At 35.1% G+C, this 125,515-nt stretch overlaps 8 protein-coding genes and 6 pseudogenes across 8 annotated transcripts; 7 read left to right on the top strand and 7 right to left on the bottom strand.

Annotated features, from left to right (window-relative positions):
• Positions 1-31,046: 31,046 nt before the first annotated feature.
• On the bottom strand, positions 31,047-31,438 carry LOC120219398 (small acidic protein 1-like). Its single transcript, XM_039216217.1, has 2 exons — positions 31,172-31,438; positions 31,047-31,140 (listed from the first exon to the last, which is right to left on the bottom strand). Exon 1 carries the CDS (start codon positions 31,400-31,402, stop codon positions 31,220-31,222), a length of 183 nt encoding a protein of 60 aa, XP_039072148.1. The 5' UTR covers positions 31,403-31,438; the 3' UTR covers positions 31,047-31,140; positions 31,172-31,219.
• Positions 31,439-37,236: 5,798 nt separating this feature from the next.
• Positions 37,237-42,042, bottom strand: LOC120114652 (ammonium transporter 1 member 1-like). The gene is made up of 2 exons (XM_039135486.1): positions 40,523-42,042; positions 37,237-37,257 (listed from the first exon to the last, which is right to left on the bottom strand). Exons 1-2 carry the CDS (start codon positions 41,971-41,973, stop codon positions 37,254-37,256), a joined length of 1,455 nt encoding a protein of 484 aa, XP_038991417.1. The 5' UTR covers positions 41,974-42,042; the 3' UTR covers positions 37,237-37,253.
• A 3,658-nt stretch (positions 42,043-45,700) lies between these two features.
• LOC120218959 lies at positions 45,701-46,318 on the top strand (annotated as a pseudogene).
• Positions 46,319-48,200: 1,882 nt separating this feature from the next.
• Positions 48,201-55,045, bottom strand: LOC120218949 (annotated as a pseudogene).
• A 254-nt stretch (positions 55,046-55,299) lies between these two features.
• Positions 55,300-57,625, top strand: LOC120114645 (annotated as a pseudogene).
• A 2,251-nt stretch (positions 57,626-59,876) lies between these two features.
• On the bottom strand, positions 59,877-63,021 carry LOC120218938 (annotated as a pseudogene).
• Positions 63,022-66,030: 3,009 nt separating this feature from the next.
• LOC120218928 (putative pentatricopeptide repeat-containing protein At5g52630) lies at positions 66,031-75,536 on the bottom strand. The gene is made up of 4 exons (XM_039215814.1): positions 73,878-75,536; positions 72,515-72,643; positions 66,312-66,406; positions 66,031-66,136 (listed from the first exon to the last, which is right to left on the bottom strand). Exons 1-2 carry the CDS (start codon positions 75,534-75,536, stop codon positions 72,629-72,631), a joined length of 1,674 nt encoding a protein of 557 aa, XP_039071745.1. The 3' UTR covers positions 66,031-66,136; positions 66,312-66,406; positions 72,515-72,628.
• Positions 75,537-77,657: 2,121 nt separating this feature from the next.
• LOC120114636 (oxidation resistance protein 1-like) lies at positions 77,658-81,528 on the top strand. Its single transcript, XM_039135478.1, is given in 9 exon segments — positions 77,658-78,064; positions 78,851-79,497; positions 79,579-79,651; positions 79,780-79,828; positions 79,831-79,859; positions 80,033-80,096; positions 80,905-80,992; positions 81,103-81,187; positions 81,342-81,528. Coding segments are annotated over 9 exon segments (1,176 nt in total). The 5' UTR covers positions 77,658-77,956; the 3' UTR covers positions 81,375-81,528.
• A 3,238-nt stretch (positions 81,529-84,766) lies between these two features.
• Positions 84,767-86,981, top strand: LOC120114624 (annotated as a pseudogene).
• Positions 86,982-89,460: 2,479 nt separating this feature from the next.
• On the top strand, positions 89,461-92,891 carry LOC120218919 (annotated as a pseudogene).
• A 63-nt stretch (positions 92,892-92,954) lies between these two features.
• LOC120114616 (protein NRT1/ PTR FAMILY 5.2-like) lies at positions 92,955-97,737 on the bottom strand. Its single transcript, XM_039135466.1, has 4 exons — positions 97,527-97,737; positions 96,904-97,121; positions 94,120-94,685; positions 92,955-94,034 (listed from the first exon to the last, which is right to left on the bottom strand). Exons 1-4 carry the CDS (start codon positions 97,639-97,641, stop codon positions 93,155-93,157), a joined length of 1,779 nt encoding a protein of 592 aa, XP_038991397.1. The 5' UTR covers positions 97,642-97,737; the 3' UTR covers positions 92,955-93,154.
• A 7,653-nt stretch (positions 97,738-105,390) lies between these two features.
• LOC120218908 lies at positions 105,391-106,608 on the top strand. The gene is made up of 4 exons (XM_039215799.1): positions 105,391-105,744; positions 105,839-106,319; positions 106,434-106,493; positions 106,574-106,608. Exons 1-4 carry the CDS (start codon positions 105,391-105,393, stop codon positions 106,606-106,608), a joined length of 930 nt encoding a protein of 309 aa, XP_039071730.1.
• A 6,997-nt stretch (positions 106,609-113,605) lies between these two features.
• On the top strand, positions 113,606-115,352 carry LOC120219387 (60S ribosomal protein L14-2-like). Its single transcript, XM_039216207.1, has 5 exons — positions 113,606-113,737; positions 113,837-113,938; positions 114,726-114,855; positions 114,944-115,056; positions 115,153-115,352. The coding sequence occupies exons 1-5, from the start codon at positions 113,735-113,737 to the stop codon at positions 115,207-115,209; spliced, it is 405 nt and encodes a 134-aa protein (XP_039072138.1). The 5' UTR covers positions 113,606-113,734; the 3' UTR covers positions 115,210-115,352.
• Positions 115,353-115,696: 344 nt separating this feature from the next.
• Positions 115,697-123,130, bottom strand: LOC120114607 (COP1-interacting protein 7-like). The gene is made up of 13 exons (XM_039135462.1): positions 122,763-123,130; positions 122,321-122,500; positions 121,985-122,108; positions 121,868-121,907; positions 121,498-121,550; positions 121,362-121,417; positions 120,425-120,577; positions 120,146-120,327; positions 118,027-119,561; positions 116,978-117,913; positions 116,402-116,819; positions 116,132-116,200; positions 115,697-115,930 (listed from the first exon to the last, which is right to left on the bottom strand). Exons 1-13 carry the CDS (start codon positions 122,819-122,821, stop codon positions 115,866-115,868), a joined length of 3,870 nt encoding a protein of 1,289 aa, XP_038991393.1. The 5' UTR covers positions 122,822-123,130; the 3' UTR covers positions 115,697-115,865.
• Between the last annotated feature and the right edge of the window lie 2,385 nt (positions 123,131-125,515).

Genomic DNA, 125,515 nt, shown 5'->3' with positions numbered 1-125,515 from the left:
ATAATTAAACAAATATCTTATCATAATGTCGTTAAGTATTTAACGGTAGAATGATCAAAATATGAGTAAATCAAAAGTTTAATGAGTAAATTAAATATTTAAATTTTATTAACCGAAATAAGAATGGAAAGAAAATTGAGTGACAAATTTAAATTTGTCCCTATATTTTTTAAGTTTAATATTTTAATCCCTTTTAATATTCAATTATGACTCCATCTTATTAGGGATGGCAACGGGCCGAGTTTGGGCCGGGTATTGGTCCCCCGTCCTTGTTTAAAAAATTCGTACCCGTCTCGCTTAAAAAACTGTGGGGATTTAATCAAGGATCCCTATCAGGTAATCGGGGAAAACCGCGGGGAAGTAGGTATCCCCGTTTAGCATAAAAGGTTATTTAAACGGATATCGGGTCGGGTATATATATATTTAAATTAAATATATAAATATTATATATATATATATATATATATTAAATTAAATTAAATTTATTAATATTATATATATATATAATAATTATTATTATTTTTAATATTTATCGGATCCGGGTAATCGGGGTGGGGATTACCAAACTCGTCCCCATCCCCGTCTCCATTTAGCATAAACGATTTTTCCCCCGTCCCCGTCCCCGTTTAACATAAACGGTTTTTCTCCGTCCTCTTTTAATTCGATTTTCGATTTTTCCCGTCGAATTCGAATTTTTTTTTTGCCATCCTGATCATGTTACAGATAATTTTTAGCATAAAATCAGTGATATTGTTGTAAAATTAGCATAAAAATAATGTAATCTCTTTTATCATTGTCTCACATTCTCAGTGAGTGAAAAGTAGTAAGGCAGATGCCTCGAGCCCTGCACTGCTGCAGGCTAAATCTTATTATGCAACCCGACAAGGATTAAGGATTGATGATACTTGGATTCCATTTAGATTTATTAAATTGTGATAGAGATGTGATTTAATGAATAATTTTATTTTTAAATTATTTGTAATTTTTTTAATATGTGGAAGTAATTATAATGTATTATTTGTTTAATTTTTTTTAATTTATTGATAACGCATACACATTATAAATACATTTTACGGGTCTACAGACATAACTACTTAAACTCAAAATCTCTAGAGAAAATAATATTTATTTTTACCATTGAAATTATTTAATAACTTTGAATTATTTATAAAATTAATCAATTAATGGATAACTAAAGGATTATACCATAACTTTTTTTTGTATAGATCAAAACAAAGTTCATGTCATAAATACTAATAAATTAAGTGACATAAACATGTTGTGATTCCTTATGTTATGTGTGTCCCCAAAGGGTGGAAAACAGAACAAAATAGTGAATTGAGAAGTGAGTGCAAAGAAGTGCAATCTTTGCCATTAATTATCATCACTCATGCATGGGAAAGATTGTCGAGAGATTTCATCAAAAACTTGGTTTTTGATGGCACTAATGAGTGCAAATTGATGGGACCGAAGGCATGAGATATGTTCCCTCACCTCTTAACTCTTTGCCCTATTTAAAAAGATGCTTACTATTTAATTTAGGGTAAAGAATATAAATAGTCCCAAAACTTTTAGGGCATTTGCATTTGGGTCACCCAACTTTTGAAACTTGCAATGCAGTTATCGAACTTTTAGTTCGTTTTAAGCAAGATCTCTATCGTTACCTCATATTAGTTTTTACTGATATGACACTTAACTCCCGTTAAACCCCCATTCTTCTTATTCTTATTCTTTTTTTTCTTTTATTTTTTTTCTTATTCTTCTTCCCGTTTTCGTTCACCCCACTTTCAATCAGCGGTGTCACACCCTGAAGTTGGGGTAAATAATTTTTAGAGACCAAATTGTATGATTCTCAAAATTTTAAGGTAATTTTTGAAATTCCTGAAAGTTCAAAGATATAAGCATGATATTGTCCCTCTTTTAGTGATAATAATGAAAAAAATATAATAAACAAGTACTTAGTGGGATTGAAACATGTTATGCAATAATGGAGCATGCCTTTGTTAACTTGATTTGTCGAACAAATATCCAATTCTTAGTACTGAATATGATCTAGAGTTGAGTTGAGCTGAATACTTCCAAATTTATCATCGAGCCAAACTTGAAAAGACAAACACGCATTCCAGTAATATCTATGTCGTTCAGGTATTGATATAGCTTTAGGGTTGATCTACTCACTTAAGTTTAGTTCCATAACTTTTAAAGGTAGCCCAATACCTATGCTTATTTGGATTCCTTAATTAATCCAAGACATTTACTTAATATAGGCTATAAGGGTATTTTGGTAATTTTGGTGTTCAATTTTATTCTTTTCATTTCAGACCTCGAGGATATCCAATCATTCTTGAGCTTGGTGGTATTCTTGGGTCATTTCTATTACAGGAGTATTTTGGTCATTGTACAGATTCAGTGTACTTTAATCATTTCCTTCCGTCTGATCTTACTATAAAATTCAATCTTATCATTTATTTCAGTCCTTTCGAATAATTTTGATAACAGAACAACCCCGACAAATTGTTCTTCAGGTATTTACTCATGACTCGGATATTTCCGGGTCAAGTGCCTTCTCAGATTTTACAAAAGGAATATCAGGAATTTTCCTGCACTAAGTCAGGATCTTAACAATTAAATCCGTACTTAATCGAGTTAAGTACGAATCCCCTAAGTATTTTCTCATTCAGAGTCAACTCAGACTATTCTACCTCTTAAGGGCATTTCCATAATTTCTTAACCATATAATTTCGATATTAGCTCTTAACGAAAATAATATAATTTAGAGATCCTATAATTAATTGCTTTCTTGAACACTCTCTGATCTTGAAACGGTTCTCTTAACAAACTTCTAGTATCCTTCACAAACTCTCATAGGATTAAAACCGATTATCCATAATTTCCAAATAAAACTAACATTTCTTATACACATCAATATTTTTATCAGATCAATATGTCTGTAAAATCCTCTTATCTAACTTCCATATTCAAATCTTATCTTTTTATAACATAAGGGTATTTTCGTAATTTTACCCTACCGGAGTATTCTCATAATTTCCCATCCAAGTACCTTTAACATTTAACCTTTGATGAAATAAATTATAAGTTGCAGATACATGGCTGATTTCTTTATCACTAATCACAAACTTGTAATTTAATCTAACAATTCCTCAATATCTTATATTAGTCATTTGATCCGTAATTAGTTACAGAATTTCTACCACATTATATCGAGTATATAAATTATTCAACTCCACCAAAGTGACCAACATTATCTTGCTCATGCATTTATCAATATAAACATGTTCCATAAAGCATAAAGAGGTAGTAAAGTATTACCTCGATTTTTGTGCCATACTGATTGACCATATTTCCATTCAAGTGTCCTCGATCTTGAAATCAACTTTCAATATTTTCCTCACGATCCAGGCCATCAAAATTACTAACTCGTATCCAAATAATTTCCCTTGCCATAAAGATAGCTTATTAAAATTTAAATTAATAATCGAGGGACCTAATTGACAAAATTAGAATTTATGGGGTCAATTTAATACTTAGCTACCAAAGTTAGTGACCAAAATAATCTTATTAAAATCATTAAACAATATTCATAACCATATGGAAACTAGGAGGCAAAGTTAAGTACTCACCAACTTTGGAGGACTTATGCTACGATTTACCCTTAATCCTTTATCACCATTACCTAAACTCACGTGCTCTCTAACATTCCTATCTTTCTCACTTTCTTTTCTTCTTTCATGCATTTTTTTATCCTTAACATAATGCTCTGAAGTAAAGCAAGAAAGCTTCACCGGTCCAGTAGAAATCAAACGCCGATGATTACCGTGTTGGCCACCACTCCGATCGTCGTTCAGAACACAAATACACTTCCTGAATCACCTTATCTTCCTCATCAAGAATATAACCTTCGTTTAGTTTGAAACTTTATAGATGGTTGTAGATCTACCAAAAACCCTTCAATTTTCTCTAAACAAAAGGCTTTTGTTCGCTGCTAGCAACCATTTGATGGTGCCAAGACCGAGAAATGTTGTTCCTCGCTTCTTTTAAATGCTTCTCACCATTGGAATCTCCAAGACAAAGCCTTTAATGCCAAGAACAAAACTCCCGTCCTGTCTCCGGCGTTTATCTTCCTATTTATAATATTTTACGCTGTTATGAGTCGATCGGTTTCTTGTTTACGATTTTATCGTACTGTTCACTGAGATCGATCTTCACTCGTCGTCCTCTTCAGTGACTGATTAAAACTAAATGAACCACTTTGGCTATGGGGCATGCTAGACAAGGGATGGCTCAGTGTTTTGATGGTTAACAAAAGTTGTCCCTATGGTGGCCGAAAACAAAGCTTGGTAAAGGTTTGCTGCACCCATTGTTGGTGCTTTTGAGTACTGGTTTCGTCCCCCCCCCCAATGGAGAATATGATTTCTTCCATCTATAGTTATAAAATAATTTTAATAGTTTAGTATAGCATAGTACCCTCCACTAGTTAACAAAGGCATGCTCCATTATTGTATAACACGTTTCAATCCCACTAAGCACTTGTTTATTATATTTTTTTTCATTATTATCACTAAAAGAGGGACAATATCATGCTTATATCTTTGAACTTTCAGGAATTTCAAAAATTACCTTAAAATTTTGAGAATCATACAATTTGGTCTTTAAAAATTATTTACCCCAACTTCAGGGTGTGACAATTCTCCCCTCCTTAAAAGAATTTCGTCCTCGAAATTCAGTCATGTCACAAAATTGCATAAATGAAACTTCCATTAGTCCTTTCATATCTTCAAATAGTTTTAACAGTAGTACGTATCCTCAACTAATCCTTTACCATTTAAATGTACATTCTTATCAGAACTCTTTCTCATTCCAATAAAAGAATCCGAACGAAAATTTCCTTGAGTAATCAATTCAATCTTTGTCATGAGAATAGACTCATAAAGCAATAACATATCTCAATTCCATTTCCGGAGTCGAGCTAGAATTTCTCAGATAAATAAATCTCACATGGCTCGTGAGGTACTTTACTGAATTCAAATAAATGTTACTGGTATTCCCTTATGCAAATATAGAGTCTTAACAGATAAAGCTTATGTTTGCTCGTTATAGATAGACTCAACCTTGGAGTTCTGGCTCAGAGAGGTACGACTGCAGTCTAGGGGCATGTACTGATCAGACATATTTTGTCATTCGACCGGCCGGTCTATCATGAATTTTTTTGACTCAAACCAAAGCTCTGATACCACTAAATGTAACCCCCACAGACCGATAAGGGTAACCATATCCGATCCGGGGTGTCACATTTGGGCCACCGGAGCGACCCACTTTAAAAATAGCGAAAAATTTAAAACTTTTTATCAGCACATGTAAACTAATAAAATCAGTTGTCGCTATTTAAAAATAAAACAGATTTCCAGACTCGTTTATAAATCAAAATACAATTAAATTCCCCCTAATCACATGTATCATACTCTGCAACAACGCTGGAAGAACTTCCTTACTGAAGTCGATAGATGCATTGGTACAATTCTTTTAACCTGAAAAGAAGAGTAATAGAGTGAGCTTCGAAAAGCTCAGTAATACAGAACTACCAGATGATGCTGAAGAACGTGCAAATACAGATAAACATACATATCCTTATTATTTTCGAACATTTAGAGATTTTTATGTTGAGCAGAGATCCTACTGATATTTCAGATGGTAACGGACAATGAGCTTTCAGTTCAGACAAATATTTCGGATGACTGAGTTCAGGAGATCAGAATAGGTTATCTAGTGTGTTCACGTAAAACCTGTGAAAAGATGCATATCTTTTCTTTTAAAACAGTGGCAATTTAAAACATATTTTTATTCAAAAACCATTAATCCATCCAACCAAACACACCATAATGTGTAGGTTCCCTAGAACTATACACCACCAACACACTAAGTAAGGCCCTGAGCACAAAGCAGAGGAGCCTGCAGTAACGGTAACGATAACTTCCTCCAACAACACCCTCCCATAAAACATTTATCAAAAACCATAGTAATTCCTCCAACCGAACACACCATAATGTGTAGGCTTCCCATAACCATACACCCACCAACACACCATAATGTGTAGGTTCCCCAGAACCATACATCCACCAACACACCAAGTAAAGCCCCGAGCATAAAGCCGAGGAACCTTCATATATAGTAACCTCTAACAATACCCCCAAATAAAACATGTTCCGTCCGTAAACGGATATATCATAAATCAAAACATAATTCATGTCAAGTATCATATCAAAATCCAGGTCAAGTATCATATCAGAATCCAAGTCAAGTATCATATCAGAATCTATGTCAGATATCATATCAGAATCCATGTCAAGTATCAGATCATAATTCAAATCAAAAATTAGATAAAATATTCATATGGGTAGGGAACACACCAGAGTTTATAGATATTATTCATAAGTACAGAATAATCTTATCAGGCAGAGAAACACGGATCTTCAATATACCGATAGAATGTTGGGATTTATAATCACTATTGGAAGAGTTCAATAACTGATGGAATCATAAGTTATTCAGATTGAGACTTATCGAGATCATATCTTATTCATACATTTTTTTTAAAAGCTCTACATAATCAAAAGGGTATTCAGAATCCTTTACATCTGAGCTTCTTATATTTTCAGATATAACCTAACTAATTTGAGCTGATAAGGGAGAACAACGATTCAGAAATTTTACAATCTTTGTCGATTGATCAAATTAACGAGTTACTCGATATGAATAATTCCCATAACTAATGCTCATCGGCTGGTCAATTCTTTTCCTTCCAGGGTATTATTTATTTTATACCTAACATTCTTATCCATAAATATTCCAATGCTCTTTATTTCATTTTCACGCTTCCACAGTATCATGAAATGCTGACGTGCTTGATTTATAGTTCATGACCCATAAAAAAACATTTCATTATGTATGTTCGTTAACGTTTCCAGACTCATCCAAATCACTTATTTAATCATCGGTCATTGAGGTTACTTATTTCATTTAATAGTCAAGTCTATCACGGTTACTTAAGAGTTTTCAAGAGTAAATCATACATTTTCTGAATTTCTGATACATATTGTACTTTCGTTCAGTTCAGTATTCGTGGTTGATTTGTCGAACAAATATCCAATTCTTAGTACTGAATATGATCTAGAGTTGAGTTGAACTGAATACTTCCAAATTTATCATCGAGCCAAACTTGAAAAGACGAACACGCATTCCAGTAATATCTATGTCGTTTAGGTATTGACATAGCTTTAGGGTTGATCTACTCACTTAAGTTTTGTTCCATAACTTTTAAAGGTAACCCAATACCTATGCTTATTTGGATTCCTTAATTAATCCAAGACATTTACTTAATATAGGCCATAAGGGTATTTTGGTAATTTTGGTGTTTAGTTTTTTCCATTCATTTTAGACCTCGAGGATATCCAATCATTCTTGAGCTTGGTGGTATTATTGGGTCATTTCTATTACAGGGGTATTTTGGTCATTGTACAGATTCAGTGTACTTTAATCATTTCATTCCGTCTGATCTTACTATAAAATTCAATCTTATCATTTATTTCAGTCCTTTCGAACAATTTTGATAACATAACAACCCCGACAAATTGTTCTTCAGGTATTTACTCATAACTCGGATATTTCCGGGTCAAGTGCCTTCTCAGATTTTACAAACGGAATATCAGAAATTTTCCTGCACTAAGTCAGGATCTTAACAATTAAATCCGTACTTAATCGAGTTAAGTACGAATCCCCTAAGTATTTTCTCATTCAGAGTCAACTCAGACTATTCTACCTCTTAAGGGCATTTCCGTAATTTCTAAACCAGATAATTTCGATATTAGCTCTTAATGAAAATAATATAATTTAGAGATCCTATGATTAATTGCTTTCTTGAACACTCTCTGATCTTAAAACGGTTCTCTTAACAAACTTCTAGTATCCTTCACAAACTCTCATAGGATTAAAATCGGTTATCCATAATTTCCAAATAAAACTAACATTTCTTATACACATCAATATTTTTATCAGATCAATATGTCTGTAAAATCCTCTTATCTAACTTCCATATTCAAATCTTATCTTTTTATAACATAAGGGTATTTTCGTAATTTTACCCTACCGGAGTATTCTCATAATTTCCCATCCAAGTACCTTTAACATTTAACCTTTGATGAAATAAATTATAAGTTACAGATACATGGCTGATTTCTTTATCACTAATCACAAACTTGTAATTTAATCTAACAATTCCTCAATATCTTATATTAGTCATTTGATCCGTAATTAGTTACAGAATTTCTACCACATCATATCGAGTATATAAATTATTCAACTCCACCAAAGTGACCAACATTATCTTGCTCATGCATTTATCAATATAAACATGTTCCATAAAGCATAAAGAGGTAGTAAAGTATTACCTCGATTTTTGTGCCATACTGATTGACCATATAATTTCCATTCAAGTGTCCTCGATCTTGAAATCAACTTTCAATATTTTCCTCACGATCCAGGCCATCAAAATTACTAACTCGTATCCAAATAATTTCCCTTGCCATAAAAATAGCTTATTAAAATTTAAATTAATAATCGAGGGACCTAATTGACAAAATTAGAATTTATGGGGTCAATTTAATACTTAGCTACCAAAGTTAGTGACCAAAATAATCTTATTAAAATCATTAAACAATATTCATAACCATATGGAAACTAGGAGGCAAAGTTAAGTACTCACCAACTTTGGAGGACTTATGCTACGATTTACCCTTAATCCTTTATCACCATTACCTAAACTCACGTGCTCTCTAACATTCCTATCTTTCTCACTTTCTTTTCTTCTTTCATGCATTTTTTTATCCTTAACATAATGCTCTGAAGTAAAGCAAGAAAGCTTCACCGGTCCAGTAGAAATCAAACGCCGATGATTACCGTGTTGGCCACCACTCCGATCGTCGTTCAGAACACAAATACACTTCCTGAATCACCTTATCTTCCTCATCAAGAATATAACCTTCGTTTAGTTTGAAACTTTATAGATGGTTGTAGATCTACCAAAAACCCTTCAATTTTCTCTAAACAAAAGGCTTTTGTTCGCTGCTAGCAACCATTTGATGGTGCCAAGACCAAGAAATATTGTTCCTCGCTTCTTTTAAATGCTTCTCACCATTGGAATCTCCAAGACAAAGCCTTTAATGCCAAGAACAAAACTCCCGTCCTGTCTCCGGCGTTTATCTTCCTATTTATAATATTTTACGCTGTTATGAGTCGATCGGTTTCTTGTTTACGATTTTATCGTACTGTTCACTGAGATCGATCTTCACTCGTCGTCCTCTTCAGTGACTGATTAAAACTAAATGAACCACTTTGGCTATGGGGCATGCTAGACAAGGGATGGCTCAGTGTTTTGATGGTTAACAAAAGTTGTCCCTATGGTGGCCGAAAACAAAGCTTGGTAAAGGTTTGCTGCACCCATTGTTGGTGCTTTTGAGTACTGGTTTCGTCCCCCCCCCCCAATGGAGAATATGATTTCTTCCATCTATAGTTATAAAATAATTTTAATAGTTTAGTATAGCATAGTACCCTCCACTAGTTAACAAAGGCATGCTCCATTATTGTATAACACGTTTCAATCCCACTAAGCACTTGTTTATTATATATTTTTTTCATTATTATCACTAAAAGAGGGACAATATCATGCTTATATCTTTGAACTTTCAGGAATTTCAAAAATTACCTTAAAATTTTGAGAATCATACAATTTGGTCTTTAAAAATTATTTACCCCAACTTCAGGGTGTGACAATTCTCCCCTCCTTAAAAGAATTTCGTCCTCGAAATTCAGTCATGTCACAAAATTGCATAAATGAAACTTCCATTAGTCCTTTCATATCTTCAAATAGTTTTAACAGTAGTACGTATCCTCAACTAATCCTTTACCATTTAAATGTACATTCTTATCAGAACTCTTTCTCATTCCAATAAAAGAATCCGAACGAAAATTTCCTTGAGTAATCAATTCAATCTTTGTCATGAGAATAGACTCATAAAGCAATAACATATCTCAATTCCATTTCCGGAGTCGAGCTAGAATTTCTCAGATAAATAAATCTCACATGGCTCGTGAGGTACTTTACTGAATTCAAATAAACGTTACTGGTATTCCCTTATGCAAATATAGAGTCTTAACAGATAAAGCTTATGTTTGCTCATTATAGATAGACTCAACCTTGGAGTTCTGGCTCAGAGAGGTACGACTGCAGTCTAGGGGCATGTACTGATCAGACATATTTTGTCATTCGACCGGCCGGTCTATCATGAATTTTTTGACTCAAACCAAAGCTCTGATACCACTAAATGTAACCCCCACAGACCGATAAGGGTAACCATATCCGATCCGGGGTGTCACATTTGGGCCACCGGAGCGACCCACTTTAAAAATAGCGAAAAATTTAAAACTTTTTATCAGCACATGTAAACTAATAAAATCAGTTGTCGCTATTTAAAAATAAAACAGATTTCCAGACTCGTTTATAAATCAAAATACAATTAAATTCCCCCTAATCACATGTATCATACTCTGCAACAACGCTGGAAGAACTTCCTTACTGAAGTCGATAGATGCATTGGTACAATTCTTTTAACCTGAAAAGAAGAGTAATAGAGTGAGCTTCGAAAAGCTCAGTAATACAGAACTACCAGATGATGCTGAAGAACGTGCAAATACAGATAAACATACATATCCTTATTATTTTCGAACATTTAGAGATTTTTATGTTGAGCAGAGATCCTACTGATATTTCAGATGGTAACGGACAATGAGCTTTCAGTTCAGACAAATATTTCGGATGACTGAGTTCAGGAGATCAGAATAGGTTATCTAGTGTGTTCACGTAAAACCTGTGAAAAGATGCATATCTTTTCTTTTAAAACAGTGGCAATTTAAAACATATTTTTATTCAAAAACCATATTAATCCATCCAACCAAACACACCATAATGTGTAGGTTCCCTAGAACTATACACCACCAACACACTAAGTAAGGCCCTGAGCACAAAGCAGAGGAGCCTGCAGTAACGGTAACGATAACTTCCTCCAACAACACCCTCCCATAAAACATTTATCAAAAACCATAGTAATTCCTCCAACCGAACACACCATAATGTGTAGGCTTCCTATAACCATACACCCACCAACACACCATAATGTGTAGGTTCCCCAGAACCATACATCCACCAACACACCAAGTAAAGCCCCGAGCATAAAGCCGAGGAACCTTCATATATAGTAACCTCTAACAATACCCCCAAATAAAACATGTTCCGTCCGTAAACGGATATATCATAAATCAAAACATAATTCATGTCAAGTATCATATCAAAATCCAGGTCAAGTATCATATCAGAATCCAAGTCAAGTATCATATCAGAATCTATGTCAGATATCATATCAGAATCCATGTCAAGTATTAGATCATAATTCAAATCGAAAATTAGATAAAATATTCATATGGGTAGGGAACACACCAGAGTTTATAGATATTATTCATAAGTACAGAATAATCTTATCAGGCAGAGAAACACGGATCTTCAATATACCGATAGAATGTTGGGATTTATAATCACTATTGGAAGAGTTCAATAACTGATGGAATCATAAGTTATTCAGATTGAGACTTATCGAGATCATATCTTATTCATACATTTTTTTTAAAAGCTCTACATAATCAAAAGGGTATTCAGAATCCTTTACATCTGAGCTTCTTATATTTTCAGATATAACCTAACTAATTTGAGCTGATAAGGGAGAACAACGATTCAGAAATTTTACAATCTTTGTCGATTGATCAAATTAACGAGTTACTCGATATGAATAATTCCCATAACTAATGCTCATCGACTGGTCAATTCTTTTTCCTTCCAGGGTATTTATTTATTTTATACCTAACATTCTTATCCATAAATATTCCAATGCTCTTTATTTCATTTTCACGCTTCCACAGTATCATGAAATGCTGACGTGCTTGATTTATAGTTCATGACCCATAAAAAATATTTCATTATGTATGTTCGTTAACGTTTCCAGACTCATCCAAATCACTTATTTAATCATCGGTCATTGAGGTTACTTATTTCATTTAATAGTCAAGTCTATCACGGTTACTTAAGAGTTTTCAAGAGTAAATCATACATTTTCTGAATTTCTGATACATATTGTACTTTCGTTCAGTTCAGTATTCGTGGTTGATTTGTCGAACAAATATCCAATTCTTAGTACTGAATATGATCTAGAGTTGAGTTGAACTGAATACTTCCAAATTTATCATCGAGCCAAACTTGAAAAGACGAACACGCATTCCAGTAATATCTATGTCGTTTAGGTATTGACATAGCTTTAGGGTTGATCTACTCACTTAAGTTTTGTTCCATAACTTTTAAAGGTAACCCAATACCTATGCTTATTTGGATTCCTTAATTAATCCAAGACATTTACTTAATATAGGCCATAAGGGTATTTTGGTAATTTTGGTGTTTAGTTTTTTCCATTCATTTTAGACCTCGAGGATATCCAATCATTCTTGAGCTTGGTGGTATTATTGGGTCATTTCTATTACAGGGGTATTTTGGTCATTGTACAGATTCAGTGTACTTTAATCATTTCATTCCGTCTGATCTTACTATAAAATTCAATCTTATCATTTATTTCAGTCCTTTCGAACAATTTTGATAACATAACAACCCCGACAAATTGTTCTTCAGGTATTTACTCATAACTCGAATATTTCCGGGTCAAGTGCCTTCTCAGATTTTACAAACGGAATATCAGAAATTTTCCTGCACTAAGTCAGGATCTTAACAATTAAATCCGTACTTAATCGAGTTAAGTACGAATCCCCTAAGTATTTTCTCATTCAGAGTCAACTCAGACTATTCTACCTCTTAAGGGCATTTCCGTAATTTCTAAACCAGATAATTTCGATATTAGCTCTTAATGAAAATAATATAATTTAGAGATCCTATGATTAATTGCTTTCTTGAACACTCTCTGATCTTAAAAACGGTTCTCTTAACAAACTTCTAGTATCCTTCACAAACTCTCATAGGATTAAAATCGGTTATCCATAATTTCCAAATAAAACTAACATTTCTTATACACATCAATATTTTTATCAGATCAATATGTCTGTAAAATCCTCTTATCTAACTTCCATATTCAAATCTTGTCTTTTTATAACATAAGGGTATTTTTGTAATTTTATCCTACCGGAGTATTCTCATAATTTCTCACCCAAGTACCTTTAACATTTAACCTTTGATGAAATAAATTATAAGTTGCAGATATAGGGCTGATTTCTTTATCACTAATCACAAACTTGTAATTTAATCTAACAATTCCTCAATCTCTTATATTAGTCATTCGATCCGTAATTAGTTACAGAATTTCTACCACATCATATCGAGTGTATAAATTATCCAACTCCACCAAAGTGACCAACATTATCGTGCTCATGCATTTATCAATATAAACATGTTCCATAAAGCATAAAGAGGTAGTAAAGTATTATCTCGATTTTTGTGCCATACTGATTGACCATATAATTTCCATTCGAGTGTCCTCGATCTTGAAATCAACTTTCAATATTTTCCTCACGATCCAGGCCATCAAAATTACTAACTCGTATCCAAATAATTTCCCTTGCCATAAAGATAGCTTATTAAAATTTAAATTAATAATCGAGGGACATAATTGACAAAATTAGAATTTATGGGGTCAATTTAATACTTAGCTACCAAAGTTAGTGACAAAAATAATCTTATTAAAATCATTAAGCAATATTCATAACCATATGGAAACTAGGAGGCAAAGTTAAGTACTCACCAACTTTGGAGGACTTATGCTACGATTTACCCTTCATCCTTTATCACCATTACCTAAACTCACGTGCTCTCTAACATTCCTATCTTTCTCACTTTCTTTTCTTCTTTCATGCATTTTTTTATCCTTAACATAATGCTCTGAAGTAAAGCAAGAAAGCTTCACCGGTCCAGTAGAAATCAAATGTCGATGATTACCGTGTTGGCCACCACTCCGATCGTCGTTCATAACACAAATACACTTCCTGAAGCACCTTATCTTCCTCATCAAGAATATAACCTTCGTTTAGTTTGAAACTTTATAGATGGTTGTAGATCTACCAAAAACCCTTCAATTTTCTCTAAACAAAAGGCTTTTGTTCGCTACTAGCAACCATTTGATGGTGCCAAGACCGAGAAATGTTGTTCATCGCTTCTCTTAAATGCTTCTCACCATTGGAATCTCCAAGACAAAGCCTTTAATGCCAATAACAAAACTCCCATCCTGTCTCCGGCGTTTATCTTCCTATTTATAATATTTTACGCTGTTATGAGTCGATCGGTTTCTTGTTTACGATTTTATCGTACTGCTCACACCACTATCACCATCGTCACTGACGTCGCCTCTGACCACACTCGACCCTTGATTCATACTCATTATCTACCTTTTGTCCTAAATCTGAGAAGACTGTTCAAATACACATCCTCGATCTCTGTCATCAGTTGTCGATGACCGTCACCGTCGGTACCAGTAGAAGCGCTGCCCCATTCCAACCAAAACCCCACTAGCCACTTGCCAAGACTCATCTCCGTTTCCCATGGAGAGGGCCTCGAATCTCATCGAAAACCCCCAATGTCGCTTATATTTTTATCGATTGGGCTGTCCATTTGCCACATCGCCACCAACTTTGGAGTCCTCACACCGTTTGAACAAAACCCAGTCGGATGTGCCTTCTCGTCATTGTGCCTCCTCCGTCCATCGTTGGTTAAAAATAGAGAAGAGGTGTTGGGGTTTTCTCACGATTTGGGACAAATGGTGGATGGTGAGTATGAATTGAGGGTCGAGGTAAAGTCGGGAGGTGACTACAGTATGAGCTATTGCTGATTGGAGATGGAGTGAACGAGAATGAGAGAAGAAGAAAAAGAAGAAGAAGAAGAATGGGGGTTTAACAGGAGTTAAGTATCACGTCAGCAAAAACTAACGAGAGGTAATGACAGGGACCTTACTAAAAACGAACTAAAAGTTCAATGATTGTATTGTAAGTTTCAAAAGTTGGATGACCAAAATGCAAGCATCCTAAAAGTTCGGGGATTGGTTGTAAACTTTACGCTTTAATTTATGGGTAAAGTACACAAATGACCCATTGACTATAAGACACTACTTTATTGTCTTTTGACTATTAAAAGTTACAAAATGGTCATCAGGTTATTTATTATGTTCCAAACTCATCTATTTCATTAAAAAATTATGGTTATTTTTTTTATAGGAATTGAAGGCCTCATTAAAAACCTCCCTCTTGATTATAGAGACTTAAAGAGAAGCTCCTTGATCAGCGGAAGGAGGAAAAGAGTGCCTTAGGATTTCATTGAACATAAGAACACCAAAATACATCCAGACATCGACCCCGTACATAAAACAAAACACCATAAAACAACCAAAAAACACCCCCCCAGCAGCAACAGTAGCTCAACCTAATATCAACCACAACAGCCTCTAAAGGACTGACCCAACTAAAAGTCTAACTCTTGACTCTGAGAGCACCAGAAAACAGAACACCTAAAAAAGAGAGAAAAAATGACAGCTGACTCAAACCATAGTATCCAAAATAAAACACAGACATCCAGGAGCTTCCATCCACACGAAGAGGGCAGAAAACCAAACTATAGACTCTGGCTCCAAAGCTGGAAAAATGGAATCATAATCTGGATCCCAGAACATACAAATCTCCCACACATTGAACCTTCTACTGCTGCTTGATTTGGCTGTATCAGGCCATTAATTGGGGACCCGAAACTTTATCTACTAACCCCGATATATCTCTGCCATCCATCCTGTCAACCACCGCCCCAACCTATTGGGCATCCCCATCCTGATGGGCCTCCACACCCTTGGAACTACTAATAGCACGCCTCTTAATAATGTTAATCACGTTTTTCATCACCTTTGCCTTTAACCGACCATCCAAGTTGGATGAATCAAAAAAATCCAATTCGCTCTCTATCACGTGCAGACATACAACTTTCGCTGCTTCAAAAACTGACTCTCTAGCCCTTGATCCAGCACATTCTCGTGCTCCACCACATCCTCGAATTCCGATGGAATAATCCCCACACCACCAACATAATTCCTTAAGCCCATAATAAAATCCTCCCCTATGTTCCTTTCCACTACTTCCCCACCCGACGAGAAGCATCCACTAACTCTTTCCCCTATACAACATAATAGACTTTCTTCATCCATAGAACAACGCTAAGAAATCTTCTCCACCGAAGAGTCCTCGTTTCTGCCAGCTCCCTCAAGACATACCTCCACCACGGTAGAATTAACTGGCGAGACACCGACGAGCTCCCCCACCAAAGATAACGGGGAGGCAACTGCCTCATCCATCAAGAACGAGTCTACCCAGACTGATTCGGGACTGGAATAAGGCTCAAACTCAGAAATACAAATTGTAAATAACAAGTCCCCGGCTTTCAAAACAACGGATTCTTCCACACGTGTTTAACGGTTTGTAATAATTTGAAACAAAGCCCTTTCAAAAGAACCTGGATTCACAGATCCTTCGTCAATGGAGATAAGTTCTCCCCATTTGTCTGCAAAACTTCTGAAGGTGGAGGGATTCCACAAAAACAGTGGGATCCCTTTGCACGAAAGCCACGCCCGACGGCTGCTGCAATGAAAGTTTTCCGACCACACTTCTACTTTGCCAAAACATTTATTCAATGCCCCCATCTGATTATTCAGCGTGAAATCCCTACTCTCATCATCTTCAAAAATGATTAGAACTGCTAACCCGCTTAGCCTCATGATTTTCGGGCCTAAAATGCCTTCCTTATGCATTATGGCAGCCAACTCATTCATCTTTAAAAAATTTCTGCACCACCCTACCAAGCTGCCTCTGCAAGTTAGCAGTTGTCCTCGTCAACCCACATTGGGAGCCTCTAAATGCCCAACATCCTCCCTTTTACTCTTGATCTCGGCTGGTTTTAAACCCGAAAACTTCTTTCTCCAAAAAGCTTCCCGGGGTTGAAATCTGGCCAAAAAAACTCTAACTTCATTACCGCAAATCATAGATCTGTCAACACAGTTGATAGCCTTCCTTGCGTCCTCCAATCTGGTGAAACGAACAAAGCCAAACCTACTTCCTCCCTTGCTTCTTTTGTTAGGGATGAAAGAATCGACCACCTCTCCATGTTTATCGAATACCAGCCAAAGCCCTTATGATGAAGACGCTCTGGAATGTTGAAAATGATCACCGTAAAACAATTTTTCCCAGCAGAACTAGTCACCTTACTTGCCATCATAAGACGACCCGAAGAAAATCTCAAGCTTGGATTTAACGCCAAATCCGATATAACTCAAGCACACGCGTTGACGATTGAACCAAATTCTCAACTCGGAAGGCAATTAAATTCAGATTATAACAAAAATCTGAAGCAAAGCAGAATTTGAAAACTGATCGGAATCCTTCTTTCTTCAAAGATACAGAGAATGCTCGGTAGAGCCAACAAGGGCGGAAAAATTGAAGAATCAGTCAGCTTATGTTCATTGTGGAAGCATATCCTTGATGATGACTTCGAAGCGAGCAAAACAGGAAGTCCCTGTGTTCAACGGGAAATACTTTCTGATGATACGGATGATATAGTTACCGAATTTATCGCGTCACTGACGGCAGAAGAACTGGAGGAGAACGAGGTCGAAAAAATCCTGGGGACAGTCGAGCCAGTGGTCTTGGTCTTCAATTTCAGTGTCGTGGTTGAAAAAGAAAGGACGGGATTTTATACCCAATTCGGAAGCAAGCACCGCCACTGAGAAATCATCATTTGACGAACTCCATGAACCTTTTTAATTTCCTGTCTGACGGGGAGAATTTCGTCTGAACGCGAATTTTTTCTTCTAGATCTACTCCGATTTATTTTGATTTTGAAAAAACCAACGTCCGATCTATGCTTGGGGTGAAGAGAGGATTCAAAAGGTGTATTTTTCTTCCTTTTCCGATGCCGCCGAGCCACGGTCAGAGACTATTGACGGTGACTGTCGCGGCAGCGAAGTGGTGGTCGACCACTGGGTTTGAGAGGAAAGATGCCGGGGAGTGTGGATGTGGTTTGATATGGCAATGATGTTAAGCGGCAGTTGAGTATGTGTTTCAAGGGTGTCACAATTTAGCCGAATTTCTATGGTTTCTGAAGGAAATAATGTAACTGGTAATTCAATATTAACCGGGAAAGACTGAAATTCAAACTCACTCACACGATCCCCTGGATTTCAAACTTAGAGAAAAAATGTTTGTTTTCAAGGAAGGTAACATCCATGGAAGAATACATTTTTTTTTTGTAGGAGAATAACACCTATAAAATTATGGTTATTTAAGTTGGATGTGAACATGATGATTGAGATATGATAGTCATTTGAGATTCTAGAATCATATTTTATCATATTACATTCAACATGTTAATATTCAACTCAAAATACCATTTATTTTTTAACAGAAAATGACGAGTTTGAAACGTAATGAATAATCGAGTGACCATTTTGTAACTTTTAATAATTGATGGACTCAACAAAATAATATTCTATAGTTAAAAGACTATTTTGTAACTTTTAATAGTTAAAGGATTTAATAAAATAATATCATATAGTTAAGGGATCATTTGTGTACTTTATCCTTAATTTATTAAGTTTTCTCATGAGATTTTAAGTTTAAACAATTATGTCTATAAGATGTACGCATTATTAATAGTTAATAAAAATTATGAATAAATACTACCATATAATCACTCCTAAACTATTCGAAAAAGGTGCTTACTATTAACTAATTTTATTTAGGAGTAAAATAATAAATTTTAAGGATAAAATTATTTAAAAAAAAAGAGATAAATACAACATGATATTATATTCTCAAATAATATTTAATATATATGATTTTACGATATCATATCTTATTATCATATCAAACAAGATAATGCCATTTTTAAAATAAAATTCTATATTTGATTTGTTTAATTATAATTTTTTAAAAACATCAAATTCACTCGTTCCAAAATTAAAAAAATTGTCCAACTGAATTAGGGTTTCAAGGTTAGACTTCAGCCGCCATACACCTAACAACGGCCTAGATCTGAAGATGATTAGGGTTTCACCCTAATCCCTTGAAGCTCGCGCCGACGCTTTGCCCATAGCCGTTGGATCAGATCTGATCCAACGATCCCATATGCACTACCTGTGACTCTTCACTTTTCGAGAATTGCTACCTTCACCGTCGTCGGATTTTTCGACGGTCACCATGAAAGCAAACAACAAAAGGCTCTGATAAAAAACAATTTATCCCCTCATCTCATGTCATCGCCACTCGGTTCAGACCTGCGCCCGCCGGGTTGTCTACCTCCTCGGTCAGAGCATCGAAAGTTAAAACAAGTAAACAAAAAATAAGGGAAAATAAGAACTCAAGCTTTCCATTTACATGCAACAAAAAAAAGAAAAAAAATGAGAACTAGGGGTTAAGAAAATGAGGAGACTTTCGAAAAAACAAAAAGAAAAAGAAAGAAAGACGAAAGAAAGAGGAGCTTACCGTTCTTCTCGCTGGAGAGTGATTTCCCGAAGGTAACCTCGTAGATCTAGGGTGTTTCGTGAATCTTTATATGGAAATGACTTAGATCTAGCTTGAGGAAGGGACGAGGGTCGTTTTGAGGGGTTTTGGATTCCCGACCCCATCCACATTGGTCGATTTCGGTGGTCGGATATCACCTTCGTCGCGGGAGACAGAAGAGGGAGGGAGAGTTGAGAGGAAAAAACTCTCTTTGCCAGAAACGTGACCATGAGACACAATGAATGGTTTTGGGCCATTTTCACACTAAAACGACGCCGTTTAGGAGAGATCATGCGCGTTTTTGGGTTAGGCTAACCATTTCCGCAACCCTTCGTACTTGTAATTGTTTCATTTTAATCAGTGGATACAGTGTTTTGATTCTTTTCGAGTTATAGGAATTATTTATGTTAATTTCCTATTTTTATTTCATCTGTATTTAATAAGGTTAAAAATAAGTAACTTTCATTTTAGTCCCCTCAATTTGCGCGTGTTTCACAGTATGGTCACTGAATCTTTTTTTTTAATTTATTTCAATTTTAGCACTGATTTCTATGTTATTTTAGTTTAATCATTTTTAATTTAGTCATTTTTTACTTATTTTATTTATTTTGAATTATTTAATATTTTTTATTTACTTGAATTTCTATTTATTTATTTATTTCCATCTTATGTCTTTAAATTTGTTGAAAATTGTTAGTTTTTACTACTGCTTTCATTAGAATTGATTTTTTAGGTTTAATTTGCTTTTAGAAAAAAAGCTTATTTTCCTTTTTATTATCGTATTTATGGTCATGTATTTATATTCTTTCCCCCTCTTAGGTTATTTTATTTTACTTTTCCTCTTTAATTCGTTTATTATAGTAGCTTGCTTATCTTTTTTTTTTGAATTAAAAGGAGCCCAAGAGAGACAATTAGGCATGTCCTGATCGGACATAAGGAGGACCCATGTTATCACGCTGCAACAGATCTTCGAGGGGAGCTGTTGTGGAATCGAAAATTTGCCGAGTGCCAAGATAGAACCACCCATCATCGTTAGATAATCCGCAATCATATTCGCTTCTCTACGTATAAGCTTGAATTCCACAACCCAGGCTTGAAACTAGATTACTGTAATTTCGTAACATGTTTTCGTCCAGGCACGAATTTTTTACTTGGCGGGAAAAATAATGTGAATAAATGGTTTTTAAAATACTTTGGGAGTCGCCATCGGCCTTTTGGGCCAGGTAGGTCGAATACCTAAAAATTATCTTTTAAAATAGTTTTTTTTAAAAAGACATCAGTTAAAAGATAAATTAGTCTGCGTTTTAACCAAAAATTCGTTCTTTTTAATAATAAAAAGGGGTTCTTGGTCGATTACGTTTGAGGAAGGATTAGCACCCCACAACGCCCAAAATCGGTACTTATTAATTATAAATTGTCTCAATTATTGAAAAAAAATCAAAAATATATTTAATTTATAATCATGTTAGTTCAAATTTATTAATATAAGAAAATCTATTAATTTATATATATAAATAAGATATTTATTTATTTAGAAATATCAGAAAAGGGCTTCTAGATACTTTAAGATATTTCTTTTCTTAATATATAAAAAAATATTAAAACATTTATTTAAAAATAGATATAATTTATAAAAATATGATATTTATTTATTTAAGAATATCAGAAAAGGACTTCTAGGTGCTTTAAGACAACCCATTTCTTAATATTAAAATATGATTATTTTTCTAAGAAAATAATTTAAATAAAACAATATGTATTTTCTGATTTTTATAAGTAAAATATTTATTTATTTAAAATACCAGAATATGACATCTATTTGCTTTAAGACTACCCTTTTTTTATATTAAAAATAAATAAATAATATTATTTAAACAAATATATATATACATATACATATACACATACACATACACATACACATACACATACACATACACATACACATACACATACACATACACATACACATACACATACACATACACATACACATACACATACACATACACATACACATACACATACACATACACATACACATACACATACACATACACATACACATACACACATACACATACATACACATACACATACACATACACATACACATACACATACACATACATACACATACACATACACATACACATACACATACACATACACATACACATACACATACACATACACATACACATACACATACACATACACATACATACACATACCATACACATACACATACACATACACATACACATACACATACAACACATACACATACACATACACATACACATACACATACACATACACTACACATAACATACACATACACATACACATACACATACACATACACATACACATACATACACATACACATCCCATACACATACACATACACATACACATACACATACACATACACATACACATACACATACACATACACACACATACACATACACATACACATACACATACACATACATACACATACACATACACATACACATACACATACACATACACATACACATACACATACACACACATACACATACACATACATACACATACACATACACATACACATACACATACACATACACATACACATACATACACATACACATACACATACACATACATACACATACACATACACATACACATACACATACACATACACATACACATACACATACACATACACATACACTACACATACACATACACATACATACACATACACATACACATACACATACACATACACATACACATACACATACACATACACATACACATACACATACACATACACATACACATACACATACACATACACATACACATACACATACACATATACACACATACACATACACATACACATACACATACACATACACATACACATACACATACACATACACATACACATACACATACACATACACATACACATACACATACACATACACATACACATACACATACACACACATACACATACACATACACATACCATACACATACACATACACATACACATACACATACACATACACATACACATACATACACACATCACACATACACATACACATACACATAAACATACACATACACATACACACATACACATACACATACACATACACATACACATACATATATATATTTATAAGACTAAGATAAAAATAATAATAAAATAATAATTAAAGTAATAATTAAAGTAATAATAAAATAATATTACAAATAAATAATGAATAAATAAATAAAATTAAAACTATAATATAACACTTAACGTTTATTAATAAAAATACCATATATAAGCAATCTTTGTAAATGAATAGAATAAATACTAAAAGAAATTTATTTATAAATAGTTATATATAAGTCAAATAGTATTAATGTCTCTTATAATTAAAATGGATGAAATGGAAAGTAAATTTAAGATATCAATTATAAATAAATGCAAAGAAAATTAAAGTAAGGAAAAAATAAACTCAAAGATACAAACATCAAGGTTATAAGTAATTAAGGAAAATGAAACATTAAAAGTGAATTAATCTTTATGAATAGTTAATTGACAAAATTTGGGAAAGTATTAAAATAAAATTAAATTAAATTAAAACAATTAAATCATATTCATAAATACATAAAATTCATAGTCAACGTTAAGAATTATAAAAAATAGTGATTAATTTATAAAAGATCAAAATTAATGAACATAATTAATAATATCATAAAATATAAATATTAATACTGTAATTTAGTCATAAAAATTAATTCGGATCAAAATAAAAATTATTAAAAATACAGTGGCTAAATGTGTTATTTGCCAAATATATATAACTATAGCAGGAACTAAATTATAAATTAAATAAAATTTGAAGACCGAATTAAAAGATGAAAAAATTGATTTTAGTGACTTAAATGGAAGTTTACAAATTTAGAGAGGTTGTATACCTAGTTGTTCCACGTGAGAAATTACGCAGAGGGTCCCTCCCCAAAACGACATCGTTTGGGGAGGGATTTAAATACCCTTTAAAATCCGGCCCTTAGGCCATTTTGCTCATTTCTAACTTTCTCATTCTCTCTCTAAAAGAGAGATATAAAAATCTCTCTTCCTTCTCTCTTCAATTCCTTCCGGCCTAAAGCCAAATCCGACCTCCCCTTTCTCTAAAGTTTCCCCGAACTCCGTAGATCTGAAATTTTACCTTCGAAATTCGGTGATTTCAGGCGACTTTTGGGCTCCGGTAAGTTCTTATCTTCTTTGTTTTGTTTTCCGGTTGGTTGATGGTTGTCGAATGTTGATGTGTTGGTGTTGTTTGGCTCGTTGCTCTCTGTTTTTTTTGTTGGTTCGTTCTGCTCTCTGTCCCTTTCCGTGGTTGCTGTCACCGTTGTCTTCTTTTGCAGGTTCGGTGGCCATATTTATAGGCCACCACCGAGCTGTCTTCGGACTGGTTTAAATGAATTGCCCTCGGTGAGTCACAATAGCTATGCTGGTGACTCACCGTAGGGATGGCAATGTGGATGGTGACACAATACTTCTAGAGGTTTCCTTGAGGTGGCGTCGTGGCACCAAGGCGTCGGCGGCGGCAGTTGGATGTGGAGGAGGCAACTGGGGTTTTCTGGAAGCAGCGGCGGTTGGAAGCATCTAGAAACTCGGGTTAGGGTTTCTCTGGTCTGGGCCGGTTCTGTTATAAACGGGCCGGATTATTGGGCTCCGAGATATGTATTTAATTTATTTAATAATAATAATAATAATAATAATAATATATAATAATAATAATAATAATAATAATAATTAAACATAATTTTAATGGAAGTGAAAAACTAGCGTCTACAGGTAGCATACTTGGCTAAACTTAGGCTTTGGTGGAGAATGGAGTCAACACCTCGTCTGGACCCGTTGAAAATTCTATCATTCCTACGCTTCCAGGTGTGCCACACAAGGTGTGCAAACAAAATATTCCATGGGATTCCATAAGTTGGATGGCAAGTTTTGATTTCCATATTTTTTTGAGATGCAATCTTCGACCTGCAAATCAAAGAACCAGGCAGTATTAGTGCCATGAATGAGATTAAGTCAGAGACTTCTTACCGCTTGGCGGTCGCGTAGAATGTGAATAGAGGATTCTTCAATAGCGCCACAGGGCAGGTGGGATCGTGAGCGCTGCGGCACTTACAACTGTTGACATTTGTGGGAATTCTGTCTTGGGTAGCCAACCAAAGGAAACATCGAATTCTTTCAGGGATATCGAGCTTCCAAATGGCTTTCCACTTGGGATCACGCTGACAAAGGGAATTCTTAGTGATTTGAATATATGCACTTTTAATTGTAAATCGTGTTTGGGCACCATGATTCCAGTAGCATTTGTCAGCACCAGCAGAGGGAGAGGGGGGATTTATGTCGTGAATAAGAGGGATAACCATAGGTTGGAGAACCTGTTGAATGGCTTCCCAATTCCAAGACCCGTTCTGCAAGGAAAAGTCTTGAACAACTGCTAAGTGGACAATAGATGCCTCGTCTTGTTTAACCCTATATTTACCAGAATGCCAAGCCCTTTGATTACCTCTCGTGATAAGAGAAGGCTATATTGATTCAGAGAAACATATGGTGTTCTGATGCATCTTTTGGAATAGAATCAAGGGTCCTTGTTTTACAAAGTTTCAGTCTTGTCACTTTGTCAAAGAGTTATAACTTCGATTATTTAAAGAGCTTTTAATTCTATTAATATCTAGAGAAATTCAAAATTGAAATTCACTCATCGCTCATAACCTCAGAAGGTTGCATTAATATGTTTAAACGTCAAGTGAGTCACAAATTTTTAAAAGAAAGAAAGAAAAAAAAGTTCAAACAAGATGAAATGTTTTTTTCATGCAAGTGCATCAAAGCTTCATGATGGATGCAATGACTCCTTTATTCCCATTAGAATGCCTCATTGCTCATTGAAGGTTCATGCCTCATAATCGATCAAATGTTGAACCTTACGCTTCAATGCCCCACAATTTTTAGTAGTGTGCCATGAGCTTCCTATGTGGTAGCTACTCACTGCGTTAACATCATAGCCTTTAGGAAATGGAGATTCCTTTGGCTTAGATTGCACTAGAGTCACCAGGTTCTTCCTAACAAAGGTTGGGAGCAATTCTTCGTATGTCGTCGAAATTGGATCCATATGAGTCTTCTCGAACTTTATGGTATTTGGCCCTATGATTAGCTGAATAAGATCTCACTGTATTGACCTCAACACTTGTCTTGATATCAATACTATCAGTGCCCCTTATTTTACCATTTTTATAGCTCTTTCGATCATTTCTCCGCACATGACGATGTCGGAGAAACTTTTAGTGGCTGCTCTTATCATGTGATCGATATATGGGGACTTTAAGGTATTGATGAACAAAATGGTAAACTCCCTTTCAGTCATTGGCGGATGCACTTGGGATGCAATGTCTCTCTATCGTTGTACGTACTGTCGAAAACTCTCATTATACTTCATCTTCATATTTTATAGCGTTGTTTGATCAGGGACCATATCAGTCATGTACTTGTATTGACCTAAGAAGGCATGAGCTAAATCTTTCCAAGAATGGATTTGAGTACAATTTAGCTGGTTATACCTGTAACCCCCTAGACTCGGCCTATGCTTTTCGACTAAGTCTAGTGGATCGCATTCATGATTCTTAAAGACATTTTTCCTAAACTGTTATTCTATCAATGAAAAATCATATTCATAAATGACATTTATGAAATTATAATAAATTATACTATAAAAAAAACCAACTCATAATTATGAGAAAAATAACAATTTAATTAAAACATGTCTTTAAAAATCCAAATTACAATAAATGGATATAAATTAGCAAAAGGAGTACTCATTATAAAATCCAATACTTTTAAAATAAGGCCCATGTTACCATAATATAGTCAACTTAAAAGATAAAATATTACAATACGATATACTTCAAGAGATATGTTGATCTTCCAAGTGCTTGATCCGAGTATCTAACCAACAATATCTGAAAGGGGAAAATATTTTCGAAAAGTGAGCTAGGCTCAGTGTGTCCCAATAGTACAATAAAATCATAGTAGGTACAGTAATTGAGTAATAGTTCAGAAATTCATCATCAAACATAATGAAGTTTAACTTTTGAAACTCGTAATTTAAAACCCTTCTCCTGTACACCATCCGCAATTCCCCAGAACTGCGTCCATAGGACTTATCTTAAGCACACAGCAGAAAGGAAGCCAACCTAAAGATAGACTTTGAGGCCTGTATCCTTAAGTCCGTAAATCCGTAGGGCTTACCCTAAGCACACATCAAAGGGGCCAACCTAATGAAGCATCTTGAGGCCCGTGGGCCTACCCAAGAGTCACATTAGGTCCATAAGGTTTACTAGCGTGATCAAAGCTGTACCTCCGTAATGCAATCCAACCCAAAATCAGTATTTCAAAAATACTATTTATGCCGTAAGTATAATTTCCATAATTTCATAATCAATATTATCATATACCAATGAAAACCAATCATATATCAGTCATATTCCATAAACCATCACCAGTAAATAGGTGGATTAATAAAACATTAAACAATAGCTTTCAATGTACCATATTTCAAAACATATAAAACAATCAAGTAGTACACAGGGAACACACCTTGACAATAGGTTCAAATAGTAGATCTAGTGATTACTGGCCTCGCCACGCTCTGCTACTGTTTTCGAACCTAATTCATAATAACACTATATTACTAATGGGTAACAAAATTAATTTCTGAAATCATAAAATTTACGGGTCTTACGGGTGAATACTGGCACACGCGGCTTAACTGATCTAGAGGAGCTGGGTCGAGCTGTCGAACAGTCAGGAGAGTCTCTTGTACCTTCAAACATTAATAATTTATCAGTCCCAAGTCTTACTCAACCATTTAAAGCTTAAACTCTTTAATACATAAGCATTTTTCAGATTTGACTATCAATTTGAAGGCTTTCGAGTCCGAATTTGATCAAACGGAGTGCGGAATCGGAATCAGGGCGTCGAACAACATAAAGTATGACTTTTCAAAAATTCAAATTCTTGGTCAAAATCAAAGTAAACGGGTTTTAATGATGATTGGAGGCATTCAGGTTCGAATTTGGAAAAACAAACTTCGAAAGCGGATTCGACACGTCGAAAAATGTCAGAATAGGTATACTCGAACAAAATCAAAGGTTGTTTAATGGCCGGTCAAAGAGGTTCACTAGTCCACATTCAAAAATTACAAAAATATCATCTTTATTAAAAATAATTACCAAAATATCACCGTTTTACAAATAATTCCCAAAATGTCACATTTTTCAAAATAATTCCCAAAGTGTCACTGGGTCGGGTTGGGTCAACGGTCGGTCAACGGGTCGGGTCAGGTTAGACCGATCAACCCGGTTCAGACCAGTTTGGACCGGTCAAGCCGGTCACAACATCACCCAACCATTCGCATCCTTCCCCATGCGCCGCCCCTGCGCGTGGGAGCGCGTGAGACCTCCTCCGGTCTCCAACAATTCCTTCAAAAATTTTCAAAAATTATTTTAAGCGATTTTGAGTCACTTACCAATCTCGGTTCAAATTTTTGAACGGTGGAGAGCTCGATTTCAACTCGGCCGAATCTTTGACCGCTCCACCTCTCTCACGCGCCGCCGCCTACGGAGACAGGAATGACACCGTCGGACTCGGAACGACACAAGGAACACGATAGTGCGGGAGGTGTCGAAAATATCGAGACTTTGACTCGAAATTCACGTCGTTTGGCAGCGTTTCACTATAATTGGTTTATTGGGTTTTGATCACGGGTCGAAGATGAACACGACGGTGGTTTTAATTTTACGATTGGAGCTCGGACGGCGTCGGAATCGGACTTGAAAGGAAGGGGTACGAGAGAGTAAAGCTTTGCAATTGTTTCTGGTATGAAACCAGAAAAGCACATTTCACATATTTAAGTTTGAAAGTTGCCAACACTCCTTGGTTAAATTCAGGAATTGGTCCCTAAATTTCTTTTACTTCTAAAATAGCCTACAAGTTTTCATAAATTTTAATTTAGTCACCAAATTACACCGATTTAAACATTTTTTTTCAAATTTTTCGAGTTGTTACAATACCACTTAGAAGCGGACTTAATCAGGCTATCTTGAAAACAGTGGATCAACAACTTATCATTCTCCAACTGGCCAATCATTCTCCTGTAGAATGGATGAAGGGCACATGGTCCCATCGTACTTCTTGAAGTCAGGAAATTGGAACTCAAGCGGAAGAACAAGATCGGGGACCAAACTTAGCTTTTTAGCGTCGAACTCATAAAACGACTCATCCATCTCCCTTGATTTTATCTTCTCCAAATTCTTTAATTGTTGGGTGAGCTCATTCTTGGCTCTTTCATTCTCAGATATTTCATTTGGATGTGTGACTTCATTATCATAAAAATCACTAGGTTTCACCCCAAACGCAGTAAGGCAGTTAATAAGAAGAGAAGTTCTAGCCCGATATTGTGGTGCATTCCCAATAGCAAATAAAGCATGAGGTTTAGATTCCTGGCGTACTAGGGTGGACATATAAATAGGTGTAGAGCTCAAGGGATGCATAGGGTCTTCAACGACACTCTTGCCAACTATCACATTTTCATAAACATCTTTCCATCTTATTCAGCAAATCCAGCTGAGAGCTAGCCATATCAACCTCAATTTTGGCCTATGATCTCTTGTCTCTTCTTGAAGTTCCTTATGCCATTTCTCAACTTTCTATAGTCTATCTTCCATTTCCTTAGTCATCTTTCTTGTACTGTACGGATGCAAAGTATTCTTGCTATTACTAGGGATCGAGATCACTATGATCGAAAACCTTTTCTTATCATTTGTTGTTTTATTAAATGAATGAATGTTGTAATGCATCAATAAATGTAAGTGCATATAGATGCAAACGTAGAGATGCAATTATGCAAATGCAAATGCAAAATCAAAATGCAAATGTAAATGGTGCTGATCCCAATGATGAATATCATAGAAAAAGTTTCATTGAAAATCAAAGTCTTTACTTTATAAAGTAGTCCATTTTATAGACATTCTTTTGCTTGGACGCTTGGTCTAAAGTAAGCCGATGCTTTATTTGGAAGACAAAACAAAATAGAGTAGGGACATTGAAAAGGGAGTGAAAAGAAGAGCAATTTGCCATTAACTATTACCACTCATGCATGGGAAATATTGTTTAGAGATTTCATAAAAAAATATTGGTTTCTGATGGCACTAGTAAGTGCAAATTGATGGGACCAAAGGCATGAGATATGTCCCCTCACCTCTCAACTCTTTGCCCTATTTAAAAACATGCTTACTATTAATTGATTAGTAGTAGCATCATTGAGGTTACTTTAAGATGGTTTTATTATAAATGCTAATGAGAACTCAGATTCATCGTGTACAGTGATAATTGGGATAGTTCCAATTGTGCAGCTGTTCCCCAAATCATAACTGTGCATATTGGGGCAGCCGGCTTAGTGCCGGTGTGCTATATATAGATAAGATATGAGATATTGGTGATTACATAGGAAAAACATATTGTGATATTTAATTTTAAGATGAACTCTAAAAGACGACAAGGGCATATTTCCATATGAATATATTTATTTTTTGAATTCTTTATATATCTAAAAACTAAATATTTGAAAGACTGAAATCTTTTAGTAAAAATTCGAATTCGAAGGTACTGGTAAATTATTCCAAAATGGAGGCAACCATTTTTTAACATTGAAAGTGTGTTATGAAAATTAAGGGGAAGATAACTAAATATTTGGATTTTTTATGAGTGTTGTTAGGAACAAAAATGATGATCAAGTTGAAAGGCTTCATTAACACCGGTCAGGTCAAAGACTGTGGATGAATATATAAATACTAATTTTTCTATAGTTAAATCAAAATGAAATATAAATATATATACGTATATGCATGTATGTACGCAAGCAAAATACATAATTTTTGTACACACATCCAACAAGAGATTGAAGAAACTCTTCGTTAATACCTCCTCAATACGACGATTCAAACCTTACTGCTACAGTTTTAAATTAATAGATAGGTTTTGATAGGATTATTATTCGATTACTACTATTATTCTTGTTGTTATCTGGGATTTATCCTATAGTTTTCTATAATTTCCTGTATTACGCATTCTTTTCACCTCACAACGTCAAAGCTGAAAGCAACCAGATAAAGATTTCATTCTAAAATAATAATAGTAATAACAATCGAAAGAAAATCGAATTAAGAAGACAATTATATCTATTGTTGTACTGACGAAAGTTTATACACTACAGTATCACGATACGCATGCGATTAACATCCATAGTTCAAATCCGACTAAATTTAACAAACAGTAGGAGAATTTAAACCCTAATAAGCAACGCACAGAGAGAGAGAGAGAGAGAGAGAAGATAGAAAAGATAGATGTGTACTTTAAGGGATTCTTCTTATTTGTTTTTCAGTTGATATCGGAGTCATCGAAATCGTCTTCGAAGTTGTTGAAGAAATCGGCATCGGCGAGCTTGTTGTCGGTCCCCATTACGCCTTCTCCTAAGATATCAATTGAATCGACGTCGTCGACTTCCATGGCTGAACCTTGATCGTCCGGATCAGTCACGTATTCCATCGGCATCGGCCTCATCTTTTTCCCCTCTTTTTCCAGATTCTAGGGATCTCTTTCTTCATATTCTATTTGTTTTATATCACGCTGAGTTTATAACGAGGATGTTTAGCATTGAAACGATGCCGTTTACATATTAAAACAAATCCTTCTAAAACGCATCGTGTCCTACTTGGGAAGAGAAACTTGATATCAAGACTTTAGGGTGGCGGGAGTTATTTGCAAAATTGCATATACAAATATTTTTAGGACTTTTTAAATTCCTTACCAATTTTTTTTTTTATATTTTTTGTGGAATATTATATATTAATTTTATTAATTAATATAAATAGTTAACTAATTCTTTTTTATTTTTAAATAATGCATTTAAAATCCTTAATTCGTAAACAAATTTATGAATTATGTAAAATTTTAAATTTATTCAGGTCAGGTCGATTTTAAAATTTAGAAATAATTTATCTTGATCTAAGATAGTTATGATATTATTATTTGTAAGATTTAGATAAATTATCTGAGACTTCCATTAGGCCAACGATACAACTCTTTAGGGGGCGTTTGGATGGGGGAATGTGGGATTTTCCCGGAATGGAATCCACATTCTCCCGCTTGGTTTGGTCGGGAATGTCATTCCCAGAAATGTTTTATTACCAATAGTGGATTTTTTGAGTATATTACTGGGAATGTCATTACCTCCCTTTCCTTAGGTATTGTAACATTACCGGCTTTTTGGACTAAAATACCCTTAAATTTTTATTTTTTTCTTTCAAAAATACCATTCTTTTGTCATTGAATAATAAAAATTATACGAATGTTAAATTACAAATTTATTCTTAAATTATTTTAGATTTCTTAAAAAAAGTCTATAATTAAAATTTTATATGAAGTTCAGGGGTTAAAATAAAATTTTACCCTTTCATTAAACATTTTTTATATTTTTAATTTTGTAAAAAAATTATATAAATATTATGAATTTATTTTTTTAAAGAAAATATATAAATATTTTACAACTTGTAATATTATACAAATATATAATAAGGACAATTTGGTCAAATATACATTCCAATAATCTTTTATTCATTTAACCAAACACGGTAATCTTACATTCCTACTAAATCAACCAAACACAAAATACAACATTATCAAGATTGAATGGTTCCCTTAAGGGATGTGAAAGCCCGTTATTGATAAATTAGAAGCAAGATTGAATGGTTGGAAAGGGAAGTTATTATCTTTTGGTGGGCGATTGATTTTGGTGCTATCGGTCCTAGCAAATCTACCGGTATACTTTATGTTCTTTTTTTCAAATTCCAAAGGGTATTGCTAAGAAGCTAAACAGGATGGTTGGTAATTTCATATGGGGGTCGACTTCTTCTCGCACCATTCATTGGGTTAGCTCGGCTCGGCTCGTGGTCGTGGTAATACGTTTCAGCTGAATAATAATGCAATGCACCTGGACTATTTTTGAGTCAGGTCCATCTGGACCTACGTTTCAGCTGTTACAATGAAGGGTTACTATGTGGGATTGAGCATTACCAACAATGATCAAATCGTCTCTTAAGCCACTATGGAAGCTTGCCTTTCCAGGTATTACTTAGTCCATTTGGATGGTGTGAAACGATGTAATATTCACATATAAAATGTGCAACGTTCAGAATATTTTCGATATAGTTTTGTTGAGAATTGGAATATGGGCAAATAGCTTATGGTCGAATTCAGTAGCTTTCATAAACGAATTCACAAGATACCCCCAGAATGTTTCCTTGCCATTGAAGAGACGTGGTAGACCCTTAAATGGTTCATGGATAGCTCCCCTGATTGACAATTTTAAATTCAACATTGATGCTGCCATAAGAGGTTATGTAGGTCTAGCAGGAATTGGTGGAATCCCTAGAAACCATAAAGGTGATATCCTCATCAGGTTCTTAAGATCCATCGGCATATCTGATATTACTGGCGTCGAGCTCACCGTCATCCTTGAAGCCTGTCAAATTTTGGTTTCTTGTAGGTGGGCGGAGAACAACAATCTGATCATCGAGTCTGATTGTCTGCATGTAGTTCAATGGATCGAGAATCCTAGCAGTTTCCATCCGTCTTATGTTGAGCTGGTGGCTAAATGTTGTGTTTCGTGGAGCTCTTCTTTAAGCATGTGTGTTGAGTTTGGTAGTATTAGAGTGGGGTATGGTGCCTTTGTAGGTTGTACTTTGCATGTTGTACTTTGCAATCTGTGTTTTGGTCTCTTTGGTGGGGTGTTTTATTTTGTGGTTTTGGTTTAGAAGGTATATAAAGCATGGGAAATGATCACATGCGGTAGTCTTATATATGGTTAAAAAAAAATATTATCAGTTTTATTATTATTTAAATAATAAAATTGATAAAAAATTACTGGAAATATTATTATTTCTACCGATTTTGTTATTGTTTGGCACTTTACTGAAAATGTTAAAAAACCTTGATGTTTTAGGTAGAAATAATAATGTTTTAGGTAATTTTTTACCGGTTTTATTATTTAAATAATAACAAAACCGGTAACGTCTTTTTTTAATTGTATATTAAGGGTGTCACAATGTAAAACTTCCCATAAAGTATATTATTTTTTATTTACATACTTATTATTTTGTCAATGTAGATACTTAAAGTTTTTTTTTTTTTGGTTAGAGTAGGTACCTAATATATCATCTTTCTATCTAAATATCTAAAATTTCACATTTGACAATGATTAAAATTACTTTAGATACATAGTTGAAAAAGATTATATATTTTAGGTACTACTTAGATAAAAGTATTTTAGATTAAAGACGTGCATGGATCAGGTCGGGTTAAGTTTTAGTCGACCTGAATTCGAAATTAGTATTATACTCTTTCATTTGTCGCTCGATCCAATTCGAATTTAGGGAGATTTTACTCACATCAAACCTATTTTTTGGGGTAAAATCTTATACATGATATGATACAAACATATATGTAATCTCATTTTTATTTGATAAAATATAGACCTAATTGAAAAAATATATATATATAGAAGATATTAATGTAATTATCTCTGTACCTATAAGAGATAATTATATTATTATCTTAGGTCGAACTTGGGATTTTTACCTTAAAACTCACACTCAACACGACCCTGCTTGAATAAGATTTTTCATTAAAAAATTTAACTTGTAAGATTAAATTAGATTAGAACTCATCACGTTCGAATGTCATACACATTCCAACTTTAGATATATAAAAAAGAAAAAAAAGAAAAAAAACGTTAACTACTTATTTTATAAAAAAAATACTTAAAGTTTAAGATACGGTATACTTTAAATATATATTTATTAAGCCTAAATAGAAAAAAATATTGCACTTTAGGGCCCACTGTTAATGAAACGGGCACTAAGCTGCGCTTTCTATGTAAAGATAGCAGCAGCCAATTTTGAATGGATATTTGACTTTTACCATGGTTTTTAGAATCGGATCGGTTAGCGAACTGATTATGTTATAGATTTATTGATTTAATCGGTTGAATCGGTCTAATTGGTCGAACCGGTTTAATCGGTCGAAAGAATCGAAAGACGTCATAATTATTTAAAAAAATAAATAAAAATACCAAAAATATTTAATAAAAAAAAATTTATATCACAAGTCATATTCAAAGCAAGTCATAACATATATAAGTTAAAAATCATAAAATCAAGTGAAACAAAATGATTCAAATTAACTACAACATAATAATTAAGGTAAAATATATTAAATAATAAATATAATTATATAACTATAATTAAAAAATAAATTTGGGGTTAAAAAAAATCATAACAAATGATATTGTTTGGTTTAATTTTTTTTAAAAAATAATCTCACATGGCTAAGAAACATAGAAGAACATCCCAAAAGTCTAAAGAGAAAAAATATGAGAACAAAGCAATCCAACATGGCTAAGAAACATAGAAGAGCATCCCAACTAATTTCTATAAATAATAGAGGTAATTTGACATTCAAAATCATGGAGTCTTTTAGTGAGCATTGAGTGAACTATTCTTTCACTTCAATCAAGCTTGAATTTTAAACTTCAATCGAGCTTCTATTTTTTTTTTTGAGTTCAAACCTTTTCGAGTTCAAGTTTCACTATTATATTTTGAGTTCGAGTTGAACTTGATAATTTTTAGCTCGTGAGTTTGAGTCGAGTTGAGCTTACTTTTAAAGTTTTCAAGTTCGAGTCGAGCTCAGTAATATTCGAGTTCGACTTGGCTCGTTTAACAAACGATGTTGTTTGGTTTAATTTAAAAAAAAAACAAAATTGACGGTTTTTCCCAGTTTTCAGCTGATCCAGTTCGAACGGTTTAGCGGTTTCGACCGGTTCACTAGTAGCGATTCAACCGGTATAGATTGAACCGGACTAGATATCGGTTTCCGGTTGAACCGGCCGATCCAGTCCGATTTTCAAAACAATGACTTTTACATATAATTTTTTTATAAGCCAAGGTTCAGATTTTTTAAATTCCGGTCTACAAATATATATATATTTAGAATTGAAACCTTTTTAAGAGAATATTTAAGATTTTTATATTTTTATATAATTTTGACTAAAATAATTTAAAATTTCCAATTATAATTATTTTAAAATTTGGATTATATATATTTTTATATGTGAAATGATTTCATTCACTCGCGTCGTATGTGTAATAAAATTAAATATAAAAAAATTTAAATCATATGTTTAAAATCAATTTAATTTGATTAATATTATTATTAATATAGTAACACGTAGAATGGCGTGTAATCGAAAATGATTTTTTCAGTTAGCGTTGGAAAAAGTTTACTTTTCTAGTTAAAACCTAAATTATTTAGTACTCTATTTGTAATAATTATTTTCAAGTGTGAATGCATTTTTTTCTTAGTCAATGCTACTTTTTGTACATGAATTAATGTGGCACAAAATGCCAATTAAAATTGCTTTTTTTACTTTTAGTTTTGTTCAAAGTTTCTAGAAAATAAAAGTAACGGGAAATATATTTTTTGGGTCAATAAAAAGTAACGGCAAAACCATTGATGACTTTGATGTGTACCAAATCACTTACCTGCTTCCTTTTGCTTTAGGGGCTGATTGGTTCGAGGAAGGTAAGATTTTTATAGCAATAGAATATATATTTTCTCGTTTGGTTAGTCGGGAATCTCATTCTCGGTAATGTTTTATTATTAATATATGATTTTTTGGGGTATATTACCTGAAATGTCATTACCCCCTTCCCTTAGGTATTGTTGGATTATCGATGTTTTGGACTAAAATGCCCTTAATTTTTTTCAAAAATATTCTTCTTCTGTTATTGAATAATAAAAATTTTACGAAGGTTAAATTACACATTTACCCTTAAACTATTTTAGATTTACAAAAAACAAATCTATAATTAAAATTTTATATGAAGTTCAGGGGTTAAAATAAAATTTTACCCTTTCATTAAATATTTTTATATTTCCAATTTTGTAAAAAAATATATAAATTTTATGAATTTAATTTTTTTAAAGAGAATATATAAATATTTTCTAATTTATTAAAAAATTAAATATATAATAAGGATAATTTAGTCAAATAAATATTCCAATATTCTTTTATTCCTTTAACCAAACACAATAATCTTACATTTCAGCTAAACCAACCAAACACAAAATACAACATTCACAGTAATCTTATTCACTGGTAATCTTTTATTTCTACTGGTAATCTTACATTCAATTAACCAAACACATCGTTAGTTATAAGCAGAGAGATGAATGCACTAAACCCTCGTTATTTTGGGGGGGGGAGATTTAGTATAATATATTAAAAAAATAGAAAAAAATAAAAATTTTAAAAAATTTTGCACCCTTATTATTTAAACAAAAAAAATTAAAATTTTTAAACCCTATTTATAAATTTTTAAATCCACCACCGATTGTAAGCCTTGCTTTTTGACCGGCCACCCTTCCTATACTTAAATGGAAGCGTTTACCATTAAATTTCCACTCGTTTTAAATAATCCAAGGGTAAAATATATCACAAAGTCACTCAAGTATTAGTATGGTTATAAATGTGATATTAGTTTTTTAAAAAATACAAATATATCACTCATTTAGTTACTTGTTACAAACATGTCACTCAATAGATAAAGACTTTAGTTACAATTGAGTGGCCTAATTGTAACTAAAATATCGATGTCTACTTCTTTTTTAGCAGTAGAGTGACATCATTGTAACAATCCAATAATTGAGTGGCTCATTTATAATGTTTTGAAATTCGATGATTTGTTTATAATTTTATTGATAATTGAGTGATTTATGAATCAAGCCCGAATATATTACAATAAAAATAATTATTAATTCATAATTCACTGAATCTATATTTTCAAATAGTTTAAGATAATTATAAAATAAAATTTATTCAGAATATTTTTTTAGTCATTGACAATACACCCACACTCTACAAAATTAAAATATATCCTTAATTGGATATTTCATTTTTTTTTATCGATTTAATTAATTCATCCCATTAATAAATAAGTAGTAAGTTTAAATTTAATTATTAATGCATATTAATTTTCACAAATTTTTAGAAAATAATAAAACTTTTTATAGAGGAAAAGGGGACCAGTTCCAAGATTCTAGGGGACAATATTGGTATCACAATTCACAAGATTATGTACTCGCTAGGGATGTAAATGAGACGAGACATATTGTGAGCTACTCGAGATTGACTCGATCAAGGCTCGATAAATACTCGGATCGAATGGACTCGACTCGAGCTCGACTTGAGTTCTTAACGAGCCGAAACGAGCTACTCGATATTCGACTCGAAAAGCTCGTGAGCAGCTCGAAAATATAATATATTAAAATTTTATTTTTAGAAATAAATTCTTAATAATATTAATATTTATGTATTGATTTTTTTATAAAAAAATACAGTAAGATTTCTTGTATTTAAGGTTCTTGTTCGAGTTTGAGTTTGAGGCTTCAATCGAGTTAAGTTTAAGATTTTTTTTTTATTTCGAGCCTTTTCGAGCTGCTCACGAGCTTCAGTTTAAGATTTCGAGTTCGAGTTGAGCTTGAAAAATTTAAGCTCGCGAGTTTTCGAGTCGAGTCGAGCTTCATTTAAAAGTTTTCGAATCTAGTCGAGCTCAACAATACTCGAGCTCGACTCAGCTCGTTTACACCCCTAGTACTCGCCATACTTAAGGAAGATCAACCACCCATTTCAAATAAATAAATAAATAAATATATTTGAACTTTTGAATTTAATATTTTTTTAACAATATTTTAATATCAAAATGTTCATAGAACATGTAACTAGATACGAATATTTTGGTTGAAATAAGGGTAGTTCGTTTCACATAAAACGTTTTTTCGGAAAATATTTTTCTCATTTTTCAGTGTTTAGTTACAATAAAATTAGTTATTCAACGTAAAACATTTTTCTGGTCAACAGAATTTTCTTTGTGTTTTATGGAAAATAACTTACTGTTTGATTTTTCGTAAGTCATTTTCCGAATTTTTTTCTTCAAATAATAAATACTCAAAATAATTTTATTTTATAAATTTAATATTAATAAAATATTTTAATATCATTTTAATTAAAATATTAATTATTAAATATTTAAAATATATTTATTAATATTTCTAATAATATAATATTATATTTTTAATATTATAATAAAATAATCAATTATCTTATAATAATAGATGTTATATTATTTCATCAAAAAAATATAAGATGTTATATTTTTATTTTAATAATATATAATAAATTATTAATAAAATTTATATTATTTATTAATTTCATAGAAATAATATTATTAAATTATTAATAATGAATAATATTATTTATATATTTAATATTAATATAATAATCTAATAATATTTTAATAAAGATATTTAAAATATACTAATTAGTATTTTTAAAATATAATGTAACACTATCACTTTAATAAATAATTAATATAATTTATAATATTTTGATTTCAATAAAATATACCAATATTAATATTTTAAGAATAATAATATTATGTTTTATGATAAATAATATTGTTTATTATATTTAATATTTGTAATAAATAATTTTTAAAAAATTCATCAAATAGTTGAAAAAGGGTTTAAACAATATATTTCAAACATCGTAAAACGTTTTTCAGAAAATGATTTTTAGAAAATGTAATTCATTTTACGAAAAACATTTTTCGAAAAACGTTTTCAGTGAAACAAACAGACCCTAAATTGTAAACATTTGTCATTTTTTTTAATTTTTTTAAAAATATAGATCAAATTATGATGGCATAAAATAAATAATAAAAATGGGTAAAATATCCCATTAGTCACTAAACTTTAGTTTGTACACTGATTTGATCACTAGATTTTAAAATACTTCAGTTTTGGCATTAAACTTTCTTTATTGGTTTGTTGTTAACATCCACATGTGCAGTAATTTGATGATAATGTGGACGTCAAAAATATTTTTTTATTATATCTTGTTGTTTTCATGAAAATTAAGGAATTTTCTTCTATTTACGAGTATTTTTAAAAATTGTCACTCTTCTTTTAATCTTAAATATTGAAGAACTTATCTATCATTTTATTTGTTTAAATTTTATTAAAATCTTTTTAAATCTCATGAAATTATAAATGAAAAAATTATATAATTATTTTTAGTTTGATTGTAACAAATGGCGAATTGAAAAGATTGATAATTAAAAAAAACGAAAGATGTGATCACCAACATATCATTAACAATTTAACAACATCATGACAAAAAAAACTCAATATAAAAATTAGTGATGAAATTGAAGTATATGATGACCAAATCAATACACAAATTAAAATTAATTGACTAATGAAATAATTTACCCTTAAAAATAAGAAACTATTACCTGTATCACATGAAACCCAAAAGCTCCAATTAAGCGAGTGAACCATATCGTTTCACATGAAAGAAAGAAGACTAATGAGCCAAAAGACTTTGTTCACCAAAGACCAAACGCAAAACTAATCTCTCAACGTTACCATCACTTTGAAAAATCAAGCACAAATCATGACTGCTTTACAAATCCTTTTAACCTAAGATTGAAAATCAAATTTTACATCGATTAATTTCACCGTAGAGATCTAAATGACAAGAAAAGTAGATAATTTTAGACGCCCGGGGGAGTTGGGTAGCTCTCGATCTTCCTCATTTGAATGCCTTGTTTCTGGGTTTCATCTTCGTCGTCATATACATAAGCAAGTCCGCCGTGCCGGGTCAAATCCATGCCGGCCATTTCATCATCCGCGGAGATTCTTAAAAGGCCGAATTTATGGAGGAGATAAAACAGAGTTCCCATTGTGGCACTCACCCAGCCGACGATCACCAGGATCTGGATCACTTGCGCCGCCAGCAGCCGACCACCGCCGCCCATGAAGAGGCCGTAATGAGTAGGTCTGGTGGAGTAGACCTCTCTCACGTACTTCTCCGACGCGAACAAGCCAGTGAACAGGACGCCCCAAGCGCCGCATCCGCCGTGCAACTGGGCGGCCTCGAGGGGGTCGTCGAACTTGACTTTCTCGGCGAGTTTGTTGCACCCGATTAGAACTAACGCCGCGACGAAGCCGCAAATGATGGCGGCCCAAGGTTCGACGACGGAACACCCTGCTGTGATGGCGGCGAAGCCGCCCAGTAAACCGTTGCAGACGTCCGTCACGTTCCAATGGCCGGTTAAGATTCTTTTACCGAAAAGGGTAGTCAACGCCGCCGTGCATCCGGCTAAAGTGGTGGTCACCGCCGTTCTTCCTACACTGCTCCACTGGCCGTAATAGTTCCCGGAAGTGTAAGTAATCGAGATTTTGTTAAACGAACCGGGGTTGAACCCGTACCAACCGAACCAAAGCATGAAAGTTCCAAGAACAACAAGAGTCGCACTATGACCACGCAAAGCTACAGATCTGCCCGAATGATCGAACCGGCCGATCCTCGGTCCTTCAATAAGAGCGCCCCATAAACCGGCGACACCTCCTACGATATGAACAACGCCGGAGCCGGCGAAATCGATGACGCCACTACCGAAAAGGAAATCATTATCGGTTCGAAAAGCACTGGCCCAACCATCAGTCGCCCAAAACCAATGAGAAACAACGGGATAAACGAAACCGGTCAAGAACGATGAGTATATAAGATAAGCGACGAACTGGGTTCTTTCAGCAATGGAACCACTGGTAATTCCGGCCGCCGCAATGGCAAAAGCCCATTGATAAAGGAAATTGCTGTAATCATAGGAGGACGAAGGGATCGATCCCAAGGCAAAGTTGTGGCGGCCGATGAAGCCATTAGAAGGTGAGCCGAAGGCAAAGGCGAAGCCGAAAAGGTAGTAAAACAAGCCGCCGGTGGCCGCATCGAGGACATTGGTTAACATGATATTCATGGTGTTTTTGGCTCGTACTGAGCCGGCACAGAGCATGGCGAAGCCGAGTTGCATGGAGAAGACGAGGTAGGCTGAGAAGAGAAGGTAAGTGTTGTCAACCGCGAAGGAGGCGTCGGAGAATTTGTTGCATATGTATTCGGCGGCGCCGGTGGCGTTGGCGCCGAGGAGCGGAGCTAAGTCCGCTGAACAATTTCCCATCGCCGGAGATATTAAAGAAGTAAATGAGAGGAAATTAAGGTGAAGGGAATTTATTGGCGCAGCGTTGAATAAGTGAAGATAGTTTATATAGACACACTTTGGACAAAAGGAAGACTTTTCAAATCATTTTTCGTCTACTTTTATATGTAAGAAAATATTTATAAAAATATTATTTGTAACGAATACATTTTTTTAAATTTAATATCATTTTGTGCACCGAAATATATTCAAATGATTATTTTAATATTAAAATTTTAAAATTTTAAAATAATTATTAAATTAATTAATTTTTTTATAAAATAATTATTTTATCACTATAATAATTATAATTTTTTTGATAAATTTAATGATAATTTTATGTCAATTTAATAAAATTTAATGATTATATTATAATTTCTAGAATTTTAATATCATAAATTATTATTTGAACATAATTCAATAATTTTTAATGTACTTCACCTTTTATAATATTGTGTTCACAAATGAGGGATCATATAGGATATTCTTTCTTTCTTTGTTAATTGAAAATTTTGTTTGCATTTATGTATATGAAGAATTTCTTTTAGGGTTTGTATTTACACACTGTCAATAATTTACAGCTTGGAAGTGAATTAAAAGAGGATTAAGATCTTTTCAGAGTTAATATAGGAAATTTATTATTTTACCTTAAAGTATTTTTTTAACGATCGATATTAAATTTATTGATCGATTACTTTGGATCTTATAAAGATCTATTCTCGAATGACCTTTATATTTCAATTTATTTCATTCATAATGTAAGATTTAAACTCTGATATTACTTAAAGAATTTAGTGTCTCATTTCATTATACTAATAAATTATTAATATACGTTTTATCTTTGTGTTTTAGTTTTAGTATATAATTTAAAATGGAATATAAAAAATGACACTCTTAATCTCTTCCACTGTCTGTGATCTTACGCACCGACAAATCCCCAACTTCAGCAGGAATAACATACTGAAGCAACTCTCATAATAAGGCAGGATCACACTTCTTCACATTAGGGTTAGTAGTTCATATCGACTTTGAGAAAAAATTCACAATTTCACCCTAAAATTTTATATTAATATATATGTGTCCACCCTAAAGTTTATGTTCATATATTAATTTTTTTATATTATTAATATATATGTGTCCAGTCTAAAAGATGTTTCTGATAAAATACCTTAAAGTCTTTAAATAAAATTAGATACGTGAATTTTATACTTGTGAATAAAATCATATTCATAATAATTGAGTTAAATTAGTTGACCCATTATTTGAATACGAATGATTTTGTTTATATATTTTAGTAATTTATTAAGACATAGAAATGGTTAAACAACTAAACTAATTACCTCGATTCAAAGAAAAACAATGGACGATTCTTAATTCTTTAATCATGATTATGCAACAAAAATTATCTTATAATTAAATAAATAATAAAAGAATAAAATACATCTTTCTAATCCCAACTGATTCTTTACAACCTTGCTTAAGATTTTGGCCCTAACATTTAATATTAGTTACCACGTCAACTTGGAATATTTAAAGAATCATTTGGCCCACAATTTTTAAAAAATGTTTTAATTTAATCCCTTCAAAAAAAATTATTAAAATTTTTAAAATTTTAATTTAAACTTCTAATTTAAAAAAAATTAAATAGACCCCGAATTATTTTACCAAGACCTGTCATTGATTCAGAATATAATGTCGGTAAAAAAATGACCACAATATATAGTACTTATGGGCAAAATCAACGAGATAATGCGTTGAATTTTTTTTTTTCACGAGATAGTGCCCTCGCCAGATTAATTGCTCAGATGGGGTGATCTCTACAGACCCCATATAGGTCGCCATGCACGCCCAACGACCTAGGTAGGTCGCCATGCAATCCATGCAGCCCCCAAAAATCGCCATGCACATCCCAACTCGCTGGCCATCCGACCGAGGCCATCCGAAAGCATCCGAGGCCATCCGAGAGCATCCGAGGCCATCCGAACGAGCTATGAGAGGGCATCCGAGGGCAACCGAGCGAGCTATGCGAGGGTAGGTCGCCCGGAGTGCATGGCGACCTACCCTCGCTCGGTTGCCCTCGCATAGCTCATTCGGATGGCCTCGGATGCTCTCGGATGGCCTCGGATGCCCAGCGTGTTGGGGCGTGCATGGCGACTTACCCCCAGGGACGTGGGACTGTAGAGATCACCCCATCTGAGCAATTAATCTGGCGAGGGCACTATCTCGTGAAAAAAAAATCAATGCATTATCTCGTTGATTTTGCCAGTATTTATGGCTCAAGTTTTGTTTTTATTTTGTGAAAGTGAAAATGATTGCCATCGAGTAATGGTATACGTGGTTGAAATTTTAGAATTTGAGTTTATAAGACTTAATTCGAATCTTACTACTGGGTCTTAGGTATACTCTGGCCTTGGACTGGATAACCACCCCAAACCTAAACATATCAAAACAAAGTCAAAACGATTAAATGTCAAAAGTATCATCAAATGTATTAAAATTTATTTCAACGTGAATTTAAGAATATTTACCAATTTAAAGTCAACTTGTGCAAAATATACAAAGTTGACATTGGAGCTTGAGTGAGATTCAAAATCTGCGGCTAATTAAATGTATTGACCAATTAATATTTATAAGTTTAAATTAAAATGATTAATTTCTTTTTTAAAAAAATATTAAAATGTTCTATTATCATGAGTAAATATGGTATAAATTTTCAGTTTAGTTTTTATTTTGATTTAAATCTTTTTTTGTAAGCTTAATCTAAATCTGTTTATATTTTGTAATAAGTAGTTTTCAAAACAATTAATTATCATTTAATTTTTATAATCGTAATTATAATTATACTTAAAAAAATTGCTCAAAACCGTATACGCAACGATGTCAACCACAGAGGTTCCAATTATATTTATAGGCACATGGTATTAAAATCGTATACGCAACGAATGATTAAAAAAATTTAATCATTAATCGAATTATTTTTTTTAAAATATTAATTAAACCGAATAAAATTTGGTTATTTCAGTAGGTTAACCGAATTAACTGAATTTTTTAATATTTTTAATTAGATTAATTTGAATATAATAGAATTATTTTTTATTTGGTTAAAATTTAATTAGATATTAATAATTTAATGAGTCTAGGTGGTTAAAAACTATACTATTGACCACTTAACTATAACCCATTTTTATTTTGACCACTATTTTTAAATTTTTGTCAATCAAACCATTCAACTATTTAAATGCATTCAAACAGACCATTAGTCGTTAACAGTTAACGAAAGTGCTGACGTGATAGTTAATAAAATTGATATAATTTACATTTAGTCCTTATTACTTACGCAATGTATTAAATTGGTCATCCTTTTAAATTAGTTCAATATATTTAATCCTCCAATTATATGATGACATGTGTCGCGATATCATTGGAGGGCTTTTATTAATTTAATTTATTTTAATTGAAATATTTTTTCTCCAAACAGATGATGACACGTGTTTAAATAAAGAAATATTAATATTTAAATAAAGCAATATAGAGTTCTATGATCTCTTCAGCGTGCAGTGCCTGCATCGGCTAGATGAAGAAAGTTTCGGTTTACCCCAACCTTTGCGTCATTTTCCAACGGGGCAGTCGATTTTGGAAAATATCAGAGAACAGCTGCATGATCTTATGATTGAGATCAATGAAGACAGTATATTCCAGACTTTAACTTTGGATTGTGGCTTACATTTCCGTGGTTCCTTTTCTGTCAGGCTCGATCTTCTACATCTTGCTCCTTCAGTTATCGGAATGAGGCGAGTAATTGGCCAGTTGATGCTTCTTTCCTTGACCTTGGCCAGTTGATACTTGATCGGTGCTGTACAGATTTTGTAAGCACCTTCCCTTCTTCTTGACCTTGTCTTGGTAAGACAGATCAATCTCTGTATCGGAATTCTTAAGTCCTAACGAACAATTTGCCCTTTGTTTTTCGGGTTTAGCAGAAACTATTGCACAATTTAAGATCCTTCCTTTCTCTGTTCGACTGGCAACTTTGTGTCCGAGGGGTTGTGAAGGATCTCTTACTTCTTTCTTAGCATCAGCATTGTGCCTATCATCAATTGTTAGTGGATTTTGTGGAGTTGGGTTGGCTGCTTCACTTAGAATAAAATCTGGTGATTACTCGAAGTTGCCCTTAGGATGCATTCATCAAGCACCTATGTCTGTACCTGTTGAGAAGAAAAGAAAGAAAGGTCTGAGTAAAAGAAGCAGATAAACTAGAAGGATTGGATGAGTTGTGGTTGGTTGAGTTTAAGCTTACCGACAAGAAAAAGAACCCAATGCACAGAAGTAGATGAGCATATGAACTGAAAACGAAAAATGCCGGATAGTTGACGTCCCATCTTTCAACATACAGCAAGGTCTTGTTTTTTAACATTATATTTCTTTTGTTTTGAGCTCTGACTCGAAGGAGAATGGCATGTGCATTACTTTGGAACAATTTAGTTGAAATGTGGAACCTATTTCTTTCCGAGCTTTACTGCTCGGTAATCGGCTTGAGGTACCAATCTAGTTTAGGTATCTGGAAACCCCATACCAAAGGTAGATCATGAGGCTGTTGCCGCAAACAGTTAATCTTTTCCGTCTCGACGGTGACGGTGTATGCATCGGATTGAGGCTCACCATGGATTTAGCACGATGTGCAGATGATGTAACTTATGAGACTCAAGGAAAAATGAATGCAGAGAAAAAAATGGGAAATGAATGATAGATTGCATACACTAAGGTGGCGTTTGATTCGCTAGAATGTTTACGAGGGGATTAGAATCTGTGAAGGAATTGAAATCTGTCAGGAATTAAAATCCAATTCCATATTTTGTTTGGTTGGCAGGAAATAGAAATGGAATTCAATTCCATATTCTGTTTGGTTTGCAGACATGTCAGATGAATTTGATTTCAGTAAGGTAAAATGACAGAATTGCCCTTCTTGTTTTTTTTTGCTTTATTTTAGTTTGTTTTACAACTTACATGTAGTAATATATTATAAAAAAATTAAAATTATTAAAATTTTATTTTATTGATTGATTATTCATTTCAATAAATTATAAAAATCGTACTAATAAACATCATAAGTTAAAATCATCGCAATTAAAATATGTTAATAAGTTACCAAAAGATAAAACAATATTTCGATACATTTCAATCGGAGTATGTTAATTAGTTACCAAAAAATATACCAAAAACTATTTTTATTCAATATATGAATTAGAAACTCGACCCGACACGACACAAAATAATAATAAAAAATTATTTTTATTCAATAAAAACATTGACTTAATTGAAAAAAATTATATATAGAGGGGTATTATTATAATTATTCCTAAATATATAAGGTAAAATTATATATTTTTTTCGGGTCGATCCGATTTTTTTCACCCTAAACCCGAACCCAACCCGACTCGACCTAAATATCACACTTAAAAAACCCGACCCGACCCGAACAAAATAAAATTTCACCCGACCCGACCCAAATATATGAATTAGAAATCCGACCCTACCCGACCCGAAATAATAAAAAATTATTTTTATTCAATAAAAACAGTGACTTAATTGAAAAAATATATAGAGAATATTATTGTAATTATTTATAAATATATAAGGCAAAATTATATATATTTTCGGGTTGGGTATTTTTCACCCTAAACCCGAACTCGACCCGACCCGAATATCATATTTAAAAAACCGACCCGACCCGACCAAAATAAAGTTTCACCTGACCCGACCCGAATATATAAATTAGAAATCCGACCCGACCCCAAATAATAAAAAAATATTTTTATTCAATATATGAATAAGTTACAAAAAGATTGATGAGAGTAGTATGGTCAAATTTCAATTCCCTCTAACAAGGGAATTGAATTCCATCCATTCTTGGATGAAATTCACTTTCCCTCATTTGATGGAAAGTTGAAGCCATGTGGGATTCCAATTCCCTTGGAAAACTTGAACCAAACATGGGAAAGTGGTGAAATTGAATTCCAATTCCCCCAATTCCGAGGGATTTCATCCAACCAAACGCCACCTAAGATATCACCATTCTATAATTATTATCCTTCATTAAAGAAAATAAATAATTACTAGAACAATAGGCCATAAGACCAACCTGAAACGGTTCGATCTTTCTAGCAACAGGTGATGGATTCGTTGAGCTTTGATCGTGATTGATGAATTTATATCCACATCCGAGGCAGCCGCAATGACTGCAGAGGTGCACTTCGATTAGCAACTAGTAATCAGTATCAAGTATTCAAAATCAATAGGATGACCACCTCCTTTCATTATAAATATAAGATCACCAAGCATCTCATATATCGAAGTAGAATGAGGATGTGCCTTATCGGCCGTAAAAGCAACGGGTCTTGCCATTGATGCTAATCCAGCTACACCCAGGTGTCTTCTTGAAACCCTTTTCCTTCATCATTTTTCTTAATCCTGCCATCGCATCCCATCTTTTAGAAGAGGCATGTAAATTCGAAAGTGAGACATAATTCGAAGGGTTATCGGGTTCTAAATAAATGAGAAACCTACGAGCAAGTTCTTGCATCTCGGTATTCCTGTGCATTACGGAAGAATTGACAAGAGCACCCCAAATACTTGGCCCTGGTTCAACAGGCATTTTTTTTTTTTGGATAAATTCGTTTGTTATTTTCTTATAAAGACGAAGACCTTCGTTTACCAATCCCGACCTACAACAAGCAGAAAGCACCCCTACCACTGTTATCATACCTGGTTTATTCCCAAGAAAAAGCATATGGTTATATATACTTATGGCTTCTTCACCCTTTCCGTGTAAACTGTATCCACAGATCATTGAACTCCAAGATATAGCGTCTTTACAGAACGAACCTTTATCGAAAACTTCCTTCGCACTAATCAGGCTCCCACATTTAGAATACATGCATCACAAAGCCACATCAGTGATCAGTTCTTTTCTAAATGCGTAACCATGAATTTGTTTCCCATACATTAAACCGGCATAGGAGCTACAAGCGGGAAGAACACTCACTAGAGACACTTTATTGGGTTCTATTCCACCATTCTACTGCATTTCCTGAAAAAGAACAAGTGCTTCATCGAAATCTCCGTTTTCGATGTAACCATTGATCATTGCTGTCCAAGCATAAACATTTCTAAACCACATTCTATCAAAAACATTTCTACCCATCGAAACTTTGCCGCTTTTCGAGTACATATTGTTGGGGAAAACGGGTTATTTCCCACACGAACGTAGTTTTAAAATTGACCTAAAATGTCAAGATTAAAACCACCAAAGGTTGCACAGCGGATAAACCTATCAAACTATTGAATATTGAAACACAATGGAAAAGAACCGAATAAAAACAATAAAGGAGAGAACACACCAAATTTACGAGGTTCGACGAGAATATCGTCTACTCCTCGGGCACCACACCGGATGATAACTTCACTATATCGCCAATATTACAACAAATGGAATTCTTTGGAATTCCCAAAGTGGGAGAATGAAGAATACAAGAGGAAGAGAGAACTTGTTTTTGGGATGATTTCTAATGGAAATACTTAGGCCTATTTATAGTTGAGTTTCAAGAACAATATGTTCAAAGTTTGGCCACCTACCAAAGAATTTTCCAATGTGTACAAGTTAGCCACCAAATATAAAATTCACATGTTCAAAGTTTGGCCACCAACCAAGATGAAATTTCCAACTTGTCAACTTAATTTCTAGACAAATCTAACAAATCTCCACCTTGGCTTGAAATTACCAAGCCTACTCAACTTCTTCAACTCCCCAAATTGTAGTGCCTCTAATTGCGCTCATAAGTACCACACTCCCGAAGGTGTTCATACTTTTAGGATGTTAATCAAGTTCAAACAATGATTGAACTTGATTACTGTTACCACCTTGGTCATCATATCTGCAGGATTTTATGATGTCGCAATTTTCTGAAGTAGAATCTTTCCTTCTTCAAAGATCTCCCGCACAAAGTGATACCTCACGTCGATGCTTAGTCCTTGAATGGTAGTCTTGATTTTTCGCTAAGTGAATAGCGCTCTGACTGTCACAATAGAGACCAATGTGACTTTGAACAACTCCCAAGTCTTCCATCAACCCGTTAAGCCAAATTGCTTCCTTTACAGCCTTTGAAACTGCCATGTATTCTGCCTCTGTAGTAAACAAGGCCACCGTAGATTGCAATGTAGACTTCCCAACTTACTGGGGCTTTAGCAAGAGTAAACAAATACCCAGTAGTTGATCGACGCTTATCCAAATCACCAGCATAATCGGAATCAACATATCCAACCATACACTGACCAAGTGCTTCATCCTGTTCAAAAACTAAACCAACATCCACGGTTTGTTAGAGATACCGTAGAATCCATTTCACAGCTTGCCAATGTCCTTCTCCAAGATCATGCATGTACCTGCTCACAACTCCAACTGCTTGTGAAATGTCAGGAGCGTACACACCATTGCATACATCAAGCTCCAACTGCATTAGCATATGGAACTTTTGCCATATACACTCGTTCTTCGTTAGTTTTAGGAGATAATTGAGAACTAAGTTTCAAATGAGAAGCCAATGGGATACTTACATGTTTGGTATTTTCATTCATGCCAAAACATTGTAATACCTTTCTCAGATATTGCTTCTGTGTTAAACAAAGCTTTACTCTCTGTCTATCTCTGCTTATCTCCATACCAAGAATCTTCTTGGCCTCACCTAGATCTTTCATCTCAAACTCTTGATTCAACTGACCTTTAATTTGTCTATCTCCTTTTGACTCTTCGAAGCGATCAACATCGTCAACGTACAAGAGAAGATAAATGAAAGATTCATCTTTGAGCTTTTGCAAATACACACAATGATCATATTTGCTTCTATTATACTTTTGCCTCCTCATAAAGCTATCAAATCGCTTGTACCACTGCCTCGGAGATTGCTTCAATCCATACAGCGATTTGTTCAGCTTACAAACCCATTTCTCAAGACCACCATCTTTGTATCCTTCTGGTTGTGTCATATAGATCTCCTCTTCTAAATCACCGTGCAAGAAAGTCGTCTTTACATCAAGTTGAGCTAGCTCCAAATTCAACTGTGCTACCAAGGCCAACAATATTCTAATGGAGGAATGCTTCACAACAGGGGAAAACTTCATTGTAGTCGATTCCCTCCTTTTGAGCGTAGCCTTTAGCTACCAACCGTGCCTTGTAGTGAACATCTTTCTTGTTATGAGATCCATCTTTCTTTACAAATACCCACTTGTATCCAATGGCTCTTTTACCTTTCGGTAATTGTGCCAGTTTCCAAGTGTCGTTCTTTTGGAGAGATTGCATTTCTTCATCCATGGCACTTTTCTACTTATCACTTTCCAAGCTTTGTATTGCTTCTTGATAAGTGATAGGGATATCATCATCAACAACTGGAAGAGCATAGGCCACCATATCAACAAATCGAGCAGGTCTACGAATTTCTCTCCTTGGCCTTGTAACTGCAAGTGTTTCTGGTGTCTCCAATGGTTCTTGGGTTTGAACCTCTTCATCTTCTGATTCTTCTATTGGAGTTGAAGAATCAACTGCATCAACTTCTGGGATCATCATCTGCTGAAACTCCACCTGTTTTGGAGTATGCTCCACCTGCTGCGGAGTACTACTTGTCTGGACAGCTTCACTTGTTACATTCTTTACTAGGGTAGATTCATCAAAGGTAACACTCTGCTACAAATTACCTTCTTGGTGTCTAAACACCAAAGGCGGAATCCCTTCACTCCATGGGTGATTCCCATAAAGAGCCTTCTTTGCTCTCGGATCAAGCTTGGATTCCTTCACATGATAATAAGCAGTGGATCCAAATACATGTAAGGAATCATAATCAGTAGCAGGTTTTCCAGACCATACCTCCAATGGTGTTTTTCCTCCTATCGCTGATGACGGCAGACGATTAATGAGATGGCCAGCATATGTCACAGCCTCAGCCCAAAATGCCTTGCCTAACCCAGCATTAGACAACATACATCGAACTTTCTCTAATAGTGTTTGATTCATACGCTCTGCCACCCCATTCTGTTGTGGTGTATGTCTAACAGTGAAGTGTCGAACAATACCATACTCATGGCAAACGTCAAAGAATGGGTCACTTTTATATTCCCCTCCATTGTCCGTCCTAAGACGTTTGATCTTTCTACTAGTCTGGTTCTCGATCACATTTTTCCATTTCAGGAAAATTTGAAGCACTTCATCTTTAGACTTCATCGGATACACCCAAACTCTTCTGAAAAGTCATTTACAAAAGTTACAAAATAATGGTTTCATCCCAAAGATGATGTCTTTGAAGGACCCCATACATCTGAGTGAATATAATCTACAATACATTTTGTATTATGTATAGTGGTGACAAACTTCACTCTCTTCTGCTTTCCCATTACACAATGCTCGCAAAAGTTCAATTTGCAAGCCTTTGCACCTTTCAACAATCCTTTCTTTGCCAGAATTTGCAAGGATTTCTCTCCAGCATGTCCCAACCGCATATGCCACAACTGGGTTGCGTCCAAATCATCACCTCCGGAAGCTGCTGCAACTGCTCCAATAATTGTACTACCTTGGTAGTAATACAAATTATTTTTCCTGATGCCCTCATCATCACAAGTGCGCCATATGTGACTTTTAAAACTCCATCTCTCATAGTGACTACTGAGCCTTTGGATTCTAAGGCTCCCAACGAGATGAGATTTTTCTTCAAACTGGGCACGTATCGGACATCCGTCAGAACTCTGGTTGATATCTTGATTCTTCAATCGAATTGAACCTATCCCAACAGTTTTACAGGCATTGTCATTGCCCATATAAATAACTCATGCATTTAGTTCCACTAAATCGGAGAACCACTCCCGATTAGGGGACATGTGATAGGTGCAACCCGAATCTAATATCCACTCATCGAAATGGAATGTTGTTGATGAAGCAACCAATGATATGTCAGAGTCATGTGCATCATGCTCTGCAACACATGCATCTGGAGTAGCTTTTCCTTTCTTCTTCAGCTTCAGACAATCTTTCTTCCAATGGCCTTTCTCATGACAAAAGGCACATTCATCTTTTCCAGTCTGGACTTCGACTTTGATCTCCCTCTCCACTTTGGCTTTTGACTTTTCGAGCGACCTCTTGCCACCATGGCCTCTGCTGCTTCGTACTTACTCTCCTTCTTGGTTTTCTTCCTGAGTTCATAACTATACAAAGCATCAGTTACATCTTTAAGGGTAACATTATCCTTACCATGAAGTAACGTTGTCTCAAGGTGCTCAAATTCATCTAGAAGAGATGACAACAACATCAAAGCCAAATCTTCATCTTTGAAGGTTTCATCCATGCCCAATAAGTCTTCCACTAGCTCATTGAACGCAGTGATGTGTTCATTCATACTGGTGCCTGGTTGATAATCAAATCTGAACAAACTTTTCTTCATGTGGAGACGATTCTGAGAGCTTTTCTTCAGGAATTTTTCTTCCAAAGCTTTCCACATCTTACTTGCAGAAGTCTCGTTCTTGTAGCCATACTTTTGCTCCCTGGAAAGACAAGATCGAATCGTGCTGCACGCCAAATGATTGATTGTTCCCCATTCTTTCTCCTCTATATATTCGGGCTTTCTTCCTCAATGGCGATGTCTAGACCTTGTTGGAATAAAGCGTCTAACACCTCGCCTTGCCACATGCCAAAATGACCGGATCCATCGAACAACTCCACCGAGAAATTTGCATTTGACATCACCCTCCTCACCTGTCCAGATGAAGAGCTTGATGTCTCAACTGATCCGTATTTTGGTATTTTAATTCTAACGAACAATATTCAATATCACGAACTGTATCTTTTCAGCAACGAAACCACCAAGATAACCTCAACCGAAGCTCTGATGCCAATTGTTGGGGAAAACGGGTTATTTCCCACACGAACGTAGTTTTAAAATTGACCTAAAATGTCAAGATTAAAACCACCAAAGGTTGCACAGCGGATAAACCTGTCAAACTATTGAATATTGAAACACAATGGAAAAGAACAGAATAAAAAACAATAAAGGAGAGAACAAACTAAATTTACGAGGTTCGACGAGAATATCGTCTACTCCTCGGGCACCACACTGGATGATAACTTCACTATATTGCCAATATTACAACAAATGGAATTCTTTGGAATTCCCAAAGTGTGAGAATGAAGAATACAAGAGGAAAGAGAACTTGTTTTTGGGATGATTTCTAATGGAAATACTTAGGCCTATTTATAGTTGAGTTTCAAGAACAATATGTTCAAAGTTTGGCCACCTACCAAAGAATTTTCCAATGTGTACAAGTTAGCCACCAAATATGAAATTCACATGTTCAAAGTTTGGCCACCAACCAAGATGAAATTTCCAATAAGTTGGCCACCAACCAAGATGAAATTTCCAACTTGTCAACTTAATTTCTAGACAAATCTAACACATATCAACTAAACAACAACCCAAATGAACATTTGAACCGAAATCCGAATCCAGATCATTCTTAAGAATATAACAACGGAGTTCCCTCCCGTACTTACATCCCCAATTACCCTCACCGCCACTCAAGGGTAAAAGACTCGAGATCGTGAATCCATCGAATTTCATTCCTTCAAGTTGCATATTTTTAACAACTTCCCAGATATCCTTTACCAATACCCAATCCCCTGAATTCGAATAACCTGAAATCAATGCATTCCAAGACCCCACGTTTCTCTACACATCGTCGAACACTTTCTTCGTCGCCTCAAACTCCCCACATTTCCCGAACATTGAAATCAAAGAATTAGAAACAACGATATCCACCCCGAACCCAGTTTTATACTCTGACAATGAACCAATTTACCCAATACCAAGTCCTTGATTTCCCCAGCAACTTTCGAAACTGTTGCCAATGTAAAATCATCAAACTTCACACTAAAACGACCCATTTCACGGAACAAATCAAGAGCTTCAATGTACGAGAAAGTTTTGAGATACCCATTGATCATCGAGTTCCAAAGATTGAGAGTCATCTTTAAACAGACATTGTCTTATAATTATCCAATTGAATTGGAATTTGAATTTGAACTCGAACTCAAACTCGACCATCTATTAAATAGAAACCAAACATAACGTAAGGTATATTTTGAAAAATAAATATCTGAGTGACCAAAATAGAAACATGGTAATAAGTGGGGTGACTAAATAGGTATTTTATCCTATAACTCAATATGCTGCCGTTTCAGCAATAACCAAAATCTACAACTTTCCCTTTGCTGACCTCTTGGATCGCTGAAATCAAACATCCCGGAAAATTTCCATTCCATTTTCTCATCAACCAAACAGACGAAAGAACTCAAACGAAAATTTGAAAAAACAATTATGGACAAGGTGGTGGAAGAAGTGGAAAAGACAAAGAAAGAGTGGGACGAAGCCTATTCAAAGACCCAACAACACATAAAAGAGATTCAGGAATATGGGAAATCAACAATGGAAGAAACTAAGAACAAAATCTCATTGCCCAGGTTAAACGGGTTGGCTCAAGATGGTTTGAATTTGCTTAATTCATTGCAATTCAATCTCGATCTTCTCGCTCCGCAGCTTCCTACCGATGAAGAGGTCCAGTCTGCTAAAGCTATGCTCGAAACTTGGAAAAGTCAATCCCAAGGTTAATTTCGACCCCCGGATTTATAGTTTTGAATCAAAGATGAGAAAATTTTCTGTCGTTTGATTTTGGGTTTTGTGTTTTAGCTATTGTTTTAACTGATTGAAATGGTTTTATGTTCGTTGTTAATTGGGTTTAGCTGTGATTTAGCAAATCTTGTTGGTAGTGTTTTAATTGCATTTAGTGATGAAATTTCGTTGTTATTACTGTGATTAGTTTGAGAATGAGCCTGAGGAATGCGAACCTGCAAGCAAAGGATAATATGAGGAAAACTGCTCAGAAAGAGGTAGGAAATCTCATTGCTAAGATTGAAGCAAAATTTAGGTACTGCTAAAGTGATAGTAATAGCCATGGATTGTTGTTTTCTGTGTGGTTTCGATTCTCTTTGCTTTCGATATTTAATGTAATCGAGATCGGCCATAGCAGTACCATAAACATGATGCAATGGGGAATGCGTGCTGTAATTTAGATCCTCGGTAGATATGTAGTACTTTTCCATACAAAGTTTGATAGATATGTTAATTGCATCAAGAGAAAGTATGTTTTTTAGGTTTCTCACAGTCATGGTTATATTTACGTGTGTTTTGTAGAGAGAACTTCTTCTCGGTGGTGGAGAAGAATCCACGGTTCGTCGGCGCAATTTGCAGTATGTAGTTTTTTCTTTGGCCTTCAATGACATAGTAATTAGCCTAGGATCCCTGAATTTTATGTGGTAACTTTGTTGAATGAAAAATAGAATAATTTTCTGCTCTTTAATTTACCCCTTTTTATAATCATTTCAGGACAAAGGCTGGAATGACATCTGCTGCAGAAAGCATCACAGAGTCTTCGCCGTACCCGTCAATTGATGGTTCAGGTCTGTAACATTATTTTTTCGGTTCTGTTTCTTGTTTGATTATCTTTGATGGTCTTATAATATGGTTCCTTATGGTTTTGTTGCTTTACTTGTACGTGTATATAGGAGGTCGAAAGAAGCACAAGCACACTCATGACTTTCGGTATGTCTTGATGTTCCTATTCCGAAATGTTATTTTATGAAACTTGCTGAAAGTAGTGTAGTTTTAGAAGATTTGGTACTTGCCTATGAACTATGAAGTCATGTTTGGCTGAGGTTTGATTGAATGTTCATGTTCCTTAAGAAACTGAGATGATAATTCTATCTATGTTGCTTTGGCCAATCCAGTTCGGATTTCGGAGCATAGACTAGAGTTACGTGCATTCAATTTGTTGACTTATGTCCTACATGTTATATGAGAGGAATCACGGCGTATTAAAGAAGGCTGAAAGTGACAAGGGCACAAATCATTGTTGTCACGAACTCGGAATTTACTGTCCACGATGCAACGCCATGATGTTATTGACAGGTATTATTAAGGGTTAGGTTTTCCTTTATATTCGAGTAATGACTACCTATCCTAGGATGTCAAGGCTTACGCTACGTTTCTTCTGGACAGGGTGATTCTCATATTAGGATTTGTCTTGTTCTCGTGTGCTGTACTTTACGTTGTTTCAAAGCGTATCGGCATACTTAAGTGCAGAGGACAATTACTGCAGCCATAAGAGCCGGAATGGCTGGAAAACCAGAGCTTGCTCGCAAAGCAGTAGAAGAAGGTATTAACCAAGGTCGATTCGACGGTAATGTAGCTCCTGGTAAGGAACTCCCGTTACAGCAACCTATGCATGATGAACTTTGAAATGGTGAAGTTTTTATTATAGAAACTTCATCTTGTCACAATCCGTGTAGGGTTTAGTCGATTCATTTTCTTTCTATCCACCAATATTTCACAATCCCGGCACTGTAATTGACCCTCCTAAAGGATTTTTCTGTCTCCTTTTCGCCTTTATGATTATGTTTTGTTGTTCTTTGTTCCGACTCTTATTTTCTTTATATTTTCCGTGTTTGACACATATTTACATGGTACGAGAACATCCTGTAAGGGACTCTCCGAATGTACCCATGTAGACTGGTTTCTAAATTTAACGCTCACTCGAGTTCGAAGTGATATATTTCTACGTTGATCAACTCTTGCATTTTTACTATCTATGTGAACTGCTGAAAGATGTATAATTCAATTAATTTACGTATTCAATACGATAATCATGCACAAAGGAACTGAAAAGGGAGAAAAGGGTATGGAAATTCACCGAAGTATTGCTTAAGACTACGTTTTTGGGGATAATGAGATAACTCTCAGAGCTTTCCTTTTTGAAGGGATTATGGTAGCTTTATCTTTGCCATTCATGTCGGTTTTCTCCATACGGATGTTGATTTTAGGCTAGGCTAAGCGACTTTGCAGGAATGTTTCATCTGGTCGAGGAAGTTTGTGTCCGTGTCGGAAATTCCCTCTGGCCGAGGAAAGGCTCGGCCTCCTGAGGAATGTAGAGATGTTCTTCCATGGATTAGGGTTTTCGAATATGGTAAGAATGTTTGTCTTGCTGTACAAATGCATGGGAATCGGATTTATACATGTATCGAGATAATTGTTATCGAATTGGATTTGGGGTCATAAACTGGTGGGAGCTTGGTTCGCCGTTCTAGTTTCGATTCGAGCCCTTCGACGCTTCCATCTAACTCCACCCTTCACCCCGAACTCTCACCTCTTCCATTCTGTTATAGTACATGTTCCTCCCCACCTCCACTGCCAATGGTGATGGAACGATTTCTGAATTGGTCCAAAATTTCGGCACGCCCGTCATTCGAACCATTAACAATGGAACTTGGTTTCATATTTCAACCCGTACTTTTGTTGAACGTGTGATTGACCAACGAACTTCCCCTTGAATTAACCTTGTATTTGTGTTTCCCTATTTCGGAACCATTAATGATTGACCCGCCATTGACAACCGACGATCCTTTCATCGATCTTCTAGGCATTACATATGGCTCCAAAACCGAACGAATCACTCTTGGTTGTCAAAGTTCGGTTTAATCGGACCATCAATCAAAAGATGATTGTTGTTGGTATTGCTTTTAGTGCTCGAAAGGATTTTGAGATTATTAGTGCTTTGAAATGCGTCTTCGCCCATCAAACGTCGATAACCGACCGCCGACGATCCGATTTGACAGTACAAAGGCATGCTCCTCATCGAATTATCAAGTAATGCCACCCTGATGTTCAAAATCCCTTGGGGTCGACCCGACGGTCTCCAACCTGAAACACCATGAAACTCGTACCTAATTGGACTTCTTGGCCGTGTCGGCCACACATTGAAGAGCCTGCGGGATAAGGTTCTTGATGATGACTCGTACTCCCTGCATGTACATCACGAACCAATGCACAGCGTAGATTTGATCATTAGGTGGAGATCTCACTATTGAGGAACTCGTCGTCCACATGGAAATGACTTATCGTTCCATGTAGGGTCCGTATGATCTTGGGTGTCCATTCGAGTCGAAAGTTTTCGCTTTGAATGGACCCAAGCCACCACATATGTCCGCATATTGCGACAACATACCGGCTTCAAATCTTGGGCAGAGATGATATTGAGTTCCAACAGGTGGAATAGTGGTGGCATGACACTCGTAACGTAGCCTAAAAAAACGGAAGACACAACCTAGTAATGTCGATGTTTTTCTTTTTTATTCTTCGTCACGATGATGTTCGTTTACTGATGACGAAAGGTCGACCCTTTATCGTCGTATGTCATGTACGACGACAAAAAGTGACGACAAAACGACCATCAAAATAAAGGTAAACAATTGGAAAGGGCATTTGAAATTAGTGAGATTGTGGTCATAGAGAAGAAACCGTCGTTTTTGACGTGGGAGGTGGTTCTCTTCCAGGTGGTGTAATAAAAAAACCAGCGACAAAACTTTTTTTTAAATATAATTTTTAAATAAATGATAAATATCCAATTATACATAAATTTTATGAAAATATAATGTGATAAAAAAATTTGTTTTGAGCATAACTTATAAATTAAATTTTGATATAGTGAATTACTACATAATTAGTCGAAACCATTACTAGTTTGGATCAAATGAGAAAGGGTAAATTACACAATCATCACTAAACTTTCTCTCACTTATGTTATAGTTACTAAATTTTAAAAAAATTCAGTTTTTACTTAATTTTAGATATTGAAATTCTTTATCACTCAACCTTTCTTTTATTTCATTCAGTAAAAAATTGTTCTCCATCTTCATTCTAAAACTCTCTTGTTCATGATTTGTAAAGTCCTTTGATTCAAAAAATTCTTCATCTCTTTGAATAATTATGTTGTTTTGGCCTATAAAATCAGTTCCCTCTTGATCGACTGCAGTCTGATTGTTTCCATAGGTACTGCCTCTGCCATAATTTCGACCACCAAAACGCCCCTGAAGCTTCAATCGGATAGCTGCCTCGGCCTCGGCCTCGACCTCGGCCCCTGCCCTCCCTGTGAGACATTTTAACCACTTCGATAAGAATCGAAAAACAATGTTCTTGATGTCACATTTGTCATTAGACAGCTATAACGGAGGTACGATGCTCCTTTCAGACTATTTCGCTACGCGATGAAACATATCCCGATAGGATAGAATTATATCGATTAAAAGAAAAGGGAAAGATGTACATACTTCCTCCTCGAGATGGTATATAGCTGTTCGGTCTCCGCTCTTCGATGTACACTTGTTGTCCGGCAACCTGTGCACTTCCCGCCTACACATAAGATTTGACTAAATTAGTATACAATGAGAATTACATGGCTATCAGTGTTCTTCCAGGAGAAAAGGTTAGCTATTAAGACAGTAGGTGCTAGGAGTAAATTCGGACCTGGACGGCGTTTTGGACACTTGTCATGTCTTCAATTCGACGAACGCATAGTAAATGCCAATATCCTGCACACAAACGAATATTTTAGCATTAAAAGCAAGATACAGTTAACGGACCACGGAAGAGCTAAAAGGAGAACCTTGCGACTACGGATCACCACTCCATCAGGACTGATCTCGCCAAATTCTTGAATTCTTCCATAATTCAGACTCAGACACGGTAATGGGCAAGTTCCTTACATAAACAGATTATTTCTAAAAAAAACGAGCGGCAAATCAACAACGTGTTTAGCTTCGGAATTCTAGCAACGGAATGTTTCGAGATTCGCAACAATAAAATTTGTAGAGTTTCTACAGAATCATTTCATACATGTCACCATCTCCTATAGTAAACAGTTCAACATATGCTTTTTACTTCATATTCTCCTGGTGAAATTTCGTCAACCATAAGCACCGGACACTTCAACAGCGTTAGAGAAAACGGGTTGCCGAGTAGTGTGATTTGCATCATGATCCGAGCCAGAAGCAGGTATCGTGTTTATGTTAACAGAACCCTGAGGAACGACTGATGGTGCAGGTTGTCTTTTAGCAACCTGTAATATAGACAATCACGGAGAAAACAAAAATTAAATTATAAGACGAAAAGAAGCCGATTTTTAATTCAATAAACACAAATATCTCGTAAGTAAAAAATACGAATGACATAAAATTGAGCACCACACGTGAAACGTACAATGTTGGCATAGGTTTGCTTCTGGGGTTCCCCAACAGGTTCCTCAACAGCAGGAGGCACATGCTCTTGGACAGTATTCACCATATGTAGAATGAACCATTGGACTCGTGCACACAATGTTCTCCACAATACTTTCAGGTTCCAGAGCTTGCTGCAGTTGCTGCTCCGAGAAACCATACTTGTCAACGACACCGTTTTTTGGCACTGACGGAGCCAAAAATCCTGTCCGTGGATATCTCCTCCCAGCATAGCTTGGCACTACGACAAAATTAATGTTAGCAGCCAAACATAAAAGATATACTAGCCTCCATACTACTACTTTCAGAGCAATTTTACCACAAACAAACATTAAAAGAAATTGGAGATTCCAGAAAAGCTTGTGTAGATCGCAAAGCCATCGTAGACGTAGTACTCTCTAAGATGGTAAAGTACATTAAAGGAACGCAAGCATTGATTTGGATTCAATCATAAATCTCACATTAAGAATCGGAAAGGAAATACCTGGTTTGGGATTGTTACGAAAGCATTGATTTCGCGATCAAGATTGTGCTGGGATAATAGGACTGCATGATGTTGGGGAACTTGTTCCTTTTCAATGTAGTGAAGACGTCATTTAGAACGAAATAGCCTTTACTTGCGGCGCAAGGAAGAATGTCTGCACAAATTCCCCGGGGATTGAAATCCTTCACTTGCACCAAACCAGAAACCGTCACCAGAACACCTCTATTCCACGATTCTAGGGATTCGCTGTCTTTATCTCAATCGCAGTGAGTGAGCGACATAACAAGAGCATGGATTTGCTTCGGAATGAAAATAGGAAAAGTAAGCCTATAGTTCCATTACCAAGATAGTTGATGACAACATAAACAAGAACAAAAGCATTACCCTATCACTACTTGTATAGAAGTGTATTGAATATTGATTACAAATAGCGAGTTAGTAACGTCATCTTTCAATCGATATGTATTATCGACATAAAAAGAACAGACACTAAATGCACTTAATGCACTTGTGAGCACATCGAACCATTTATCTAATCGATACATGACCAACTCCATAAAAACGCAAGAAAGGGCATCAAATAGCAAGTATACGCCATTGTTCGATCGATATGTGATTATGACACAACAAGAACAGACACTAAATGCATTCAATGAACTAAATTTGTGAACACGTCGAACCATTCATCTAATTCGATACATGACCATACTCCATAAAATGCAACAAAGGGCATCAAACAGCAAGTTAGCAACGCCATCATTCAATCGGTGATTATCCACATGACAAGAACAGACAATAAATACATTCAATGAACTAAAATTTCGTGAACAGGTTGAACCATTCATCTAATTTGATACATAACATACTCCTTAAAAATGCAACAAAATGGCATCAAATTAACTTAGTTTTATCAAAGATCAAACAAATCGAACTCGATAAACCAGAGAATACCAGCAATCCGGTGGCGGATACCTGTTAACGCCATCGACGCGAACCATGGTACTGGTATCACTAAAAACTGGTGCACCAAGTGTGGCTGCCGTTGAAGTACCTGATAATATTGCCCAACAAATATGTTCCCACCTAGAAAACAAAAGGACAACAACAAAAACCCATTTTTTTCATTCTTTCAACAAACAATTCAAAGAAAAATAAAAAAACAAAAAAATTAATGAACCAGAGAGAGAAAAGGCAATGAAAAACACAACAACAAAACCCAGATTTTTTCAACAAACAATTAAAACGTTTTTTAAGTACCTGAGTAGCAGTAACTGGAATGGGATAAGGAGAAGCCATTGATGAAACCTCCTTAAAACCCCAAATGAATAATTAAAAAAAGAACCTTTTTTATCGATCCTAACACTTCACTCTGCATCAAGATGTGCACAGCAAAAAAAAAAAGACCATATTACAATAATCTCAATGAACCAGACAATGAAACCCATAAAAAAACCATTAAAATGTGAAGAAATCTCCGTTTGTTTAGAGAGATGCAGAAAGTGATCACCTTTAGTAACATAGATTTGAGAGTTCTTCTCCACTGTGTTTGTTTGTTTGTTTTTTTTTGGTTGGCTCAGTTGGCTACTTTGAATGGAGAACTGCTTGTAGGCACTTAAAAGCAAAAAGAACAAATAAAAAAAGGGTTTTTCCCCTGTCGAGGCTATGTTTCCGCACTTTTTGCAATTTTCTTTTAGGGATAAAGCAACTTCTGATCAGTGAATTTGATAATTTTTTTAATTTAGTCCTTGAAGTTTTTGAACCCTTCTTTTATGGTGTAGTAGTTTGAGAGTTTTTCAAATTTATTTATAAAATTAAATCAAATATTATATATAATAAGGAATTAAAATATATTCGAGAGAGCCCCACACATTAGGATTTTATGTTTTTCATATGTTCAAGTATATCGAATGAAAAAATTCTATGGTGAATGTTATACATCGAAACACTACTAAGTGACACATTAAATATACCATATAAAAAGTCCATGTTAAATAAAAATTCAAGGATAGCTACATGATTAATCTATTTTAAGAATTTAATTTTAATTAGCATTAATATATAATTAAATTACTAACTAAATTACTAATTAGAATTTAATTTTTTAAGAATTTATAATATAATTTTTAAAATTTTATATCCCTAATATAAAATTAGGATATTAAAAATATATTTTTAATTGGATATTGAAATATTTATCCATTTATAATCCTTCCATTGAATTTAAGCTGTTTCAATAGTTTAGTAAATTAAATCTATTGTATTTTTCTTTTTCTTTTTATTAAATTTAAATCATGATTGGCTTTATCCTTAATTTCTGCTAAATTAAAATAAAGATAATAATTATTCTATACGGTTAAAAAATATGTTATTGATTTTATTATTATTTAAATAATAAAATTAGTAAAAATGATTAAAAATATTATTATTTCTACCGATTTTGTTAATATTTGACGCTTTATCGGTTTTGGTAACATATCCGGTAAAACGTTACTTAAAACATTAATTTTTACCGGGTTTTTATGTCGCGTTTACTAATATCGATAATTAATAATAATAACAAAACCGGTAGAAATAATAACGTTTAAGTAATTTTTTACCGATTTTGTTAAAAAAATAATAACAAAACCGATAGCTCATTTTTTAATCGTATATTAAGACTGTCACACCGTAGAACTTCCCGTCTTTTTGATTGGCGAACTTAATACCCTCTCTTTTTCATAAACCCTAAACCCCTCTTTTTCATAATTTGTATCTTGTATTAACTATATATATAAATTTATATAATTTTAGGATACATTTGATTAAGAAAAATGATAAAATTATTCTTAAAAGATGATTAATATATTTGACTGATTTATTTTGATAGATATAAAAAATAAGACATATAGGATAAAATAAATAATTTTTAATAGGACATTTTAAATGAGACTATTTTAAAAACTAAAATAGACATTTTTAACGAGATAGAGTATTAAGGATATCAAAATATATGTGATTGTATGAAAATAATAATTAAAATTTAAAATGTAAATTTATTTTAATAATGTGTTGGAAATTTTTTTATTATATAAGAGTTTTGATATTGATTTAAATTCTAATTAACAATTAAATTGAATTTTATTGTAATTACAATGATTAAAGATTACTTGATGATTTAATTTATTTAATAACTAAATGCTTATTTTAAATAAAATAATCTTATGAAATCACTTTTTTAGTGAACAAATATTTGACTTTATAGATATGAAAGGATTATGAGAGAATTATTTTGGGAGGATGTAATTGTTTTTGTGATCTATGTAATTTTTGGGTTTATATTTGTCATAATTATTTTTTATAAATAAATTAAATTTAAAAATAATTATGAATTTGTTTTGATAAACTTGAATTTGGTTTAATTTTAAATTTGGAGTCACCATCGATTTTTAGATTAAGTAGGTCGAATACCTAAAAAATGTATTTTAAAATAATTTTAATAAAAATCATTTTTTAAGATAAAAAATGGTATGCGTTTACCAAAGATTCATTTTAAAGGGTTTGAGAGTCGATTACGCGAGGGGAAGGATAAGCACCCCACAGTGTCCAAAATTGATACATCTCGATTATACATTGTCTAAATAGTGGAACTTTTATAATCGAATTCAAAAAAATAGCAATCCATTTATTTTTATGAATTTTAAAATCGAGTGAATTTCTTTTTAAAATATTTGACTCGATAGAAGATGATTTAATTCACTCAACTTTAAAATGAGTGTCCTCTTACTATGTGGATTAACGAAAATTGAAATACAGTTATGTTGGACGTAATTTCGTTAACCAGCGACGCTAGATGATATTACGTTCAGCATAATCGTGTTGCACAGTATATGCAACGTCCATGTGAGGAGCACTGGTTGGCTGTTAAATGCATTTTGTGTTATTTAAAGGGAACACTAAATCATGGACTGGTTTTCCGTGCAAATGGAGGGTCTACTGCTGTTGAGGCATTTGCAGATGCAAACTGGGCAAGTGACAGCGATGATCGACGATCTACCACTGGATTCAAGCCGTCCGTTGTCTCCCTTCGATCTTGTTTTATATGATCACCGCATCGCTCTGGTTTAATTAAAAAAAACGCAGAAGAAACGTCACCAATGAATGTCATGAAAACAACATACATATGCTTAAGGAAGCTGCATAAACCCCTTGGCTCCACCTGCAATCATGTTTCTATTTTAGCATGCAAATTTACTAATGATGCTGCAAAGCCTTTTCCACTCTCCGTAGGTGTATTATAGCCTGACAAACAGATATTCAGACACACACATATATATACATATATACTCGAATTCGAATAACATAGACGAACTCTAATATAACAATGTGATTACCAGGACTAGATATGACAGCCCGAGGACGCGGCGTGGAACTCACTCTAATATTTGGTCTAGCTTCCTCTTCAGCATCAGCTTTTGTCTTGCTTTTGACTGATCCTGCAAATCAATCATACTGAATTAACTACAACATGAAATATTCATACATCCGACATAAGGGGTATGGTTCTCCGAAGATAACTATAGCCATACCGAACATGTACTCATATTCAATACTTATTCGAAGTACGAATAACCTTCCAAGTAATGACTTGGAAGTGCTCAAAAACTCTACCTTCAGATGAAGAATCTGAATGTTTCTCTACTTCTGGTAGATAAGACTTGGAATTCTTGCTGTGGACATTTGAGAATCATCTTCACGCCTTTTCACTGCCAAACATGATACCATGATTTTCATTTCTCCCATATGAACATGTGATATTCTTAATCATAAAAAAAATTGAAAAACTCTTATCAGGAAAATTATTTCATGAATTCTCTGACACTATGTTATGGTTTAAGTCGATTAGAAGAGAAATCGAGGAATAGATAGAGAAATAGAGAGAAATTTAGAGAGAATTCATAGAAGAATTGCTTGTTCATTCATAACATGAGAAATCAAAGTGATTCTACAGCATCTTATTAGTTACAGGGCTCCAATTGTCATTAATAATGAGCCAGCTGTCTGTACAAATAACAACCTATAACAGACTAATTATCTTCTCTCCTTGCAGGTTGTTGGGCCACCAAGCTGGACCTGCTTCACTATTTCCGTATGTAGACTTGGGCCGATCCACTTCTGCCAGAACCATTATCAGGTAACTTCACTTCATCAGGTAAACGCTTCAGATCCTTTTCTCCTCTTCCAATCCCTAAATTCCCCTTTTCAATTCCCTCTCGAGCCTCAATCCCTAACCCTAGATCACTGTTTTCCCCAATTATTTCCCCCCAATTTCTCTCTCTTCTCTTCCCCGTTCATCTCCTCGTTCATCTCCTCCGACTGTAACAATACCCGCTGCTGGAAAGGATCCTTGTCCCCAAGGATCAAATTCAGGGAATTGGCCTCAAAGAACCGTATAATCTTCCCACGTATCACTGGTTTCATCAAGGTTCTTCCAGCGCACTAGCACTGCGTTACAGGTTTGTTTTGTCTATTTATGATTCGTCTACCCATAATCTTATATGGCTCGATTTTAATCGTCCGTCATCGTCCATGGCAGGAGGGTTCCTTGAAGAGACAATTGAATCCCCGACGTGCTTCTTCAGGAAGCTCACGTGAAGACAGGATGTAATCTAGAAGAATCTGGTAAGTCTAACTTATACGCAACTTCACCAATCTTCTCAATAACTTTATAAGGGCCGTAGAACTTAGCTGCTAACTTTAAATTCTTGTGCAGGGCCAACGAAGTGACAGTAGGGTTGCAATTTCAGGTAAACCGAATCTCCAACTACAATACTCTTTCTGTTCTTTTCTTGTTTGTTTGTTGTTTCATTCTGTTACTTGCATGCTCAAGTTGTAGCTTCACTAACTGTCTGATATATTCTCTACTTCTCATTAAGTCACTAACAGACTGCACATTAGTTTGCTTGCCAAACCATAGTAGGAGGCTTGTAGCCATACAATGCCTCAATGGTGTAAGCTTAAGGGCAGTGTGGTAGGTAGTATTATACCACCACTCTGCATGTGGCGCCATTTAGCCCACTGCTTTGGCTGAAAGAAACATAAACCCCTCAAATACTGTTCCACACACTGATTCACCCTTTATGTCTGACCATCAGTCTCTGGATGGTATACAGTACTAAATAGAGTTTTAGTGCCCAGTTGCCTCGTCAGTTTTCTCCAAAAGAGACTGGTAAATGTCTTGTCTCTGTCAGAAATGGCCATTTTAGGCTGGCCATGAAGTTTATAAACAGTATCCAAATAAACTCTGGCTACATCAGTAGCTGTATAAGGATGTGATAAGGCTAGGAAGTGGTTGTACTTAGTAAATTTATCAACTATCACCAAAATGCAATTTTTCTTCTGAGATGTAGGCAAGCCTTCTATGAAGTCCATAGTAATAATCTCCCAAGCCTGTTGAGGAATAGGCAATGGTTGTAGGAGTCCTGGCTTAGGAACATGTTCTACTTTAGTCTATTGACAAACTATACATCCTCTAATATAATTTACCACCATAGCCTTTAACTTAGGCCAATAAAAATTAGCCTTAATCCTTCGATAAGTAGCATGTGTTCTAGAATGTCCCCCATGAGGTGAATCATGTAAGAGTTGAAGAATTTGTAATCTTAATGTTCCAGTACCTCCAATATATACTTTGCCCTTAGAGTATGTCCACCAAGGGTCAGTAGTAGGACTTACTGGTAATATAGATAACCAGTCAGTTGCCATTTTATCCCCTTTATAGCTGTCTTCCACTTCTTGCACCCAACTAGGAATGATTAGGGTAGTACCCATAGCCATATACTGACCTTGATCTTCCCACTGTCTAGAAAGGGCATCAACAACCACATTGGACTTACCCTTCCTATACTGAATAGAATAGTCCAACCCCAATAATTTAGTCAGCCATTTCTTCTGGATGACAGTAGTTAATTTCTGCTATAACAAATATTTTAGAGGTTCATGGTCAGTTTTGATGATAAAAGGATTGCTTTCTAAATAATGCCTCCATTTAGATACTGCCATTAGAATAGCAAGATATTCTCTCTCATATATAGATAGGGCAACATGTCTAGGGCTAAGAGCCTTACTAAGGTAGGCAATAGGTCTACCATCCTGAGATAAGACAGCCCCAATTCCTCCTGAACTGGCATCTGTTTCTAAATAAAAACTCTTCCCAAAATCTGGTAATGCTAGCACAGGGGCAACACACATAGCATACTTCATATTTTTCAAAAGCAGTTAGAGCCTCAGTACTCCAGTGAAAACTGTCTTTCTTAAGCATTTGAGTCAAAGGTTTACTGATGGTACCATAATTCTTAATAAACCTTCTGTAATAACCAGTCAATCCCAAAAAACCTCTCAAAGATTTTAAAGATTTTGGCACATGCCAATTCTTCATAGCTGCTACTTTAGTAGGATCAATAGAAACCCCAGAAGCTGAAATAATATGTCCCAAGTACTCAACTTGAGTCTGTCCAAATAAGTATTTAGACATCTTGGCAAACAATTGATTAGTTTTCAAAATTTCCAGAACTAATTGTAAATGAATGATATGATCAACCATAGAAGTACTATAGACTAGGATATCATCAAAAAATACCAAGACAAATTTTCTTAAGAATGAACTAAATAATTCATTCATTAATGCTTGAAATGTAGCAGGGGCATTAGTAAGCCCAAAGGGCATTTCCTTGAACTCATAATGGCCCTGATGAGTTCTGAAAGCTGTCTTATAGATATCCTCAGGCTTAATTCTGATCTGCCAATAACCAGACCTTAAGTCAATTTTAGAAAAATAGACTGCTCCACATAATTCATCCAGTAGATCTTCCACAACAGGAATAGGAAATTTGTCCTTCACTGTCATACTGTTTAGCTTCCTGTAATCAACACAAAACCTCCAGGTACCATCCTTCTTCTTAATTAAAAGACATGGAGAAGCAAAAGGAATTTTGTTTGGTTGAATAACAGAGGAGGAAAGCATATTAGCAATATGTTTCTCTATCTCAGCTTTTTGAATATAGGGAAATCTGTAGGGTCTTAAATTGATTGGGGTAGCTTCAGGTTTTAAGAGGAATTGCATGGTCATGGTTTCTTGTAGGAGGCAGTCCTGTAGGTTCAGCAAAAATAGATTGATACTGGTCCAGAAGAGGATGGATAGCTGTAGGAGTAGTCTTGGAATCTTCACACATATTGAATAACACTACATGTCCCAAAAGAGGAGAATCAGAAACTGTCATCTTCAATAGGGTAGCTCCTGAAATCTGCTGTAAAAATTTTGAATGTTGTTGACCTTGTATGATTTGCTTCCCCTTATGCACAAGCTCATTGTCATGTTATTAAAGTCCATCAATTGGACTAAACAATCTCATCCAATCCACCCATAACACCATATCACTGCCCCCCAACTGAAGTAGTCTGAAATCATGTATAAAAGAGTGCCCTTGCATCTTCCATTCCACTTCATTACACCTTGCTGAACTGTAGAGTTGCTGCCCATTAGCTACTGTAATAGCCAAAGGATGAAGAGTATTTATCTGTATACCAGCCTCAGCCCATTGAGGTGTTAAAAAACTGTGGGTACTCCCACTGTCAATTAGTATATTCAATGGTCTTCCCTAAATTGTTCCCTGAATCCTCAGTGTATTATGACCAATACATCCAGTAATGGCATTCATAGATATTTCTAGATTTTCTTCCTCCTGTAAATTCTGCTGTTCTGGATCATTAGATAAAATTTCTGAAGGTAAGACATTTTCATCTTCAATCATCATATTCAACTGTTTTGCTTTACACTGATGGCCTGGAACAAACTTTTCACCACACTTAAAGCATAAATTATTCTGTCTCCTGTAGTCTATCAAGTTCTGTTTTTGTGTTGTAGTGGATGTATTCTTCAGTGGTAGTGTTAGCTGGTTAGGCTTAGAACCAGGTAGAGGAATTGAATGAGCTGGGTTTTTAACAAAAAGTCTGAATCTCTTACTCTCAAATTCCACAGGGAGCTCATATAATTTAGCTTGCCTGCTTGCCTCAGATAATGTTTTAGGGTCTAGAGCTTTAACTCTGTGTTTAATGTCATCCCTTAGTCTAATAATGAACAAAGAGACAAAAAATTCGTCACCTAAAGTAGGATTCTGCAGAAGCATGTGAGGATGTAGTTCTTCAAATCTGTCCTGATATTCTTCTACAGACCCTTTTTGGATCAGTTTTGTAAATTCCTCCACTATATCAACAAAGGCTTTATCACAAAACCTATGACATAAATCTGCCTCAAACTCATGCCAAGTCATATGATGTTTTTGCATAATATACCCATCAAACCAAATCTCTGCTTTACCTGTCAGATACATTGTAGCTACTTTCACCTTCTGTTCATCAGCAATACTACATAATGAAAAATATTTTTGACATTTCTGTAACCAACCTCTGGGATTACTTCCATCAAAAAATGGTAGCTCAATTTTTGGTCTATGCAACATAATCCCTGACATACTAGAAGACCCTCTTGTACCTCTTTTATCCACTTCTAAAGCCACTAACTGAGTTCTAACAGCACTGTTCTCCCCCATTTGGTTATCATTTTTGAAGCTAGCTATATGAGCAGGCAAGACATTTGGTTTAAACTTAAGAATACCAGGCTCATCCGGTTTATAAGTAAACCGAGGCTTATCACTGAATACTGTCACCTTAACAGGTTGTTTGTTACTCATATTAGATGAATCAAGGGTATGTACCTGATCCTCAAACTGATTTTGGTCCTCTTTTCTGCCAGTCAAAATCTTCAAGATTTCCTCCACTTATCCATGATTCGTAGCCAATCTAGACTCCAGTGTAGAAATCCTCTCTTCCTGAGTTTCCCACCATTTAGGTGGATTAGACTCATCTCGTCCTTGTTTCACCAGTGCTGTCAGTTCTTCCATATGCTTCTGCAACCCAGCTAAGTCTTCTGCCATATTCTGATTTTTCTTGGGCATACCACCAAACTTGCCAAAAACCGAGGCTCTCGATACCAATTTGTTATGGTTTAAGTCGATTAGAAGAGAAATCGAGGAATAGTTAAGAGAAATAGAGAGAAATTTAGAGAGAATTCAGAGAAGAATTGCTTGTTCATTCATAACATGAGAAATCAGAGTGATTCTACAGCATCTTATTTAGTTGCAGGGCTCCAATTGTCATTTAATAATGAGCCAACTGTCTGTACAAATAACAACCTATAACAGACTAATTTATCTTCTCTCCTTGCAGGTTGTTGGGCCACCAAGCTGGACTGCTTCACTATTCCCGTATGTAGACTTGGGCCGATCCACTTCTGCCAGAACCATTATCAGGTAACTTCACTTCATCAGGTAAACGCTTCAGATCCTTTTCTCCTCTTCCAATCCCTAAATTCCCCTTTTCAATTCCCTCTCGAGCCTCAATCCTAACCCTAGATCACTGTTTCCCCTAATTGTTTCCCCAATTTCTTCTTCTCTTCCCTGTTCATCTCCTCCGACTGTAACACACTAATTTACTTATAATTAATTTCCAAGTAACCGTCCATATTCATATTTACATCAGATAATAATGAAAAGGGTTCGTACAATAATTTTTCAGTTCTCGGATAGCATGGGAGAGTAATGACATCAAACAAGCGGAGTGCTTTTAGCTTCATGAATGGATATCAAACATGATTATGAACATCCCATAAACTTTGAGAAACAAACATAATTACACAAATCATTCAACTTTGACCATGTATCAAATCAATCAAAACAGAATAATCGATTACACCTTTAACCCAGAAACTGATTTTACCGAGCGATGAAACTTCAAAGAGCAGCAAAGAGAAAGAATACCAGGAAAACAAGAATCAAGCATGGAGAGAAACAGAACATCTTTCAAAGACAATACAGAGTTTATCCTGTAATCCTTGATAACTTGTTGATCATCCTGATCTTGTTCTTTCACTTTCACCCTTGGAAACACTACAAAATTTCCCAAAAAAAACAATTAAAAAAAATCAAGCTCTCAATTTTCAACAATCAAATCTCCAAAAAAAAATGAAAAATTCAGTGAAAAAGGAGACCCACTTGGTTTTTCAATCTGGTTTGACTTGTTGAAGATCGTATTCAGCTGTTGATAGCAAATCAGACTTGTGGGTGTTTTAGTTTAGAGATGACTGAATTCGGAAAATAAGAAAACAGATGGATGTATTCAAGTTATAAAATTTTGGGTTTTGTTTATGCGATGAACGCTGGGAATGCCAGGGGACGATCAACTTCGAGAGTTGGTTAAATTGGCGAACGAATCGCCTGTGGGATCCATTAACCATAACTCTTTCTTGTCCCTTTTAAGGGTAAAATACACTAATAAGTCATTCTATTATCAATTCGGTTACAATTTGGGTATTTTAAAAAAAAAATAATCAATCAATTAAATATTGTGACAGCTAAGTCACTCCATGGTTAAAATTAAAATCAATGTCCAATATGATATAATATATTAATAGTTTTAGTTCTCAAAATTTATACATTCTATCAGTATAATCTTAATTTAAAACAATTCAATAAATTTAATTCTTTTATCAATTTGATGATATTTAAGGATGGATCAAGGGGTGGTAAAAGACAATTGTACCCCTAAAAGTTTTAAATTTACATATAATTTAGGTATTTCTTTTGTATTTTCATTTGACAATCTAATTCCGCACTAACTAAACGTTTTAACAGATAAGGATAGTAAAAGTTCAGTGATTAAATTGTAATTTTAAAAGTGTGGTGACCAAAATGCAAGTGCATTAAAACTTCATTGACTATTTATGTAGTTTACCTTTTTCTTAAAAAAATATTTTCTGAATCAAATTGAATACGCCCCCCTTATGTTGACCTCCTCATGTTCAATGGCTATTTTCCTCCGTCTCATGAGCATTCTACTTAATGGCCACTTGCTCCTCCACCACGTTTGCACACTCGTGTACATTATCTCTGGGTTCATTGATGCATCTTATAGCACTCAACCTTGATTGGTTTCGAAAATCATCTCTGGGATTCAATTGTTTCAAAGGATCATCAATCCTAACACCCTCTCCATGTTCTAAACAAAAATTCGGATTCGGAAATCCGAAATCCGAAATGAATAAGACTGTTACCAAATATCCCCACAAGTACAACTACCACTATGAAACTTATGGTATCTGTTAACATCCCTTACAACGATCACCTTGTTTATTGCTCTGCTTATGTACTTAAAAGCTTCGTGACAGTCCTTGCAGATTCGGAGATTCTTTACAATCCTTATCGGCTTCCCTGCCGGTGCAGCTCCGCTTACTATTGCATATGCTAAAGCCAACTTCTCACTATGATACCGAAGTGCTTCTTTTTTCTCCCCTTCTCCTACTTCATGCAACATCTCATCCCATACTGGCCTGTATCCTAGTTTTTCGATTGCGTCCATTAACTCGGCCAACTTTGTGTAGATTTCTTCAGTTCTCTGGTGCTTCCTATCCCCTGCCATGAACACATGCACTTCCCCCTTGACTTCGATCCAACTCTTCCCACCTTCCTTTTTGACTCTCCGATTTTTCATCGACTTCCTCGTACTGGCAACCTCTGCCCATCTCCCTGCAGCTGATAAGACATTCGCAGCTATCGAGTAAGCTGAATCGTCGTGAGGATCCAATTCTAGCAACCTTCTAGTCATCCGCAAAGCCATATCTGGTTCACAATGATGAGCACAACTTGACAACAATGATCTCCACACTGCAGCATCAGGGTTAAACGGCATTGTTGTTGCGATGCCCTCGGCATCCTGCAACCGCCCTGCTCTGCCCAATGCACCGATCAAACATGTATAATGCTCTAGCCACGGCTCTAAATCATACTCCACTTTCATCCTCTTCAGCCACATCTCAGCTTCACCAACCAAGCCGGCATTGTAAAAGCCCAAAAGCGCAGCTAAAAAGCTATACTCGTCCGGCACCAAGCCTCCGTCCTCCATCATTTGAAACAACTCGATTACCGAATTCGCATTACCTTGTTGTGCATAACTGCTCATCAAAGCATTCCACCCTACAATATTCATGGCATCAACATTTTCGTCAAACACCTTCCGCGCATCCAAAACAAGCCCCGATTTCCCATACCCATCAACCAAAGCACTCCCTACAATCACATTCTTATCGAACCCAGTAACAACCGCGTGCCCATGAATCATCCTGCATTGCTCTAAAGCAGCCAAATCCGCTACCGCTCGTAACGCCCCCGAAACGCTATACATGGTAGAACTCACATCGCAAGACCTCATTGCAGAGAACAAAGATAAAGACTCAACCGGCTTAGAATTCTGCGCCAACCCAACAATCACCGCTGCATAGCAAACTTCATCTCGTTCATGCATTTTATCGAACACCTTCATCGCATCCATCGGAAGTCGATATTTAAAGTAAAAGTTAACCAAAGCGGAGCCGGAAAAAGGTTGGGTGTTGAGGAAAAGCTTAAAGGAAAGAGCGTGCAATGAGAGGCCGAAGAAAAGACAACGAGGAAGCGAAACGCAAGCTTTGAAAAGAGAAGCTATGGTTCGTTGATTGGGGAGGATGGGGTGGCGGAGCATTGAGAGGAAGAAAGTGAGGGAAAGTGGGGAATTGGAGTGAGCTGAAATGAGAGAAGTCCATGAGACGATGTTGGGCGATGGGATTTGATTGAAGATTCGAAGCGAGGAATCGAGGAGGTTTGATTTGGAGTAGAGAGTGATTATATTGTTGAGAATCGATCGATCGAACCGTGGGGATTTCAGTGCTCGGGCATGGAAGATTCGTGGGTCGCCGATGGGTTGTTGTTGCAGTGCTCGAACAGCGCTTGTCGGTTCTCCGATTAAGTTCATACTCTAATAACTGATAACTTGTATGGCTTAATGAAACTATATAAAATTTAGATGACCTTATTCTTATATGTAATTCTCATATGTAATGAGATGAGGAGACGTAAGGTAGTAGATTGTCCCAACGTTAGGTTGAGAGCAGCTTTTATGAAAAACCTCCGAAAATCAGAATTATGAATTACTAACATGGAATTATTAATGAAATATATCAAACTTAATTTTTTTAAGGTAAATTACGTGTTTAGTATATAAACTATCAGTTTTAGTTTGTTTTAATATATAAACTTTTATTTTTTTAAAATCATATCTAAAGTTTAATTGTTGTTTCATTTTAGTATCCGTCTTTAAAAATTTTAGTTTTTATTTTGAAACAAATAAAAAAAATGACTCGTGTTGAATTTTTTATTATGTTTACCATCTTCGTGATGCTCCACCTCGCTGTTGTTAAACTGCCATTAGTAAATGGAAGAGATGATAAACCTGGCTGGATATAGGAAAAACGTCGACATTTTTTTAATTTCAAGTGCATACAGATACAGAATGGAACGAATAGAGACCTGATCTAAAAAACTATATCGAACTTTCAGGACTTACCAAGAGTTCGCCTCCTTGTTTGGCTGATCTGTAAGTGGAAATTGATGAGTGATGAAGAAAGATTGCGACGGCATATGACTGACGATGGAAGTTGTGCCTTTAGAGTTGTTTGGATCTATTTTGTGGTGTCTATGGACGAGACGGAACCAAGTCATATTTTCACCGGAAGTTTTGTAGGTAGAGAGTGTGCTGCAACGAAGCCGACGGTTGATTATGGAAGCAAAACAAGCACGAGATTTCTTTTCAGCGCCCTTACATAGGTGTAACAGGCAATCTCGGGACGTTCGATGGATTCCTCCACTGAGAGGATGGTACAAGGTTAACACGGACGGGGCTCATAGACCCGTAACTGACCTCGAAACATGCGGTGGAGTTATTTGAGATGCTTCGGAAAATTAGATCGATGATTTTTCGGAGACCATAGGAGTATGTACGGTGTTAGATGCGGAGCTTTGGGGTGCTTTAGAAGGACTTACTATGGCTTGAAAGTTGGGTCTGAAACACACAGTGCTTGAGACGGATAGCAAAGATACTTGGTTACTCGTCCAGCAAGGTGATAATATGGAGTCGGTCATATAGTGTATATTATACGTTGAGATTGACAGTTGATTTTTAACCCACGTGACTCGAGAAGGAACAATTTCCGTTAAAATTTGAATAAATTTACAAAAATGTTTAAATTAACTTAATTTAAAATTTACATAAAAAATTAACCAAATCGGATCGTATAGTAACAAGAATACAAATTAAATTTGTTAAAAAATAACGCGAAAAGCCGAATTAGGGATAGCAACGGGTCGGATCCAGCTAGACCCAAATCTATTTTTACATCTTGGATCTAGACATGTCTCAAATCCACGGGTCTAGAAAATTGAGACCTAGATCCAGTTCCACGGACTCAAGATTCGTGAATAAAACAAGTTTTAAAAATATTTATTACTAAATTAACCAAATCGGATCGTATATGTAACAAGAATACATATTAAATTTGTTCAAAAATAACATGAAAAGCCGAACTAGGGATGACGACAGACTGGATTTGAATCTTATCCAACTAGACCCATATCTATATCCATTTTTACATCTTGGATTTAGACCCGTCCCAAATTCGTGGGTCTAAAAAATTGAGACCTAGATCCAAATCCAACGCATCTCACAGATTCAGGTCTAAAATAGATATATTAAAAAAATCATTCGACCTATTTCTTAACATAATAAAATTGTTATTGACTAATTTCACATCACATCTCCTATTAAGTAAAAATTAATTTCAATACAATCAGTAATAAAAAACGATAAACTAAAGTATAAAAAAAACTCTAACACAATTATACAAATGTAATTAAGGCGTCTTCCTCTATAAAATATTTATATATATTTTAAAATTATTATGTTATTTATATATATTTTAAAACTTTTTTCTATAAACGTTTAAATGGATTTAAATTCGATATCTTAGTGTCAGATGCATACTCGAATCCCTGCTTTAATTAGAGGATCTAGATTTGATCTCAATCTATTAGATCTAAAATTTTAGGATCCAGATCATGTAAAACAGATCTAAAACTAGAATTCGGGTTGAGTCCAAGATCCATTGCCATCCCTAAGCCGAACGCATCAAATACCGCATCTTCCCTCTTCTCTGCTTTTCTCCGTTTCAATTTTCCCTCATTTTCTTTCTCGTCTTCCTAGTCTTTGTTCAAACCAGAAAAATTTAATGTTTCCCCTTCAATTCTACAAAAAAAAAATCTCGATATATTAACTAAAATATATATGGGTTAAAATCTGTATGTGCATATATATTTCCCAGAAAAAAAATTGGGGCGAAAATGTACACGTTGAAAGATAAAGTAGCGGGAAGTATTTCACGTTTATTTGCAGATTCACCGTCTCCTTCTTCTCCTTCTCCTCCATCTTCTGTGCCAGATCTTTCTCAGGTGATTTATTTACTTGTTTTTCCTCTAATATATTTGTTGTTAGAAATCTGGATCTGGGTTGGATATAGCAAATGTAGCTATTTTTTATTGATTTTTTGTGGGTTTTTTTCCTTCAACCTGGGCAGTGATATTTATATGTTTTATATATGATCTTTGAGAAACGACTTAAATTTTCTGGGTTTGTTTTATTTTTCTTTTCATTTGATTCCTAATCATAAAAAATAGGGATGTACACATGAGTTTGTGTAAGTGGTTTTAACCTTTAAGAAATATATTAGAAATTCGGGTGTGCGGAATTATAAAATGATGACAGAGGGAAATTAAATAATCAAAAGAAAATGTAAATAAATATCTAAATTATACGAGAATTTGAAATTTTCAGAGTCCCCGATCCCCTGTAAGAAACTATTTCTGATAGCTTAGACAGTGCAAGAAAGGGTAACAGATAATAAAAATGTGCTTATTATTTCTCATAAAGAAATGTTTTTTGTTTTTCATGTTCGTTTTAATGTACACGTTCATGATTCATAGCTGAAACTCTCATAAAATATTGTCATTGTCTAGGCTTAAGATAACCCACTTCATAGATTGATCTAAATTAATTGGGGGGGGGGTTCATTTAAAGTTTCAATTGTTTGATCTTTGGAATGATAAAATTATTATATATGTATACGCGCACACATATTTATATGTTTTGAAAGAACCAATACCTTCATTGACTAATAGTTTTGAAAGTTATGAATTTTTGTTGAATGATTTCATGAAATGAAACTTTTGGATGTGTAGGCCAGATGGTACTCTAAAGGGTCAAAATCTTTTTCTTCGATAGTTTCTGACATTATTCCTTCACTAAGCTACGGTGAGTCTAAATCGAATGATAATGGAACTAGTCTAAATCTGGTTCAGTCGCATCCCGTTAGATGGAAAGATTACAAGTTAGAGATGCAACATGAAGTCACGAACAGCGGTAAAGAATACACCGCCACTTTTGCAACCGAAGAGCTAGAAAAGACAGGTGAAGATACGAAGAAAGTTTGGACTCGTAATGACGATAAGCAAATGTTTGTTAAAGTTTGTCATAACTACTTCTCGATACAACATGAAGCCCCGAATAGTGGTGAAGAATACACGACTGCTTGTACGAGCAGAGAATCAAAAAAGGCTAGTGAAGATGAGAAGAAAATTTGGATTCATAATGACGATAAGCAAATGGTCATTAAACTTAGTCCTCCTAGTGAGAATAAGGACCGCGTTTCTGAAAGCAGCAGTACTGATTCTGAAGAATTTCAAGAAGCAAGCGGAGAGCAGAGTCCAATGAAGCCTACACCAAAACTTTCTGATGAATCTGTATTCATTAACTATGATTTGTACGAGTTCTTAATGTCTTCCCTCCCCAATATTGTTAAAGGGTGTCAATGGATGTTGTTGTATAGGTAAGTTTTGTGATAAGCTGTGCTGTTTGCTCTTGGTTTTCGATCTTGATTTGAAATTAACTCTTTCCAAATGAAGGGCAGTACGTTGAAGCACGGTATATCACTTCGTACGCTAATTCGTAAGAGTGCTGAACTCCCTGGCCCTTGTTTGCTGGTATGTTGATGTTTATACTACAAATGCAACCGTTATTAGAAGCTGTCTATGAATCTTTCAGAACTTTACAAATCCTTGATTAGTTTTTAATACCTGGAATTATTCACATGATTTTGTATAAATTATAGATTACTGGAGATAAGCAAGGAGCTGTCTTTGGTGCAATGTTAGAATGCCCGTGATACCAACACCGAAGAGAAAATATCAAGTACGCAACAGCCACCAGTTTAGGTTTCGAATGTAGTTTTGTTTTACATGATATGGTTTCTCCTTCTGATTTGTTGCATGCTTGCTCAATTCATTTCTCTGACCTTTCATTTCTTAATTTATCTACCGGAACTTCACGCCTTTTTTAGCTTTATTTTTCTTCTTTCATGACAGGGAACGAACCAGACTTTTGTATTCACAACCAAATATGGTGAACCGAGGCTATTTAGACCCACTGGTATGCAATTTTGTTTTCTTTCTTTCTTCATTTTTTTTTTTTTGATAAAAAGGGAGGCCTCGTTAAAAACCCCTTCATAATCGTCAAGCAACAAGAGTGGCTCAACGGACATTGGAAGGAGGAAAAGAGTGTCTCAAAATTTATTGCATAGATACCAAGTACAAGAAGAGTACAACACCACCAAACACAACCTGACTACCACCTCAACAATGATCAATGTTAAACTACAGAATCATAGCAATGACCAAACCCAACTCAAGAAAACTATATCCTAAAAACAATCAACCAAACGCAAGCATAACACAATTGAAAAATATAACCAAATCTTCCCCAAATACAACAAACTCAATGCAACAAATATATCCCAACCAATTAGCCTATCCCTAACTTAGCATATTCATCTGCTTCCCAGTTAGCTTCTCTCAACACATGCCTAACAATAACACCTTTATCAACCACAATCGAGGTGATATCGATTACATTTTTTCTTAGATGCTTGGAAAAATATTTCTGCCTACACATGATAATGACATGCATGGAGGGAAAGATTAGTTTAATGCTATATTACTCAGGTTTCGGTGAGTGTCGAAAATTGGTATGTATCAGACACAAGCATGTTAAATTTTCTTTGAAGATTTTCTACTGTATTCTGTGTTTCTGTCTCATTTACCCTACTTGAAATGTTCCCTTCGTCGGTTCAGTTTATTACTAAATGCTATCAAAGAAGTCCATTAATAGTTTGAGTTCATGCCGAATGGTCTTTTTTATGGGTTCTAAATTCTAATCTTGCATCATATAATCTAAACAGGTGTGAATCGTTATTATTATATATGTATGAATGACATGTTTGCACTTGGAGGTGGTGGCAACTTTGCTTTGAGCTTCGACGGAGATCTGTAACTCTCTATTTGCCAATCTCTCTTTCTAGTCCCTACAACTAGACATCCATTCAAATTACTTTTACATATTTTCTCTTTATTGTGATTTTCTTTTCTTTTTACAATAGGTTATGTGGAACTAGTGGACCTTGCGAAACGTTTGGGAACCAATGTCTGGCTTGTAACGAAAACTTCGAACTAAGGAACCTCGAGGTAATTCAGTTTCTACTACATGTTGTTTCGAGTCTGTATTTTTCTTGAAGTTTCCGTGCGTGATGCTCATGTTGGACATATACTCGATACTCCGGGCAACATCGATCGTTTCTCTTATTCTTTTTTCTTCTTCTTCTTCTTTCGTACTTTGCAGCTTTGGGGATTTACACATGCATCACGAAACTAAAAGCAAGTGAAAGAAGACTGGGAGTTTATTTGTGTTTTAGCTGAAGTGATAAAAACCAGTATCTAAATTATCATTCTTTATTCTTTGATGGGTACCATACATAATTTGCCCTTATTTTTCGGGGACTTAGATCGAGTGTGATTGGCAAATACATTGTAAGTTATAAATTATGGTTTTCTTGCATCGTTTTACATTGTTTGAAAGAATAGTTACGAGTCTCGAACATGAAAGATTATAAAAAGAGCATACGCATAAAACTACGATTTAGATGGAACTATACATATATCAACAAGCAACGTTATTTCTATTATATTCATCATTTTCTTTGTTGATCTCAATGATACGAAAGCATTTTCTTATGGTGCTCGTATAGCCGAGCAAGGGTGAATCGAGGGGCCGGTCGTCCCTTTTAAAAATTTAAAATTATCATATATTTTAGATTTTTTATATTTTTTTATTAAAAATCTCTTTTTTTTCCTATGAAAGTCCAAGTTTGCATTTCCTAAAATTTTATAATTTTGAGTTCATCGTCTAATGTAAAATCTTACTTCTGTCCTCATCCTTATAACCAAACATCATGACATCATAATAAAGATATGATTTTCAGATTTCCGGGATTTTTCAAAGATATAATTTTATGTATATTTATAATCTTTTCAGATTTCCTATACTAGTTCAATTTGTACGATTTATGGTAAATTTTTAATGTTGACTTGCAGAAGTTGTTTTGAGCAGAATCTGCTGTCATGTTTTCTGACTTATCATTGATTAAAAAGTCATATCTTTTTTTAAACACCTCGAAATCAGAAGCCATTTCTTTTAAACAAAACTAGATTGGTATACGAATCCAACGGTATAAAGATTATCCTCTAATAATTTCTTTAGAAATTATGGTGATTTTCTAAACTTGTTCAGAACACAACTCTAAGTAGATTTCACCAATTTGCAATTTCAGCTTATTCACTAATTCTATTAGCTCACCAAGTGAACAAATATGCATGAACCACAAAACACATCACAATTAGGAGTCATTTCTTACCATAGTAACTCCGTCACTGTCTCATTGCAAGCCAATGTTTGTTTAATAACATAAGTACAAATTAAATTTGCACTCACCTAATATCCTTAGTTTGTAAATATTCCTTAGAGATTCACATTTCATCCTTAAGCTTCTCCTTAGCTTTAATAATGTTTGATCTTGATTTCAAGCACATAATCTAAATGAGCATCATAACAACACATATATAAATTCAAACCACATGTTAGAATCTTACAAACAAAAACACACATTATAAAATAATTTCTTAAAAATCTTCCGATACTCATTTAATACTAATTTAATGTCACCAAAATCTATGTTGACCTTAACACTTCAAATTGACCATTCAAGTTCCTTTTAATCCAAATTTATCCAAACTTCACATAATATTTTAAATTAAGTTCTCAACTTTTTCATATTTGTGATTTTATCCTCTAATTTTACCAACTTTCCAAAATGACCCAATTTCACATCCTAACATCAATTTCAATACATTAATTTCCAGAATAGTACATCAACTGTTGATCAATTACACATTGATTCCACAATTGAATAATATGTCCCCCAACTTTCACAAAATTACAAGAGGGTCCCTATAACTTTCTAAGGCTTGTAGAATCATTCCTACATCATTTCCAACCTTACATAATTTTTCCGTAATTTTTCTCACCCTCGTCGCCTAGGATGAATACTTTGAACAATCAAGATTAGAGTTTTCATGACTTCACTTGATTTCGATTCGATTCGAGCATAAAATCAACCTCTATTCAATATTATAAAATCTCTACAATCAAATCCCTAATCAAATTTCATCAAAACACAAACTTTCTCTAATTTTAGGGTTAGGCCGAAAATTATAGATCTATTTTTGGAGGTTTGATCATGATTTGATCATCAATTATGTTTGGAAATGATTCTACAACCTCAATAACATCAAAATCCATCATCATTTCAATAAACCCTAATATAAACATAAACCCTAAATTTTGGGATCTTTGAAATCAAACAAGATTAACATGCAATAATGGTACCTAGATTTTGGGTTCTTATAGGATTGATTTTTTTTTATTAATATTTACTTTATTGGAGATGTGATTGCTCAAGAAGATGGGGTTTCCCATCTTTCTTCTGGCACTGTTCATTACAATCCTTCAGATCTTTCATCATCTCAGAAGAATGGAATTCCCGGTGCTGTAACTAAGTCATCAACTCGTCCCGTCGTGTTGATTGACACACAGGAAACCGGGATTCGACTCGTTCACACCTTGGTGGTTTGTGCGAAAACTGTCCAGCAAGATAATCTCAAGCTGGTCGATGCACTAGTGAAGCATATAGGTTTCTTGTTTCTTATTTCATTTCTGGGTTTTATTGCAGGAGGATGAGTATGTTGGAAATGCTTCCGTTTGAAAAATGCCTCCAATTCGAGGTGAGCTATATGCTTATTTCTTATTTATCATCTCCCTGTCTGGTTGATCCAAAGTACAACTTATATTTGAAAGTGCTCTTAAATTTCTTCTAATATAGTTTCTACATTTTCACTTTCTTCTTTATCCTTGAGTAATCATGTTTTACCTTTTAAGCTCTTATCTTTTGCTATTTTTTTCATTTGGCTATAGGTAGGGACGTTCAAGTTTTTCAGAGTGATATAATTCCATTTTCGGTTTTATTTTACTCACATGTACAATTTGTGTTGCAGTTGTCGTACAAGATTCAGAAATAAAAATGCAGTAGAGAATGCCTCAACTTCAACTAAGCCCTCAAATGGTTGTCTAGGTTTGGATTTTGAGTAAAGTTTTAAGAATAAAAAAGATGGAAGAAGGAGAGAAGGAAGTGAGGAATTTGGTGGAAGGTTTAATGGAGAAAACATGAGATAACGGTCAAAATGGGAAATTTTCTGGGGAAATATTGGGAGAGGAAAAGAAACAGTTTGATTAGGTTGAGGAAGAAGATGAGGGTGAGGTTGAAGAAGAAGAATGATTAAAATAGTCTAGCTGTGACGGTCAACAATCTAAATTCCACTTGTGATTTTCGTTATGTAGTGATCATTTTATAACAAATGATAATATTAATGATCGATTTGTAATTTCTTAAACATCAATAATGAAAACGATTACTAAACCAAACCTTAGTGAGTATTGACATAGTTTTCGATACATTTGATTCAATTTAATAACCATAATTGAAACCTTATTTAAAATTAAAACCTAGCCCAAACCGGACCTGTTCCATAATCCAATCCCAGCCGTTTATTAACAAAAATATTCCACAATATCCACCGTCCAAACGGCATAGAACCCGATCCCTCACACATCCATTCCCTTCTTTACTCTTGGCTTCTACCAAGCGGCTTTCTCTCTCAACATCGCCCCCCTCAAAATCTATTTTTGTCTTCTTATTCTTCTTCTCCAAATCCCTAAAAAAATCCAAAAACCCTAATCTAATTTAAGACTGAAAATCGAAGAAATTGTTAGATTTTGAGGGAATAAAAGAGAAGAAAAAAGAGAGGAGGGGGAATGGATTCAGATCAGGGGAAGCTGTTTATTGGTGGGATATCATGGGAAACAAACGAGGATAGGCTGAAGGAATACTTTGGTCAATACGGCGACATCGTACAGACTGTTGTTATGAGAGATAAGGTTACGGGTAGACCTCGAGGTTTCGGATTCGTTGTCTTCTCAGATCCGTCCGTCCTCGATTCTGTTCTGCAAGAGAAACACACTATCGATAGTAGAACGGTGAGATTCTTACTGGTTTTGTATTTATTTGGTGTGTGTTGGTGATTGTTTAGGGTTATTGATGACTACGATGAGTTTTCCTTTTTGATACTGATTTTAGGAAGGGGAATAAATTTGGGTTCATGGTATTTTTCCAATTATGTGTATTTATTGTTAATTATGTACTTTATACTTGGTTTTTCTTGGTGTGTTATATATTGTTTGGTTAGCTTAGGATTTTTTATTTCAAGTTTCTGTATTTATCTCGTCTGTATTGTTATTGGTCTTGCTGTTTCCCAATTATAAGATAACTGTTTCCCAGGTTGAGGCAAAAAGGGCTTTATCTAAAGAGGAGCAGCAAACATCTGCTAGATCTGGCAATTTTAATCAGGGTAGAAATTCCGGAGGTGGTGGAAATATCAGAACCAAGAAAATTTTTGTCGGAGGGTTGCCTCCGACTTTAACTGAAGATGGTTTTCGTCAATACTTTGAGGCTTATGGTCATGTCACTGATGTAGTAATCATGTATGACCAGAATACTCAACGGCCCCGTGGATTTGGCTTTATCTCCTTTGAGACGGAAGATGCAGTTGATAGGGTTTTGCAGAATAATTTTCATGATTTGAATGGAAAGCAAGTTGAAGTGAAGCCAGCCCTTCCTAAAGACGCAAATCCTGGTGCAGTTAGCCGAACTATGAGTGGTGGTTTCGGAGGTTACCAGGGCTATAGTTCTTCTGGCGGGAATTCAGGTTCTTATGATGGTCGTATGGACTCCAACAGTTTCGTGCGTGCCCAAGGTACTGGAGCTGGCTTTCCACCTTATGGCTCATCGGGATATGCACCTGGTTATGGGTATGGTCCTGCAAGTAATGGTGTTGGTTATGGTAGTTATGGAAATTATGGTGCTGCAGGTGCTGGTTATTGTGCTCCTGTGGGTGCCACTTATGGGAATCCCAATGCTGGTTATGCAAGTGGGCCTCCCGTGCCGCTAGAAGTTCTTGGGGCGCTCAAAATCCATCTGGCTATGGTGCTATGGGTTATGGAAATGCTGCTCCTTGGGGTGCTGGCAGTGGTGGCCCAGGTTCTGCAGCTGCTGGTCAATCTCCCACTGGAGCTACTGGGTACGGAATCAAGGTTATGGATATGGTGGATATGGAGCAAGTGATGGATCATACGGGAATGCTGGATATGGGGCTGCTGGAGGTCGTTTTGGTGGTACTCCTAATAATAATGCTGGTGTGGGTGGGGGAGATCTACAAGGGAGTGGTGGTGGTTACATGGGGAGTGGATATGGTGATGTAAATGGAAGTTCAGGGTATGGTAATGCATCATGGAGGTCTGATTCATCCCAAGGTTCTGGAAATTATGGGGGTGCTCAAGCAAATGGTCCTCATGGAGGACAAGGTGGTTATGGTGGTGGATACGGTGGTGCACAGGGCCGACAAGCTCAACAACAACAGTGATTCTATCACTTTAAAGACAACTTGATCTCATCCTTTTCTGTGCATAACCTTCGCCTTGCCCTTGTAAGTGTGTTGGTTTCTTACTCCCAGCAGTGACAGGAGAGGCTCAAGTTGGATGCCAAATTACCTAGGGACCGGTTGGATTGCTTGACACCCTGTTGTTTGCAGTATCTATTTTGCTAGTTATAATAAGTAGTTTTGAGGCTTAATAGATGCCTTTCTTCAGTTGTGCTACTGAGTGCAGTTTAAATTTGGCTTGCTTTATATTTTGTTTCTTTTCCTTGCTGCTCCAGTACGTTTCTTATCTATGGTAGTGTTTAAGCTATGTTAGTTTATATAACTTATATTTGTGTATCTTGCTATTTTGAATATTTTATTGTTATTTATATCATCTAGGAAACTTGGATGATAGATCATCATGCTTGATTTGATATGATCAGTAGGCTATGGAGATTTATCAAGATTTTTAATGGTAGTGGTGGAGCTATGCGCCACTTGGGTTGATCACTCGTAGTGATAGCGATAAACATAGTGGTAGCTGACACTTGAGGATGGCATAATCATTCCCCCCTGTATTTGCCCTTGTGTTGTACAGGCGGAGAGATGCTCGAGAGTTCAAAGTGGAGTCAAGTGTCCTCTCATGGCTGGACCTGAGCTTTGTGGTGGGGGTTATTCATTGTGGTGTTTGTTCAGCAGAGGACTTTGCTCATTTGAAATTTTTGAATCAATATGACCTGAGAGAGGATCTTCCCGTCCCTGGTGCTTGGCCTGAATACTTAAAATTCTTGGCTTTTGAAGTCAAAAAGTTTTCGTATCGTCATCCATGTTCTGTGGGTTTCGTTCAAGGTGGAATTGGATTAGTGAAGCAAACTGCTTGGGGCTTTGTTGACTTTGCTGTCTGGCAGATTGAGTGTGCCTTTTGATTCTTTTGAGTAGATTTATAGCATGAGTACTGATTATTAGAGCATTGGAAAGGTATATGTCCTTAAAAGCTCCCATTAGTTTTGGAATGAATTAATTGAGTTTTGCCCTACATTTAATGCAGGGGCCTATCTTCCCTTTTATTTTCAGTAGGTTAATTTTTTTCTCTAATTCTGTTGGTAACCTGAATTAATCATAATTATTCATTAATCTAGGAAGTTGAATCTAGTTTTGGTTGGTGTAGGGAGTTAGGGACTTGGGGTTGATGCTAGAAGCTTTCAGTTATAGGATTTTAGTGCTGGAGGCATTTAGGATCAAGGATTTTAGATTTCTGCTTCTTTGACTACTGCTGACTACTAGAATTAGGCAACAAAAACCTCTGGTATTGTCGTTATCGAGGCTCGTAGTAAGAGGTGATAGTTTTCCTTGCATTTAAAAAACTAGCTGTTGGGCAACAGGTTGCAAAAAAGGTCAAATTTCAATGGACAAATTTAAACTCATTACATCGAGGTGGTGATAAAAAGTCAATGTTGTGGGTTGTTTAGTCTTGCTAAAGTCTCGGGTGTGGTATCGGTTCTGTTTTGATGCCAATTATAACTGCCCGGTTGAGTTTCCTTTGGCTATAATGTAATTTTGAACTTTATTTTTTTATTGAATTTCTAATTTTATTTTTATTCTTATTTATAATTTTAATTTATTATATTGTTTATATAGTGGCATAAAATTACCGAGACAAGATATCGCCGATCGACATGCGGTAAATATTAATTTACTAAATTACTTAATTTTTATTTACTTATACTATCTTTTATAATTTAATTAATGTTTACAGTTTAGTTGTTGTGACGATTAGATCTACTAGTTACTGTCATTGATATTTTTTTAAGGCTTAAAGTTGTGATGAGTCGTTACGCCCTTGTATCATTTTGTAATTGTTGAGATGCACGCCGTAGATATAATGTTATTCCATTTTATGTTTCATTAATCAATTCCTACGCAAATATTTGATGATGACTTACTCCATAGAATTGATACGCGACATTTAACAATGGAATGAGTGGCATTTATATGTCTTGTGTTTTGAGATCACATTTGTTGACATTGATTTCGACATTTCTCCTTACCTCCGAAATTATGAAGCAACTGGAAAATCATATTTAACATCATCGAAAGACAGAAAACACTAGGAAGAAATGAAGGCCAAATTTACAACATGCAAGAAAGAATCATCATCGACATCTTCGTCTTTGCTTTTACTTTGGAGAGTATTTTACATCTTAGATGAGTTATGATTTTTATTTTTGTATCATGTTTCAATAGAGAGTTAGTTGAATTGAGTTAGAAGTTCATGAGATGCAATACAAAGCACCCAAACATCTTCAACAGAACATTTGGATGAATGAGATCATATTATATATGGTCAACAAGTTACTGATTTCAGTGGTCAATTCAAGTCAATGATGACGTCAAATACCTTAAGTACTCTACCATTGTATTTCGAATGTGAATCTCAAAGTGAAGTGATGTTTAGTACACCTCTATTGAAAAAAAAGAAGATGAAGACGATTAAGGCGACAACCAAGACGCAATCGATGAGCCCCACACTACGCTATCGACAGACAAAATAAACTTATTGTCATTGATATATCTAAATTAAAATAAAAATAATTCTATATATAATCGAATAACCTATGTGTCTCATTGATATATTTTATATATTAAAACAAAACACATTTTGACCATTCAAATGAAAATATTAAAATTGAAAAAGAAATTCTATCTTAAGTGTGAATTACCAACCTATCTTTCATGATACTACAACGTTGGCAAACCTATCTCTGGGTTTCTCTCCTTTCTCTCTTTATAGAAAACAAAAATGTTCTCCTTTCCCTGCCCCCTTGTTTCTCGCTCTTTCTTTCTACTCCGGTAATTGACTTCCCCCCTCTGCCATGGTCCACGAATCCCGTCGTGGTTTCTCCTCCACCGCCTCGGACGCTTACCTCTCGTGGCCTTTCGGTCAGCTCGAAGGCGTCGGATACGATGACCTTCGTGAAACGGCATATGAGATATTCTTCACGTCTTGTCGTTCCGCGCCGGGCTTTGGGGGTCGGAATGCGTTGTCGTTTTATTCTTCGCATGATGGGGATGAAGGGAGCTGGTACGGGGCGTTATCGTTAGCGTCGGGGCCAGGATCGGCGGGGCGGAGACCGAATCATGGTGTCGTGAATGTGCCTTCGAGTAGGGTTAAAAGAACTTTGGGGTTGAAGATGATGAAGAGACCGCAGCACGCTAGGAGGATGACGATATCCTCTTTGAATTTTAGTGGTGACGATGGCGACGTTGGTGCCGGTGGGTTGACATCGTCGCCGCCTGATTCGGGGTTTAAGATGATGACGGAGTCAGCGAGGCCTCAACGACCTTTGTCGGCGGCGGAGATCATGAGACAACAAATGGGGGTGACAGAACAAAGTGATAATAGGCTTAGGAAGACTCTCATGAGAGCCCTTGTAGGCCAAGTACGTATCAATCATGCATGTTATTTGTTTATGTTTTTCAATTGAAGAATTCCAATTGAATTTGTTGGTTAATCTCTATGTTGGCTTGAACAGTCCGGTAAGAAAATGGAGTCCATCATCATTCCGCTCGAGCTTATCCGACACATAAAACCGTCCGAATTCAATAATCCGATCGATTACCATATTTGGCAGAAGCGTCAGCTAAAAATCCTCGAAGAGGGCCTCCTCTTGTACCCATCGATCCCTCTAGATGAATCGAATTCTTCTGTAATGAGACTACGCGAGATCATCCGAGCCGTTGATTGCAACCCTATAGAAGTTACGAAGAACTCCGAGGCATGGAAAACACTATGCACTGCCGTTGCTTCTTTAGCTTGCCGAAATACCAATGGTTCTCCTGCTGATGTGTGCCATTGGGCTGATGGCTTCCCCTCAATATTCACCTCTACACTTGTCTCCTAAAAGCATATTCGATAGTCGGGACGAGACGGTAGTCCTCGACGAGGTCGACGAGTTGCTAGAACTGATTAAAAAGACATGGACCACATTGGGGATCAATAGGCCGGTTCACACAGCTTGCCTCACTTGGGTGTTTTTTCGGCAATATGTTGCCACTAATCAAATGGAGCCTGATCTTCTCTCTGCTGCACTTACTCTGTTGACAGAGGTGGCGAACGACGCTAAAAATCCGGACAGAGTCGCTTGCATATTAAACTATTGTCTTCGATGTTATCTTGGACTCGAAATTGGGTGGAGCACCGGTTACTTCGTTACCACGAATACTTCGATAAAGGTCTAATAGCGGAATTGAAAGCCTTTTGTCATTGGCACTATCTTCAGCGAATATTTTAGGTGAAGATGTTACAATCAAGGAAGGGGAAGGGGGCAAGAAAAGGGATACATTGCTCGCGGATTCGACCAGTGATCATGTAGATCGTTACATTCGATCTTCGGTGAAAAATGCATTTACAAAGGTGAGTATGAAACTATCTTATTATCACCAGATATCAGTTTTGGCATGATCTTTGTTTAATCCTTAGTTTTCTATGTAATTGCTATAGATGATAGAAAATGAAAATGCTATAGAATCGAGTGTAACCATGTTAAAAATGGCTAAAAGAACCGAGGAGTTGGCTGAGAAAGAGAGGGCGATTTTCTGTCCGATATTGAAGAAATGGCATTCGACTGCAGCAGGTGTCGCGGTCGTGACACTGCACCAATGCTACGGAGCACTGCTGAAGCAATATTTGACCAATACGCATACACTGAACGGCGAAGTAGTCGAGGTACTGCAACGAGCTGCCAAGCTAGAACAAGTTCTGGTTCAGATGGTGGTCGAAGATTCCGAAGAATGTGAAGATGGAGGAAAAGGAATCGTTACACAAATGGCTCCATACGAAGTTGATTCGATCATATTGAGGCTCTTGAGACAATGGATAGATGAAAGGCTACAACAGGGGAAAGATGATATTGGTAGAGCAAAAGAAACTGAAGTCAGTCAATTTCCTTAATTCTTTTTTGATTAAATGGTCTATGACTGAGCTTACTAATTGGTTTTAGTTCATGTTGTAGACATGGAATCCCAAGTCCAAATCAGAGCCGTATGCACAGTCATCGGTGGAGTTCATTAGTATGGCAAATGAAACGGTGAAAGATCTCTTTGAAATTCCGGTTGAAATCGCCGATGATATGATTCTCGGTCTAGCTGAAGGTTTAGAGCAACTCTTCCAAGAATATACGCCTTTGTAGCATCATGTGGTGAGTATCATCTCATTGTATTTCGAGATTTCGATGTATTCTCATTTTTGATCATATTGCAGGGTCAAAGAGGAGTTATCTCCCTCCACTTCCTCCACTAACCCGATGCAATCCGGATTCGAAGTTGTTCAAAATCTGGAAAAAGGCCAGTCCTTGCAGTGTTGGGGTCGAAGATATGAACCGAATTGTGAATCTAGGTGGTCACCATTCTCGCCCGTCAACAAGCTACGACACACAACGCCTTTACATTCGACTTAATACCTTGCACTACCTAATGGCAAACCTCCATTCTCTTGATAAAGCTCTAACCATCTCGCCGAAAGGTTCGACAGGAACCGATTCCGAAGGCGGATGTGGACAACGTTGTGCTTCATATTCCTTCTTTGAGAATGTAATTGGATCTATTCAGGCTGCTTGTGATCATGTATCAGAAGTTGCTGCTTACCGCCTTATCTTCCTTGACTCGAATTCAGAATTCTACGATGGCCTTTACGTTGGTGACGTAACCAATTCTAGAATTCGACCTGCAATCAAGATTCTAAAGCAGAATCTGACTCTTCTTAATGCAATGGTTACTGATCGAGGTCAAGCATTAGCAACGAAAGATATCATGAAAGCATCATTTGAGGCATTTCTTATGGTTTTGCTCGCTGGTGGACCGTCTAGGGCCTTTAATCGGTCCGATCATGAGATGATCGATGAGGATTTCAACAGCTTGAAAAAGGTATTTTGTAAAGGCGGAGAAGGAACGATATCGGACGACGTTGTTCAAAAGGAAGCTGAGACAGTTGAAGGGGTAATATCATTGATGTCTCAATCGACCGAACAACTGTCGGAAGATCTCAGCATTGTCACTTGTGAGGCTAGTGGAATAGGTTTCGTCGGTCCGGGGCAAAAGCTACCTATTCCACCAACGACAGGAAGGTGGGACAAATCAGATCCAAACACTATGCTAAGGGTCTTGTGCCATCGGAACGATCGAGTTGCGAATCAGTTCCTAAAGAAGTCATTCCAATTAGGAAAGAGGAAATGACATACCAGGGATGTAGTGTATATATGGTGCATATTTGAAGCAGAGTTTTCATGGTTCTGTGTATACTCATGCCATTAGTCCTCAATGATCCAACTATATTATGTTTATATCGATGGAGACCGAAGGAGATCGAAAGAGAGCACAAGCACAATGTATCGAATTCGGTAACCTTAAATGTGATAACAAGATCTTTGGGGAGGTAGAGAGAGCAAACTGTAAAATTTTCTTTGCTTCATTTTCAACTTCTTTGTAGCATTATTAGGGAATTTTACTTGTTTTAACACATAGCATTGCAATGAAGTATAACTGATAATTGTTCAACATTGCTCCATCTAACTATTGCTTAAGATCTTCTTGATTTGATGACTTTAATCTCATCACCTTCAGTTCTTCCGTAAGCACGTGCATGGAATCTGAAACTTCAGCCTTGTACACATAAAACTTGATTACTGTCAAGTAGAAAATGAAGTTCAAGAAGCTGAGTGCTGCAAAAAAGGCATAATAGTAGTCAAGATGTGACTTGTTTAGGTTATTCAAGATCCATCCTCGATGACCATGCCTTTGAGTGATATCGGAAACCGTCGACAGAAGGAAGCTACTGAGAAAATTCCCAATCCCCAGACTCGTACTCGAATAGGAGGTCCCAAGACTCTTCATGCTTTCCGGTGCTTGATCGTAAAAGAACTCGAGCTTAGCCACATCAAGAAACGAATCAGCTGTCCCCATAAGCACAAATTGGGGAAGTAAAATGAATATGGTTAACGGAAGTTGGCCTCCATTCTCATCCAAACCATGTTGTTTAGCCACGTTGAGTCTATACCTCTCAGTGAAAGAAGCAATCACCATGATTATGATGTGAAGAACAAGGCCAACTCCCATCCTCTGAAGCAGAGTGATGCCCCTCGGATTCTTGGTCCATTTTCGGACAACCGGAACGAAGAAACGATCGTAGAGGACGACACAGATAAGCAGAGAAATCGTCACAAATCCGGTTAAACTTGCCGGGGGGATCTTGAAGTTCCCTATATGCCTATCAAGTGTGGTGCCTTGTTTCACAAACAACGTATGGGTTTGTGCAATCATCGTGCTTGGCACGAATGTGGCAATCAATATTGGGATCATTCTTAGCATTTGTTTAGTTTCCTCTACTTGGGTCACTGTGCATAGCATCCATGGATCCACAGACCCTGTTTTCACTGCAGCCTTGTTCAAAAACCTGCAATTTACGCAAACGTATGATTCGGAGATCACGAATCGAAATGAAAAACGAACCAACCGAATCGATTAAATTCGATACTAACCTCAAAGATGATGTTGACTCAATCATGAACTTCCCTTTACTTGCATACTCTTCCAAGCCAAGTTCATGAAGTTCCTTAGGGTCACTAGGAAGTGGCACCCTCCATTTCCTAATGGCTGCCACTATGACCGTAGCCATTCTCGTGAACGGACTCCCGGCGGGCACTCGGTGCCTATAAAACGGGGTGCCGGCTAAGAAGATGATAACCGAAATCACTAGTCCAAGCGTGGGCAAACCGTACCCTAGTGTCCAACCAACATTGTCTTGAATGTAAACAAGGACCGTGTTGGCAAAAAGTGTCCCAAAGAAGATGCTGAACATCCACCAATTGAAGAAAGACAGCTTTTGAGCCTTCTCTTTCGGATGAAAATCGTCAAACTGGTCGGCACCAATCGTAGAGATGTTCGGCTTCGTGCCACCGGTTCCGACGGCTAGTGTATACAATGCACCGAAAAATACAGCTAGCTGTAGGGTCGATGCCTTCTTGCAGTTGTCTACGTTGGCTTGGTGACAGGGTGGTGGTTTTAGTCCAGGGAGTGATACTGATAATGTTAGCATTGCCATTCCCTGTTGTGAAATTTTGCGTTAATAAACTATTTTTTATATTTAATAACTATGTTCTTAAAAGCATATTATAATCAATTATATTAATAGTTTATGTAATTTTTTTCATCCATAAACTATGACTTATTTTAAATTGTTCTCCAAACTTTTAAATGTTTCAAATCTAGCCCCAAACCATGACCCTCATTCTAAATTAATCCCTTAACTTTTGAACGCTCCAAGAAAGTCCCCCTGAAATCAAAATATTGTGTTTAAAATTGGTATATCTAATGAAACCGTAGCTGCTTTGTTGATATTTTTTATCCATATCCAAAATTGGTGTACCAATTTGACTAAAACATGTACACGAATGTCGTCTCGCAAATTAGACAAAAATGTGCAGACTTTTCGACCGACAAGATTGTGGTTGTGCCATAAAAATCAGTGGTCCACATGAGAAATTTGACAGTACAATCCAACCAACATGTAGTGTATCCGTCATCGGTCATTTTCTATTGTCTTGTAATAAATAAAACAAAGAATATATATATATATATAGTCAAACATTTACATTTGGTCCCGTTTGAATGCAATTATTTCCTAGTTTTTTATATCTATCAATCAATTCTTTTGTGAGAATCTGTTTCCATAGCTTTAGAAATTTCAAACATATTCTTTATCAATAACTATACATAAAATATCTATTCAAAAAAATTATACAGATAATAATATATTACTATGAAATTTATTTAATTTAATTTTAGTAATATATAATTCACAGACAATATTCAGAATTATTTATTATCATTGTATCATATATAATATATTATCTCTTAAAATAGTTACATAAACTAGTTAAACTAACTTAAACCTATGATAATTGTTCCCAATTTAGTTCATGACAAAGGCTCATTTATGTAGGTATATGCATAGTTTGCATGGGATGTCTCAGGTACGACAACCTTAATATACGGTTAAGGAAAGACGTTATCGAAACATTATTATTTTTTTAACATTTCGGTAAAGCGCTACCTAAAACATTATTTTTTTATCGAAAATGTTAATATTGGGCGCTATTTAAAATGTTTAAAATTTCCGGCAAAGCGCTATTAAACGTTATTTTTTCTACTGAAATGTTAATATTGGTTCTACTGGAAATTACTCTTAAAAAATAATGTTTTAAGTAACACTTTACCGAAATGTTAAAAAGATAATAACATTTTCACTATGACATTTCCTTAGCCGTATATTAAGGTTGTCGTACAGCAGAACTATCCATACTGAATGCATGCTTATGAACACTAAAGACCCAAAGATATATGTAGGAACAGTTGATATAAAATCTAGTTGTTGTCCCTTAAAAAATAGGGTAAAGTGCACACATAGTGACTAAACTATGTGTTGCTTTTATTTTGACTATTGACCTGATAAGATAACAAAAATAAAGACAACTCTATAATTTAAGTAACTATATGAGTAATTTACCTAGAAAAATAAGATAATATCGTTTGAACTTAATGAATGGTTCAAGTGACAGAGTGGGATGCTCTGTCTAGATGACTCTAATCAAATATTGGTATATATAAGATGTATTTAAATTTAAAGTAAATCATGTGTTTAGTCCCTAAATTATTAATTTTGGTTTATTTTAGTACTTGAATTTTAAATTTTTTAGAATCGTACTTAACTTTTAGTTTTTGTTTTATTTTAGTATCTCATCGTTAAAAACTTAACGACATTACCTTTTTATGGGTAAATTACATCATTCATCACTCAACTATTTTTTCACTCCTATTTTGGTATTAAAGTTTAAAAAATTTCAATTTAACTACTCAACTTTCGAATTGTTCAGGTTTTAATCATTCTAATTTATTTTTATTAATAATTTTTGTGACATCACATTTTTATTATTATTTTATTAAAATAAATAAATTTTAAAGTTAGAGCGATTAAATTTGGAGTAATTTGAAAGTTAAGTAATTAAATTAAAAAAATTTAAACTTTAGTGATCAAAATAGGAGTAAAAAGATAGTTAAGTGACGAATAATGCAATTTACCCATAAAAAGGTGTCATTGCAAATCACCGTTAAGTTTCTAACGACACATACTAAAACGAAACAAAAACTAAATGTTAAACATAGCTTTGAAAAAAATTAAAAATTTAGGTACTAAAACTGATAGTTTAAGTATTGAACTTGTAATTTATCCTAAAATTAAAGATATGTGAAAAAAAAACACTTACAGAGATGTAAATGATACAAGAGCAGACAAAGGTCCAATAACGTCCGAGATGAGCGTCGGCAACATAGGCACCCAAGATGGGAGTAATCCAAATGGTGCCGACCCAGTTGGTCACATTGTTGGCCGACTTCACCGTGCCTTGGTGGAGCTTCCGAGTCAAATAAAGGACCAAATTCGATGATATTCCATAATACGCCATTCGTTCGAACACTTCGTACACTACACAGAATGTTAAATACATTTATAAATTCAAATAAAATCTCAAATCGTGTTATAATTGAATTCATTTATGGAGGTAGGTCCATGACGGCGACGTCCATGGGTCCATGTAATAATGAAACCAAGAGATTTTCCCTTATGTATGATTAAAATTATAATCTATTATAATTAATCAATCGGTTTAAGGTTTAGATTTACGAAAGAAGAGTATTCGAATCAAGCTATCTTAATGGTAAAATGGATGATTACTATCCTTAGAGATCTCATATTTGAACACAACGTATGTCGGAGATGTTTGAGTGTTCAGAGTTTTTCGAACAGAGACTATCTTATAATCACCCTCACAAATATTACCTTATAGAAAGAAAAGGCAAAACAAAAGGTGGGAAAAGAGAGAAAATTTACCAACAACAAAGGAGCAAGCAGTCCATCCACCTCTCTGGGATCTAAGAACAGGGTTTCCTTTAAGATCCACAGTTCCATCTTCAGTGTAATCATCTTTGCCTTCTTCAACCGCCATTGATGAACAATCAACCAAGCTTCTCTCTCTATATATATTGGTTTTGTGAAAGAACTAGTCTGGGTTGTAGTTAGTCCTTTGCATTTCCCATGGAGGAGTTTGTGTCCTTTATAAGCTCTCTACTAGTTCCAACTGGTCCTTTAGGTTGACTTGGGTTTCAAAATCATTGGCTGATTTTTCTTTGTGGTCTATTTTACGTGGAAAAAAAAGAAGTCTAACTTATAAGGTAATTTGAATTTAAGTATCTTAATGTCCCACTTGATTTGTTGCAAGTTGAGCTCAATCATAAGTACTTGAGTTTAAATTTAGGGTAAATTACTTATTTAATATTCTATTTTTAAGTTTAAAAATTAAATTAAAATTAACTCTTTATATTAACATTGATTGGTTGATCAAACTGCTCATCTTTATTCTCATAGGTAGAACCTCCTTAGGACTAGAGAAGGTCATGACCCCCTAAATATAAAAAAGAATTATATATATATATATATATATATTATTAAATTTGGTTGTTCCAAAAATATATATATTATTTTAAAATTTGGAAACTGCCTAAATATCATTCATTAAAATTGTATTATTATTATTATTATTATTTATTTTAAAATAAATAAAGATTTATTTTTCGTTTCTCTTATTTATTTTAAGTATAAAAAATCTTTTTTTTTTTTATGTTTTGGTTCTACATCTCCTTTGAGTTTAGGACTTTAATCAAATTATCAAGTATTTCATTTCAATTGAAGGTATTTTTTTTCAATTCAACATTTATAATTTTATTTTAAATATATATATTTATGATGTAGGTTCATAAATTTTCATATCTAAAATTAAAATAAAAAAACATAGACACAAATTTGTATATATATTTAAAATATCTCTAAATATGTTGATTAAATAAATTTAAATTTTATTAAATATATATATTATGTGAATTTTTTATGAAATTAAATTAACATATTTTTGTGGTTATATGTGATAAGTTGTATGGCATGAACCGAGTGACATCAGTGGTAAAAGAATGGTTGTTATTTCTTAAGGTCCTGAGTTTGAGCGCTAGGAATGTCAAGGTGTGAGCCTTTGAGCACTAGAAATTTATTAGTATGATATTTTGATATATATAATTTATATTAATAAAAATGTTAATATATATATATATATATTAAAATGACCCCAAAAGTGTATGTTGAGTTCTGTCATTGGTATTTCTTTATGTTCTCTTATATCATAAGTTATAGACATATCATAAGAATTGGGACTTTAAATCGAACCAAAAACCGAACTGTATAATGTCGAACCGAATCGAACCGAACCGTTTTACTCGGTTCGTGTCGGTTTTCTCGTTTTCGTTGCTCAGCCCTAGTTTTTAGGACTCCCACCATTTCGACCAAGCCAAGATAATCAGAACCAAAAGGGTAAGCTCTTCTCTCCTTCCTTTTTTTACTTTGATTTCAGTCTCTTTTTTCCTTTCGAATTCGGTACTATTTCTTCTTTTTTTTCTCTCTTGGTTGAAAGAAAACCACCATTTCCCCTCTTTTTTATTTGCATGTTATATCTTTGTGGGTCTTTTTGGTGTAACTGAGAAGATGCAATATGGTATGATTGTTCTCCCTTTTTTTCAACGCTCGATAGTCTCGTATTTTGATTGATGTTTTGTTTTATCTGAGTAAAAAAATGTATATGTTATTTTTTTACTGATCTTGGCCTTTCTTGTTGTTTGATTGATGTGCTGAGGGCCAACTGAAACGATGGCGGTGGCAGGAGCATTTGGCGGCGAAACAGAAGTAGGCGGTGAAACAGAAGTAGGCGGTGGCGGCGGAGGACTAGGCCTAGGGTTAGGGTGAAACAATAGGAATCATTTTCATCTGGGTCATTGAATCAAGCACAAATCCACGGTTAGGACATCCGGCAGTAAAACAGGGTGCCAAAATAAAAGTGTTCTAAAAAGGTCTAACAATTGAATTGAACATGTTAGTTGTTTCATTTTATTGAAGAAGCAAGACCAAAGATAGAGAATACATGTCGACACAAGATGATTAGATTGTTCCCTAGAAAATACAAGCTTGAATTATTGAGTTGCCATGCAGATATTGAGGCAGGGTCTTTTTGAGAGTGATCAAATGAAGGAAAGATTAAGTTCTTCACTTTAGAGTTAGAAGATGATTGATGATAAATATTTATGCAAACAAGAACCTCATGCATTACATTTAGATGCATTTAAGTGCATTCATATTTTCATACATTGATGCATAATTTTATAGATATTTTGATGAAGGAAGAGAAAATTAAAGTTCAAACCTTAAATGGAGGAGATTACAATCAGAGTAGCAGAACCTCAAGAATTAAGGAACTCAATTCACAAAATAATCATTACTTTGAAGCAGGGCATGTTACCAATCGATATGATATTTTCAAATGAATTTTTTAAGAAGCCAAGTTTGATTTTCAAAGGTTTCTTGATGAGTATCGGACCCATATAATGTTTTCAAATGAATTATTAAAGAATCCAAGTTTGATTTTCAAAAGGTTTCTTGAAGATTACCGACAGATATGATGTTTTCAAATGAATTTTTAAAGAAGTCAAGTTTGATTTTCAAAGGTTCTTAAAGATTATCCAACCGATATGATGTTTTCAAATGAATTTTTAAAGAAGCCAAATTTGATTTTCAAAGGTTTCTTGAAGATTACCCAACCGATATGATGTTTTCAAATTAATTTTTAAAGAAGCCAAGTTTATTTTTTAAGGTTTCATGAAGAATACTCAGCTGATATGATGTTTCCAAATGAATTTTTAAAGAAGTCAAGTTTAATTTTCAAAGGTCTATTGATGAGTACCTCGACTGATATATTTTCAAATGAATTTCTTAAAAGAAGCCAATTTTTATCTTCAAAGGTTTCTTGATGATTAAGTCCTCCGAACTATCAGTAAGTTTTTCGAGTATGATGATTAAATCCTCTAGGTCGTTTGTCAGTCTTCCAAGCAAGATGATGAGTCCTCCGGGACATCTATAAGACCTTCGGGAATGATGTTTTCATATGATATTTGAAAAATGAGAAAGTGATTTCTAAAGCTTCTCATTTAATAATAAAAAAATCAAAATAAAAAAAATAAATATATTTTTAAATGTGATAATTAATGATAAATATGTCTTTTGCATGTTCATCATTTATGAGATTGGGGCAAACCAAATGAGAAGATTTCTAGACATATATGGAGGCAAATCATTAGATTGAAAGATGGGACAATGAATAGGTGGAAGATCAAGAAATAGCATTGGAGTCAAATGGGATTACAATCATATAAGACAAAATTAAGTAATAATTTGTCTTTGTTACGTTCTTATTTCCAAAACAACAAGCAAAGAGGAACAGTTGGTATACCCTAATTTTATCTAAAGGTCTCTGAATGGAATTCAAGACGATTAAAGTGATATGAGTCGTATGAATGGATTAAATCGTTGTTCAGGGTCCTCAAGATTCAAAAGTTGGTTTCGTTATTAGATTAATGGGATTGCAAATTTTTCCAAGCAAGTGTTCCGTGGAGGATGTGAATAGTTTCAATGGAAGATATAGATGAAATTAAATTTTGGAAGTCAAAAGTGCTTTTAAATGCACATGCATATCAATCCCAAAACTATGTAACCGAAAGCGTACAACCCATACCCAATTACATTCAGGGGGTGTTTGGTTCATAGATTTTTGGATTCCTGGCAGTAATATTTTTTTTGGGTTAAAGATACTCATGTTTGGATGATTCACATTCCCAAGTGAGGGTAAAAGATTATTACCAACATTGTTTTTTGGGTCTGGATTACTGGGAATATTATTCCCACATCTCATATAGGTATTTCTTTATTCCCGTGCTTAAATGGCTAAAATACCCTTCTCCCGTTTGCTTGCTTCTGCGATGGAAAAAATTCAACTTCTTCGATTTGGCAAGAGAAATTCACAGAGTATAATTCCTCTTCCGATTTCAAAGACCACATTCTTCGATTTGGCGAGAGAAGTATTCTTCTTCTTTGATTTCCCTTTTCTATTAGAAAAACAGAGGAAGAAATGGACAGCGGAAGAAGAAGCTGCACTCAAGGCAGGAGTTCTTAAGCATGGTACTGGAAAATGGCGTAATATCCGTTCAGATCATGAGTTTAGTTCTGTCTTGCGTTCACGCTCAAATATGGATCTCAAGGTATGTAGCTGAGCCTCAAACATGATTCTTTTTATTAGATTCTAGATTTTTTTTCTTTTTTTATTTGGTTATGGCTTTATTTTTTTCTTTTATTTCAGGGCTTAATAATCTGAAGGAGCTGCAGATATCAAATAGTAACATCACTAATTCTGGGCTGTCTTATTTGAGAAATATTTATCTACCTTTTCTTTTGTATGGTGGACACAAACTGTCGTCCATTGTGCTATATAAAAGGATAGGACTTCTCTTTGTTTATATTTATTGTTCTTGGTTTCAGTGCTTAATACATTGAATGTAACATGATTAATACATCTTACCTTTTAGGTCATAGTCTTCAGTATCTTCTAGTGATGGCATCTTAATCTTATTTCCCGTACTAATAATCTATTATCTTAACAAGACCAGATGACCTAAAGAATTAAACATATTATGTTATGTGCTAACATTAATTTCCATGGCAGGTTTGAACAAACTTAATATGTTGAATTTGGAGGGATGTAATGTTACTGCTGCATGCTTGGATTCCATCTCAGGTGTGTTCTCATTACTTACCTCTACTGATAATTTAACAATACATTTTGTAGCTGTTATACATTGAACATGGATGTGCCTTCAGATATAGTGACATGTATTTCATAGGGGAAACCAGTAGGTGGATGTAATGTCTTAGAGTTGTGAGATAGGTGGATAAGGATAAACTCTCTATCATTATCATGCATAGAAGATCAAACTTCATCATATCACAAAAAACAATGAGTTGTTAGCAAGTCCATGGAGTTTGAGCAATTAACAAATTTCCTGAAATTATAATAATTTCATGTGACATGCAATCATTGGCATACTTAAATCTTGGAAGATGTGGCCTAACAGATGATTGATGCGACAAGTTTTCTGGTGATTTGTGTTTGAATTCTTTTAATCCTTTGATTCTTGAACCATTGTGTAGAACTACTACATTGCTAAGTATAGTTAGAATGTTTACGGTATTCACCAAGCAGAGTAAAGCCCTTGTTTTGTTGTATTTTTTGTTTGGTGTCTTTAAGTTGGCATGCACTCAGGTTTTTTAAAATCGAAATCTAATCTGATGAATGATTTTGGCATTCAAACGAATTTATTACTATTAGTGTATTGTGTTTGTTTTAATTTCTAGGTCTTTGTTTCTTTAGATTTTAGAAAATGAATAGCTTAATAATAATTCATATATGTCAAATTGGTTTTTGAAATAGAGAAATCCATCATTTTCGTATCTGCAACTGTCTTTCTCAAAATCTCAACATTATTTACAAGTGTGGCTAACATCATTTTCCCTCTCCTTTGATCATCTTCCCTTTGCTTGTTGTTGGATTATTCACATTTGTTGATTGAATTAGTTCACATTATTGAATTAGTGGAGTAGAAATCTGTTAGATTGGTGTTTAATCCTTTGCTTGCTGGGTATATTATATTTCATTTGCAAATTTATACACGATTTAGGCACTGAGGTAGGTGTATGTGCAAATTTATACTCTTAGTGTCCATGTATCTTTTACACACTGTTAAGTTTTCTGTTTCCTTCCATGCAACTTGAATTCTACAACACTCTTTGTGAAGTTAATTCCCCTTTGAAAACCCACATTCCTACTGTATTGGCTAGTGGGATTCTGCACTTGGAAAATGGATCTTACAAAATTGATTCTTGGGATGATAAAGAAGTTCCTGATGTGCTTGAAAAGTGCAATTTGATTCTTGGGTGTACATAGCGAGAAGTTGGGAAAGATTGCCATTGGATATTAGAGTTATAAGTGGGAAGTGTGAAAATACACATGCAACTAGTTTGCTTTTTTTGTTTCTAGTATGTAACACGTAAGTATACATTTGTATGTATTTTTATGATATTAATGTTTCACCCTTTTAGTTTCAAGTGACTTGTTTTTATTTAATACTAATAATTAAAAATATAATTTTTTAATACTAATAATAATATATTTTATAATTAATAAATTAAAAATATTCTCTAAAGTCATCTTTGTACATTTTGGTAGGAGTAAAATGGTTTATGGTAGGAGTAAAATGGTTCATTTATTACGATGTTCATATGCTTATTTAGTTAAATGTTGATGTAAAATTTTAATATATGTTTAGATAAATTGTGTAAAATTTAATATTAATTAAAATTAAAATAATACATAATATATTTAAATAATAAAATAATATATATTTGATGAATTTTTATATAAATAATTTTCATTTAAATATTTAGAATTCAACTTGTTAAAAAAATATAGAACAAGGACAATTTGATAAAATATACATTCTAGTAATCTTTTATTCATTCAACCAAACACTGTAGTCTTACATTCTTGCCAAATAAACCAAACACAGTAATGTAACATTCCCAGTAATGTGTTAGGTAATGTTACATTCCGGTAATCCTATTCCCGAAGGTAATCTTACATTCCGTGAACCAAACGCACCCTTAGATTAAACACCATTAACCCAACCGATCCATACCTAATACATTTGGCAGCCCACTTTTCACCCAAATCAAACATTACAAATCGGCCCAAACATATGTAACCCAACATGAAACTTAGAGTATGTTTAATAGACTGCAATTGATTTTTTAGAAAATAATTTACGTAAAATAGATTATATGAAAACTGTTTTGCGTAAAATGAATTATATTTTTTGGAAAATAATTTTCCGTAATTATTTTATGATATTTTAATGATATTGTGTAAATCATTTTCAGTAATTGTTTGATACACTATAATTAATTTTATAAAAAATGATTTACATAAAATGAATAAAGTTTATTTCTGTTAATATTTAAAAAAAATTGATTTGATTAACGACTAAAAAAAATCGATTTATTCGGTTAATGGTTATTCAATTTGATTGGTGATTGAATTAACCATTTAAACACCCAAGTGAGACTTCATGTGCCGCCAGAAGCCAATTCAGATGCCTCATCGGCTCCATCAGACTGGTCCCCAGTCCACGCATATTAACACCCGTGCCCCCCCCCCCCCATGCATCCCCTGGCCACACAAGTTGCACCCAGCAAATCCCAATCGTCAAACGAGCGTCATCAGCAGCTTCCAGCAAGCCCCGTCATCAGCATGGCTCCAAATCACCACGACAAAATCAAGTGCAAGGAGAAAGAAACAAAAATCAAGAAAAATGTAATTCATTTTTTAATGTAAACGAGGGTAATATATAAACCCAAACAAACAGAATTTGGAGTTTGTTAAGATAGCAAATGATTAGTTAGTTTGTTAGAAGTTTGTTGTTAGGCTGCTAGAGAGTTAGTTAGAAGCAGTTATTTTTATCTCTTGTATTATTGCTTGTACAGTGTACTATATATTGCAGTTTAGCTGAATAATAATTAGTACGAGGCATTATTTTAACATGGTATCATTCCCAGGTTTCATTAGAATTTCCAGGCCCTTTCTTGTTGGATCCCTCAGCTTGGCTCACTTCTAAACTAAGCAGTGTGGCTCGGTATCATCCTCACATCAACTCTTCTCTTCTTCGTTCTCCCCAAATTTCTTTCCTAGGGATTTCACTCGACTATCTTCACTGCAATGCCTCCAATAAACGATTCGGCCGTGGTTGATTTCAATCATCCACTTTTCTTGCATCCATCAGATACTCCAGGCACTCCGCTCATCTCCCATCAATTAGTCGGATTGGAGAACTATAATGTTTGGAGCAGGTCGATGCGAATAGCACTTTTGGCGAAGAACAAACTCGGCTTCGTTGATGGTTCTTGCCAGAAAGAAATTTACGGTCCTGACTTGCATCCTCAGTGGGAGAGGTGTAATGCGATCGTGTTGTCTTGGATTCTCAACGCCGTGAGTAAGGAGCTCTCGGCTGGCATTGTCTTCGCTTCAAATGCGGCTTCGGTTTGGGACAATTTGAGGGAGCGCTTTGATAAGGTGAATGGCTCCAGGATTTTTTTTCCTCCATCGAGAAATAGCTACAATTTCTCAAAGTGAGTTTAGTGTTTCAACTTACTTCACTAAATTGAAGATGTTATGGGATGAGTATGTTGCACTTGTGCCGATTGCATCCTGTGAGTGTGCGAATTCGCATCAGTACTCCAGGCATGTTACTCAGCAGCAGCTTCTTCAGTTTCTCATGGGCTTGAATGAGACCTATTCGTCGATTCGAAGCCAAATCCTGCTGATGCAGCCTCTTTCTTCGGTAAACCAGGCGTATTCCATGGTTGCTCAAGAGGAGTCTCAACGAATCCAGCTATCTGCTATGCTGAGTCCTGATTCCTCGGTGTTTTATTCCAAAAGCTCAGGGATTCCTGATCGACGTCGGTTTCAAGGTACTTGTGACTATTGCAAGGTCAAGGGTCACAAGAGGGATAGTTGCTACCGTCTCATAGGATTTCCACCAGACTTTAAGTTCTCCAAACGAAGGCATGCTCAAGCTGTAGTAGCTGTCTCTGAATCTGTTGCTGCACTTGAACCTGCTGTTGTGTATGACCTTACTAATGCCTATGGCAAGTTGAGTTCTTCGGCTCCTCTGGCATCTTCCTTCACCTAGGAGCAGTACAACCAGATCCTTCGCTTGTTGTCCTCTGCTCCATCAATTGATTCCGCTGTGAATCTGGCAGGTATTGTTGATGATAATCTTCATGCCTCTAATAAATCGTCGACTTGGATTTTAGATACAGGTGCCTCATGGTCCATTTCGAAGCTTACCCGTGACCTTCACTGTTTTGTCAGTTTTTGTCCTGACTTTTGTATTCTGCAGGACCTCTCAAGTGGAAGGATGAAGGGGATTGGTAAGGAGTATAGAGGGCTTTATTTTTTCAGTCACTTGCTTTACCTACTGGTTTGTCGTCTACACACAATTCTTCAAATATGCAGTCTTCTAGTTTTTACTCTAATATGTCTTGTGACTCAAAATTGTTTGATTGTGGTCATGTATATAAATGTAAGACTACTACTTCTAGTAATAAAACAAGCATTTGACATTCTCGTTTAGGACATGTTGTTATTTCGACCATGAATAAATTACCCTTGTTGAATTCTGTTAACTTGGATTCCAAACTATTGCATTCTTGTCCTATATGTCCTTTAACAAACCAAACTAGGCTTCCATTTCCTGTTAGTCTTACCTCTTCACAAGCTCCTTTTAACCTAATTCATATAGACTTGTGGGGTCCCTATCGAATTTCAACACATAGTGGTCATAGGTATTTTTTAACCATAGTTGATGATTTTACCCGTATGACTTAGGTGCACTTGTTGAGATTGAAGAGTGACACTGTTATTTCTCTTAAAAAATCATCACTTTTGTCGAAACACAATTTTTAGCCACTGTTCAAATCATTCGTAGTGATAATGGCACTGAATTTTTTAATTCTCAGTGTTCTGATTTTTTTAGCTCCCTAGGTATTCTTCATCAAAACTCATGTGTTCAGACTCCCCAACAAAATGGGTTGCTGAACGCAAACACAGACATATTCTTGAAGTTGCAAGGGCACTTAGGTTTCACTCAAAAGTTCCTATCAAATTTTGGGGTGAGTGTATTACAACAGCTTGTTATACAATAAATCGCCTGCCTTCTTCTGTTTTAAATTTCAGAACTCCTTTCGAGGCTCTTTACCATAAATCTCTTGACCTTTCTCATCTAAGGGTATTTGGGTGTTTATGTTATGCTACCAAGCTTAACTATAGAGACAAATTCTCTCATAAGGCTATCCCTTGTGTTTTCATGGGATATTCTTCAACTCAAAAGGGGTACATTTTGTTTAGTCTTCAATCACAACAGTTTCTTGTGAGTAGGGATGTGGTGTTTCATAAAGTAATTTTTCCCTTTCATTTTCCTGTTTCAAAATCCTCTCCTTTTTCCCACTCACATTCTCATATTCCTGACTGATTTTTTTTATTCTTGATTCTTCACTACCTATTGATTCTTCTCGTGTTGATAATTCTTTAAGTTCTTCACATGAAATTCCTACTATGTCACCTATTGATTCTTCTAGTTCTTCACCTATCCCTCCATTTCTCCATTAGATGTCTCAACATGTGCATCTGGTAGTCCATTTGACTCTTCATCCAGTCCTTTTGAAGCTGGTATTCCTCCTTTAGCAAAAGATTCTTTTATGTCTAGGCGTTTCTCTCGTGTCTCCAAGCCTCCAACCTGGTTAAATGATTATGTCTGTTCTTGCCAATCCACTTCATCCTCTACTAATTACCCCGTTTCCAAGTACATTTCTTACTCTCATTTACCCTCACCCACTCAATAATTTTTGGCTTCTATTTCTCATTTTCCTGAACCCACCACTTATCAAGAAGCTTGTCAACATCCGCAATGGCAGTAGGCTATGAGAGAGGAGATTCAAGCATTGAAGTTAAATAATACTTGGACTGTGGTACCTTTACCTTCTGGTAAAATTCCCATTGTCTGCAAATGGGTTTATAAAATCAAGTATCATGTTTCGGGTGAGGTGGAACGGTTCAAGGCTCGGTTGGTGGCCAAAGGGTACAAAAATGAGGGTGTTGACTAAGTGGAGACTTTTTCTCCTGTTGCTAAAATTACCACTGTGATACTGGTTTTGCCTCTTGCTTCAATCTTTGATTGCCCATTGTCGCAAATGGATGTTCACAATGCATTCTTGCAAGGAGATTTGATTGAAGAAGTCTATATGCAGTTGCCTGAAGGCTTTTCCAGCCAGGGGGAGCATATGGTTTGTAGGCTGCAAAAGTCTTTGTATGAGCTCAAGCAGGCTTCTAGACAATGGAACAAGAAGCTGTCTGAAGCACTTACATCAACAGGGTTTTAGCAGAGTAAGCATGATTACTCGATGTTTACAAGGTGAGTAGCAAGTAAGTCGGTAATTGTGCTTGTGTATGTAGATGATTTACTGATTACTGGCAGTGATGCTACTATGATAGAAGAGCTCAAGTGTATATTGAATTCCAAGTTTAAGATGAAAGATTTGGGTGAATTGAGGTATTTTCTTGGGCTGGAAGTGTTACGATCAAAAAAATGAATTGTTTTAAACCAACGCAAGTATGCTCTAGAATTAATAAAGGATGTCAAGGCAGGGGGAGCAAGGCCTGCTTTAACACCCTTGGAACAGAATAATAATTTTTTTGTTGCCGCGGACACTAAGAGCTTAAAGCAAAGTGCAGAAGATATGGTTGACAAGACACAATTTCAAAGGCTAATATGCAGACTTATTTACTTAACTCATACTAGGCCTGACATAGCCTATTCGGTAGTGCATCTAAGCCAATTTATGCATCAACCTGGAAAGGTGCATATGGAAGCAGCCCTGAGAATTGTGTGGTATGTTAAGAAGAATACAGGGCAAGGAATTTTGCTAGACTCCTCTAGTACGTGTGGCTTGATTGCTTACTATGATTCAGATTGGGAAACTTGTCCGATGTCAAGGAAATCTGTAATAGGGTACTGTATAAAACTTGGCAATTCTTTGATTTCATGGAAGTAAAAAAAACAGAACACAGTGGCTCGTTCTTCAGCAGAAGCTGAGTATAGAAGTATGGCTATGACCATAGCAGAGTTAGTTTGGCTAAGTGGGTTGCTAAATGAGCTAGGAGTGAAACATAACCAGCCTGTGAAGCTGTTTTGTGACAGCAAAGCATCATTACAGATTGCCTCGAATCCAGTCTTCCATGAAAGGACGAAGCACATTGAGATCGATTGCCATTTTTTAGAGACAAGATTCAAGAAGGGTTCATCACTGCTGAACACATATCCTCAAGGGAGCAGTCTGCAGACATTTTGACAAAGGCACTCGAAACACAACAACATGAGTATTTGATAACCAAGTTGGGGGTTACAAATGTTTTTCACCCACCAACTTGAGGGGGAGTGTTAAGATAGCAAATGATTAGTTAGTTTGTTAGAAGTTTGTTGTTAGGCTGCTAGAGAGTTAGTTAGAAGCAGTTATTTTTAGCTCTTGTATTATTGCTCTTGCAATGTACTATATATTGCAGTTTAGCTGAATAATAATTAGTACGAGGCATTATTTTAACAGAGTTCTTCCCCCCGATTCGAACTAGGCAATAGAAAACCCAAAAAATTTCGGGTATTCAACCAATACTTTTCATTTCAATAACCTTTTTTTTTGCATTGGAAATCAAAAAAATAAAATAAGAGGAGGTTAGTTTGTTACCTGTCCAGGCGAGGTCTCATCGGAGTTATAGTCTTTGGTTTAGGGTGAAGAGCCTCATATTCTTAGTTTAGGGGGTTTACGTGGTGGCCTTGGATTTTGTATTTAGGATGAGAAGAAGAGGATGAGAGGTTTAATTGATTTTGGGTTAAGGGTTAGTGAGGATCGACCACCGTTGCTGGTGTTCGGAAGTGAAGCTACGATCGTGTAAGGGTGTTTGGAGATCTCGGTTTGGGCATTTTGGGAGAGCAAAGGGATTTGTTGGTCATTTTGACCCGTAAGTCGCTTCTTCGTCATTCTAGAGGGCCGTCGGAGAAGAGAATGGCCACCTCTCGCGGTTGCTGGTGGAAGTTTTGTCCTTTGAGGACCTTCGGTCGAGCAAGGCAAAGGAGGGGGCGGAGAGAGCTTAAACAAAAGGAAAGTTTTGGTTTTTTAGGATTTTCTAAGCTTTTTACCTTAAATAGAAAATAACTAAGCACATATATTAAAGTTTTGGGATAAAATGTGTTTCCGTCCCCTTATCCTGCCAAGAATTTACATTATAGTCACCAATCCCGTAAGTTTTATTTTTATTGTAAAGTATAGGTCTTAATTTTGCTATTTTTACACTTTTGTTTCATTAGTTGTTTTGGATGATAAATATAGGGTAAAATCACGCTTAAGCCCCTTCACTTTAGCCGTGTATTTACAAATGTGTCACCTATCTCAAGTTTAAGTTATTTAGGTTAAATCGTGATTTAGTCCCTCTAGTTTCAACGCCTATTTATAAAATGTTCACTTCTTTTGGGTTTTATCAAATAATGGTCCCCTGCTTTAAGCTTATTTTTGCATTTCAGTCACCATCCTCCTCTTTTATCTGTTTCAAGTTTGATGCACCATTTTTTTGTTTATTTTTTTGGGTCACTTCTTGTTCTTGTTGGATTTTATTGCATTTTATATTCGATCTACATGCACGTTCCATTCTTATATTCGATGCTGATGTGCTGAATTGTTGCTTCATTCCTTCATTTTTTTTATATATGGTTATGTTTTTCATTCTATTTTATTTACTAACCACCAATTTTATTTTATCGCTTCTGATTAATCTTCGATCTTGTGGTGATTCGATTCAAGGTACGACCCACATTATTACAATTCAGACTTTTTTTTATCATTGATTTTATTAACCCCTAACCATTAATTACTTACTGTTTAATTATTGCACCTAACTTTGACTCTATCTTATGGTGACTAGATCCGGGATACGACCCACATCATTAAGATTCATACCTTTTTTTATTATTCTAACTACTGACTTTTCTACCTTTTTAACTACTAACCACTAACTTTGAATTTTTTTGTATTCGAATCATCGTACAACCTCACGGTGACCCGTCCCTGAGTATGATCTGTATTATTACGATTTTGGTTAAAATGCTAACAGTACTAACTGTAACTCCTGACTTTTATTTTATTTTTATTTCTAACAGTACTAACCCATGACTACTAACTTTTGTTTTATTTCTTTTTTTATGCCACTAACAACTAACTTTTATTTTTTGCATTCGAACCAATGTACAACCTTATGGTGATCCGTCCCGGGATACCCGCCTTATTGCAGATTAAAAATTAAAATAACTTTATTTTCTCGTTATTTACATTCCATTATTTTAATTTCCAGTTTATATTATTATGCCCTTTTATTTTTCAGTATTTGTATTTCAGTCCTTTTAAATTCCAGCATTTACTTTTATGCTTATTTCTAATTTGAGCTTTATATTCTGTTTTATTTTATTTTAACCCTTCATATAATTTATGAGATTTATTTCATTTCTAGTACATGTAATTTACTTCATTTCATTGTGATCCATGCCTATTTTAGATGTTGTTATAATTTGTTACATTTGATGTTTGGTTTATTGGCATACATAGTTCTCATTATTTATGCTATGGTATGATTTAACCTTTGCTTTAAGTTGTTTTAGTCCCTGCACTTAGGTGTATATATATATATATATATATATTATTGTTTGTTGTGTTTATGTGCTATATGTATATATTCGTTTAATTTATTTTGACTTTTATATTTATATGTATATTTTGTTATTTTTAGAATTAGTATTCATATTTTAAATTATTACAAAATGATCATTTTTGTTTGTTATTAATTTTCAATATCTCGTACTCGTATGAATTTTCAAGAACGGCTTTTTTATAATGAGATGAAAAGTGTAACTTGCTAGAAGTAGCACAATTCAATACGACATTCAAACGAAAAGCGAACTTGAAAATGATCAAGTATGCTTTGATAAAAATGAAATCATCATTTTGTTTTAATAATGACAATATATTTTTTTGGTATGTTGTTGAATTTATTTAATTTAGATTCGATTCGTGTTTAATGTGAGGTTTTAAATAAATAACTCGAAATAAATTGATTAATTTTCAATAAAAGTAGTTTATTTTAAACTTCAACTCGAATCCACAAGTTCCACCACTATGACAACATATAAGCGATCAAGTACCAATTTTGGACATTGTGAGTACTAATTCTCTCTCACACGTAACCGACTTCCGAGCACTTAAAGATGAATCTTTAGTTAACGCAGACTAATTTTTTTCTTTAAAATGGTTTTTCTTAAACTTGTTTTAAAATACCCTTTTAGGTATTCGACCTACCTAACTTAAAGGTCGACGACGACTTCCATCATCATTTCATAAAATTCGATACTAAATTTTCTATTTGTTAAAAAATTCTTTCCACGATAGTAAAATAATAATTATTAATTTAGTATTTTTAATTATTTATTATAAAACTAATAGATTAGTAATTTATTATTATTTTTATTATCTATTAGTAAATTAATAATTTTTTGAATGAAATAAATTTTTTAAGATAACTATTGAAAAGTTATAAAAAGTTAGCAAGTTGCTCGAGAAGTTATCGAGTTGAGTTGGGCTTTGCTCGACTCAGCTCGTTAAGATCTCGAGTCGAGTTCGACCGGCTCATGAACTGCTCAACTCATTAAGCACCCCTTATAAAGATTATGAGTAATTTAATTATAAAAGTTAGTATATTATTTAAATTCAAATATAAAAATAACTCTAAAATTTGAACAATATTTTGGGATGAATTACTAGTGAAGGTTTGTATAGAAAGATGCTTGGGGAAATTAATTATAAATTGTGAGAAAATAAGAAATAAATTAAAATCATATTAATTTGTTGAAATTATCTGTTTAATTGATGGTTTTATGAAAATCCGAAAATTAATCTGTTGTATTTTAATATCTTTGTTAACTGTTAATTCTGGAATTTGTCATCATCGTCACCCAAATCAATAAAAGAAAAGGTAAATTACACGTTGTATTTAAACTATTACTTTTATTCTATTTTGGTACTTATTTTTTTAAAATCATACATTAATTTGATATTTAATTTAAGTTTTAATTTGGTATAACTTTTTTTTATTTTTAATGATGATGTGTCATTACTTTATGGTAATATGTCAATATCATTGTTAAGTTTTTAACGATGATACCAAAATGAAACATAAATTAAATATTAAGTATGATTTTTATTAAAAAAACAAGGTTTGGGTATCTAAATGGAATAAAAGTAATAGTTCAGGCATTAAACATTTGGTTTACCCTGAAAGAAAAACCCTAGATCCGACGATTTTAAACACCCTATAAAATCCACCATAAACTAAAATCCGTTGTTCGCACCTTCGTTGATATCCCTTCCGCCTCTCTAGTTCCGACACTCTCACACACCCACAGCAAAAAATGGTGAGTTTTTGTTTAATCTGTTGATGGAGGATATGATCCATTATTCCCATTCCTGCTTATGGGTTTTAATTGTTTTCCCCCTTTTTATCACGCTTCTAGCCGTTCAAGAGGTACGTTGAGATCGGGAGAGTGGCTCTCGTCAACTACGGCAAAGACTACGGCAAGTTGGTTGTCATTGTTGATGTCGTTGACCAGAACAGAGTATGTCCTTTTTTTCAGATTTAATATAGAGGCATTTTAATTTTTTTAGTCATTTTTCTTAGTCGTTTAGTGGATTTGCAATTATGAAATATGTGATGGGTTCAGGTCAAAGTTGTCTGATTAAGAGGGAAAATGTGAATTTTAATGTGGTATGATATTGAGGATTTTAATGGATTTTTCATTTTAGAGTATTTTTATTTAGGTTTAATTTGGTGCTAGGATGGATTGTGAAATTATAGAGGAATCTAGGTTTTTTGGTTCTGAAGAGTTTAACTGCAATTGGGTTTTCTGTATTTTCTTGTTGGTTTTAATCTAGTTTGAAACATTTTATTCAAAGGAATCTGTGTTAAGTCATTGTATTTTAATGATTAAGCTTATTATAGCTGTCTAACCTTATGTTTCTCGGGCTCGAGAGAATGCTGGATATCTCTATTTGTTTGACGGTGTGCTAAGTTCTATTATGTATTGGGGGATACTGAGAACTGCCTACTCACATCTGCTTTGTTGCATATATGGGTCAGAAAAGGGTGTTTCAAGGGGGAATGAAGAGTTGTGGGAACAGATTAGGCCAGCATTTTTTTAATGTTCATTTGTTTCTCAGCATTTATGAATCTGCAACTTTCGTTACGACTTGATTGTGCCGTATATATGTCGTTTGAGAATAGAATTGTAGCTTTAGTGGCCAACTGGCCATAACGCAAGGGTAGAATCACTAGTCTAGTTGAAAGTAAGGTAATGATTGTATAATGACCAGAAGCTTATTTTTGCTTATATATTGGTATGGCAGGCCCTTGTTGATGCCCCAGATATGGTCAGAGGCCAAATGAACTTCAAGAGGCTTACATTGACCGATATAACAATTGACATTCCCCGAGTTCCTAAGAAGAAAACATTGATTGAAGCTATGGAGAAGGCTGGTAAGTTTGATCATGATTACTTGCATTATCATAGCATGTTTCCCGAAGTAATGTTTTCTTCCTATTTGGCTGTATGCAATCATTGCAGATGTTAAGAACAAGTGGGAGAATAGCTCATGGGGTAGAAAGTTGATCGTCCAGAAGAGAAGGGCATCTCTTAACGACTTTGATAGGTTCAAGCTTATGTTAGCAAAGATCAAGGTCAGTTTGCCATACCACTAAGGTCTTTTACCCTTTTTTATTCTTAAATTCTCTCGTCATTATCTAAATTCTTTCTCGAAACTTTGACCCGAGCAGAAGGCTGGAATCGTCAGGCAAGAACTTGCTAAGCTTAAAAAGGAGAATGCATCTTGAAGTGATACTTAATTTTTGCTACTTTTTCATCAATATTCCTTGAGCTGTCTCGGAAGTGGATTTCAATTTTCTGTTAAATGAATAAGATCAGTTGAGGACACCTTGTTTTTTAAATGACAGATTTTGTATCGAGTTTATTGCTATATATTGCTTGTCTAATTTGCTTGCTTGCTGGTATTTGAATTGGCTTAATGAGAGTTTATGTGTTGGCTGTTCATCTGTTCATCATTTGATGGCAGGAAGTGCCCATTCCAATCACCCAGAATATTGCAGCTAGCCTAGTTTTGCTTGAATAATTCAGGTTAATTATAAAGTACATGATTTAATCAAACATATCATTACAGTTTGACCTCACAAAATAATCAAACTAGATTGCCTAGAGAAAGTGGCCTAGCTTGCAAATTTGGATGTCAATTCAGTTTAGTTTTTGCGGCATCGGGACTCTAAGCATAATAAGACGTCCTCTCATTTACAGTAAACAGTGGTATGAATCAATGGCTACAGCCAGAAAGGAAGTATATAAAGTCATTCGGCAATGTCTCTCCGAACTTGTTTGGTTTAACATAAATTGATGAATCCGGCTACCGAAAGAACCTTTTTTCAGTGTAAATTAAAAAAGAATCCATTTAAATGGAGACAACTGAAACACTTCATCTTTAAGCTGTCAACTTCTCACTGGTCTTGCTTTTGAATGGTGACAATAGGGAAAACGACCGCGCAGCTGCATGATTATACATGTCCATGTCAGATTATCGATCTTAATGATGTAAAACTATGATGCTCAGACTCAACGATGAAAGTCGGGTATGTATTTGTCCAACTCGGGTATGCTCGAATATGTGTTGGATATGGATACTTAAAGAAAAATGAGAAAAAAGAATCGAAAAGGACGAGTATGGTCCTATGTGCAGCAACTACTTACACTTTTTCGGAGTACTGCTGCTGGCTATAGGATTTTCACCCTGAGAGAGCAGATTCTTCAATGTACAAACTGATAGCAACGAGAAAATTAGTTAGTTTCGGATCAGATGCAACTGGAAAACTACCAAAGCTACAAATAAACAACTATCAGATGATATAAATGCAACATTCTAGCTAGTGACATATTATTTGACAATGAATCGAATAAGGGTGAATGTCAAGACAGGAGTAGTTGTGCATTTGGTGTCTCACCATCCATCAAGGCAATTACCTTTACTAGATGAGGCGGGGTTCGCAACCAACTCATCAGCCAGAGAACCGTTAACATGGACACCATCTGAGTTGATACAAGGTTTGCTTGTCGCTGAGCTATGATTCTTTCTTCCAAACTTTAACAGCCGCCGAAACCCTTTGGATGACTCCTTTAACTGAGGCTTATCCAAGACTTCAGGAATCTTTTCTAGTTTTAAGTTCTTAGAATCAGCTACACGAGCTCTAACACACTCTGGCTGTGTCACTGTAGCCTGCAATCTTGTTGGAGATGCTCTACTGTTCTCTGGAACTTCACTTTGTGTAGATTCCGAAGAAGAGACCCGAGCAAATGGGGTTTCGTAAGGTTTTCTGGTAACACTGGAACTTTTAACTTTCTGTAATTCCTTCTTGGTGTTGCTCACATTAACTTTTTGAACCTGGAAATTTGTACATTATGTTATCAACAGACAACAAGACTGGAAATTTGGCATCGAACTGAGATCGCAGATGAAGTAATTGATAACAAGGTTTCAATTTAACATGGAAACTCCCAAAGGCTAATCATTCCTTTTCAATCAAGTTCAACAAACCATACCTCGTAAGCTTGTGATCCTTGTTGCATCCAGTGTTCTTTATCAAGTGTGTCAACAGAAGAAACCGGAGCACGAGGGGCAGCATAATCCGGAACCATCTTCTCGGCTTTCCTCCCTATTTTATTAAAGCCATCATCTCCCTTCTGTACTGTTGCAGTTCCTTCTGATGAGTTTACTGTGGGAACAGAGGGCTTCTCACGTTCGAGCATCACAATGGTTTTCTCAATCACTGTGCCATCATCTCTGTTGGCGTCGTATGAAACTTTTTCTGGTTTTATATTCAGTTCAGTAACATTGGTGGTAGAAGAAATACTTCCATTTACCTTCTGAGTCATTTCATTTCCCCTGGACTTGCTGTGGGTAATATCGGGGGCTTTAGTTGTCTTAATTTTGAGCTCTGGAAGGGATGCAATCTTACTGTTATCATAGTTCACGATTGCTGATATTTTTCTGCTTTCAGGCCCTCGAAATACTTTTGTTTTGGACGATGGCTCCGAGCTCCGCGACTTCACTGAAGGAACACGTGCACTGCCATTTATTTTCGGCTCTAATAATCTCCCAATCCTCGCCATAGATGCCTTTGCATCTGGTGCTACACTGCTTATGTCTTTCTTCAGTACAGGCAGTGATGGACCTGACTTGCTTACTCTATTTGCACTGGAGTCGGTTCTCAATTTGCTCGGTTTGGGGGTTTTAAGAGAAGCAGGTGATCCCACAGGTGGTGTCCGGATGGATCTTTGTAGTGGTGACGACAATCCAGGCTCAGCATCGGTAAACTTTGATCCCTTAAGAGAGCTCGGGGAAAGTTTCAACGGGAATTGTTTCCTGCTTTGTGCGGCCATAGACGACTGAGCCGGACCAGAGGAACTGCTTCTAGCAGCAATTCTCTTTTGTCTTTCCATCTTCAATGCTTCGAGTCGTCTGATCTCCGCCTCTTCCTGAAAAATGAATAAATAATTTACTTAATAAACTACCCAAGCTAGTTGTAAAGATAGCTGAGATTATACAACAAGTATTCAAAATATTAAATGTGCATGAAAAAGTTGCATACTTTCTCCTTCTTCATTTTCTGAAGATCAGCCTTATAGTTTCTTAGCCTTTCAGCCCGGGCTTTCGCTTCATCTAAAGGACTCTTTTTTGAAGGCTTTTCTTTCCTCATCGGCTCTACGGTCTTCTTTTTATCCAGAGGATCAGCAATAAGTTTCGGTTTCCGGATGTCCAACTTTTTAGACCCCTTCATGCCCTCTTTATTTTTCTTATCCAATGAAGTGCCGTTTTCAGCATGAGCCTGCATTTCATAGTCCAAAGCAGGATCATAACCAATCGACCCCATTTCTGTTCCTCGCTGAGGCATCAAAGTTAAATCATTTGTTTTGTAATTGACATGACTTCCGACCCTGTTAGATGTAGTTCCAGCTTTCCGAAGTGACAACGAGAACTCAGAATCCATATTGATAGCATTCTGATCATCAGTTCCAACTTGTGTGATTGAGGTTGACCTGAAAGGAACTATGTAGGAGTCATCTGTCTTCTTCGATGAACGTTCGAACCCATTAACAGCCAACGGATCTAACTGAGAATTCGTAAAATCTGACTGATTCTTTTGTTTATCTACTATAAAGTCATCATTCATGGAACTCCTATATACCCTCCTGCCATCTACTTCCATATAATGTAAACCATCAATGAGAATCCTGCCATCAACCGAATGATCACCATTTTTCGAAATCAAAGAATGATCATTTGATGGTGCTTTAAGCATGCGACCTCCACTTGCATGCATGTCAGTTGTATTCCTTTCTTTGTATTGTCCCGTTTCTCGTCCACCAGAAGCTAAATGGTCTTCACCGGCTCTATTCAGTCTTCTTTTTCCTTGAACCTCCTTTCCTGCTGAAAAAACGCCTTTGTCCATTTTACGTTCTTCCTCTTCAGCACCTCTAAGTAAATAGTTTTGAAATGCTTGCCATTGTCCACCATGTGTCTCCTTCCCGGAAACGGTTTCTTCCTTATCGAATGAATTCAATAAATCAACAGGCTTCATTCGATTCCCTTTCCTCTTTGAGGATCTTAGAGAGTTCTTTTGCGCCGAATCTCCATCTTCCTCGTTCATTTCAGAGCCGGAATGTGACTGTGAATCACTATCCGAAGAGTTGCGCTTCTTTGGAGTGATATAATTAATGTTCTGAATGACCACCATTCCGGACTGCTTTTTACTTGACCTGCTACTCTTCTTTCTTGATTTCGGGCTCAGGGAAGTTTCATTCTCCAGTTCCCTATCATCTTGAGGTTTTGCTCTCTCCAGCTTCCAAGCATCCGATCCATTCTGGCTACCCATCGAATGTCCTCTCTGTACTCTTCGACCATCATCGAGTTTTGGATCCTCCATTGATGGATAAGGTTGCTGAAAGAATGGACTACAAGCGGGATAGTGTGGGTAGGACATGCCTTGCATGGCATATCCTTGAAAGGTTGGCATACCGCTCGGTGGAGATTGGATAGGCCAGGGAGGAAACATGGGATGCGGAAAACGGGCCTGGGAATATTCTTGCCAAGCAGGGGTCTGTTGATCCATGGGAGGCTTCTCATCTGGTGATCACAATTCAATTAAAACAAATGGATGAATACAACAAATCAAGAATATTCTAACTGAGATACTAATTTATGTGGTAACTAGCAAAGTAATGAAACAAGTAGCTATCGCCAGTGAGAGTTTGCAAGTCCCGAGATTCAAGTCCAAACATATGGAGTAGGTGGAAAATCGGAGAGGAAAAACTTACCTCTTGTTAAATAATCCAACCGAACTAAAAAATATATATCTAATACGACATGAAAACAAAACCGAAAACCAATGATAGCAGTGGTTTCCCTTAAATTGTAAACAAGACCTTGTTTCGACATTGAGAAAACAATTGAGTGTCTCCCTCTGCCATAAGCATCAGAAACTATCTAATGCACAGGAAGCAAGTTCAGATGGATGAAACATTAGTGCACGGAACATGCTGATAAATCTAACAGCAAATCACAGGTAAAAGATATATTTATTTTCAAATCACACGAAAAGAGCAATAAAACTAAAAGTAAACTCCCTTCGCTTCAAGAAGATCGACAAGTTACACGGAGAATGTCAGAATGTGTCATGTCATAGAAAAGGAAACCTCGGAGAAATATACCTGTGCTCGACTCAACAACAGTTTTTCCATTGTCTTCTGAAATTCCTGGCCATGCTCCCTTGAGCTCTTTCATAGCAGAGAAATCAGATCGACCAGCCATTGCTTCAGTTGCTTCAATTTCAAGCCACTGCCCGTCTTCATGTTTTCTTTTCCATAATTCAGTGAACTTTACACAAGCATCCCTGCAATAAAAGAAGAAGAAGGTAATTGAGTATGGAATCGTGCATGAAAATATATGCTTGAACACAACTAAGTGTCATGTTTGGAAATTCCAATTACCTCAAACGAGACGCTCCAAACCTTTCAGAAAACGACATCAAAGGTGCCATGTCATCAATGTTAAAACCAGCAGCTACAGCACGTGCAAAGGCCATGCCTTGCTCTTTCTGCAGCACTGTCTTCCTTGTCTCGAGGACTTTCAAAAGTTGCAATCTAGTATATATCGAAACAATATGTTAGATTATTCCAACAAATTAAACATTATAAAAAGTGATGGTCTTTAGCACTATGTTCTTCATCATTAACATGACAAACTGTGACGCTTGTTTCAATCATGTCTGCCCTTTTAACTTTTCTTCCTCCTCCTCTATATGTAAGCATTCTTTTACTCGGGCAAACCATGCAATGTCTGAAATTAGCTAATTAACCATTATAAATATTAGAAGTATATACTGAAAGAGAAAGAAATCAACAAAACGTCATGCAAATATCGAAGTCCCTATAAGCCATAATGTTTCTGCCCTTTCTCGGAATTTTTGCATCCTTTCAGATAAGGGTGTAAGCGAGTCAAGCCTACTCGCAAGCTACTTCGACTCAACTCCAATTTCCAAGAATATTCAATTTTGACTGTACACTATTCAGTTGAACTTTAGCTTAAGCAGCTAAAACTGTCAGGTGAGCCAAGTTCAATCGTGTACACCTTCTACAGTTGGAGGTAAAGCAGCCCGAGGAACATGGAAAGAATAAGTTATTTTTGTCTGTTTGTGAGTATCACAGCCCCTGATATTTTACATGCTTACAGGTACTTGTATTTAATTACCGTCATAAGGTTCTCGCATTCATGACATCGGTGATTCACTCGACAAACTTAAGGCTTTTTCGGAAACTTGACCGATGGAAAAAGACATCAAACTACTCAAAATTTGAAGTGGCCACCAAAAACTATAGATAACATGCAAGCAATAAAAACTATCCATGTAGCCATAGTAAAACATACTTTGGATTTCCTTCCTGTACAGCAGACCCATTCGCTTCAGGTGGTCGTGCATCAGGCTTCCAAAACAAAACAAAAAGGGTTAAACTAAATTCCATAAGCTTTAGAAAATACTAAGAACCGTTTAGCAGAGCCTCACTGCATAAAGGATGATGGCTTTCTCCTCGTAGGAATCCGGTGTAGCCCTTTTGCCTGTTCAAAAACATTAGGAGTTAATACAATAACAAACAAGAAATTAAAAACCAAAACATAAGTTTTCAGAACTATTGAAGAAAGAATTTTGGAATGAAAAACTTGAACGTGCACGATATGTACAAGGAAGTAAGAACATTTATTAGCTTGATAGTAACTCCAGAATCGGCGAAGTAACACGAAGATACAAAATGAGTAGAAATATGATATAGAATGACTTTTTGATCCACAATTCGATCCATAATTAAGTTCAAAAAGGAAGTAATCTTGATGAAGTTACAGGTGAAGAATGAAGGTAAACGAGTTAGTAACAGTACCTTCTATGCTTTCCGAAGGTTTTACGCTGTGTTCTTCCACCTATAGTAAAAGCGAACAAATAGAGTTATCAATCTGTACAGTCTGCTTATATTATGACTTGCAAAGATTTTACTTACGCTGGTACTCAACCCTATATTGTTGTTGCTTTGAATTGCAATGGCCTCTTCAATCTGCAAAATCTCTGACTCGACAGTGTACACTCGTTCCAATATCTCCGGAGTATTCACAAATCGAACAAACCTTCAAAAACAAAAACAAATATTATCTCGTGCCAACTACAAGGGGAAACAAAATATTCATCCTGGAGCAGTTTCGATGAACAAACTTGGCATTCAGGACGGACTCCATTCAACCACCAAAATAATCACAGCAGCAAATGAAAATTGCTCCAATTCATCCAATATTCATACTATAAAAAACAAGAAAACGCACCAAATAAGCTTACAACAAACCTTTCTATGGTTCCTTTTGTGAACCAAGTCGCACTGATACCGGGGTCCGGTTGAAGGATAATCGAATAGCCCCCTTTGGACATCTGCTCTTGAGCAGTCTTCAAATGGGCAAGATATGGATTAAGCAAACCAGAAGCCACTTTCTCTGTCTTTCCATTGGCAGAAATCACCAATTCAAACCTGATGAAGGCAAAGCAGAATATGATATAATAAATCTATATCCACAAAGATTATACACATACAATACCACATTCGACATTCACTGCTCGAAACTAGGCTTGAACTCAATGGAACACTATTATAAGAACTCGAAACTCAGCTCGAGTAGGTAAATCACTTAGGTCAGCTCAAACAGTTCGATTTTACTTCAAGCTTAATACTAAGCATGCTTAATACCTCTACGAAGCTAAGTATTAGCTGCCGATCAAAGAAAAAACATTACCTGGTTCGAGTTGGTGTGAGTTGGAACACAACCGAGTCAAGCTGAGTTGAAGACTTCATCGTTAAACCCCCCCCCCTCAAAAAAGGCAAATCTTCAACAGTGAAACGACATTGTCATGAAATGAAAAACGACATCTTTCTTGAAATCTCACAGAAGTAAAAGATTTTGACATTTGGGTTCTAAAGAGTTCAGTAACACCCCAAAAAGAGTTTTGCATAGAATCAGAAACACTTGAAGAAATGGGAAAGTTTACATTGAAAACATAAATGCTTTAGTGAGAGAAAGTGAAAAAAAGGTATCTTTTTTAAAGAAAGAGATGGAGGATCCAAGGACTGCTGTTTCCTTGAAGTAGAGGAGGTGTAGGGCTGAAAGAAGAAAGAAAAGTAGCGATTGAAGGGGTATAATGGGGAATTGAAGTGAAGTTGACGACAAGCATACGAAATGCTGAAACGTAAAGGTGTATACTGTAGTCATTGGCGAAATTATCTGTTTATGAGTTTACTTAAATAGCCTTTTTTTTGTCAACGGTAAACAATGAATTTTTATATGGTTTAAATACAAAACAGGTCACCTTATTACTAGTAAAATTATAAATGAATCGCCTAATTTCAAAATGTTACAAATAAGTCAATTAATTAGTCAATTGTTATAAACAAATCATTGGATCATTAAATATTAGGCGGTTTTATGACCTTAAATACTATATTTATTAAAATATATATGATTTCATGGAGTTATAATTAAGTCACCCAATTAAATGATTATTGTAATCAAATCACTTGATTAATTGATTGTAATGGTCAAGTTATATGTCACTTTATTGATTGTCATCTATTTTCATACACAGTGGTTGATAAATCTCAAAGTGTATCATAAGATTCATCTTGATATCCTTGTTTAATTGAGAGGCTAGTTACTGAATGATCCATCTGTAATCTTATTAATAATTAGATGACTCATTTATAATTTTGCTTAAAAGTGGACGGCATGTGGTGTTATTTACCCGATAGGAAAATCAACAAAAATGTTTTCTAACGTGATCTTCTAACGTCTGTTTCATTTTTAGCTGTCTATTGGCATGTTTATAACAATCTGTTAATTGAGGGATTCATATGTAAAGTTTTGAAAGTGGGTGACCCGTTTTTAATTTCATTACTAATTGAGTGGCGTATGGTGAAACTTACCCTTTATATCACTGTTTATATAACACTGATAATTAATATGTATTAATGATTAAACAAGAGAAAATTCCTTAATCTTTCATTTTGCTTAATGATTAGGAAAGGAATCTAAACCACGGAGAGTAGTCAGAGTTTTTCTATGATAATTACCTTTTCTAATTTTTAACATAAAATATAATTATAGATATTTGTGTAAAAATAATCAATTTTGTGTAAAAATACTTTTATTTTGGAGATATGACTAGATGTCTCTTATCTTTCCAACAGTACTTGAATCGTATCAATCCGATGTCGGGAACTCAAGATATGTCTATTTTAATGAAGAAAATTCATGTACAGATTCTTGTACGAGATTAATACGGAACTTTTTTAAATGTTACGAATTTTCAATATTTTCATTGATTATTTATAATATAATTTAATATAGTAAGTTATATTATATCTTAGGACTATGATTAAGAATTAAAATCAAATATTGTCTCTAGTTTATTATTATTTTATTTATTAGTTACTTAGGACGCTAGAACTTCTCATCTTTATAAAGAAGGCTTCATTCACCGTTATAATCACATCTTTTCTTGAATAATAATACAACGTGAGTACGTTTTTGCAAGTGTTGATAGTCTTATGACTTCGAAGCATTCTTCACCACTAAGTTCTTCAAGTTCTTTGTGAGGGAGATCTTCACACTCTTGTTTGTCTCTTCGTTGCGATTAAGACAACCGGTTAGAGTCGATTATTGAGTTTGCCTAGTCAATTGTGACTAAGAGGGTCCATAGGACATCAATCTATCAATCAGGGGGAATTTTAATTCGAGTTCTTTTTAAATTTTATCTATCTTTCCATTGGTCATTTTATATATTCGTTATTTATTTTCAATTATTTTTCTAATAATTATATTCTTTTTTGATTTTGTGTCATGAACTGTTTCAGCTGAAAACCTTAATTTGAGTAACCATTTTTATCTTTGTTATTTGATTCTTTATTCATTATTTTATTCATATTTATTATCTTACATTCACCATATTCATAAACCCTTTTTCTTATTTGAGTTTTTCAGTAATTCCCCCATCCAAAACCCTAAATTTACTATAAATCATAAACCTCCTTCAAACTCATTCTTTGATCGAGTATAGATCTCTAGGCTTGATTCTTGAACTTCGAGCAATATTCATCACTCTGTTGTCATCTCCTATCAATTATCGTAATTACCTTTAAATATATTATAAATACTTATTACTATTATCTCGGGTCGGGTCGGATAAAAAAATTCACTTTAAACTTGACTCGAAAATTCTTAAATATCATGCTAGTTGGAAAGATTTTTGAGTTAATCCTAACACTATATATATTTTGAATAGCTTGGGTGACTATAAAATAGTATTTGTTCATAATAATTTTAACTTATTGACAATGAATACACACTTTATACATTCCGATATAAGAACCTAAATATTTTGAAAATATTAATATTTACTTTTATCACCGAAACTATTCGTTCTTGAATTCAACTTATTATTATATTTGAAATTGAAAACCAACTACAAAAATCTTACTAATAATCAATACTCT

This window comes from Hibiscus syriacus, unplaced genomic scaffold (assembly GCF_006381635.1).
Source record: "Hibiscus syriacus cultivar Baekdansim isolate YM2019G1 unplaced genomic scaffold, ASM638163v2 tig00000778_pilon, whole genome shotgun sequence".
Lineage (NCBI taxonomy): Eukaryota > Viridiplantae > Streptophyta > Magnoliopsida > Malvales > Malvaceae > Hibiscus > Hibiscus syriacus.
Note: the sequence above shows the minus strand (reverse complement) of the source record. Positions and strands in the feature narration are given on the sequence as shown.

Coding starts and splice junctions, on each gene's coding strand:
- LOC120114652 (XM_039135486.1), bottom strand. CDS start 41,973: ATGGGAAATTGTTCAGCGGACTTAGCTCCGCTCCTCGGCGCCAACGCC.
- LOC120218908 (XM_039215799.1), top strand. CDS start 105,391: ATGCCTCCAATAAACGATTCGGCCGTGGTTGATTTCAATCATCCACTT. Junction 105,745..105,838: donor TGAGGGAGCGCTTTGATAAG/GTGAATGGCTCC, acceptor ACTAAATTGAAG/ATGTTATGGGATGAGTATGT. Junction 106,320..106,433: donor TGACCTTACTAATGCCTATG/GCAAGTTGAGTT, acceptor TGAATCTGGCAG/GTATTGTTGATGATAATCTT.
- LOC120219387 (XM_039216207.1), top strand. Junction 114,856..114,943: donor TGAAGCTATGGAGAAGGCTG/GTAAGTTTGATC, acceptor CAATCATTGCAG/ATGTTAAGAACAAGTGGGAG. Junction 115,057..115,152: donor TTATGTTAGCAAAGATCAAG/GTCAGTTTGCCA, acceptor TGACCCGAGCAG/AAGGCTGGAATCGTCAGGCA.
- LOC120219398 (XM_039216217.1), bottom strand. CDS start 31,402: ATGAGGCCGATGCCGATGGAATACGTGACTGATCCGGACGATCAAGGT.
- LOC120218928 (XM_039215814.1), bottom strand. CDS start 75,536: ATGAACTTAATCGGAGAACCGACAAGCGCTGTTCGAGCACTGCAACAA.
- LOC120114607 (XM_039135462.1), bottom strand. CDS start 122,821: ATGAAGTCTTCAACTCAGCTTGACTCGGTTGTGTTCCAACTCACACCA. Junction 117,914..118,026: donor AGAAAATGAAGAAGGAGAAA/GTATGCAACTTT, acceptor TTCATTTTTCAG/GAAGAGGCGGAGATCAGACG. Junction 115,931..116,131: donor CAGCAGTACTCCGAAAAAGT/GTAAGTAGTTGC, acceptor ATAATCATGCAG/CTGCGCGGTCGTTTTCCCTA.
- LOC120114616 (XM_039135466.1), bottom strand. CDS start 97,641: ATGGCGGTTGAAGAAGGCAAAGATGATTACACTGAAGATGGAACTGTG. Junction 97,122..97,526: donor TGCTTGCTCCTTTGTTGTTG/GTAAATTTTCTC, acceptor CATTCTGTGTAG/TGTACGAAGTGTTCGAACGA. Junction 94,686..96,903: donor CTTGTATCATTTACATCTCT/GTAAGTGTTTTT, acceptor ATTTCACAACAG/GGAATGGCAATGCTAACATT.